General features: G+C 42.8%; 3 protein-coding genes and 1 pseudogene across 3 annotated transcripts in view; 1 reads left to right on the top strand and 3 right to left on the bottom strand.

Moving 5' to 3' along the window:
- Positions 1–16,800: 16,800 nt before the first annotated feature.
- Positions 16,801–25,797, bottom strand: LOC133066372 (pregnancy-associated glycoprotein 2-like). The gene is made up of 9 exons (XM_061157389.1): positions 25,709–25,797; positions 24,251–24,392; positions 23,179–23,296; positions 22,957–23,075; positions 21,580–21,773; positions 20,536–20,652; positions 18,851–18,992; positions 18,667–18,765; positions 16,801–16,947 (listed from the first exon to the last, which is right to left on the bottom strand). Exons 1-9 carry the CDS (start codon positions 25,759–25,761, stop codon positions 16,801–16,803), a joined length of 1,131 nt encoding a protein of 376 aa, XP_061013372.1. The 5' UTR covers positions 25,762–25,797.
- A 5,454-nt stretch (positions 25,798–31,251) lies between these two features.
- Positions 31,252–46,246, bottom strand: LOC133066368 (pregnancy-associated glycoprotein 1-like; annotated as a pseudogene).
- A 13,534-nt stretch (positions 46,247–59,780) lies between these two features.
- LOC133067943 (pregnancy-associated glycoprotein 1-like) lies at positions 59,781–67,142 on the bottom strand. The gene is made up of 10 exons (XM_061159024.1): positions 67,090–67,142; positions 65,846–65,996; positions 64,774–64,891; positions 64,513–64,631; positions 63,120–63,313; positions 62,359–62,361; positions 62,086–62,196; positions 60,360–60,501; positions 60,166–60,264; positions 59,781–59,933 (listed from the first exon to the last, which is right to left on the bottom strand). The coding sequence occupies exons 1-10, from the start codon at positions 67,140–67,142 to the stop codon at positions 59,781–59,783; spliced, it is 1,143 nt and encodes a 380-aa protein (XP_061015007.1).
- A 51,881-nt stretch (positions 67,143–119,023) lies between these two features.
- The window catches only part of LOC133067937 (pregnancy-associated glycoprotein 1-like), a 7,362-nt gene continuing 942 nt past the window's right edge, over positions 119,024–125,443 (top strand). The window contains exons 1-7 of the mRNA XM_061159010.1: positions 119,024–119,076; positions 120,170–120,320; positions 121,275–121,392; positions 121,535–121,653; positions 122,853–123,046; positions 123,805–123,807; positions 123,970–124,080. Of these exons, the coding sequence (XP_061014993.1) occupies positions 119,024–119,076; positions 120,170–120,320; positions 121,275–121,392; positions 121,535–121,653; positions 122,853–123,046; positions 123,805–123,807; positions 123,970–124,080 (749 nt within the window). The remainder of the gene's footprint in view (positions 119,077–120,169; positions 120,321–121,274; positions 121,393–121,534; positions 121,654–122,852; positions 123,047–123,804; positions 123,808–123,969; positions 124,081–125,443) is intronic.

Below are 125,443 nucleotides of genomic sequence, written 5' to 3'. Positions count from 1 at the left end.
CTGAGCTTAGTAGACAGGGAACTCTGTTCAACACTCACTTTCAGGGACATAAGTAGATGGAGGTTCCCTCTGGATGCAGGGGAAGGGAGTGTGAGGCCAGTTAGGCTCTGGTTCTTAAAGACTTCCATTTTGAAGTGATATGTCACCTCTACTCAAACTCCACTGGCCAATGTAACTTCCATGGTCATAACAAACCTGCGGGTGATGGGTATACAGAGGGGAGGAGAACGTGATCCTACTGCAGAATATTCATGGTGAATAACAAGAGCCACCACCATTCACTCATGTCCCTGTGCTTTGCTCTTCTTTGGTTCTCCCCAGCCTGTTCCTTCATCAACTTTGGCCTCTTAATAAGGATTCAGACGAGATTAAAAGAGAGGACATATACTAGGCTCCACAAATGTGGGGAAAACCAGAAAGGAAAGAAGAAAAGAAAGAATAAAAATTCAAAATCTGTAACAATATTTTTTTAACAATAATTTTGCATTTATACTAATTAGGTATATGTGCACTTTATGAACCAATCCTTAAAATAAAAAATAAGACAAATTTAAAATATAAATGTAATTACTAAACCCAACAAAATAATAAGGCTAAACATACTAATATCAGGATTAAGTTTGGATGCACATTGCAAAAAACTAAAACAACCATACCTTTAAGAAGATAAACTTGTAAAGATTGGCTGAATGGATACAAAAACAAGACCCCTATATATGCTGTCTACAAGAGACCCACCTCAAAACAAGAGACACATACAGACTAAAAGTGAAGGGCTGGAAAAAAATATTTCATGCAAACGGAGACCAAAAGAAAGCAGGAGTCGCAATACTCATATCAGATAAAATAGACTTTCAAATAAAGGAAGTGAAAAGAGACAAAGAAGGACACTACATAATGATCAAAGGATCAATCAAAAAAGAAGATATAACAATTATAAATATATATGCACCCAACATAGGAGCACCGCAATATGTACGGCAAACGCTAACAAGTATGAAAGAGGAAATTAATAGTAACACAATAATAGTGGGAGACTTTAATACCCCACTCACAACTATGGATAGATCAACTAAACAGAAAATTAACAAGGAAACACAAACCTTAAATGACACAATGGACCAGCTAGACCTAATTGATATCTATAGGACATTTCACCCCAAAACAATCAACTTCACCTTTTTCTCAAGTGCACACGGAACATTCTCCAGAATAGATCACATCCTGGGCCATAAATCTGGTCTTGGAAAATTCAAAAAAATTGAAATCATTCCAGTCATCTTTTCTGACCACAGTGCAGTAAGATTAGATCTCAATTACAGGGAAAAAATTGTTAAAACTTCAAACATATGGAGGCTAAATAACACGCTTCTGAATAACCAACAAATCATAGAAGAAATCAAAAAAGAAATCAAAATATGTATAGAAATGAATGAAAATGAAAACACAACAACCCAAAACCTATGGGACACTGTAAAAGCAGTGCTAAGGGGAAGGTTCATAGCATTACAGGCTTACATCAAGAAACAGGAAAAAAACCAATTAAATAACCTAACTCTACACCTAAAGCAATTAGAGAAGGAAGAAATGAAGAACCCCAGAGTTAGCAGAAGGAAAGAAATCTTAAAAATCAGGGCAGAAATAAATGCAAAAGAAACTAAAGAGACCATAGCAAAAATCAACAAAGCTAAAAGCTGGTTTTTTGAAAAAATAAACAAAATTGACAAACCATTAGCAAGACTCATTAAGAAACAAAGAGAGAAAAACCAAATTAACAAAATTAGAAATGAAAATGGAGAGATCACAACAGACAACACTGAAATACAAAGGATCATAAGAGACTACTACCAGCAGCTCTATGCCAATAAAATGGACAACTTGGATGAAATGGACAAATTCTTAGAAAAGTATAACTTTCCAAAACTGAACCAGGAAGAAATAGAAGATCTTAACAGACCCATCACAAGCAAGGAAATCGAAACTGTCATCAAAAATCTTCCAGCAAACAAAAGCCCAGGACCAGATGGCTTCACAGCTGAATTCTACCAAAAATTTAGAGAAGAGCTAACACCTATCTTACTCAAACTCTTCCAGAAAATTGCAGAAGAAGGTAAGCTTCCAAACTCATTCTATGAGGCCACCATCACCCTAATTCCAAAACCAGACAAAGATGCCACAAAAAAAGAAAACTACAGGCCAATATCACTGATGAACATAGATGCAAAAATCCTTAACAAAATTCTAGCAAACAGAATCCAACAACATATTAAAAAAATCATACACCATGACCAAGTGGGCTTTATCCCAGGAATGCAAGGATTCTTTAATATCCGCAAATCAATCAATGTAATACACCACATTAACAAATTGAAAGATAAAAACCATATGATTCTCTCAATAGATGCAGAGAAAGCCTTTGACAAAATTCAACACTCATTTATGATTAAAACTCTCCAAAAAGCAGGAATAGAAGGAACATACCTCAACATAATAAAAGCTATATATGACAAACCCACAGCAAGCATCACCCTCAATGGTGAAAAATTGAAGGCATTTCCCCTGAAATCAGGAACAAGACAAGGGTGCCCACTCTCACCACTACTATTCAACATAGTGTTGGAAGTGCTGGCCACAGCAATCAGAGCAGAAAAAGAAGTAAAAGGAATCCAGATAGGAAAAGAAGAAGTAAAACTCTCACTGTTTGCAGATGACATGATCCTCTACATAGAAAACCCTAAAGATTCTACCAGAAAATTACTAGAGCTAATCAATGAATATAGTAAAGTTGCAGGATAGAAAATTAACACACAGAAATCCCTTGCATTCCTATATACTAACAATGAAAAAACAGACAGAGAAATTAAGGAAACAATACCATTCACCATTGCAACAAAAAGAATAAAATACTTAGGAGTATATCTACCTAAAGAAACAAAGGACCTATACATAGAAAACTATAAAACACTGATGAAAGAAATCAAAGAGGACACAAACAGATGGAGAAACATACCGTGTTCATGGATTGGAAGAATTAATATTGTCAAAATGGCTATTCTACCCAAAGCAGTCTATAGATTCAATGCAATCCCTATCAAGCTACCAACGGTATTTTTCACAGAACTAGACCAAAGAATTTCACAATTTGTATGGAAATACAAAAAACCTCGAATAGCCAAAGTAATCTTGAGAAAGAAGAATGGAACTGGAGGAATCAACCTGCCTGACTTCAGACTCTACTACAAAGCCACAGTCATCAAGACAGTATGGTACTGGCACAAAGAGAGAAATATAGATCAATGGAACAGAATAGAAAGCCCAGAGATAAATCCACGAACCTATGGACACCTTATCTTTGACAAAGGAGGCAAGGATATACAATGGAAAAAAGACAACCTCTTTAACAAGTGGTGCTGGGAAAACTGGTCAACCACTTGTAAAAGAATGAAACTAGAACACTTTCTAACACCATACACAAAAATAAACTCAAAATGGATTAAAGATCTAAATGTAAGACCAGAAACTATAAAACTCCTAGAGGAGAACATAGGCAAAACACTCTCCGACATAAATCAAAGCAAGATCCTCTATGACCCACCTCCCAGAATATTGGAAATAAAAGCAAAACTAAACAAATGGGACCTAATGAAACTTAAAAGCTTTTGCACTACAAAGGAAACTATAAGTAAGGTGAAAAGACAGCCCTCAGATTGGGAGAAAATAATAGCAAATGAAGAAACAGACAAAGGATTAATCTCAAAAATATACAAGCAACTCCTGCAGCTCAATTCCAGAAAAATAAATGACCCAATCAAAAAATGGGCCAAAGAACTAAACAGACACTTCTCCAAAGAAGACATACAGATGGCTAACAAACACATGAAAAGATGCTCAACATCACTCATTATTAGAGAAATGCAAATCAAAACCACAATGAGGTACCATTACACGCCAGCCAGGATGGCTGCTATCCAAAAGTCTACAAGCAATAAATGCTGGAGAGGGTGTGGAGAAAAGGGAACCCTCTTACACTGTTGGTGGGAATGCAAACTAGTACAGCCGCTATGGAAAACAGTGTGGAGATTCCTTAAAAAACTGGACATAGAACTGCCATATGACCCAGCAATCCCACTTCTGGGCATACACACTGAGGAAACCAGATCTGAAAGAGACACGTGCACCCCAATGTTCATCGCAGCACTGTTTATAATAGCCAGGACATGGAAGCAACCTAGATGCCCATCAGCAGATGAATGGATAAGGAAGCTGTGGTACATATACACCATGGAATATTACTCAGCCATTAAAAAGAATTCATTTGAACCAGTCCTAATGAGATGGATGAAGCTGGAGCCCATTATACAGAGTGAAGTAAGCCAGAAAGATAAAGAACATTACAGCATACTGACACATATATATGGAATTTAGAAAGGTGATAACGATAACCCTATATGCAGAACAGAAAAAGAGACACAGAAATACAGAACAGACTTTTGAACTTTGTGGGAGAATGTGAGGGTGGGATATTTCAAAAGAACAGCATGTATACTATCTATGGTGAAACAGATCACCAGCCCAGGAGGGATGCACGAGACAAGTGCTCCGGCCTGGTGTACTGGGAAGACCCGGAGGAATCGGGTGGAGAGGGAGGTGGGAGGGGGGATCGGGATTGGGAATACATGTAAATCCATGGCTGATTCATATCAATGTATGACAAAACCCACTGGAAAAAAATAATAATAATAATAAAAAAAATTATAAAAAAAAAAATAAAAAAAAAAAATAAAAACTTCCTGCTTCATGAAGCAAAAAAAAAAAAAAAAAAAAAAAAAAAAAGAAGATAAACTTGTACCGTGTTCATGGATTGGAAGAATCAATATTGTCAAAATGGCTATTCTACCCAAAGCAATCTATAGATTCAATGCAATCCCTATCAAGCTACCAACGGTATTTTTCACAGAACTAGACCAAAGAATTTCACAACTTGTATGGAAATACAAAAAACCTTGAATAGCCAAAGTAATCTTGAGAAAGATGAATGGAACTGGAGGAATCAACCTGCCTGACTTCAGACTCTACTACAAAGCCACAGTCATCAAGACAGTATGGTACTGGCACAAAGAGAGAAATATAGATCAATGGAACAGAATAGAAAGCCCAGAGATAAATCCACGAACCTATGGACACCTTATCTTTGACAAAGGAGGCAAGGATATACAATGGAAAAAGACAACCTCTTTAACAAGTGGTGCTGGGAAAACTGGTCAACCACTTGTAAAAGAATGAAACTAGAACACTTTCTAACACCATACACAAAAATAAACTCAAAATGGATTAAAGATCTAAATGTAAGACCAGAAACTATAAAACTTCTAGAGGAGAACATAGGCAAAACACTCTCGGACATAAATCACAGCAAGATCCTCTATGACCCACCTCCCAGAATATTGGAAATAAAAGCAAAACTAAACAAATGGGACCTAATGAAACTTAAAAGCTTTTGCACTACAAAGGAAACTATAAGTAAGGTGAAAAGACAGCCCTCAGATTGGGAGAAAATAATAGCAAATGAAGAAACAGACAAAGGATTAATCTCAAAAATATACAAGCAACTCCTGCAGCTCAATTCCAGAAAAATAAATGACCCAATCAAAAAATGGGCCAAAGAACTAAACAGACATTTCTCTAAGGTAGGTATACAGATGGCTAACAAACACATGAAAAGATGCTCAACATCACTCATTATTAGAGAAATGCAAATCAAAACCATAATGAGGTACCATTACACGCCAGTCAGGATGGCTGCTATCCAAAAGTCTACAAGCAATAAATGCTGGAGAGGGTGTGGAGAAAAGGGAACCCTCTTACACTGTTGGTGGGAATGCAAACTAGTGCAGCCACTATGGAAAACAGTGTGGAGATTTCTTAAAAAACTGGAAATAGAACTGCCATATGACCCAGCAATCCCACTTCTGGGCACACACACTGAGGAAACCAGATCTGAAAGAGACACGTGCACCCCAATGTTCATCGCAGCACTATTTATAATAGCCAGGACATGGAAGCAACCTAGATGCCCATCAGCAGATGAATGGATAAGGAAGCTGTGGTACATATACACCATGGAATATTACCTAGCTATTAAAAAGAATTCATTTGAACCAGTCCTAATGAGATGGATGAAACTGGAGCCCATTATACAGAGTGAAGTAAGCCAGAACGATAAAGAACATTACAGCATACTAACACATATATATGGAATTTAGAAAGATGGTAACGATAACCCTATATGCAAAACAGAAAAAGAGACACAGAAATACAGAACAGACTTTTGAACTCTGTGGGAGAATGTGAGGGTGGGATGTTTCAAAAGAACAGCATGTATACTATCTATGGTGAAACAGATCGCCAGCCCAGGTGGGATGCATGAGACAAGTGCTCCGGCCTGGTGCACTGGGAAGACCCAGAGGAATCGGGTGGAGAGGGAGGTGGGAAGGGGGATCAGGATGGGGAATACGTGTAAATCTATGGCTGATTCATATCAATGTATGACAAAACCCACTGAAATGTTGTGAAGTAATTAGCCTCCAACTAATAAAAAAATTTAAAAAAAAAAAAAAAACAAGATAAACTTGATTTTTTTTTCTCTCACTGAAATAAATCGGGAGGTGGGCCAGCCAGACTTTGAGTGGTATCCATCTTCAAGGTTACCTATTGGTCCGAAGCAGCTTCAAGAGTTCCAGCCATCACATCTGGAAACAAGACAGCCTTTAGCAAGACGGTAGGGAAGGAAAGATACTCATCTCCCAGCTGAATCAGCTCCTTGAAAAAGCAGCCTTCCAAGAAATCGCTCTTACATGAATGGTATATCACAAGTCACCAGTCATGACTAAGAGCACTGGCAGGTAGGAAATGCAGTCTTTTAGCTACTGGGCACATTGCTTAATAACAAAATACATTTGGTTTTGAAAGAAAAGCAGATAATAGAGTATTTTGTAAGCAGTTACAGTTAGGCAGTTTTTAGGCTCCTGCCTAAAAGAACAAAACCTTTCTGGATGGATCAGCCTGAACTGCTGGGCATAATGTGGGAGCCAAGAGGAAGGAGCAGCAGTGAGACCTGCTTGATGATCCAAGCAGCATTCCAGGGGTAAAAAAAAAAAAAAGAAAGGAAGACAAACGCGTCATTAGAGCTCTTCTAAGGATTGAATTGGGTATTATACATATCACATGACCGAATTTGTTTTGAAAACTGCTTTTCCAACTCAGGGCCAAACCTCTCTCAATTCTTCAGCTTCTTAAATATCTTGCCTTTGTTACCTCACATTTTGACCGACCTTCTCTCACCTTCCTTACTTCTGTTCACATCACTTTGCCATCCAGTCCACCAGCATAACAAAATCCAGTACTGAGCAGCTAAACAACACTTTTTAGAAGCAGGTAAGAACAAGATGATTATTACTATTTTAATATTTTTTGTTCCTGATCAAGGTCATCTGAAGGACTGAGATGTATTGGAGTAGGGAGCGCTCATATTTCCCCGAATATGCCAACCAGGAATGTGACTTCCTTGGACCTGGAGATGGTGTGTTCACTTTTGTATCCACACGTCTTACAGAATAGTAACTCCCCTACATATGAACAAGTTCCATTTCAAAGGGTGTTCAAAACTGGCCTTACAGACATTGTAGGTTTGAAAGAATGATACTGTACTACTCTACTCCATATAGTTCTATGCAGTAAAGTACATAAAAGCATAGTATCTTGTCAGGGATGTAACCAAAACGATGAGTGTCAGGCCTGTGAGCTAACTGACGTGTTTGGACATTCAAATGCACTTTCACGTCTTTGAAAGTTCTCAACTTGAAGGTGTGTAAGTAACAGACTTGCTACTCATGTTTTGAGTGAATGTATGTCATGAGGGAAGAAGAGAAGAGACTAAGGAGCTGCCTGCTCTTTCTCTTTTTGCATGTATGATGGCCACTCTGAAAAGGAATGCCATTGGGTGTAATCGAGGCCTGGTGTATAGGAACATAGCTGCAAGTGACAGAGACCAGGATCCCAGGAGGTGGGACAAGAGCCAGGGTTGGCAGAAAAGAACCAGAAGTACAAAATAGGAAGAAACAAGGTTTGCTGGTTTATGGGAGGCTCAGCAAACACCATACAGATTTGTATGGAGTGACTTAGCTGTGGCTTAGAAGAGCAGCCCCTGCGGCTTAAGATGGGGTAGACAGGAGAGGAGAAGGGAGACTGAAACATGAAAATCAAACAAATAATGCCAGTCAGGTATGTCTAGTACTGAAGATGTGTAAGTTCTGCCAATTTATCTGCTCCCTTCTGGGCAGAATTAGGGTAGAAAAGAGGGAAGGTCGGCACTATGCTATCACCTTAGTCTTCTGCTGTCCAGTGAACACTGATTTCTAATTTAAGTTCTTTATAAACAGAGAATATTCTTTGTATGATAGAATTCTTCTAGCATACTGTTCCATATAATCTTTTTCTGCTGTTATGTGCCCAGGCACATGGGCCTCGGTATCTGGCAGGTTCTGTTTCTGCTCTAGAGTGCAGTGTATGGGGATCGGCTGTCGTCTGGGGCCTGGGTTATGTCTTCAATCTGCATTCGCATCTGTGGGGTTAAGTTTAGATGGGTTTAATTCTATCATCTTGCTGTTTGTTTTCAATCTGTCCCATGTTCTTTCTTCCCATTTTTCATTTTCCCCCTCACTGCTTTGCTTTGAGTAGTTTTTATGATTCCCTTTTATATCGCTTGTCAGTTTATTAGCTGTAACTCTTTTTTATGAAGTGGCTGTATTAAGATTCATGGCATGCATCTTTCCCTTGCCAGGCAATCATCAAGTGATTTTCTATTGCTTGACTTGTAGAATAAGAACGTAATCATGCTATACTCTCATTCCCTCCCTCCTGGCCTTTTTGCTGTTGTTGTCACACATTTCACTTCTACATCCATTATAAATCACATGATATAGTGTCACAATTTTTGCTTTAAACAGTCAATTATTTTCTAAAGAAATTAAAAAGAATGGAAATGAGGTGCCTGTGGGGCTCCAGTTATATGTAGTTTAGTATTCTTCAAACTATTTCAAAGCTCTCCCGACACATAATTAATTATTCACCCCATCAAGTTTTCTTTTAATTTAGGGTTTGTTTTGCATAGTTTCTGCTGTTGCTTCTTCAAGTACACTGATATTTTTTCTATGTAGTGTCTAACCTGCAGTTCTTTCCATCCAGTCCACTTTTTATTTTCTATTTATTTTTAAAAATAGTTTTATTTATTTATTTTTTGCTTCTCGAGTTGCAATGAGCCAGGGCTACTCTTCATTGCAGTGTGCAGGCTTCTTATTGCTTTAGTTTCTCCTGTTGCAAAGCATGGGCTATATGGTAGGTGGAGTCAGTAGTTGCAGTTCCCAGACGCTAGAGCACAGGCTCAATAGCTGTGGTACATGGGTGTAACTGCTCTATTGCAGGTGGGATCTTCAAGGATCAGGGATGGAACTCACATATCCAACACTGGCAGGCAGATTTTTAGCACTGAGTCACCTGGGAAGTTCCTTGTATACCTTTATATGCTTTATCAGTTAATTAGCTCTGACTTTTTTTTTTTTGATTGTAGTTTTAAAATTCATGCTATTCATCTGATGGCTCAGTTCAGTTCAGTTCAGTCTTTCAGTCGTGTCTGACTCTTTGAGACCTGATGGACGGCAGCATGCCAGGCTTCCCTGTCCATCACCAACTCCTGGAGCCTACTCAAACTCGTGTCCATTGTGTCAGTGATGCCATCCAACCATCTCACCCTCTGTCTTCCCTTTCTCCTCCTGCCTTCAATGTTTCCCAGCATCAGGGTCTTTTCCAATCAGTTGGTTCTTTGCATCAGGTGGCCAAAGTATTGGAGTTTCAGCTTCAGTATCAGTCCTTCCGATGAATATTCAGGACTGATTTCCTTTAGGATGGACTGGTTGGACATCCCTGCAGTCCAAAGGAATCTCAAGAATCTTCTCCAACACCTCAGTTCAAAAGCATCAATTCTTTGGTGCTCAGCTTTCTTTATAATCCAACTCTCAGAGCCATACATGACTACTGGAAAAAACCATAGCCTTCACTAGATGGAACTTTGTTGGTAAAGTAATGTCTCTGCTTTTTAATATGCTCTCTAGGTTGGTCATAAGTTTTCTTCCAAGGAACAAGCATGTTTTAATTTCATGGCTGCATTCACCATCTGCAGTGATTTTGGAGCCCCCCAAAATAAAGTCTCTCACTGTTTCCCCATCTATTTGCCATGAAGAGATGGGACCAGATTTCATGATGATAGTTTTCTGAATGTTGAACTTTAAGCCAACTTTTTCATTTTCATCAAGAGGCTCTTTAGTTCTACTTCCCTTTCTGCCATAAGGGTGCTGTCATCTGCATATCTGAGGTTATTGATATTTCTCCCGGCAATCTTGATTCCAGCTTGTGCTTCTTCCAGTCCAGCGTTTCTCATGATGTCCTCTGCATATAAGTTAAATAAGCAGGGTGATAATATGCAGCCTTGATGTACTCCTTTCCCTATTTGGAACCAGTCTGTTGTTCTATGTCCTGTTCTAATCTCTGCTTCCTGACCTGCATACCGATTTCTCATGAGACAGGTCAGGTGATCTGGTATTCCCATCTTTTCAAGAATTTTCCACAGTTTGTTTTGATCCACACAGTCAAAGGCTTTGGCATAGTCAGTAAAGCAGAAATAGATGTTTTTCTGGAACTCTCTTGCTTTTTCAATATTCCAACAGATGTTGGCAATTTGATCTCTGGTTCCTCTGCCTTTTCTATAACCAGCTTGAACATCTGTAAGTTCATGGTTCAAGTACTCTTGAAGTCTGGCTTGGAGAATGTTGAGCATTACTTTACTAGTGTGTGAGATGAGAGCAACTGTGTGGTAGTTTGAACATTCGTTGGCATTGCTCTTCTTTGGGATTGGAATGAAAACTGACCTTTTCCAGTCCTGTGGCCAATGCTGAGTTTTCCAGATTTGCTGGCATATTGAGTGCAGCATTTTCACAGCATCATCTTTTAAGCTTTGGAATAGCTCGACTGGAATTTCATCACCTCCACTAGTTTTGTTCGTAGTGATGCTGCCTAACGCCCACTTGACTTCTCATTCCAGGATGTCTGGCTCTAGGTGATGGCTCAGGCTCTAGTTGATGGCTCAGATGGTAAAAAAAATCTTCCTGTAATGCTGGAGACCTGAATTTGATCCCCGGGTTGGGAAGATACCCTGGAGAAGGAAATGGCAGCCCACTCCAGTATTCTTGCCTTGGAAATCCCATGGGCAGAAGAGCCTGGTGGCCTATAGTCCATGGGATCACAAAGAGTCAGACACGACTAGTAGACACTTTCACACTCAATGTCTCTTTACCTTGCCACAGTCTATCATCAAGTGATTTATTACTTTACATGTAGAATAAGAAAAATCTCTTTTAAAAAATGGTTTATTCCTTTATTTGCCTGTGTTGGGTCTTAGCTATGGCATGCAGAATCTTCCTTGTAACACAGGGACTCTGTACTTGAGGAGGGCAAGCTCAGTAGTTGCAGCACATAGACTCTCTATTTGAGACATGCAGGCTTACTTGCTCAGTCGCATGTGGGATCTTAATTCTCTGAGAAAGGATTGAACCAGTGTTCCCTGTATTGCAAATCAGATTCCCAACCACTAGACCTCTGGGGAAATCCGTATATATATATATATATATATATATATATATATATACTTTTAAATATATGTTACATATTTATCATTTCACGTGCTTTGCATGCCTCCATAGATTCAGATTTCCACTACCTTTTAAAGTCCTTCTGACTTGAGGCCTTTTAAACACATTTCTTATTACATTGATCTGTTGGTGAAGAATTCTTGCAGCTTTTGGGTCTGCAAAAGTCTTTATTTTATCTTGTGTTTGAAATGGATCTTTCTTGGGTATAGACTTCTGAATCAATTATGTATCTGTCTGCATTTTAAAATGTGGTGCCAGTATCTTCTGACTAACATTGTTTCATGTGCCTAATCTGCTGTCATTCTTATTTATTTATTTATTTTTTATTAGGTATCTCTTTTTCCTTCTGGCTACATTTCTTTCATTGCCTGTTTTAAATGAATGAATTATGATGTGCCTTGGTGTAGTTCTCATATTTGTTGTACTTGAGTTAATTGAGTTTTTGTGTTTATGGGTTTAAAGCTTTCATCATATATGGAAAATTTTTGGCCAATAGTTTTGCAGTTCTTTTCTTTATTCTCTTATCTTTAACTTCCTGTGGGGTTCCAGTTGCATGTATTATAGGATTCTTAAAGTTGTTTCAAAGCTCTCTGACACACAATTGATTTTTTCCCACTGTGTTTTTAAAAAGTTTATGGTTTGTTTTGCATGCTTTCTCCTATGAACTCTAACTAACTAGAGTCCCAGCTCTTTGTTTCCAAATCTGGGGAGACTGTTTGGCTCTTCCTGGATACCCCCTCCCTGTGGCATGTGTTGGAAACTCTGTCTAGCATTGGAGCAATTGGAAGGCTCACCTCAGTTGCTTTCCCCTCTCAGGAATCCATTCTCTGCTGCCTGACATTTGATGTACAACAGCTAACGCTTCAGTTTGTCTGGTTTGGAGTTGTTTGAGGCAAGAGGATAAATACGGTCTTTGCTCCTCTAAGTCTGCCAAAATGGAGGTCCCCTTGCAGTCAGCACTCACTGAGTCCCTTGTGCACTGACCTCCATGCAGGGGTGTAGACATGATGGGGGAAATGGGTTGGGTCCTTGGGGAGCCCCCGTCTTTCTGGAGAAACATGCTGATTCCTACATAGTAGTTGGAATGTGTTTGCACTGAGGACCATCAGAGAACAGGAAGACATCTTTAGGGAATGAGGAAGGAACAATTCCTGGATAGCTAACAGGGATGGGTCAGCAGGCCACTTCAACCTGAAGAAGGTACTGGGAAGAAATTCTAGGCCAAGGGGAGGGAATGGTAGCAGCAAAGGCAGGAGCAGTAGTGTTGGGAGTTCCAGAGGACAAGATCCCATTCCTATTCATCTTTATCCATGTTTAATATTTGTCAGGTGATTGGAAACATGAATGCTGTTTTGGGAGCTGTAGAACAATATTCAATGGAAGGAATGATGCTGAAGATGAAGCTCCAGTGCTTTGGCCAACTGATGGGAGAGCCAGCTCATTGGAAGAGACCCTGATGCTGGGAAAGATTGAGGGCAGGAGAAGGGGGTGACACAATGAGATGGTGGGATGGCATCACCAATTCAATGGATATGAGTCTGAGGAAACTACAGGAGATAGTGAGGGACAGGGAAGCTTGGCATCCTGCAATCCATGGAATCACAAAGTGTTGGACACGGCTTAGTGACTGAACAACAACAGTGAGAACAGAGTGCCCAGTGAAGCCGGTCGTTCGTGTGGGAGTGGAGAAAGATTCAGCTGGAAGGGGAGGTTCCTGGTTCTCTGGTACAGATCCTTCAGTCCCAAACCAAAGAACTCAAGATTTTGAACATGTTACCAAAGACTGTTTAAAAAAAAAACAAAAAACAGCAAACAAACTGCTTTCAGGAGGATATGAGAGCTTTGACTGTGTTTGTTCTCTAGACTTTTCTGTGGGATGTGGAAGAGACCTGGAGAGGGCTGAGTCTGCAAAAGCCAGGCAGGCAGCTGCTGGAGGGCCTGGTGGGCATCCTGCACTAGGAAGGAAACGAATCCAGAGTTCACTGTGGCACTAAAAGTGTACCGCCACCTTTCACCTGTGTGGTGATGGCCTCTGTAGATTCCTGCCAGAGTCAAGAGTAGATCTGAGGAAGCTCTGGCCTGGTTTCTTATTTTCTGTGGTATGATTAGTTGTTGCAAACTTCTTGGTGTCATATCTTTTGTTCCTGAGGTCAGGTCTTGGGCAGGTAATGATGTCCCTGTAAATCTCTACCAAACAAATGTTCACCACTGTGAAATGAAAGGGCATGGTCCCAAGGCACAGTTTTCTCCTTCTAAGGTCCCGGTCTTAGTTAAGAGGAACCAGATCCTAATTTTCTGCTCCCTCAGGGCTACATCCCCATATGTGCCCAGCTGCTATTGCTGACAGAGCCAGCCTCCCAGGACCCAAATGCCCCTCAAGCTCCACCACCTGCCCGTCTGCAGGATGGGCAAGTCCTGCAGACTGTGACCCAGGCAGACTGCCACTGCTCTTAGGTCCCCGAGACAGGAAGCGGGGAGATGTTCACCACTGTCTTGTGGCCAGACTCAGGACCAAGGGTGACCTTAGTGAGGACTCTGGAGCCCTGTAGGATACCCCCAAGCTGGTTCCCTGTGTACCCCAGCTAACCCCTTGGCCCAAGGCCAGGGAGGCTGGAGGGTCCCAGGTAAAGAATGGGATCCAACTCTTATCTCACTTTAGCCTGAGAACCAACTCTCCATCCACTGTAGGCTGAATTAATTAAGCAATGTTCATAGACAGCTGGTTGTTTGGGGAGGGGCCACTTGCAGCACCAACCAATGGCAGAGCAAGATCACTAATGGTCTTGGGGCAACAGTTGCCTGGTAACACAGTGAGGGCCAATGGTGAACAGCAATGGCCACCTGCTAAGGTCTGTGAAAGAGTGAATTCTGTTACAGAATTAATCCCATTTTATCACTAAGAAACAAATTAAGAGGGTGAATACTTTGTCCAAGGTCCTGTAGCTGGTAAAATGTCAACCTTGGGTTTCAATCCAGAATATGAGTTCTGAAGCCTTGAATGAGATTTTTTGTCTTTCATGCCATGTTAACTATTTAGCACTGGGGTGTGGTGAGATTTCCAATTGCAATCCCAACCCCAGAAACTCCTTAGAAAGAAAGAAATCTAAAAAAGTCTTCCTTCTGGAGTGTACATGCCAATGTTTCAAATTGTTGCAGCAGATCATTTCAATGATGTTTTGAGGCAAGTGACAAATGCATGATGGGTGCTTTGCTTTTGATAAGTCCTGTGGGTAGTTAGATGACTAACTATCTGGTTACTTCATTGCATGGTTGGAATCACCCTTGGAAAAGAAAGCTAGTTCAGGTTCACACGTATTTCCTCACTAACCAGCAGGCGTTGGAAGGTTTCTAAGGTAACTGCTGGTGTTCTAGACATGAGGGGCCGCATGGGGACACTTCCATTTAACAGGTTGAGATTGGACTGTGCAGGTTGCCAAAGTAACAGCTTCCTGTGCTACCTAGGAGATGTGGGGAACTGACAAGAGACCAAAAGCCTTTACAGCACTCGTTGCCGTGTGATTTTAGGCTAGAAGTATTTGGCAAGGAAAGGTTGGCTGGTAAGTATGAGGAGGGGAGTAAGCGAGCCAGCTCTTTAGCTCGTGGTGGAGCCAGGAAAAGAGAAGTGCTGGCTCAGTCAGAGTTCCCTGTCTTCGTTCAGAAAAGCAGTCATTTTGCTTGACTCATATTGAGCCCTGGGCATGGTGGGAGTTGTCTCTAAACAGAAGATTGCCAGCACAAGAGGCAGCATAATTCATATTTGTTCCAGACTCAGGAATTCAAAAAGCCTTCTCACGGCTACTCACTCCTCCCAGGCACACATACAATCTCCAAGGTGGAATTATCATCATGATGGCCACTTTCCAGATGAGGAAACTGAGGTTAAGGGACTTGATCAAGGTCACACAAATCGGGATATGAGGAGCCAAAGCGGAAACTCAGGATATCAGTTCCCAAATTGTGTGGTTTTGCTCTGCTCTGACCAGGGATGGAGGGTGGTGATCTGCTACTAATTGTGTAGGGAGAAGCAAGCAATATCCAGACTTAAAATGAAGAAACTAGGGAAAACAACTAGACCATTCAAGTATGACCTAAAGCAAATCCCTTATGATTTTACAGTGGAGGTGACAAATAGATTCAAGGGATTAAACCTGGTAGACAGGGTGCCTGAAGAACTAATGATGGAGGTTTGTAACATTGTACAGAAGGCAGTGATCAAACAATCCCCAAGAAAAAGAAATGCAAGAAGCCAAAGTGGTTATCTGAGGATGGCTACAAATAGCTGACAAAAGAAGAGAAGTGAAAGCAAACGCAAAAGAGAAAGTTAAAACCAAAGGAATGCAGACATTCAGAGAACAGCAAGGAGAGATAAGAAAGCCTTCTTAAGTGAACAGTGCAAGAAATAGGGGAAAACAATAGGTTGCAAAGACAAGACATCTCTTCAAGAAAATGGGAGATACCATACAAATATGTCATCTGAGGTGGACTAGTCAGAGCTCTCCCTTGAACCCTCAAGTCTCTGAGCTACTTCCCTTATGGGTTAGGTTCCTTAGGGATATAAAACCCTAGGGCAGGTAGCCCTGGTCTCCCTCAGTAGGTGTAGAAGCCTTAAGGAAGAAAGCTGTCGGGCTAAGACAATCAAAGTAGAGAGAGGGGAAGGAGCGAGGGTGAGAGAGAACTGATGACTTCTGATTTTTTGGATACAGTCATTGAGATCTTTCTACCTGCTCTGGTTCCTATGTACAGGATCTCCAGTGTTCTTCCGAAAAGTCTCCCATTTCCCTGAAACCAGCTGGAGTTGAGCTCCTCTCCCTAGTGGTTCAGACTTGGTTCTAGATCCTGCCTGATTATGATGCAGCTCCCAGACCCAAAAAGAGGCACCCATTTGTTTTAGCACCACTAAGAGTGAAACATTTTATTCATTACTGAGAATAGGGTTTGCAGAGCACCAAACAGTTCACCAGCATCGCTGGGCAGGAGTGCCCTAGGGAGAGCGAGTGTGTGTTAGGAGAGGCCTGACTGATTCCTGAACCAGTCCACGCATTTACAGTGCCGGAGCCAGACCAATCCTTTCATTTTTTCGATCAAAAACCGAGAAGTACTGCCTCAGAAAGACGTCACCCAGGATCCAGTTCTCTGAAGAGGCAGCTTGTACAACTCCGTGAAAGGCGCTAATGCAGGAGTTTTTTTCCTAGGGGAAGTAGAGACACACACCAGTCAGCCTGTGAGCTTACCTGCAACCCCCTCCTCAATATCCAGTCCTAGCACACTTCTTGGTTTCATTTCCCTCTTTTGGCATGTATCGGATGATTTTCTCAGCACCTTGGGATATGAGCGTTCATCCAAAAACAAAAAGGGCCAAGACGTGTGGTTGCCATATGGCAGGAGTGTGGGGAGGGGAGGATTGGGAGTTTGGAATGATCAGATGCAAAGTAATATACAGAGGAATGATAAGCCGCAAAGTTCTACTTATAGCGCAAGGAACGATATTCAATATTTATTGATTAACTAATGAAAAAGAATGTGTATATTTGCGTATGTACAGCTAAAGCGCTTATCTGTGCAGCAGAACTTAAGGCAACACCGATCAGCCATACTGCAATACTGTTTTACAGAAAAGAACAAGAGCGTCCCCGGTTCCCCTGACACTCTCTGTTTCTTTCCTTCTGACTCCTGCTCCTCGTTTTCTCTGCAGAGAATGCCTGTTCTTCTCCTGTGTCCCAAAAATATGTTTTTTTTTTTTTTAATTAACTTTTAATTTTGCTTTGGAGTATAGCTGATTAACAACATGCTGAGTTTCAGGTGGACAGTAAAGGGCCTCAGTCATACATACACATGTATCCTTGTCCCAAAGACAGCCCTTCCATCCAGGCTGGACCTTGCATTCAGCAGAGTTCCCTGTGCTATACAGTAGCTCCCTGTTGGTTATGCCTGTTAAATATATTCAAAGCAGTGCTCACAACAGTTCTTTAAGACGTCGCTCAGGCCCTCTGAGAAGCATGCTTGGACTGACACTCACACTTCAGCCAGTCCAGGCTTGGTTGGTTGCCTTATTCAGGTCTCCATCCCCACCGGTCGGTTCATAGCCCTCATCACCCCCAATAAGTCCCCAGGGTCCCTTTGTAGAGCACCGTGGGTTTCCATTTGCATGGAATCCAGGGCAGATTTGCCTAGACCCAAGCAGGCCTCCCTATGGAGCCATGAATCAGGGGTTTTAGAATTACTGCAATTCCCTCTCTTCCTCAAAGGCATCTTTGAGCCCGACAGCCTGCTCTGAACTCCCAGAGGGAGCTGGCGTGAAGCCTCCACCCTGTGTCAGGGCTGAGCACGCACTGTGCACCCTTTATTCACCTTAGCATCCAACCACCCCACAGAAGGGTCGGGCAGCCCGACTCACAGAGGGGAAACTGGGACTTAGCAAGGGGAAGTTGCAGTCAAGGTCTAAGGTAGCCATGTAATTTATTGTAACCGGGAAAATTTCAAGAAGGGAAGGGAGACTGTTAATCACTATGGTGGGACAGCACACAGCACCGCCACCAGCCAAGCCCCCTTGTCACATGTCCTATTTTAGGATCACTAGAGCTGACTTTCCGTGTTCCTGCATCTGAGGGCTCTAGTTGAACTGAAGATCTATGAGGGCAGAAGACCTTAGTGTTCCCCTCTCCATGTGACTCCCACCATGCCAGCATGGAGTGGTGTCTCCACATTTATTTCAGGAGGACGGATATCCCAGACTGTCCTCCGCTCTCAAGCGGTTGATTTTGTGAGAGGTGCTGGCCCAGCCAGAGGGGCTCAGCAGCATCTGCAATGGTGTGGCTTGGGCTGCCGAGGGTGCCCTCCTCCCAGCAGTAGCCCAAGGGTTCCTGCAAACCCCAATTTAGAGAACCAACCCTCAGGGGTGGCTGCTCACCTTGATGATGTAGGCTTCAGGGGGCAGTGGATAATCGATGCCATTGATGTTGAAGATGACAGGAGGCAGGGTGTTGACTGCATCACATGAAACCACATACTGTTAGAGAGAAGGAGAGAGGTTGGCCCAGAGGATCCTTATTATGTGGGGAGACTGGGAGTGACCCTGTGGCATGACCCTTCACCTCAGAACCCTCGGGCCTGGCGTTCATGAGTTTGTGGATGTTGGTGACCATTTCTTTTGATCCATATATCGATGGTATTCCGGTGTCCACAAAGGCCTGACATCCATGAGAACAAGCAACAACTTCCCCGTTCATGGTGGTGCTGAGAGACAGTAGGACAAAGCGGGCATCAGAGTCATGCAGAAGGTTCCCTCCTTGAGGAAACTGTGAGCTCCCTCCCTCACAGCTGCCCTCTTCCTGACAGTGTCCTGAATTGTGCGTGATCTCTTGCCCTGACTTTTCTTTTTCTCTGATCACAGCACCTTTTTTGATATCCTTGAGCAGTACTTGAATACACCAGGCTCTTTTGTACCTTGACACAAGCTGGTCTTCCTCCCTAGAAGAGCACCCTCCCCTTTGACTAGCTAATTTCTCCTCATCTTCCAGATTCCAGCTTAACTGTCATGGTTTCAGGGAAGTCTTTCCCCCGGTGTGTATCAGTCTCCTGTCTTGGTCACTCTTTGTAGACCCTTGCTCATGTCTAGCGTGTACCAAACTGACAATTCACTATGTGTGTATGTCATTTCTTGCAATTTGCCTTCTTAGATGTGAGGGTGAGTTTTATTCTCATTGCGTCCCTAAGGTACCTGGCATACAGTGGATGCACAATGCTTGTTTGTGGAATGAGTGAAAGAAGACTGTGAAAATAATGAATGGAGACCATCCAGACAGGTATACCTGATGTCTCACCAACAATGGGTCAAACACACAGTGAAGATGGAGGTTCCTGCGGCAGCAGATTCTCATAGGGGTGGGAGAGACCAGCTGCCCTGGGAGAGGGTGTCTCTGAACAGCACCCCATGCCCGGGCTCAGACACTGAGACCCTGATCAGCCAATACCTGACTAGACACAGAACCTCAAAGGACAGGTAAGATTTTATCTGAGGGTAGAACACAGAATCTCATCAATTATTGCCTCTTGTTCTCAATCCACTCCTGGATCCCACCTTCCTGATTCTCTCAGTTATAGCCCCTGCCCCACTGTGTGCCCTGGGACGTGGGGTGTCTCTTTTTATGAGTGGCATTCAGGTCCCAAGACTGTGGCCATCCTCTCTCCACTGCTGGCTAGCTTCTCCCTAAGGAGATCAGTTTTCCCCATTTCTTCAGGACTTTCCCTGTTTTTAAACTGACGTTTCTCTGTACTGAGATCTTCCTTGGTCCTTTGTTGCCCTGGACAGTTGGTCATCTTATCACAGCTCTGTTCAGGCTGAGGAAATTCTTCTTGATCCTCTTTTCACCACACTGTAAAGTCCTATAACCATGCTCCCAAACTCACACTCGGGGTGGAGTCCTCCCGCAGCTGCACAGGCCTCTCTGGACCCTGTGAGGGACCCTGTTCAGAGACCTGGTCAGGAGGCCTGGGCTGATTATGAACCCATGTGTGTTTTGTGAATCTATGTGTTTCTGTGTTTCTGTGTGTGTTTGTATGTGGCTCTGTGTGTGTACTTGTGTGTCTCTGGGTGGCTATGTGTATTTATATGTGCCTATTGTATCTTTGCATGAGCGTCTGTGTGTCTGTCTGTGTCCTTGTGGGTGGTGTGTATGCCTGTTGACTGTGTGTCTGGGAGTGCATTTGTGTGTCTGCCTGTGTCTGTGTACAGATAGGGGAGCATCACTTGAGGTGACCCTCAGAAGGGGAGGCTTACCTGTTCATGCTTATCTGCCAGCGGCTAGTATGGGACACTGGTACCCAGTTGAGCTCTCCCTTGTAGTAGCGGTGGTCCACCCCACCAAACATCACCACACTGCCCTCCGGCTTGCTTCTGCAGAGAGAAGGGAGGGGGTTCCTTGGAGGACAGTAACAACAGCACTGTCTGAGAGCTGTGCTTATCCACCATCAAGGCCCTAATAAGATCCCCATCTACATATGCAGAAATCGAGGCTAGGAGTGATTGAGAACCAAACCGAGGTCGGTCGCTGGCTAATGAGTGGCACAGAGGAGGTTAGAAGCTGGACTACCTGGCCGGGCTCCACCCACTCAGTCTTCAGAAGAGGTGCTGGACCTCCTGTGACCTCAGTGCTCAGAGATATCCTCAGAGGACAGTGTGCTGAAGGGTTTTGGCTTCCCCCTTGTCCAGCCTGTATTTTTTCACAAACATTAAGGCCTGAAGCACTAAGGGTGTGGCTTCAAGTCACATAGGGTTGGCTTCATTGGCCTGTGACCTGTGCTGTCCTTTGGGCCCCACACTCAGCAGGTCTCCCACCTCTGCTCTCGTTGTCTTGAAATTCCCAATACTTGTTCAAAATGGAGTCCCACACTTTCATTTTGGATCCCACACTTTCTTTTTGCACTGGCTCCTGCAAATTGTGTAGCTGGTCCTGGGTGCTCAGTGAAATGTTAGTGAGGAAGGAAAGATTTCCACCATCCCTCTCTTTCCTTCCATGTCAAATTCATCAGCATATCCTGTTGCCTTTTCTTCCAACTCGTATTCTGACACCTTGCATTAGTCTTTGTTTTCACTCAACCCCTACACCAAGCCCTGGCTCTTGCACCCAGGAGCATGGTTGTATTCCAATAAAACTTTATTTATAAAAGCCAGTGGTGAAGCCAGGTGGGACCCTGGGGCCATAGTTATCCTGGGTTAGTCTATCTCTCAGGATACTTCTGTATCAATTGTTGCATCATTTTCATACAACTGAAAGGGTTTGACAACTAGTTTGGAGAGAGGGATTGTCCAGCTCAGACTTACTTGCTCAAGTAGAAGGCAAAGACAGGCTCAGAAAAGGCACCTTGGGACCACAAGTTGTCAAAGATGGGCATGGCACGTGTGATGCTGATGGAGGGGAAGGCCAAGCCCAGGACGCCATCAAAGGGCACACCATCATACCCGAATTCCACCACGCTTAGGCCAAATGACTGATTAAGGCTAACGAAGTTCCCGATCTGTGGGCGAGAAGAGTGTTCTCACATAAACGTTTGTTAAGTGGGTCTAGGCTTGGGCTGAGGAAGAAATGCCATTAGCTCTGCAGAGAACTTTCTGTGAGGACTTTCTGTGTCCTTGGTAGACCTCAGATGGTTAGACTGAGCAGGGAGGGGAATTTGGGTTCCATTTATGTGGGTCCGTGGATTTTAAAACTTCTGCCCCTCTCAAAAACACCTTCTGAATGAGTCAAATTGGCCTCAAGGCTTCTGTACCAGTGGGACAGCCAGAATCCCGCCAGGACCCAATGGTGCCCCCTTATGGACAAAATGAGTAAAGAGCAAGAGAGCATTCTCTGGCGTCTCTATGAAATGATGACAGAAATGGACTGGATTGATGGTAACATATTTTGGATTCTGCATCTGGCCAGAAATACTGAAGTCCATTATACAATGTTTCTGGCAGGGTTCTTGTGAAATTCCTGCCTGGGAAATACCCTTTTGGGGGTATCTGTGTGTTTGTGTGAGTGTGTATGAGAGAGAGAGAAGAGAGAGAGGCGAACTACTCAGGTACTTTGGGGGAGGAAGGCCATAGGTTTTATTAGACTTCCAAAGGCCCCATACTTTGAGAACACACTTATCAGGCCCCCCTACATCTCTGGCCTCCTGCTTATCTGCACTGGATATCTGAAATTCCTGACTTCACCCAGGGTCCCCCGATCAGTTTTTTCCTTTCCCCAAATACCCACCACCAGCTCCACCGCTTACCACAGGTATGACCTCAGCAAGGCTCTTGCTGCCTGCACCTCAGTTTCCTCATCTGTATCATTAGCTAATCAATGCATCTGCTGTGTGTGGTTGTTGCAGCTTTAAGAAAGTTATTACCACGGCAGTGCCCGGCACAGTCTGAGAATATAAAAGCCGGTGCTTTTTCTCCCCCTCTTCTGGCTCCCAGCAAAATGAACCCTGAGCTGCTCATGGGCAGATAAGCTGCAAGTCCACAGCCCGAGCCACTCTCTGGGTTAGCTAATCCATTTGTTTTTGTGTCACTATGGAGACGTCTCCCCAGGGAGAGGATCCTGTGGGTAAGATGGCCAATGTCTATGGGAGTTAGGGTAGGATGGTCCTGCCAGCTGGTCCTGTGTCTCTTTTGTAAGCAGTGGTCACTCCATAGTCAGTCCTGACCCAGCTTTTGTTTCCACATTACCCGAACGGTGTCAGAGCCAACCAATCCATGAATTAGCTGAGGTCCATAGAAGATGGTGACAGTCTGGCCTGCTTCCCTGAAGCTGGAAGAATTTTGAGGATTGAAGGTGTTGTGTGTTTCTGCAGACACAAGAGATGAGTGTCAGTCAGGTGCCAAGGGTGGAGAAGGGAGAGTCAGGGCAAGGAAAAGGTGGGTGGGTTGGGGGGTGGTGTTTGTACTCACTACAGGCTGGACTTCCACAAGTGATGGAAGGCACCCACAAGTCAGCTGAGCCTGTGTCAAAGAGGACCCGGAACTCCTGAGGGGGTGTTCCGATGGTGATGGTCCCCACGTAGGCACTCTATGGAGATGAGGAGGGGTGGGTTAGTGCAGATCTGGCTCCTCTCGATTCCCCCACTGCTGCCTCCCTCTGGGTGTCACATGTCTCCTGAGATCACTTTCCAACCACCATGCAGCTCACAGCCTTTGTTCTCTGAGGATTTGATATTTTTCCCTGTGCTACACAGTATCTGGGATATTCTCTCTATGACCAGGGGTTGAAAAAGTACCTCTTGCATTGGAAGCCCAGAGTCATAAGCACTGGACCTCAAGGGAAGTCCTGGTGCCTTCATCTGAGAAGCTCTCTAGTCTCTTCAAACCCAGCCTGAGCACCTCCTTCTCCAGGAGGTCCTCCTTGATCAATCCCAGCCACTCCCTCTAAACTCAGGCCACATCCAATCAACACCACACAGCTGACCCTTTCATTTGACATATACTTACTCTTTGCCTTTCTCTCAGGCTAGCCTGCACAATCTTGAAGACAAAATATGCCCTTTTTGTAATCTATTAAGAATAACCACATTGTCAGATTCTTATGCCTTACATGGATTAGGCAGTCAGTGACTTTTTACTGCTGTGATTCTTGCATCTGTGGAAGCTGAATTCTTTTGCCTGGGGACTCACTCTTGCTTTGCAGTTGGCTTTATCCTTTGACCAGAGATGGCTCACCCTTCATCTGTAACTGAGTGGCTCACTTATTTCAGAAGGAACAATCTCCGTCAGACTAACGACACATCTTTGACACAGAAATGAATGATTACCTGCCACCTGGTCATTGCTGGGCCCAGTCACCACAGACCAAGAGCTGAGGATGAGAATGCCTTCTCCTCTGGAATGGGGTTCCTGTTTCCCAGTGTTTCTGCCTCCTGCAGGAGCCCCAGCCCAAAATTCCCACCTGCCATGGCCAGAAGAGTTAGCAGTGCTAGCCCAGAGCACCAGGGGGCGATGAGGAGAACCATCCTCCCAACAAACTCACATCCAGAAAGTTCCTCAGGGGGTGAGTGGCTATTTCGGTATCTCTCTTGGACAGTCTGTAAGCTTGTCCCTCCAGGAAATTGTTCAGCAAGTTTTTTTCCCTCAGGGTTTCTCGCAAAGTCTTCACTTTCCTTAGAGGCAAACTATCACCGAGGATTAAGAAAGAAACAAAGGAGAAGATACGATTAGCTGTCCGTGTTAAGGTATAACTGTCATTGTAATGGCACTGTGGATTTTCCCACATTTTTATGAGCGTCACCTTGTTATCAGAATGCCATGCAAATGCCATTTCAAAGATGTAGGTTTGAATACAGGTTGTGTTGTGTAACATTGTGTAAGACCATTTGGACTCTCAGCTTACTCCTGGGAAAAACGGTGAAATATAATGATTACCACCCTCCACATAGAAAATTTGGGAGGTAAGTGAAGTGATGGATATAATGTACCTGATATATAGTAAATGTCAACAATGACAGCCATTAGTATTGCTATTGCCATCCCACTGTATCCTTCTCAAGGAAGCTCAGGGAGAAAGGTTCTAGAAGAGGATTATTATCCTATTTTTATGGGGAAGGAATCTGAAATTCAAGGATTTTGTCACTTGGCTGTGGTCACACTGCTTGCCGGATGAACAACAGCATAGAGGTAGCTCTCCCAATCTTTCTCCAAGTAGAAACAGAACAGAGGGTTAAGAGAAGAATCCAGAAGATAGGAAACAATTTAGGGAAATTAAGAGGCTAAAGAAGGAAGGATGAGTCAAAATTGAAAAACTAAAAGAAGAGAAAACAACACGGAGAAATCTGCACTCACAGAGACTTCCAAAGAGATGAAGAGTTAAGTGAGAGAGACATAGAGATGCAGACATAGACATATACACACTGAAGTAGAGAGAGAACAGAGAGGAGACCCAGAATAAAATGTAGAAAAATGCTATTCCACAGGACCACACTTACATTTATACAGGTTGTCCACTAAACAATTGCAATGAGTTCCATTTTCAGCAGGTCACCACATGATGGGGTCCCAAGAGTTGTGCAACCATGCAAAGCTACACCTTGACCCTTGGGACCCACAGTTTCTATAGCAAGGTGCATGCCTGCATGCTAAGCTGCTTCAGTCGTGTCCAGCTCTATATGACCCTATGGACCTCAGCCTGCCAGGCTCCTCTGTCCATGGGATTGTCCAGGCAAGAATATTGGGGTGGGTTTCCATGTCCTTCTCAAGGGGATCTTCCCGACCCAGAGATCCAACCCGCATCTCTTACAACTCCCACATTTGCACAGGGGTCCTTTACCACTAGCACCACCTGGGAAGCCCAAGGCTAAAGAAGCAAGGGTAAGTACCTATAACAAGGTATTTATGAATAAGTAAGAGTTGAACTTTAAGACTATCAGGGAAATGTTCCATTTCTTTCTAACCCAGAAAGGAAGAGGATGCGGCTTACAGTCCCCATACTTACATGACTATGCACTCTGAGAGGGCCACCAGCCCGAGGAGCACAAGCCACTTCATGCTTCTTTCCTGGCTCCAAGTACTCAGGGAAACTTTAGTTCTTAGCATGCAGTGGTGACCAGGAGCTTCTGGTTATATGTGCTCTAACCTGCCCTAACTGTCCCCTTTAGGCCACTAATGGATCTGATAAAAATACAAAGCTCTTGATAAAACTTTTATCTTCATTCTTGACCTTAGGGAATGGTCTTAGAAAATTCTCAGAATTCAGAGAATTCTACTGTGATCTCTTCCTTGAGGCTTGGCTGGAAAACCAAAGTGAACCACATGGACATCTAAGGCATGGAGAAACTTGCCATCGTGGAGAAAATTACTGCTAAGAACACCATAAAAATCAATACTAGGGGCCATGCTAGATATTCATGATCTCCTGTGGTCTGCCTCGCAACTTCAACTTCATGAGGTATGGTTTGCTGTCCTCGTTGGAGAACTGATTGCTAGAGGAAAAGAGGTCAAATGGAAAAGTGAAGACTTCAGAGGCAGCCCAGGGACATATGAGTGGCTTTAGGTAGTGGGTCTAAGAAAAGTTTACGAATCCACATGGAGAAGCCAAAACTGGGATAATTTTAGCATTCCACTCTTTAATTAGAACAAATTAAATGTATAAAAAGTATATGCAAAACAGAAAAAGAGACACAGATGTACACAACAGACTTTTGGACTGTGTGGGAGAAGGGGAGGGTGGGATGTTATGAGAGAATAGCATTGAAACAAGTATACTATCAAGGGTGAAACAGATCACCAGCCCAGGTTGGAGGCATGAGACAAGTGCTCAGGGCTGGTGGACTGGGATGACCCAGAGGGATGGGATGGGGAGGGAGGTGTGAGAGGGGATTGGGATGGGGAATACATGTAAATCCATGGCTGATTCATGTCAATGTATGGCAAAAACCACTACAATATTGTAAAGTAATTAGTCTCCAACAAATAAAAACAAATAAAAAAAAAAAAAAGAAAAAAAGAGTCAGAAATTCAAACTACTAATAGACAACATCTTATTTGTCTCTGTGACAGATTGCTAGGGTACTAACACCATTCTGAGAGCTGAGAAAGGAAAATAATCATCAATATTTATGCCATATTTTTTGTATGTAGCATATTCCATGTAACCAGAAGTAGTTTAAGGAATCTTATTTTTATAGAAGAATTCCAGAAATTAAAACAGAAGGAGTGGTAGAGACAGGAAAACACTATTTTGCAGCATCCTCATGAAACAATGGATCTGGGCAAAGGTCATCAATGGATGCTAAAACCATGCGTGAAAGGTAGAAAGGGGAGTATACAATGGATGCGTGAAGCTGGCAGCCTCAGGATCCACTGCATTTCAGCATCTCTCAAAGTGAGGCATCTAGAAATACTGAGACTCTTTAAGTATCACCTTAAGATATATGTATCTGCATATGAAATATTGCAATTAAAACTTTTGAACTCAAGTCTAGATCTACCTACCAGTCTCCAGGGAAAAACAGAGATCAAGATACAGAGAAGCAATCCTCTAAACCTACAATCCCCCACCTTTTGTCACAAGGGGCTGGTTTCTTGGAAGACAATTTTTCCACAAAAATTGGTAGGGAAATGATTTTGGGATGATTGAAGGATATTTCACTTATTGTGCACTTTATGTCTTTTATTACGACATTGTGATATGTAATGAAATAATTATACAGATCATCATAATGCAGAATCAGTGGGAGCCCTGAGCTTGTCTTCCTAAAACGAGACTCTCCCATCTCTGGGTGATGGGAGAGTGATTTGGAGCAGCTGTAAATACACCTGAAGCCTCACTCACTGGCCTGCTGCTCACCTCCTGCTCTGCAACCCGATTCTCAATAGACCAAGGGATGGTATTGGTCCTGGTGCCAGTGTTGTGGATCCCTGCTCTAAACCCAATTCTTGGGACATTCTGTAAGACAAACCATGTCACTTCCTCCCAGTTGTTGAACAAATAAATGGCTTTAAAATCGGGAGAGAGAGAGTTATTTAGTCGTAAAAGAGAACAACTTAAAAGTGAAACATATGAGTACATTCTTTCAATAAACTGTGAAAAGACATCTGCTTTTAGAGAATCAGGGAAATTTGAACATGGGCTGGATATTAGATGTTAATTTTATTTGGAACAAAATGCATTGTGGTTATCTATATTTTGTGAGATGGTAACCTTTTCCTTAAAGTACTTCAGCAGAGATGAATAAATAGCAAAAGAAAAAAGAAATTAAATGAGGGTCTGTCTTGATTTGAGAAGAGATCTGCATAGCTGCTATAGATTGAATTCTGTTGCCCACAATTCAGACGTTAAATCCTTAAGTCTAGATGTGATGGTATTAGGAGGTAGGGTCTTTGGGAGGTAATTAAGTTGATATGGGTTTTTGATGGTGGGACCCTCATGATGCCATTAAACACTTCCCCCCTTTTTCTCTCTTATTCTCCCTCTTCCTCCATCCCCTCCCCTACCACACATAAGAACATACAAAGAAGAGAACTGATGTAAGTCAAGAAGTGTGTCTTCACCAGTAACCTGACTGTCCACCACCTTGACTTGCACTTCTAGTCTCTGCTCTATGACAACCTGTGGGACTCAGAAGTTAGTTTTGTAGTTATTGATGCCAAATGATGAAATACAGGGTTCATGATACTATTCTTTCTTATTTATATTATGTTTGACATCATTTTGTAATCAATTTCCAAAAGGTGTATTTTGAAGGCTCTGTCTTAGTGGTACTTTGCAGGGCCCAAGAAAAGCAGATTCAGGCAGGCCCCCCCCAATGAAAGAGTGGTTGGAGACCCACCTGCTCTTTATCCAGCTCTTCGGTCATCTGATCCCCATCCTCCACACCCGACAACCCCACCCACACCCCCATCAGCAACCCCCTGCTAACCTGCTTGTTCATCCAGCTGGAGACTCTAATGAGCCAGGTCAGGGCCTGGAGGTGGAAGGAATGGGGATGTTTTTAGAAAGAATGAACTGGGCAGCCCCCTTCCTGGTTTTCTCTTCTTTAGTGTCATCTGCAGGTGAGGGAGAGGGCCTGGGTATGGAGGGAGCCACTAGTGGGGCTCTGGGAACATTTGGAAGGAAAGGGAGGAGGAGTTGATAACCCAGGAGCCAAGACGTGGGCAGATTGCTCAGCATCCAGGAGGGAGGAAAGAAGCACTTGGAAAAGAATGGTGCCAACCAGAGGGACAAATCCACCCAAGTCTTCTGGTTAACCTTACTGGAGGTCATGTTCTTCTTGCTGGAATTCCTGCTCCGGACATGAAGCGGGTAGAGCCGCACTCACTGTTAATGAGTCATAGGGAGAGGGACAGCTTCCCCCAAGGGCCCTTTGATTCCACTCTAACTGTGGGCATCATCCCAAGCTGGGCAGCAAAATGGCAGCTCATCCAAGCATTTAAAATACTTCCTAATTTATCTAAGCATCCTGGCAGGTCTTGTGCCCAGAGTTCCTTTCAGAGAGCCAATTCATCAGCCCAACTCGGGTTTCTGCAGAGGAAACTACAACCTTCCCAGTTGGTAACTTCTGATTTGGTAACCTGATCTCATCCCACAGAACCCAAATGGTGGTAAGTTCCAGGGGGCAAGGTGTCTAAGGTCCTTCATCTCATAGCAGCTATGTGGTAAATAGTCTTCCACTCCCAGTCCTGAGTCCAGGATCCATGGATATCACCAGGCAGTCACAGCCCCCTGTCCACTAGATGCAGCCTCAGCATCCTTGGTAACAGATACCTCTGAGCCACTTGTCCACTGATTGACATTGAGCTTCAGTCTGGAACATGTGTTCTGGAGCAAGTCCAGTCTCCCTCATCCAAGAGATGGGAAGCTGAATCCTGGGGTGTATGAATCACTCTAAAGCTGCAGGTAAGTTAGTGAAGACCTGGCAACCCGGACCTCTGGTTCTCAGGCTAGGAGAACTCCAGGAAGGAAAAGATGAGAGAAAGCTCAATTGCATCCACTGCGAGGCAGCTCTCAGGGGTCTGCAGGCACCAGAGTGGAAGTTCCTTTCCCACTGTCCCTCAAGTCTGGCTGTGATTCTCTCAGAAGACCTGCCTTCTTGTAGCAGCAGGAAAGCACTATTGGGGGCTGGTTCTGCTAGGTTCCAGGCACAGTGAGGAAGCACTAGCTGGAGTGTCCCCAGGAAGCAGTCATGCAGATGGTGCCTAACTCACTCCCAGCTCTGCAGGCCCAGAGCTTCCGCTCCTCATTCACACAACACTGACCCTCGGGACACTGGGCACATGGATCCGCATTTACAGCAAGCAGCATTCCATGTTCAGCTTCTGAGAACTTAGATGCCGTGTCTTACTCTTTCCTCAGGGAAAGAGCCTGGCTGAGTGAGGTTTGGATTGAGACAAGCCTATAATCATGGGGCTTGTTCCCTCTTTGATGCTCAAAAAAGATCTTGGAGGTTTGAATGTCTTGAGAGCGGGTGAACCAGTCATGTTCTTGGGGGACTTTGCTTCATGGAACTGGTTGGAGAAAAAGGACAGACACTCAGGACAAGGCTGGACATCTCCGGGTCTCAGCTGGTTGTGAGCTGAGTTCCAGCCACCAGACTTCAGGGTCAGGTGCTGGTGTTATTCACAAGCCACCTTCGGAGAAGGAACAGGGAGAAAGATTTTGCCCAGACAGCAGTGTAGTCAGCCGACCAGAGGATCACACAGGGCAAGATGGGACAAGAGGTTTTGTTTGTCTCTTGGCTCTATCAGTTCCCTGGAGTTTCCACCCCTGAGGACAAGCACACAGAGATAGCCAGAGTCACTGGTGATGCCCCTGGGAAAGGATGCCCCTGGTGATAACCAGCCTGTGTAAATGGCCCTGGGCCCAGGGCTGACTCAGCGCTCTGACAGCACCAGGGTCTCCCTTCTGGGGAGCATGAGATGGTTCATCGCTGGTAACTCACAAGTGAAGTATATAACGAGGTCCTGGTTGGTGACTTGTGCCCAAGTTCCAAGCATTAAAGCAATATTGGAAGTTGAAAAGTAGCCATTCATTAAGCTTGATTACCTTGGGCCTTTACAGTGACTATTTCTCACATCTAGAATGATTTTCTCCCAGCTTTTTGGATTGCTGGCTTCTTCTCAGCATTTAGCATCATCTCAAATGTGTCTCCCTCAGGCAGGCCTTCCCTGGCCACTCTAATCTCACAAGCACAGAGCCTGATCCATTCAAAGAGCCCATAGACACTGACTGCATCTCCCTCTGCTTTTCATGGGCACCTTTAGAGCTTGCAATTATTGAAAGCAGTTGGAGCTGGGCTCCTCTCACTAGTGGTTCAGACCTGGTTCTAGATTCTCCCTGATTATTATGCACCTCCCAGACCCAAACAGAGGCACCCATTTGTTTTAGCACCACTAAGAGTGAAACTTTTTATTCTTTACTGAGAATAGGGTTTGCAGAGCACCAAACACAGTTCACCAGCATCGCTGGGCAGAAGTGCCCTAGGGAGAGCGAGTGTGTGTTAGGAGAGGCCTGACTGATTCCTGAACCAGTCCAAGCATTTACACTGCCGGAGCCAGGCCGATCCTGTCATTTCCTTGATCATAAACAGAGAAATACAGCCACAGGAAGACATCACCCAGGATCCAGTTCTCTGAGTTGTTATCTTCCTCTGTGCCCCCTTGAAAGGTGCTAAAACAGTGGCCTCAAGAATCCTGGGGGAGTCAGAGACACACACCAGTCAGCCTGAGCCCTTACCTGCAGCTGCTCTCAGTATCCAGACTCAGCACACTTCTTGGTTTTATTTCCCTCTTTTGGTAAAGTATTAGGTGATTTTCTCAGCAGCTTGGGATGTGAGGGTTCATCCAAAAACGAAAAGGGCCAAGACATGTGGTTGCCATATAGCAGGGGAGTTGGGGATAGGAAGATGGGAAATTTAGGATTATCAGAAGCAGAGCAATACACAGAGGACTGATAAACCACAAAGTCCTAGTGTATAGCACAAGGAACTATATTCAGTATTCACTGATAGAACTGTAATGAAAAGAAAAAGAAAAAGAAAATATATTTTTGGATGTGTGTAACTGAGTCAGTTTGTTGTGCATCAGAAGTGAAGGGAACACTGAAGATCAGCCACACTTCAATACAATTGTTTAGAAAAGAACAAGAGTGTCCCATAGTCCTCCTCACACTCTGCTTCTTTCCTTCTGAGTCCTGTCCCAGGTTTTCTCTGCAGAGAATGCTGGTTCTTCTCCTGCATCCCCTCAATATTTTTTTGTTTAACTTTTACTTTTGTTTTGGAGTATACCTAATTAACAATATTTTGAGTTTCAGGTGGACAGGAAAGGGACTCAGTCATACATATCCATGTATTCTTGTTCCAAAGACACCCCTCCCGTCCAGGCTGCCAAATAACACTGAGCAGAGTTCCCTGTCCTACTCAGTAGCTTCTTGCTTGTTATCCATCTTAAATACATTCATAGCAGTGCTCACAACACATTCTTTAGGACTTCGCTCAGGCCCTCTGGGAAGATTCCTTGGACACACACTCACCCTCTTTGGCCACTCCAGGCTTGGATGGGTGAAGTACTCTGGTGCTCCACCCTCACTGGCTGGTCCGTAGCCCTCATCACCACTAATCTGCTCCCAAGGTCCATTTGAGAGGACCTTGGGATACCATTTCCATGGAATCCAGTGTAAATTAGCCTAGACCCAGCAGGTCTCCTTATGGCTCCATGAACTGTGGGGTTAGAATTACTGAAATTCCCTCTCTTCCTCAAAGCCTTCTTTGAGCTCATCAGCCCCCTCTGAACTCTCACTGGGAGCTGACATGAAGCCACCATCCTGTGCTGGGGCTGAGCAGCCACTGTGCACCCTTTATTCACCTTAGCATCCAATTTCCCACCGAGGGGACTTGTACTCTAACTCACAGAGAGGGAACAGGGTTTAGTAAGGGGAAGTTGCAGCCAGGAACTAGGGTAACCAAGCAACTTATCATTAAAACCAGGAAAACTTTGAGGAGGGAAGGGAGACTGTTGATTTATGCTGGGACAGCACACTGGGACTGTCCCCAGCCATTCTCCTTGTCACATGGCTTATTTCAGGGACAGCTGGCGCTGACATTCCGTGTTCATGCATCTGAGGGTTGAATTGAAGGATTCAATTGAGGATTGAATTGAAGCTCTCTGAGGACTGAGGACCTCAGTGTTCCCCTCTCCTTATGACTCCCACCATGCCAGCATGGTGCGGCGTCTCCACATTTATTTCAGGATGATCAGTGTCCCAGACGGGCCTTTACTCTCATGTGGTTGGTGTTGTGGGAGACTGGCCCAGCCACAGGGGCTCAGGGGCTCAGCAGCATCTGCAATAGTGCGAGATGGCCTGCAGAGGGCGCCCTCCCCCCAGCAGCAGCCCAAGGGTTCCTACAAGTTCCAATTTGAGAATCACCCCTCAGGGATGTCCCCTCACCTTGAGGATGTAGGCTTGAGTTGGCCCTGGGTACTTGATGCCGTTGATGGTGAAGATAAGAGAGGGCAGGGTATTGACCGCAAAACATGAAACATAGTGCTGTTAGAGAGGGGGGGAGAGAGGTTGGCCCTGTAGATCCTTGTTGTGTGTGGAGACTGGGAGCGACCCTTTGGCATAACCCTTCACCTTGGAAGCCCGTGGTGTGGCCCCGATGAGCTTCTGGATGTTATTGACCAGCATTGTTGGGCCAAGGATCAGTGATGTCCCAGTGTCCCCAGTGGCATGACATCTACAAGAACAAGCAATGACCTTTCTCTTCATGGAGATGCTGAGACATCAGGGCAAAGCAGGTGTCAAGGTCACTCTGAATCTCCCCAGAACTGCCCCCTCCCCTACTGCCTGTTTCCTGAACAACTCTTCATCTCTTGCCCTGACTGTTCCTTTGCTCTGATCACAGCACCTTCCTTAACATCCTTGAATGCAGTATTTGAATACACCAGGCTCTTTTGTACCTTGACACAAGCTGGTCTCCCTTCCTGGAAGACCCTCCTCCCCTTTGAGTGGCTAATTTCTTCTCATCTTCCAGATTCCAGCTTAACTGTCATGGTTTCCGGGAAGTCTTTCTCCCAGGCTGTATCAGTCTCCTGTCTTGGTCACTCTCTGTAGACACTTCCTCATGTCTAGCATGTACCAAAGTGACAGTTCACTATGTGACTGAGTCATTCCTTGCACATCTGCCTTCTCAGATGTGAGGGAGAGTTTTATTCTCATTGCCTCACTAAAGTGCCTGGCACACAGTGGATGCCCAATGTTTGTCTGTTCAATGAGTGAATGAAGACTGAAAATAATGAATGAGGATCATCCAGAGAGCTGTATCCAGTGTCCAACAAAAATGGGTCAAACACAAAGTGAAGATGGAGGTTCCCAGGGGCAGCAGATTCTCAGAGGCGTAGGGGAGACCGGCTGTCCTGGGAGAGGGTGTCTCCCAGCACTGTTCACTCACTCAGCTCAGACACTGAGGCCCTGGCCAGGTGATAACTGACTAGCCCAGAGGAACTCCAAAGGAAAGGCCAGCATTTGTCTGAGGGTGTTACACAGAAACCCATCAATTATTGCCCCTTGTTCTCAAGTCATTTCTGTATCCCACCTTCCTGATTCTCTCAGTTATAGCACCTGCTGCACTGGGTGCCTGGGGTAGGCAATAGGTAGCTATGGCTACATGGGGTGTCTTTTATTATGAGTTGCTTCTAGGTCTCAGGACTCTGGCCATCCTCTCTCCACTGCTGACTAGTTTCTCCCTAAGGAGACCAGACTTCCCCATTTGTTCAGGAGTTTTCCTGTTTTTAAACTAACATTTATATGTACTGAGAACTTCCTTGGTCCCATGTAGCTCTGGATAGTTGGTCATCTTATCATAACTCTGTTCAGGCTGAGGAAATTCTCCCTAATCCTCTTTTTACCACACTGTAAAGTCCTCTAACCATGTTCCCCACCTCACACTCAGGGGTGCAGTCCTCCCCCAGCTACAAAGGCCTCTCTGCACCCTGTGAAGCACCCTGGTCAAAGACCTGGTGAGGAGACTGGGGTGATTATGGATCCATGGGTGGTTTGTGTATCTTTGTGTTTGTGTGTTTATTTGTGTATATATTCCTTTGTGGCTCTGTGTGTGTGCTTGTGTGTCTCTGACTGGCTATGCATGTTTATCTATGCCTGTGTGTGTTTTTATGTGTCAGACTATGTGTTGATATGTGCCTGCTTGTGTATTTGTATGTGTCCTGTGTCTGAGGGCAGGAGGAGAAGGGGGCAACCGAGGATGAGATGGTTGGATGGCATCACTGACTCAATGGACATGGGTTTGGGTGGACTCCAGGAGTTGGTGATGGACAGGGAGGCCTGGCGTGCTGCAGTTCATGGGGTTGCAAAGAGTCGGACACGACTGAGTGACTGAACTGCCTGACTGACTGTGTCTGCATGTGTTGTTGTGGGTGGTATATATGTCCATTGACTGTATGTCTGCGAGTGCATTTGTGTGTGTCTACCTGTGTCATTGTACAGATGTGGGAGCACCACTTGAGGTGACCCTTAAAGGGAGAGGCTTACCGGTCCATGTTTACACACCAGTCACCTGCTTGGGTCAATGGTATCCAGTTGAGCTCTCCCTGGTAGTAGCCTTTGTCCACACCACCAAACATCTCCACACTGCCCTTCCCCCTGCATCTGTAGAGACAAGAGGAAGGGGAATTTGGGGGGACAGTAACAACAGCACTATCAGGGCCGTGCTTGTCCACTCATCAAGGCCCTAATGAGCTCCCTATTTACAGATGCAGAGATTGAGCCAAGGAGGTATTGAGAACCAGGTTGAGGCTGGTAACTGGTTAATAGTGGCACAGAGGTTAGAAGCTGAGTGACCTGGCCAGGTTCCACCCACCCAGGCTTCTGCAGAGAACCTGGACCTCCTGAGACCTGAGTGCTCAGATATACCCTCAGAGGACAGTGTGCTGAAGGGTTTTGGCCTTCCCTTTGCCCAACTTGTCATTTTTCAGAAAAATCAAGGACTGAGAGCACTAAGAGTGTGGCTTCAGGTCACCCAGGGCTGGCTTCACTGGCCTGTGACCTGTGCTATCCATGGGGCCCCACAGTCAGGGTCCCCACCTGTGCTATCCCTGTCTTGAAATTCCCAATACTTTTTGAACAAGGGCTCCCACACTTCCATTTTTCACTGGCTCCTGAAAGTTGGGCAGCCAGTATTTAGTTCCCAGTGAACTGACAGTGAGGAAGGAAAGATTTCTGCCATCCCTCTCCTTCCTTCCATATCAAATCCACCAGCAAATCCTGTTGCCTTTTCCTCCAGCTTGTATCCTGACACATTCCATTGGTCTTCCCCTTTCCTCACCCCTAGACAAAGCCGCTTCTCTTGAGCCCAGGGGCACAGTTGTGTTCCAATAAAACTTTATTTATAAAAGCCAGTGGTGAAGCCAGGTGAGGCCCTGGGGCCATAGTTATCCTGGGTTAGTTTATCTCTCAGGATACTTCTGTATCAAGTGTTCTATAATTTTCGTGCAACGGAAAGCATCTTACAGTTAATTTGGAGAGAGGGCTTATCCAGCTCAGACTTACTTGCTCAAGTAGAAGGCAAAGACAGGCTCAGAAACGGCAGCTTGTTTCTTCAGGTTGTCAAAGATGGGGATGGTTCCTATGATGGACATGTCGGCGTAGTCCAAGCTCAGGAGGCCATCAAAGGGTGTATTGTCAAACTTGTTTAGCTCCAAGCTTAGGCCAAATGGCTGGTCAGTGCTAACAAGGTCCCCAATCTGTGGAGAAGAGAGTATTCCCACATAAAGATTTAGGAAGTGGGGCTGGGACTAGGCCGGGGTGCATTGCCATTAGATCCTCAGAGAAGAACTGAGGCTAAGCTGTGTCTTCGATGGGCCTCAGATGGTTAGATCATGATGGGAGGGAAAGTTGGGTTGTATTTGTGTGGGCTGTGGATTTTAAAACATCTGCTCCTCTGTCAAATTGGCCTCAAGCCCTCTGTCCAGGTGGCGCAACCAAGAGACTCAGGTCAGGACCCAGTTGTGCCCCTTTCAGGACAAAAAGAGTAGACAGCAGGAGAGCCTTCTACTGGCGTCACTATGACTGATGACAGAAATGGACTGAATTGATTGCAATGTATTTTGGATTCTGCATCTGCCCAGGATGGCAGACGCCAGTTACACAATGTTGCTGGCAGGGTTCTTATGAAATAACCTCCTGGGAAATACACTTTGGGGATATGTGTGTCTTTGTGTGAGTGTGTATGGGAGAGAGAGAGTAAAAGAGGGAGGGGAACTACTGTGGTAATTTGCGGGAGGCAGGCCAAAGGTTTTATTAGACTCTGAAAGGCCCCTGGAGTGAGAAACCTTTTATTAGGCCCCACAACATCTCTGGCTTCCTTCTTTCCCAGCCTGGATATCTAAAGTGCTTGACCACCCCCAGGGTCCCCAGATTAGTTTTATCCTGTCCCCAAATATCTTACACCAGCTTCAGTCCTGAAAAGCCAGTCCAGCTCCACCGCTTACCTCATATGTGACCTCAGCAAGGCCCTTGCTGTCTACACCTCAGTCTTCTCATCTGTATCATGAGCCTACCAGAGTACCTGCTGTGTGGGGTTATTGCAGGATTAAACAAGTTATTACCATGAAAGTGCCTGGAACAGTCAGAGAATATAAAAACGGGTGCTATTTTCCCCTCTTCTTGCTCCCATAAAAATGCACCTTGAGCTGCTCGTGAGCACGGGAGCTGCAAGTCCACACCCCAAGGCACTCTCTGGGTTAGCTAAGCTGGGAGTTTCTCTGTCACCACAGGCGCTGTCTCCCCAGGGACAGGATCCTGTGGCTAAGATGGCCAATATCTATGGGAGTTAGAAAAGGATGGGTTCTGACAGCTGGTCCTGCAACTGTTTTGTAAGCAGCAGTCACTCCGTAGTCAGTCCTGACTCAGTTTCTGTTTCCACATTACCCAAATGGAGTCATAAGCAAGAAATTCCTTCATTAACCCAGTTCCATAGATGATGCTGAAGGGCGTGTTCATATCCCGATAGGTGCAAGACTCGTAATATTTGAAGGCATTGTGTGTATCTGCAGACATGAGAGATGAGGGTCATACAGGTGCCAAAGGTGGAGTAAGGGGTGTCAGGGAAGTAAAAGATGGATGGATTGGGAGGTTCTTGTGCTCACAACACGATGGACTGTTGCAAAAGATGGAGGGCACCCACAAGTCAGATGAGCCTGTATCAAAGATAACCTGAAACTCCTCAGCGGGTGTTCCAATGGTGATGTTACCCACATAGGACTACTATGGGGACCAAAAGGGGGTTGGTCAGTGCAGACTTGGCTCCCTTTGATTCCCACACTGCTTCTTCCCTCTGGGTGTCACATGTCTCCTGAGATCACTTTCCAACCACTGTGAAGCTCACAGCCTTTGTCACAGAGGTGCCTGCATTTGTTTTTTTCTGTGCTATGTGGCATACAGGATATTAGCCCTGTGATCAGGCTTTGAAGCAGTACCTCCTGCATTGGAAGCCCAGAGCTACAAGCACTTGACCCCAGGGAAGTCCTAGTACCTTCATTGGAGGAGCTCTCTAGTCTCCTCTTCAAATCCAGCCTGGGCACATCCTTCCCCAGGAGGTCCACCTTGATCAACCCTAGCTGCTCCCTCTAAACTCAGACCATATCCAATCAACACCACACAGCTGACCCTCTCATTTGACATGTATTTACCCTTTACCTGTTTCTCACGCTGGCCTGGGCATTCTTGAAGACAAAATGAGTCCTTAAAAAATCTAATAAAAATAATCACAGTGTTAGATTCTTATGGCTTGACACAGATTAGGGGTTCAGTAACATTTACTGCTGTGGTTCTTGCATCTGTGGAAGTTGAACTCCTCTGCCTGGGGATTCACAATTACTTTGCAGTTGGCTTTATCCTTTGACCAGAGATGGCTCACTCTTCATCTGTTACTGAGTGGCTCTCTTAGTTCAGAAGGAGCAATCTCCCTCACACTAATGACACATCTTTGACACAGAAATGGATGTTTACCTGCCACCTGGTCATTGCTGGGCCCAGTCACCACAGACCAAGAGTTGAGGATGAGAATGCCTTCTCCTGCGGGTGGGGTCCCTCTTTCCCAGTGTTTCTGCCTCCTGAAGGAGCCCCAGCCCCAACATCCCACCTGCCACCTCCAGAAGAACTCCAATGCTAGGCCACACCCCAGGGGGCATGTGGAGCACCATCCCCCCAACACACATCAAGGAAGTTCCTCATGGGTACAGAAGTTATATTTGAGTTACCAGTAGAAATCTGGGACAGTCTATAAGCATGTTCCCTCAGGAAACTGTTCAGCAGTTCTTTTTCACTGAGAGTTTCTCCCATGGTCTTCATTTTTGTTAGAGGTATTCTTTCACCAAGCATTGGGGGAAAAAAAACAAAGAAGAAGCAACAATTAGCTGTGTCTGTTAAGGTATAAATGTCATTGTAATGGCCCTGTGTACTTTCCAATCATTTTTATGAGTCACCTTATTATCAGAATTTTATGCATGTACCATGACAAAGACATACGTTTGAATACAGGTTCTGTTCCATAATCTTTGGTAAGCCATATGACCATGTGGTGTCTCAGTCTCTCCCTTGGTAAAAAGGTGGAGTGTAACAATTCCCACCCTCCAAATAGAATATTTGGGGGATAACTGAAGTGATGGATATAAAGTGAAGTGAAGTGAAGTCGCTCAGCCAAGTCCAACTCTTTGCGACCCCATGGACAGTAACCTACCACGCTCCTTTGTCAATGGGATTTTCCAGGCAAGAATACTGGAATGGGTTGCCATTTCCTTCTCCAGGAAATCTTCCCAATCCAGGCGTTGGACCCAGGTCTCCCACATTGTAGGCAGACACTTTACTGTCTGAGTCACCAGCGAAGTCCGATGGATAAAAAGTACCTGATAGGGGCGGAGCCAAGATGGCGGAGGAGTAGGATGGGGAGACCACTTTGTCTCCTACAAATTCATCAAAAGAATAACAGAACGCAGAGCAAACGTCACAAAACAACTTCTGATCGCTAGCTGAGGTCATCAGGCACCCAGAAAAGCAGCCCATTGTCTTCGAAAGGAGTGCTGTATAGTTGGAGAAGTCCTGAGACTACAGGAAGAATAAAACTGAAATCAAGAGGCAGGAGACCTAAGCCCAAAACCTGAGAACACCAGAAAACTCCTGACTACATGGAACTTCAAGTAATAAGTGACTGTACAAAAGCCTCCATACCTACACTGAAACCAACCACCACCCAAGAGCCAATAAGTTTTAGAGCAAGACATACCACGCAAATTCTCCAGCAACGCAGGAACATAGCCCTGAACATCAACATACAGGCTGCCCAAGGTCACACCTAACACATAGACCCATCTCAAAACTCATTACTGGGCACTCCATTGTTCTCCAAAGAGAAGAAATCAAGTTCCACGCACCAGAACACTGATGCAAGCTTCCCTAACCAGGAAACCTTGACAAGCCAATCGTCTAACCCCACCCACTGGGTAAATCCTCCACAATAAAAAGGAACCACAGACCTCCAGAATACAGAAAGCCCACTCCAGACACAGCAATCTAAACAAGATGAAAAGGCAAATAAATACCCAACAGGTAAAGGAACATGAAAAATGCCCATCAAGTCAAACAAAAGAGGAGGAGATAGGGAATCTACCTGAAAAAGAATTTAGAATAATGATAATAAAAATGATCCAAAATCTTGAAAACAAAATGGAGTTACAGATAAATAGCCTGGAGACAAAGATTGAAAAGATACAAGAAATGTTTAATAAAGACCTAGAAGAAATAAAAAAGAGTCAATTAAAAATGAATAATGCAATGAATGAGATCAAAAATACTTTGGAGGGAACCAAGAGTAGAATAACGGAGGCAGAAGATAGGATAAGTGAGGTAGAAGATAAAATGGTGGAAATAAATGAATCAGAGAGGAAAAAAGAAAAAAGGATCAAAAGAAATGAGGACAACCGCAGGGACCTCTGGGACACTGTGAAACGCCCCAACATTCGAATCATAGGAGTTCCAGAAGAAGAAGACAAAAAGAAAGGCCATGAGAAAATACTCGAGGAGATAATAGCTGAAAACTTCCCTAAAATGGGGAAGGAAATAGCCACCCAAGTCCAAGAAGCCCAGAGAGTCCCAAACAGGATAAACCCAAGGCGAAACACCCCAAGACACATATTAATCAAATTAACAAAGATCAAACACAAAGAACAAATCTTAAAAGCAGCAAGGGAGAAACAACAGAGAACACACAAAGGGATTCCCATAAGGATAACAGCTGATCTATCAATAGAAACCCTCCAGGCCAGAAGGGAATGGCAGGACGTACTGAAAGTAATGAAAGAGAATCACCTACAACCTAGATTACTGTATCCAGCTAGGATATCATTCAGATATGAAGGAGAATTCAAAAGCTTTACAGACAAGCAAAAGCTGAGAGAATTCAGCACCACCAAACCAGCTCTTCAACAAATGCTAAAGGATCTTCTCTAGACAGGAAATGCAGAAAGGTTGTATAAACGTGAACCCAAAACAACAAAGTAAATGGCAATGGGACCACACCTATCAATAATTACCCTAAATGTAAATGGGTTGAATACCCCAACCAAAAGACAAAGACTGGCTGAATGGATACAAAAACAAGACCCCTATATATGCTGTCTACAAGAGACCCACCTCAAAAGAAGAGACACATACAGACTAAAAGTGAAGGGCTGGAAAAAAATATTTCATGCAAACGGAGACCAAAAAAAGCAGGAGTCGCAATACTCATATTAGATAAAATAGACTTTCAAATAAAGGCTGTGAAACGAGACAAAGAAGGACACTACATAATGATCAAAGGATCAGTCCAAGAAGAAAATATAACAATTATAAATATATATGCACCCAACATAGGAGCACCGCAATATGTAAGGCAAACGCTAACGAGTATGAAAGAGGAAATTAATAGTAACACAATAATAGTGGGAGACTTTAATACCCCACTCACAACTATGGATAGATCAACTAAACAGAAAATTAATAAGGAAACACAAACCTTAAATGACACAATGGACCAGCTAGACCTAATTGATATCTATAGGACATTTCACCCCAAAACAATCAACTTCACCTTTTTCTCAAGTGCACATGGAACCTTCTCCAGAATAGATCACATCCTGGGCCATAAATCTGGTCTTGGAAAATTCAAAAAAAATTGAAATCATTCCAGTCATCTTTTCTGACCACAGTGCAGTAAGATTAGATCTCAATTACAGGAAAAAAATTGTTAAAAATTCAAACGTATGGAGGCTAAATAACACGCTTCTGAATAACCAACAAATCATAGAAGAAATCAAAAAAGAAATCAAAATATGTATAGAAATGAATGAAAATGAAAACACAACAACCCAAAACCTATGGGACACTGTAAAAGCAGTGCTAAGGGGAAGGTTCATAGCATTACAGGCTTACATCAAGAAACAGGAAAAAAACCAATTAAATAACCTAACTCTACACCTAAAGCAATTAGAGAAGGAAGAAATGAAGAACCCCAGGGTTAGCAGAAGGAAAGAAATCTTAAAAATCAGGGCAGAAATAAATGCAAAAGAAACTAAAGAGACCATAGCAAAAATCAACAAAGCTAAAAGCTGGTTTTTTGAAAAAATAAACAAAATTGACAAACCATTAGCAAGACTCATTAAGAAACAAAGAGAGAAAAACCAAATTAACAAAATTAGAAATGAAAATGGAGAGATCACAACAGACAACACTGAAATACAAAGGATCATAAGAGACTACTACCAGCAGCTCTATGCCAATAAAATGGACAACTTGGATGAAATGGACAAATTCTTAGAAAAGTATAACTTTCCAAAACTGAACCAGGAAGAAATAGAAGATCTTAACAGACCCATCACAAGCAAGGAAATCGAAACTGTCATCAAAAATCTTCCAGCAAACAAAAGCCCAGGACCAGATGGCTTCACAGCTGAATTCTACCAAAAATTTAGAGAAGAGCTAACACCTATCTTACTCAAACTCTTCCAGAAAATTGCAGAAGAAGGTAAGCTTCCAAACTCATTCTATGAGGCCACCATCACCCTAATTCCAAAACCAGACAAAGATGCCACAAAAAAAGAAAACTACAGGCCAATATCACTGATGAACATAGATGCAAAAATCCTTAACAAAATTCTAGCAAACAGAATCCAACAACATATTAAAAAAATCATACACCATGACCAAGTGGGCTTTATCCCAGGAATGCAAGGATTCTTTAATATCTGCAAATCAATCAATGTAATACACCACATTAACAAATTGAAAGATAAAAACCATATGATTATCTCAATAGATGCAGAGAAAGCCTTTGACAAAATTCAACACTCATTTATGATTAAAACTCTCCAAAAAGCAGGAATAGAAGGAACATACCTCAACATAATAAAAGCTATATATGACAAACCCACAGCAAGCATCACCCTCAATGGTGAAAAATTGAAGGCATTTCCCCTGAAATCAGGAACAAGACAAGGGTGCCCACTCTCACCACTACTATTCAACATAGTGTTGGAAGTGCTGGCCACAGCAATCAGAGCAGAAAAAGAAGTAAAAGGAATCCAAATAGGAAAAGAAGAAGTAAAACTCTCACTGTTTGCAGATGACATGATCCTCTACATAGAAAACCCTAAAGATTCTACCAGAAAATTACTAGAGCTAATCAATCAATATAGTAAAGTTGCAGGATATAAAATTAACACACAGAAATCCCTTGCATTCCTATATACTAACAATGAAAAAACAGACAGAGAAATTAAGGAAACAATACCATTCACCATTGCAACAGAAAGAATAAAATACTTAGGAGTATATCTACCTAAAGAAACAAAAGACCTATACATAGAAAACTATAAAACACTGATGAAAGAAATCAAAGAGGACACAAACAGATGGAGAAACATACCGTGTTCATGGATTGGAAGAATCAATATTGTCAAAATGGCTATTCTACCCAAAGCAATCTATAGATTCAATGCAATCCCTATCAAGCTACCAACGGTATTTTTCACAGAAGTAGACTAAAGAATTTCACAATTTGTATGGAAATACAAAAAACCTTGAATAGCCAAAGTAATCTTGAGAAAGAAGAATGGAACTGGAGGAATCAACCTGCCTGACTTCAGACTCTACTACAAAGCCACAGTCATCAAGACAGTACGGTACTGGCACAAAGACAGAAATATAGATCAATGGAACAGAATAGAAAGCCCAGAGATAAATCCACGAACCTATGGACACCTTATCTTTGACAAAGGAGGCAAGGATATACAATGGAAAAAAGACAACCTCTTTAACAAGTGGTGCTGGGAAAACTGGTCAACCACTTGTAAAAGAATGAAACTAGAACACTTTCTAACACCATACACAAAAATAAACTCAAAATGGATTAAAGATCTAAATGTAAGACCAGAAACTATAAAACTCCTAGAGGAGAACATAGGCAAAACACTCTCCGACATAAATCACAGCAAGATCCTCTATGACCCACCTCCCAGAATATTGGAAATAAAAGCAAAACTAAACAAATGGGACCTAATGAAACTTAAAATCTTTTGCACTACAAAGGAAACTATAAGTAAGGTGAAAAGACAGCCCTCAGATTGGGAAAAAATAATAACAAATGAAGAAACAGACAAAGGATTAATCTCAAAAATATACAAGCAAGCCCTGCTGCTCAATTCCAGAAAAATAAATGACCCAATCAAAAAATGGGCCAAAGAACTAAACAGACATTTCTCCAAAGAAGACATACAGATGGCTAACAAACACATGAAAAGATGCTCAATATCACTCATTATTAGAGAAATGCAAATCAAAACCACAATGAGGTACCATTACACGCCACTCAGGATGGCTGCTATCCAAAAGTCTACAAGCAATAAATGCTGGAGAGGGTGTGGAGAAAAGGGAACCCTCTTACACTGTTGGTGGGAATGCAAACTAGTACAGCCGCTATGGAAAACAGTGTGGAGATTTCTTAAAAAACTGGAAATAGAACTGCCATATGACCCAGCAATCCCACTTCTGGGCATACACACTGAGGAAACCAGATCTGAAAGAGACACGTGCACCCTATGTTCATCGCAGCACTGTTTATAATAGCCAGGACATGGAAGCAACCTAGATGCCCATCAGCAGATGAAGGGATAAGGAAGCTGTAGTACATATACACCATGGAATATTACTCAGCCATTAAAAAGAATTCATTTGAACCAGTCCTAATGAGATGGATGAAACTGGAGCCCCTTATACAGAGTGAAGTAAGCCAGAACGATAAAGAACATTACAGCATACTAACACATATATATGGAATTTAGAAAGATGGTAATGATAACCCTATATGCAAAACAGAAAAAGAGACACAAAAATACAGAACAGACTTTTGAACTCTGTGGGAGAATGTGAGGGTGGGATGTTTCAAAAGAACAGCATGTATACTATCTATGGTGAAACAGATCACCAGCCCAGGTGGGATGCATGAGACAAGTGCTTGGGCCTGGTGCACTAGGAAGACCCAGAGGAATCGGGTGGAGAGGGAGGTGGGAGGGGGGATTGCGATGGGGAATACGTGTAAATCTATGGCTGATTCATATCAATGTATGACAAAACCCACTGAAATGTAGTGAAGTAATTAGCCTCCAACTAATAAAAAAAAAAAAGTACCCGGTAAATTGGAAGTTTCAAAAATGAAAATCTTTAGCATTGCTGTTGCCATCCCACTATATCCTTCTCATCCCACTATATCCTCTTTTTACAGGGGAGGAATTTGAAATGCAGGAAGATTGTGAGTTGGCTGTGGTTACACTGCTTGTCAGATGTAAAACAATGTTTAAGGAGCTCTATCCGTCTCCATGTTGAAATAGAAGAGAGGGTTGAAAAAAGAATCCAGGAGATAGGGAAGAAAATAAGGAATTAAGAGGCTCGAGAAGGAAGGACAAGACAAAAGAAAAATTAAAAGGAAAGAAAACAACACAGAGAGTTCTGCACTCACAGAGGCTTCCAAAGAGATGGAGACATAGGTGAGAGAGATACAGAGATGCAGACATAGACATATACACCGAAGCAGACAGAGAACAGAGAGGACATGTTGAATAAAATGTAGAAAATTGCTATTCCACAGGACCACACCTACATCTGCACTAGCTGTGCACTGAACAATTCCAAGGAGTTACATTTTCAACAGGTCACAACATAACTGGACCCCAAGAGTTGTGCAACCATGCAAATCTATGCCAAGACCCTGGGACCCACAGTTCCTATAGCAAGGTACTTGTCAATAAGTAAGAGATGAACTTTAACACTGTCAGAGAAATATTCCTTTCCCTTCTAATCCTGATGGGTGGAAGAATAATCAGACAAAAAGAAAAATCCCAGAAAGGAAAATGATGCGGCTTACAGTCCCCATACTTACATGACTATGCACTCTGAGAAGGCCACCAGCCTGAGGAGCACAAGCCACTTCATGCTTCTTTCCTGGCTCCAAGTACTCAGGGAAGTTTGGGTTCTTAGCATGTAGTGGTGACCAGGTGCTCCTTGTTATATAAGCTCTGACCTGCCATAATTGGATTTGGCCAAAATGGATTTGATAAAAATACACAGCTCTCAATAAAATCTTACCTCCATCAGTGTCCTTGGTGAGTGGAGTTTGAAGGTTCTCAGAATACAGAGAATTATACTGTAATCTCTTCCTTGTCACTTGCCTGAAAAACCACACTGATCTGCATGGACATCTAAGAGCAGGGGAAACTTGCCAACCTGGAGAAAAAACTGCTAAGAACACCATAAAAATGAATATTAGGGGCCATGCTACCATTCATCATCTCACGTGGTCTTCCTAGCCACTTCATGAGGTGTGGTTTGTGGTCCTCAGTTGAAGAGGAGATTGCTAGGAGGACAAGCTATCAAATGGCAAAATGAAGAGTTCAGGGACACCCCAGGGACATACAACTGGCTTTAGGAAGTGGGTCTAATGGCAGAGATCAGGGGCACCTGTGATGTCAGTCTGCATCAAAGATTTAGGGCAGAGCAGTACTTCAATTGCATGGTTTCAGTATTGGAAGAAATGTCCACAAGATATTTTACATCATCCAACAAATGTACAAGGAAGAACTGTGTGCTGGGTTCTGAGTTAGAGGCTTCAAAGTCAAAGTTGATCAAGACAAAAGTAGTCTTTATCTTCCGTGAGCTAGCGGTCTAGTTCTCACAAACTCATGGCACCAGGAGGCAAGAGAAATGATAGTAGGACTAGTGGCCATGCTGGACCCTGGGCAGCACAGGCCTGACCACTAGCAGCAGCCTTTCCTCCACTTCAACCATGCTGGAAAGCAGGCCAGTTGGCCATGTTTTCAAGAGAATCAGAAGGTTGGATATTTCTGTACAATCTACTGATTTTAATGTTAGCAACTAATTCTTGCCCCCTCTCCACCCCCGGAAGAATATAGTGGGAACATAACCTGCATAATGGTGTGCTGAGTTCAGCCTTCATTCCATGCAGGTTTTATTATTGGCCTAGAGGTGGGAGTGCAGTTGGGATGGAGAGGGATTTAATTCAAGTTAGGTGATTTAAAAAGAGACTGAATGCATACTAAATATGTTAGCTTTGTGGGGCCCCAAGCGATAATGACCAAGGAGCAGCACCTGCCCCGCGAGGGTCCTCTCACTCTGACTCAGCGGCTGGACCCCGCGTACGTGTCGATCCCGCCCGCCCTGAGGTCTCTCGGTGAAGCTGGCTGCCCCGGTCCGGCCCAGCCCTGCGCTCGGCATCTCGTGAACACTAAGGAGCCTGTGCTTCGGAGTCACCCGAACAGCGGCCAAGCTCCTGCCCCCCTGCCCAGGAGAGCCCGCAGCTGCGGCCGCGCCTGCTTCCTGTCATGACCTCAGGAAATAGATTTCCTTGACTTTATAAAAATAAATAAATAAATAAATAAAATAAACATGTTAGTTTTCTTTTTATTTACAAAGAAAGATCACTGGGGACATATAAACTGACAAATTTAACTGCTGAAAATAAATAATAGATATATTGCTGGTAAAATTTCCCAGTAGGGTATATACAGTGAAAAACTTTGTCTGCCAAAACAAACATACAAAAAAATAACTTTGAAATGTCTTACCAACCAAAGAAGACAAAACTGTTGCAGACAAGGTAAAGATGATCATATTTTATGACTCCTTCCAGAACTCCCAGGGCCTATTCTTGCATGATACCTATTCAGGACTGTCCCATGGGTAAAACAGGAACCTCTCCTGGTCACCAGGTGTGTATAGATGGGGCAGTGTGTCTTAACCCTCATTTTTGCACATTGTTCAAACTCAGTTTTGGTGGTTAAATCCCAGCAGAGGGACTATGACATCATCTGACAAATGACATACATATATGCCCTTTGAACTGTGGTGTGGGAGAAGACTCTTGAGAGTCCTTTGGACTGCATGGAGATCAAGCCAGTCAATCCTAAAGGAAACCCGTCCTGAATATTCATTGGGAGGACTGATGCTGAAGCTGAAGCTTCAATACTGTGGCCACCTGTTGGGAAGAACTGACTCATTGGAAAATACCTTGATGCTGGAAAAGATCTAAGGCGGGAGAAGAAGGGGATGACAGAGGATGAGATGGTTGGATGGCATCACCAACCACTGATTAATGGACATGAGTTTGAGTGAGCTCTGTGAGTTAGTGATGGACAGGGAAGCCTTGCATGCTGCAGGCCATGGGGGTCACAAAAGTTGGACATGACTGAGGAACTGAACTGAACTTGCCTTTTCATTCAGCAATTCTACATCTAGGGATGTATCCAAAGGGTACACTGGTGAAAATAGAAAAAGCCATGTGAACAAACTATCTACTGCATATTGTTCTTAAAAGTAAAATATCAGCAAGGTACCAGAAGTGACCATCCACAGGGAAATGTGGAATAAGGCACAGGGCATCTCAACAACTGGGTATAATGTAGATGGAGGGAGGAGTGGATTGGGTGACTTCTTCAGAGTGCACTGTTTATTTAGTTTTTAAAAGAAGAGAGTTCAAAAAGGTTCTTATAGTTTGTTTCTTCCATATGCACATATATGTCTATTTTCATTTAGAACGAGTAGGAAAATTAACCAAAAACTACGAAAATGTAATTTATGGGTGAGGGACAGGGGAGTGAGATTTTTCTTGTTTTATACTTTGATATCCAATGATGCAAATGTGTTACCAAATCAAGAAATAGATAATCACATCAGTTAAATTGAGGACAAAGCCTAATAAGTATAATTGTATCAGGTTGGTGACTAGCTGCACATAACAAACATTACTTAAGTGGCTTTAAAACTCAGAATTATGACTACATTCAGAGTGGAATATCTTCTAAGGACAAATAAAATTACTGGCCATCTAAAACAAAACCAAAGAAAACCAAAAGAAAAAAAGGAAAGGAATCTGAAACTATATTCGACAACTTATTGTTGCTGATATTGCTTCTATTATTGTGACAGCATCATATATATGTTATAAGTTAAAGCAAGTCAGTAATTACAGCTAATGTTCTGAAGTAAGACTTTCAGTGGTTAGAGAAAAGAGGTTCACACATAACATAAAGAAGCTTAATTAAAACCCTGCTGTCTTAAATCTTGAACTGAAATCATAAGTGCCAGGAGCCAGCACACAAGATCCCACCCATGACAAGGTCATGAGGAGAAGACCTGACAAGCAAGGTAGATCAGGACTTCAGGGATTTCGAAAAGCTGCCCCAGCGCTCACCTTAAAGATGATCTCTGTCTTTCTGATGCTTGCTATATTAGACTACTCCCTAATTTCTGTGACACAGGTAGAAGGCCTTCCCCGATCTCTTTCCAAACAGAATCAACTTAGAACTTTAGTTAATATGTCTCCCGGATGGTGGTATTCTATAAGATTATCCAGGATGAAAGGAGTATTTCAATTTAGACCCCTTTGCTGGCATTCTAGCCTGCTTGGCAAATGCATACTAATGCACATGACTGCTCACAACACCTTAATCATAAATAGCATAAAGAACCTGATCACACAAAAGGCCCTAATAGGCACAGAGCCCTTCGGGGGTGAGGAAGCCCTATTAGAGAACACAAAAATATTATTCTAACAGTGGTTATAGTTAAAGATTTAGAAAAATAAGAGTTTAGAATTGTTAATTTTAACCAGGAATGCTAAACAGGGTCTGCCTCACCGGAGCTGCAGAGTCTTTGTGTGGTAAACCTTTTAGATAAATTTAACTGATAACTTCTGCGAAAGGACTGACCTTTGTGTTCAACAAAGAATAGATTACGGAAAACAGCTTTGCATTCACCTAGGTCATAAAATGTCAATAGGCCCCAAGGCCAGAAGATAATGTACAAGACTCTCACAAGTCCAGGCTGGACGCATGAGACAAGTGCTCTGGCCTGGTGCACTGGGAAGACCCAGAGGAATCGGGTGGAGAGGGAGGTGGGAGGGAGGATCGGGATGGGGAATACATGTAAATCCATGGCTGATTCATGTCAATGTATGACAAAAACCACTACAATATTATAAAGTAATTAGCCTCCAACTAATAAAAATAAATGAAAAAAAAAAAAAAAAAAGAAGTGTGCAGAAAACACCCTGGTTTTGTGAAAGACAAGCTGATGTAATATTAAACTATCTTCCTCTTAAAAATGCACTAACTTAGAATATAAAAGCTACGGTAAAAAATTAAGATTTGCCAGACTCTGCTGCACACCCTGAGTCTGGTCTCTTTCTCTTTCTCTCTCTCTCTCACCAACGCCATTCATCCTGAGGGTACCCCTGGATCCTGCTGAGGCTGGACCCTGGCACATAAGTTTGTACCAACTGATTATATTTCTTTTTATTTTTCTTAAGGAATATCTCTACTTCCTGCTCTGACCACGGTAAAGCCTAGAAACAATGACAACTTGATAACAATGACTATCCTGAGGTCTAACAGGTAGCCTCTAAATGCATTTCCCACCAGACAATCCATGGATTCTTAACGAGACATGCGATTACAGGACTGGATAAAGAAATGCACCAAATTATCTTGGGAATCTTGAAAGACTAGAAAGTTGAGGGACTTCAAAGACCAGTGGGGCCTGGACAGAAAGCTTAGGAATTCATATGGAGAGGCCAGAAGTGGGACAATTTTAGCATAAATGGCAATCGATTGAAATAAATTAAATGTATAAATGTCAGAAATTTCAAATGGCAATGTTGTTGTTCGGTTGCCCAGTCATGTCCAACTCTCTGTGACCCCATGAGCTGCAGCACGCCAGGCTTCCCTGTCCCTCACCATCTCCTAGAGTTTGCCCAAGTTCATGCCCACTGCATTGGTGATGCCGTCCAGCCCTCTCATCCCCTGACTCTTTCTTCTCCTTCTGCCATCAATATTTCCCAGCATCAGGGACTATTCCAATGAGTCAGTCTTTGACACAGGTGACCAAAATACTGGAGATTCAACTTCAGCATCATTTTTTTCCAATGAATATTCAGGGATGATTTTGCTTAAGATTGACTGACTTGATCTCCTTGCTGTCCAAGGGACTCTCAGGATTCTTTTTTCAGCATCACAGTACAAAGTCATCAGTTCTTTGACACTCTGCTTTCCTTACGGTCCTGTTCTCACAACCATATGTAGCCAATGGGAAAACCATAGCCTTGACTATATGGACCTTTGTCAGCAGAGTGATGTCTCTGCTTTTCAACACACTGTTTATGCTTGTCATAGCTTTCCTGGCAAGAACCAATCGTCTTCTGATTTCATGGTTTCAGTCACCATCCACAGTGCTTTTAGAGGCTAAGATGAGGAAATCTGTTACTGCTTCCACCTTTTCCCTTCTGTTTGTCATGAAGTAACAGGGGTAGACCCCATGACCTTAGTTTTTTAATATTTAGTTTTAAGCTGGCCAAAGGTGTCCAAATGTTAATAGACAATATCTAGGTTGTCACTGTGACAGACTGCTAGGGCACCAACTCACCATTCTGAGCACTGAGAAAGGAAAAGTATCATCAATATTGAAGCTGTTTTTGTATCTATGAAGCACATTTCATGTAACTACAAACAGTGAAAGGAATCTTATTTTTATTGGAGAATTTCAGGAATTAAATTCAAAGGAGTGATAAAAACAGGAAAGCACTATTTTGAAACATTCTCATGAAGTGGTTCTAGGCAAAGGTCTACGATGGATGCTGAAACCATAGTGAAATGTAGAAGGGGATGTTCATAATGGATTCCTGAGGTTTGCACCATCATAACTCACTGCATCCAAACATCTACCAAAGTGAGGCAACAGGAAAATATGAGCCTCTTGAAGTAGTATCATAAGAGATATATATCTGCATATGAAATATTCCAATAAAATTTTTTGAGCTCAAATACAGATCAGACATCCTGGAGTGGGAAGTCAAGTGGACCTTAGGAAGTATCACTATGAACAAAGATAATGGAGGTAATGGAATCCCAGCTGAGTTGTTTCAAATCCTAAAAGATGATGCTATAAAAGTTCTGCACTCAATATGCCAGCAAATTTGCAAAACTCAGCAGTGGCTACAGGACTGGAAAGGTCAGTTTTCATTCCAGTTCCAAAGAAAGGCACTGCCAAAGAATCTTCAAACTATTGCACAATTGCTCATTTCACACGTTAGCAAAGAAATGCTCAAAATTTTCCAAGCTAGGCCTCAACAGTACATGAACCAAGAAATTCCAGATGTTCAAGCTGGATATAGAAAAGGCAGAGGAACCAGATATCCAATTGCCAACATCCATTGGCTCATAGAAAAAGCAAGAGAATTCTGGAAAAATACCCACTTCTTCTTCACTGACTACATTAACCTTTGAACTTGTGTATCACAACAAACAGGAAAATTCTTAAAGAAATGGGAATAATAGACCTACTTATCTGCCCCTGAAAAACCTATGCAGGTCAAGCAACAGTTACAGTTGGATGTGGAACAATGGGCTGGTTCCAAATAGGAAAGGAATACATCAAGGCTGTATATTGTCAGCCTGCTTATTTAACTTATACGCAGAGTACAACACAATATGCTGGGCTGGATGAAGAACAAGAAATATCAATAACCTCAGATATGCAGATGACACCACCGTTATGGCAGAAAGTGAAGAGGAACTAAAAAGCCTCTTGATGAAAGTGAAAGATGAGAGTGAAAAAGTTGGCTTAAAGCTCAACATTCAGAAAACTACCATCATGGCATCTGATCCCATCACTTCATGGGAAATAGATGGGGAAACAGTGGAAACAGTGTCAGACTTTAGTTTTTTGGGCTCCAAAATCACTGCAGATGGTGATTGCAGCCATGAAATTAAAAGATGCTTACTCCTTAGAAGGAAAGTTATGAACAACCTAGATAGTATATTAAAAACCAGAGACATTACTTTGCCAACAAAGGTCCGTCTCGTCAAGGCTATGGTTTTTCCAGTGGTCATGTATGGATGTGAGAGTTGGACTGTGAAGAAAGCTGAGCACCAAAAAATTGATGCTTTTGAAATGTGCTGTTGGAGAAGACTCTTGAGAGTCTCTTGGACTGCAAGGAGATCCAACCAGTCCATCCTAAAGGAGATCAGTCCTGGGTGTTCATTGGAAGGACTGATGCTGAAGCTGAAACTCCAATACTTTGGCCACCTGATGCGAAGTGTTGACTCATTGGAAAAGACCCTGATGCTGGGACGGGATTGAGGGCAGGAGGAGAAGGGGATGACAGAGGATGAGATGGCTGGATGGCATCACCGACTTGATGGACATGAGTTTGAGTAAACTCCAGGAGTTGGTGATGAACAGGCAGGCCTGGCATGCTGTGATTCATGGGGTCGCAAAGTGTCGGACACGACTAAGTGACTGAACTGAAACTGAACTGAAGTTGTCATGGGGTTTAGATGGTGGGGCCCCCATGATGAGATTAGCCTCGACCTCTTTTTCTCTCTTCTCCCTTTTCCTCCTTCCCCTCCCACACCACATGTGAAAACATAGCAAGAAGAGAACTGATGCAAGTCAAGAATGTCTTCACCAGGAACCTACTGTCCACCACCTTGATCTTGCATAGTCTCCAGTCTATGACATCCTGCGGGACTAAGAGTAGCTTTGTAGTTATTGATGCTGAATGATGGAATACCGGGTTCATGACACGATTCTTTCTTGTATTTGGCATGTTTGAAACCATTTTGTAAGAAGAAATTTACAAAAAGTCCATTTTTTTCACTTTATTTTTATTAGTTGGAGGCTAATTACTTTACACTGTTGTAGTGGTTTTTGCCACACATTGACATGAATCAAGCCATGGATTTACATGTATTCCCCATCCTGAACCCCTCTCCCACTTCCCTCCCCATCCCATCCCTATGGGTCATCCCAGTACACCAGCCCTGAGCACTTGTCTCACGCATCCAACCTGGACTGGCGATCTGTTTCACACTTGATAATATACATGTTTCAATGCTATTCTCTCAGATCATCTGACCCTCGCCTTCTCCGATAGAGTCCAAAGTCTGTTTTGAAGTTTCTGTCTTTAGTGATACACTGTGGAGCTCAAGATAGCAGATTCAGGCAGGCCCCAAGTGACAGAGTGGTTGGAGATACACATGCTCATTATTCCAGCTCTTCTCCTGTAATCTGAAAACTGTCCACCACACCCAACAACTCTACCCCCACCACTATCTGCATCTCTACTCCTCTGCTAAGCTGATTAGTCATCCAGCTGGAGATCTTGATGATTCAGGACAGTGTCTGGAGAAAGAAGGAATGTGGTCACTATTAGAAAGAATTAACTGGACCGCCCCCTCCCTGGTTTTCTCTTCTTTAGTGCTATCTGCAGGTGATAGGCAGGGCCTGGGTGGGGAGGAAGCCAAAGTGGGGCTGTGGGGGTAGACTGAAGGGAAGGGTGGAGGAGTTCACAACCTAATCACCAAGAGGTGGGTAGGTTGCTCAGGACGTATGAAGGAAGAAGCACTGAGAAAAGAGTGGTTCCTACCAGAGGGCAAGACCTACCTGGGTCTTCTGGTTAAACTTGCTTAACTTGCTTGCTTCAGGACACTTCCTTCCTGCTGGAATTCCTGCTCCAGACATGGAGGGGATAGAACTATACTCACTGCTAGTGAGTCACAGGGAAAGTGTCAGCTTTCCCCAGGGGCTCTTTGATTCCACTCTAACTGTGGGCATCATCCCAAGCCTGATAGCAACATGGCAGGTCATCCAAAAGATGACCTATTCAAAAAAGTATTTAAAATACTATGAAATTTATCCAAGAATCTTCTTGCATCTTGTGTCCAGAATTCTTTTAGGAGAGCTGATTCATCAGCCCAATGTAGGTTTCTGCTGAAATCTACAACCTTCCCATTTGATAACTTCTGGCTTATAACTACCTGATCTCAACCCACAGAAACCAAGTGGCAGAAAATTCCAGGGGGCAAGGCCTCAAGGTCCTCCGTGTCACAGCAGCTGTGTCCAAGTGGTCTACCACTCCTTGTTCTGAGACCAGGATCCATGGACATCACCAGGCAGTCATGGCCCCCTTCTTACCAGATGCAGCCTCAGCATCCTCGGTGACATGCACCTCTGAGCCACTTGTCCATTGATTGACATTGAACTTCAGTCTGGAGCAAATGTTCTGGAGCAAGTCCAGTCTCCCTCATCCAAGAGGTGGGAAAACAAACCCTGGGGTGTATGACTCACTCTAAGGCTGCAGGTGGGATTGGGAAGTACTGGGGCCCAGGTCCTCTGGTTCTCAGGCTGGGAGAGCTCCAGGAAGTGAAATGTCATCAATTGCATCTACTGCTGCACAGCTCTCAGAGGTCTGTAGGCACCAGAGTGAAAGTTCCTTTTCCCTTGACCCACAAATCTGGCTCTGATTCTATCAGCAGTCCTGCCTTCTTGGAGCTGGTTCTGCTGGGTTCCAGGCACAGTGGGGGCAGCCCCAGCTGGAGTAGCCCCTGGAGGCAATCACGCAGGTGGTGCCTGACTCACTCCCAGCTCAGCAGCCCCAGAGCTCTGGCTCCTCATTCACACAACACAGACCCTTGGGAAACTTGGTCAAATCGACCTGGGTTCACACCAAGGTACATTTACTTCTCAGACTTCTGGCAACTTAGATGCAGTGTCTTCCTCCTTCCTCAGGGAATGCTTGGCTGAGTGAGATTCAGGTGGCTGTGGCTAACCTGGATTTAAGGGATGTGTTCCTTCTTTGATGCTGAAAAAAGACCTTGGAGTTTTGCAGGCTTTGAGAAGGGGTGAACCAGTCATGTTCTTTGGGGACTTTGATTTATGGACCTGGTCGGGTAAGAAAAGACACAAAACACAAGGCTGGGCTTTGCTGGGTCAGCTGATTGTGAGTTATGTATCAGTCACCAGGCTCCAGGGTCATTTGCTAGTGTTAGTCACAGGCCACATTTGGAGAAAGAATAGAGGAAAGGGATTTTTGGCAGAGAGCAGTGTGGTCAGGGCGCCACAGGATCACACAGGGCAAGATGAGAAAAGAGCGATTCCTTGTTTCTTGACTCTATCAATTCCATGGAATTTCCACCCCTGCGGACAAGCAGGAATACACATAAGAACTATACAAATAAGATGTTCATGACCCAGATAACCACAATGGTACGATCACTCACCTAGCCCCAGACATCCTGGAATGTGAAGTCAATGGGCCTTAGGAAGCATCACTACAAGCAAAGCTAGTGGAGGTGATAGAATTCCAGTTGAGCTACTTCAGATCCTAAAAGATGATGCCATTAAAGTGCTGCACTCAATATGGCAGCAAATTTGGAAAACTCAGCAGTGGCTACAGGACTAGAAAACGTCAGTTCCATTCCAGTCCCAATGAAGGGCAATGTGAAAGAATTTCCCTCATCTCACATGCTAGCAAAGTCATACTCAAAATTCTCCAGGACAATGTGAAAGAAATGCCCTATCAGTTTCACTCATCTCATATGCTAGCAAATTAATACTAAAAATTCTCCAAGCTAAGCTTCAACAGTACATGAACTATGAACTTTCAGCAGTTCAAGCTGGATTTAGAAAAGGCAGAGGAACCAGATATCAAATTGCCAGCATCCATTGCATCATAGAAAAAGCAAGAGAATTCCAGAAAAACATCTTCTGCTTTATTGATTGAGCCAAAGCCTTTGACTGTGTTGATCACAACAAACTGGAAAATTCTTCAAGAGGTGGGAATACCAAACCACCTTACCAGCCTCCTGAGAAATCTGTATGCAGGTCATGAAACAACAGTTAGAACCAGACATGGAAAAACAGACTGGTTCCAAATCTGGAAAGGAGTACGTCAAAGTTGTATATTGTCACTCTGCTTATTTAACTTATATGCAGAGTACATCACGGGAAATGCCAGGCTGGATGAAGCACAAGCTGGAAAGATTGCCAGAGAAATATCAATAACTTCAGGTACACAGATGACACCACCCTTATGGCAGAAAGCAAAGAGGAAAAAAAGAGCCTCTTGAAGAAAGTGAAAGAGGAGAGTAGTAAAGCTGACTTAAAACTCAACATTCAGAAAACTAAGATCATGGCATCTGGTCCCATCACTTCATGGCAAATAGATGGGAAAACAGTGACAGACTTTATTTTCTTGGGTTCCAAAATCACTACAGATGGGTACAACAACCATGAAATTAGAAGACGCTTACTCCTAGAAAGAAAAGCTATGGCCAACCTAGACAACATATTAAAAAGCAGATACCTTACATTGCCGACAAAGGTCTGTCTAGTCAAAACTATGGTTTTTCTAGTAATCATATGTGAATGTGAGAAATGGACTGTAAAAAAGGCTGAGCACTGAAAAATTGATGTTTTTGAACTGTGGTGTTGGAGAAGACTCTTGCGAGTCCCTTGGACTGCAAAGAGACCAACTAGTTATTTCTAAATGTAATCAATCCTGAATATTCATTGGAAGGACTGATGCTGACGCTGAAACTCCAGTACTCTGGCCACATGATGGGAATAACCGACCCGTTGGAAAAGACCCTGATGCTGGGAAACATTGAAGGCAGGAGGAGAAGGGGATAACAGAGGATGAGATGGTTGGATAGCATCAGCGACTCAATGGACATGAGACTGAGTAGGTTCCTGGAGTTGGTGATGGACAGGCAAGCGTGGAGTGCTGCAGTTCATGGGGTTGCAAAGAGTCGGACACAAATGAGTCACTGAACTGAACTGAGGACACGTCATTCAAAGTGCTGAGCTGGATAATCCCAAGCAGGAATCAAGATGGCTGGGGGAAATAGCAACACCAGATATGAAGATGTTACCACCCTAATGGCAGAAAGGGAAGAGGAACTAAAGAACCTCTTGATGAGGTGAAAGAGAAAAGGAAAAAGCTACCTTAAAACTCAACATTCAAAAAACTAAGATCATGGCACTCAGTTCCATCACTTCATGGCAAATAGATGGAGGAAAAGTGGAAAGAGTGGCAGATTTTATTTTCTTGGGCTCCAAAATCACAATGGGCCTTGACCACAGCCATGAAATTAAAAGACACTTGCTCCTTGGAAGTAAAGCTATGACAAACCTGGACAGTGTATTAAAAAGCAGAGGCATCACTTGGCTGACAAAGGCCTGTAGTGTCATAGCCATGGCTTTTTCCAGGCGTCTTGTACAGATGTGAGATTATAGAATGGGGAGCATCAAAGAATTGGTGTTTTCAAATAGTGGTGCTGGAGAAGATTCTTGAGAGTCCCTTATAGAGCAAGGAAATGAAACCAGTCAATCCTAAAGGTAATCAATCTCTGACCCCTGCTTTCCCAGATGAGGCCTCTGCCGAGGGTGTCCAGGTGGGAAGAACCGATGCTTCCACTGCAAAAGTGCCTAACCATGGCAGCTCCAACCAAATGGTTTGTAGCACCACCCCTGGAGGAAGCTCAGAAAGGCTGAAGCCTCTGTGTACCCTGGGTGCCCCGATATATGAGTTGCATTCTCCCCAGCAGAGTTGGAGGCCACGGAAGGGGCATTTGAGCCCTGCAGGAGGAGGACGGCTCAGGGATCCCAGGGGCCAACGCTTGCCAAGTGGGACTGGACAGGACACAGCAGGCATGTGTGGCAGAGAGCTGGTGACTGGGGTGTGGGGACAAAAACAGACCCTTTCAGTATGATGGACTCACACAGAACCCCTGGAGCAGAAGCCCACTGCCAGTGTTCACCTGAGATGGGATGATTAGAATGTTTTCATTACCCCTTATAATTCCTCTGAATGAAGAGTTGGTGTAGTTGGTGGTGGAAGAGTCATAAACTCTTTTATGGTCTAGACCATCCCCCAGCTACTATCTTTGAGGCTACAACTACCAAGCTCCAGTCACGTGGTTCTGCAGGAAATTGACAATCATGTGTGCTGCTGGGTCAGGGCCACACGACCATGTAAAGCCACTCATAGGACCCCATGACACTGCCAGGATGGTTGGTCTCCAGTTGGATGTGTGATCTGAGGTGGGCCATTCAGAACACTCCCTTGAACCATGATGTTTCTGAGCTTTTTTCCTTAGGGTTAGATGACTTCAGGATATAAAACCCTAGGGCAGTTAGCTCTGGACTCCCTCACTAGTTGTAGAAGCCTTAGGGAAGAAAGTTGTCAGGCTAAGACAATCAAAGAAGAGAGAGGGGAAAGACCAAGGGTGAGAAAGAGAGAACTGATGCCTTCTGATTTCTTGGGTCCAGTCACTGAGATCTTTGGATCTGCTCTGGTTCCTATGTCCCAGATCCCCAGAATCCTTCCAATAAGTTCCCTGTTTCCTTGAAGCCAGTTGGAGTTGGGCTCTTCTCAATTGTGTCTCAGACTTGGTACCAGATCCTTCCTGATCATTATGCATCTCCCAGACACAAACAGAGGCACCCATTTGTTTTAGCACCATCAGGAGTGAAATCTTTTATTCTTTACTGAGAATAGGGTTTGCAGAGCACCACATAAAAAGTTCACCAACATCCCTGGACAACAGTGCCCTAAGTGTGAGCCAGTGTGTGTTTGGAGTGGCCTGATTGATTCCTAAACCAGTCCAAGCATTTACGCTGCCCGAGCCAGGCCAATTCTGTCATTTCCTCGATCATAAACAGAGAAATACAGCCTCAGGAAGGCGTCACCCAGGATCCAGGTCTCTGCGTGTTTAAAAATTTCTGTGCCTCCTTTAAAGGTGATAAAGCAGCGGCCTTGAGGATCCTGGAGGAGTCAGAGATACATACCAGTCAGCCTGAGCCCTTACCTGTGCCTCAGTTACTGACCTTTACTTTCAAGTGGTTGGTTTTGTGGGAGGCACTGGCCCAGCTACTGGGGCTCAGGAGCATCTGCCATGTTGTGACATGGCCGGCAGAGGGCGCCTTCCTCCCTGAACCAGCTAAAGGGTTTCTGCAAGTTCCTTTTTGAGAACCAACCCTCAAGGTTGTCCCCTCACCTTGAGGATGTAGGCTCGAGCTGGCACTGGGTAGTCGATGCCGTTGATGGTGAAGATAACAGAGGGCAGGGTATTGATGGTAAAACATGAAACATAGTGCTGTTAGAGAGAGAGGGAGAGAGGGAGAGAGGTTGGCCCTGGAGATCCTTGTTGTGTGTGGAGACTGGGAGTGACCCTGTGGCATGACCCTTCACCTGGAAACCCTGGCGCGTGGCGCCGATGAGCCTCTGAATGTTAGTGACCATTCTTGTTGGGCCTTGGATCAGTGATGTCCCGGTGTCCACAAGGGCCTCACAGCCACCAGAACAACCAATAAGCTTTCCTTTCACGGAGATGCTGAGAGACAGTAGAACAGAAAGAGCACCAAGGTCACTCTGAGTCTCCCCAGAGCTGCCCCCTTCCCGACTGTCTTCTGAACAGCCCTTCAGAGATGTCAAGCCATCATCTCTTTCCTTGACTCTTTTCCTTTGTGCTCGACATGACACCTTCCTTGACATCCTTGAATGCAGTACTTGAATACACCAGGCTTTTTTGTACCTTGACACAGCTGGCCTTCCTTCCTAGAAGACCCCCCTCCCCTTTGACTAGCAAATTTCTTCTCCTCTTCCAGATTCCAGCTTAATTGTCATGGTTTCAGGGAAGTCTTTTCCTTGGTGTACATCAGTCTCCTTTCTTGGTCATTCTCTGTAGACCCTTCCTCATGTCTAGAATGTACCAAAGTGACAATTTGCTATGTCTGTGAGGCATTTCTTGTGCATCTGTCTTCTCACATGTGAGGGCAAGTTTTTTTCTCATCACGTCCCTAAAGTGCCTGGCCCAGAGTGGATGCACAATGCTTGTCTGTTGAATGAGTGAGTGAAGACTGTGAAAATAATGAATAAGGACCATCCAGAGAGCTGTATCCAGTGTCAAACAAAAATGGGTCAAATACACAGTGAAGATGGACGTTCCCTGCAGCAGCAAATTCTCATGGGGTGGGGGAGACCGGCCGCCCTGGGAGAGGGTATCTCCAGCACTGCTCACTCACCCAGCTCAGACACTGATGCCCTGGCCAGGTGATACGTGAATAGCCCAGGGGACCTCCAAAGGACAGGTCTGAGGGTATTATAGAGAATCCCATCAATTATTGCCCCTTGTTCTCAAGCCATTCCTAGATCCCACCTTCCTGTTCTCTCAGTTACAGCACCTTCTCCACTGTGTGCCTAGGATAAATAATAGGTAGCTAGGTTAAGTGGGGTGTCTTTTATTATGAGTCGCTTTCAGGTCTCAAGGCTGTGGACAACCTCTCTCCACTGCTGGCTAGCTTCTCCCTAAGGAGACTAGTTTTCCCCATTTGTTCAGGATGTTCCCTATTTTTAAACTGACATTTATATGCACTGAGAGCTTCCTCAGTCCTGTGTAAACATGGACAGTTGGCCATCTTATCACAGCTCTGTTCAGGCTGAGGAAATTCTCCCTGTTCCTCTTTTCACCACTCTGTAGGGTCCTCTAACCATGTCCCCCACCTCACACTCAGAGGTGAAGCCCTCCCCCAGCTGCGCAAGCCTTTCTGGACCCTGTTAAGGACCCTGGACAGAGCCCTGGTCAGGAGGCCTGGGGCGATAATGAATCCATGGGTGGTTTTTGTGTCTGTGTGTTTCTGTGTTTGTGTGTGCATTTGTATGTGGTTCTGTGTGTTTGCTTGTGTGTCTGTCTGCCTATGCAATGTATGTCTGTGTGTGTGTTTGTATGTATCTGCTTGTGTGTTTATATGTGCTTGCCTTTGTGTTTGCATGTGTCTGTGTGTCTGTATGTGTCATTGTGGATGGTGTATATGTCTGTTTGGTGTATGTCTGTGAGTGTATTTGTGTGTGTCTGCCTTGTGTCCGTGTACAGATGTGGGAGCATCACTTGGGGTGACCTTCAGAGGGAGAAGCTTACCGGCTCACGTTTACACGCCAGTCACCCACTCGGGACAATGGTACCCAGTTGAGCTGTCCCTTGTAGTAGGCTTTGTCCACGCCACCCAACATCAACACACTGCTGTTCATCCTGCATCTGTAGAAAGAAGGAAGAGGGTGATCTTTGGAGGACAGTAACAGCAGCACTGTCAGAGCTGTGCTTGTCCACTCATCAAGGCCCTGAAAATGTCCCTATGTACAGATGCAGAAATTGAGTCTATGAGTGACCGTGAACTGGACCAAGGTCAGTTACTGGCTAATAAGTGGCACAGAGTAGGGTAGAAACTTTGCCACCTTCCCTGGGCTCCACCTACCCAAGCTTCTGAAGAGTTCTGGACCTCCTGGGACCTGAGTGCTCAGAGATAGCCTCAGAAGACAGTGTGCTGAAGGTTTTGGCTTCCCCTTGCCTCAGCCCAGAAAAATCAAGGCCTGAAAGTGCTAAACGTGTGGGTTCAGGCTCACTCAGGGTTGGCACCGCTAGCCTGTGACCTGTGGTGCCCATAGGGCCCCCACACTCAGTAGGGGATCCCACCTCTGCTCTCCCTGGCTTGAAATCCCAATACTTGTTAAAACAGGATTCCCACACTTTAGTTTTGGGTCCCACACTTCTGTTTTGCACTGGATCCTGCAAATTGTGTAGCTGGTCTGGGCTCCCAGTGACATGTTAGTGAGGAAGGAAAGATTTCCACCATCCCTCTCTTTCCTTCCATTTCAAAATCATCAGTAAATCTTGTTGCCTTTTCTTCCAACTCACATCCTGATACCTTGCATTAGTCTTCATCTCCACTCACCCCCTACACCAAACCACTGCTCTTGAGCCCAGGAGCATGGTTGTGTTCCAATAAAATTTTATTTATAAGGGCCAGTAATGAAGCCAGGTGGGGCCCTGGGGCCATAGTTTTCCTGGGTTAGATTATCTCTCAGGATACTTCTTTATCAAGTGTTCTATAATTTTCTTGCAACTGAAGCATCTTAAGCTAATTTGGAGAGAGGGCTTATCCAGCTCAGACTTACTTGCTCAAGTAGAAGGCAAAGACAGGCTCAGAAACAACACCTTGTTTCTTCAGGTTGTCAAAGACGGGGATGGCTCTTATGATGGAAATGTTGGGGTAGTTCAAGCCCAAGACGCCATCAAAGGGTAACCCGTCAAATCCATACTCCTCCAGACTTAGACCAAATGGCTGGCCAGTACTTACAAGGTGCCCAATCTGAGGGAGAGAAAAGTGTTCCCACTTACAGATTTGTGAAGTAGGGCTAGGACTGGGTTGGGGAGCACTGCCATTAGATCTTCAGAGAAGAACTGAGGCTGGGCTGTGTCTTTGGTGCACCTCAGACGGTTAGACCAAGCTGAGGAGAATTTGGATTCCATTTGTGAGGGGTTGTGGATTTTAAAACATCTGCCCCTCTGAAAAACAAAATCATCTGCTTGAGTCAAATTGGCGTCAAGTCTTCTATACAGTTGGGGCAACAAAAAGTCAGGACAGGACCCAATAGCATCCCCTTCGGGACAATATGAGTAGAGAGCAAAACAGTCTTCTCTTTGTGACCTAATGACAGAAATGGACTGCATTCACTGTAATATACTGTGGATTCTGCATCTGCCCAGGAAGACAGAAGCCAAAAATACAATCTTGCTTGCAGGGTTCTATGAAGGTACTGCCTGGGAAATACACTTTTGGGGATATGTGTGTGTTTGTGTGAATGTGTATGAGAGAAAGAGAATAAGAGAGAGAGGAGAACTACTCAGGTACTTTGGGGGAGGTAGGTCATATGTTTTATTAGACTCTCAAAGGCCCCGTAGAGTGAGAACTCATTTATCAGGCCCCTCTGACATCTCTGTACTCCTTCTTTCCATATTGGATATTGGAAGGACTTGACTGCCCCCAGGGTCCCCAGATCAGTTTGATTCTGCCCCTAAATACCCCATGGCAACTTCAGTCCTGAAAAGCCAGCCCAGCTCCACTGCTTATCACACGTGTGACCTCTGCAAGGCCCTTGCTATCTGCACCTCAGTTTCCTCATCTGTATTATGAGCTAATCAAAGCACCTGCTATGTGGGGTTGTTGCAGGATTAAACTAGATACTACCTGAAAGTGCATAGAACATTCTGATAATTTAAAAGTGGGTGTTTCACCCTCCCTTCTCGCTCCCAGCAAAATGAACCTTGAACTGCTCATGGGCAGAGGAGCTGCAAATCCACAGCCCAAGGCACTCTCTGGGTTAGCTAATCGGGGAGTTTGTATGTCACCACGGGTGCTGTCTCCCCAGGGACAGGACCCTGTGGGTAATATGGTCAATCACTAGGGGGGTTTAGTGTAGGATGCGTCCTGCCAGGTGGTCCTGCATCTGTTTTGCAGCTGTGGTCACTCCATTCCCAGTCCTGACTCAGCTTCTGTTTACACATTACCCGAATGGTGTCATAAGCAAGATATCCCTTTACTCTCCCAGATCCATAGGTGATGTCAAAGGGCTTGTTCGTATGCCGGTAGGTGGAAGACTCCAGATACTTGAAGGTAGTGTGTGTATCTGCAGACACAAGAGATGAGTGTCAGACAGTGACACTGTCAGATGAGTCAGACACACTGTCTGATGAGTGTCAGGTGCCAATGATGGAAAAGAGGGTGTCGAACAAGTAAAGGATGGGTGGGTTGGGGCTGTCTGTACTCACAACAAACGGGACTGGAGCAAAAGATGGAAGGCACCCACAAGTCAGATGAGCCCGTGTCAAATACAACCCGGAACTGCTGAGGGGGTGATCCAATGGTGATGTTACCAATGTACATGAGCTACAGGGACCAAGAAGGGTGGGTTAGTGTAGATCTGGCTCCCCTCGATTTCCACACTGCTTCCTCCCTCTGGGTGTCACATGTCTCCTGAGATCACTTTCTAACCACCATGCTGCTCACAATGTTTCTCACAGAGGTGCCTGCATTTGATATTTTTTCCTGCACTACACAGCATGAAGGATATTAAACCGAGGACCAAGCATTGAAGAAGTACCTCCTGCATTCGAAGTCCAGAGTCATGACCATTGGACCCCCCAGGGAAGTCCTGGTGCCTTCATTTGAGAAGCTTTCTAGTCTCTCCAAACCCAACCTGAGCACCTCTGTCTACAGGAGGTCCTCTTTGATCAACAACACTCACTCCCTCTAAACTCAAACCACATCCAATCGACACCACACAGGTGACCCTTTCATTTGACATGTATTTACTCTTTGCCTCGCTCCCAGGCTGGCCTGGGCATTCTTGAAAACAAAATGAGCCCTTTTTTTCTAATCTAATAAAAACAATCACAGTGTTAGATTCTTATGGCATTACATGGAATAGTAAATTTTTACTGCCGTGGTTCTTGCATCTGTGGAAGTTGAACTCCTCTGCCTGGGGATTCACAATTACTTTGCAGCTGGCTTTACCTTTTGATCAGAGATGGCTCGCCCTTTATCTGTAACTGAGTGGCTCACTTAGTTCAGAAAACAATCTCCCTCAAACTAATGACACATTTTTGACACAGAAATGGATGTTTACCTACCACCTGGTCATTGCTGGGCCTAGTCACCACAGACCAAACGTGGAGGATGAGACTGCCTTCTCCTGTGGTAATGGGGTCCCTGTTCCCCAGTGTTCCTGCCTTCTGCAGGAGCCCCAGCCCCAACATCTGACCTGCCACCTGCAGATGACCCCCAGTGCTAGGCCACACCACCAGGGGGCGCGGGGGAGCACCATCCTCCCAACACACTCACATCCAGGAAGTTCCTCAAGGGTACAGAAGTTATATTTGAGTTACGAGTAGAAATCGTGGACAGTCTATAAGCGTGTTCCTTCAGGAAATTGTTCAGCAAGCCTTTTTCACCGAGGGTTTCTCGCATGATGTTCACTTTCGTTAGAGGTATTCTTTCACCAAGCATTGGGGAAAGAAAACAAAGGAGAAGCACCAATTAGCTGTCAGTGTTAAGGTATAGCTGTCATTGTAATGACACTGTGTATTTTCCAATCATTTTTATGAATGTCACCTTATTATCAGAATTTTATGCATATACCATGGGAAAGACATAGATTTGAAAATAGGTTTTGTTCTGTAATCTTGTGTAAGCCATATGAAAATGTGGAGTCTCAGTCTCTCCCTTGGCAAAAAGGTGGAATGTAATAATCCCCACCCTCCAAATAGAATATTTTGGGAATAAGTGAAGTGATGGATATAAGGTACCTGATAAATAGGAAGTCTCAACAATAACAGCCATTAGCATTGCTGTTGCCATCCCACTGCATCCTTCTCATAGAAGCTCAGGGGAGGAGGTAGAAGAGGGATTCCTAGTTCTCTTTTACAAGGGAGGAATTTGAAATGCAAGAGGTTTGTGAGTTAGCTGTGGTCACACTGCTTCTCAGATATAAAACAGTGTATAAGTAGCTGTCCCAAACTTTCTCCAAGTTGAAAGAGAACAGAGAGTTGAAAGAAGAATCCAGGAGATAGGGAACAAGTTAGGGAAATCAGAGGCTCAAGAAGGAAGGATGAGTCAAGTGAAAAATTAAAAGTAAGGAAAACAACACAGAGAGAAATACACTAACAGAGACTTCCAAAGAGATGGAGAGATAAATGACAGTGATACAGAGATGCAGACATAGACATATACTCACTGAAGTAGACAGAGAACAAAGAGGACATGTTGAATAAAATCTAGGAAAGTGCTATTCCACAGGACCACACCATCATCTGCATTGACTGTGCACTGAACAATTGCAAGGAGTTCCATTTTCAATAGGTCATGAGATGACTGGACTCCAAGAGTTGTGCAACCATGCAAATCTTGCCAAGACCCTTGCTACCTTCCTATAGCAAGGTACATATCAATAAGTAAGAGGTGAACTTTAAGACTGTCAGGGAAATATTCCATTCCTTTCTAAATCTGATGGATGGAAGAATAATCAGGTTAAAAAAAAAAAAAACTTGAGAAAGGAATATGATGTGGCTTACAGTCCCCATACTTACTTGACTATGCACTCTGAGAAGGCCACCAGCCCGAGGAGCACAAGCCACTTCATGCTTCTTTCCTGGCTCCAAGTACTCAGGGAAGTTTGGATTCTTAGCATGTAATGGTGACCGGGAGCTCCTAGTTATATATGCTCTGACCTGCCCTAGTTTTCCATTTTAGGCCACTAATGGATCTGATAAAAGCACAAAGCTCTTGATAAAATCTATACCTCCATCAGTGTCCTTGATGAGTGGACTTTGAAGCTTCTCAGCATACAGAGAATTGAACTGTAATCTCTTCCTTGAAGCTTGGCTGGAAAATCAAACTGATTTTCATGGATATCTAAGAAGATGGAGAACCTTGCTTACTTGGAGAAACAACTGCTAAGAACATCATAGAAATGGATACTAGGGGCCATGCTCAACATTATTGGTTTCTCGTGTCATCTTCCTAGCCACTTCATGAGATATGCATTGCTGTCTTCGTTGGAGAGGAGATTGCTAGGAGGATAATTTGTCAAATGGCAAAGTGAAGACTTCAGGGACAGCTGAGGGACATACAACTGTCCTTAGGTAGTGGGTCTAATGGCAGAGATCAGGGGCACCTATGATGCCAGCCTGCATCAAAGATTTAGGGCAGAGCAGTACTTCAATTGCAATTGCATGGTTTCAGTATTGGAAGAAATGTCATATGCACCCACAAGATATTTTATATCATCTGACAAATGTGCAAGGAAGAAGTGTGTGCTGGATTCTGGGTAAAAGGCTTCAAAGTAAAAGCTGATCAAGACAAAAGTAGTGTTTATCTTATGCAACCTAGCAGTCTAGTTCTCACAAGCTCATGGCCCCAGGAGAGAAATGATAGTAGGACTAGGTGGCCATGCTGGACCCTGGGCAGCACAGGCCTGACCACTGGCAGCAGCCTTTCCTCCACTTCAACCATGCTGGAAAGCAGGCCAGTTGGCCATGTTTTCAAGTAAGAAGCCTGTATATTTATGTACAATTTACTGATTTTAATGTTAGCAACCAATTTTTTTCCCTGAAAAAACAGTGGGAATGAAATTTCCACAGTGATGTGCTGGAATCAGCCTTCAGTCTCTGCAGGTTTTCATTTCTGGCCTAGAGTTGAGAGTGCACTGGGGAAAGAAGGTATTTAATTCAAGTTGAATGATTTACAAAGAGACGGAATACATACTAAGCATGTTTGTTTCCTTTCTATTTATGAAGAAAGATCATCAGGGACATACAAACCAACAAATTTAACTGCTGAAGGTAAATGGATATATTTCTGATATAATTTCCCCATAGGGTCTATACCATGAAAAATTTTGTCTGCCAAAGCAAACATACAAAAAAATAATTTTGAAATGTCTTACCAATCAAAGAAGACAAAACAGCTGTGGCAGCCAAAGTAAAGACAATGGTGTTTAATACTCATCCAGGACTCCCAGGGCCTATTCCTGCCTGAGATCTATCCAGGCCTGTCCCTTGAATACAACAGGAGCCTCTCCTGGTTGCCACGTGTGTATAGATGGGGCACTGTGTCTTAATCCTCATTTTCGCATATTGTTTAAATTCAGTTGTGGTGGTTAAATCCCAACAGGGATAATATGACATCACTGACAAATGACACACATATATGCCCCTTTAACTATGGTGCTGGAGAGGACTCTTGAGAGTCCCTTGGACTGCAAGGAGATCAAACCAGTCCATCCTATAAAAAATCAGTCCTCAATATTTACTGGAAGTACTAATGCTGAAGTTGAAGCTCCAATTATTTGCCCACCTGATTGGAAGAACAGACTCATTGGAAAAGACCCTGATGTTAGGAAAGATTGAAGGCAGGAGGAGAAGGGGAAGACAGAGGATGAGATGCTTGGATGGCATCACCAACTTGATGGACATGAGCTTGAGCAAGATCTGGGAGTTGGTGATAGATAGGGAAGCCTGGCATGCTGCAGTCCATGGGGCTGCAAAGAGTCAGACAGGACTGAGTGACTGAACTGAACAAATAGAGAAGAAAGACTAACAAGTCTAATTGTATCAAGTTGGTGACTAGTTGCATGTAACAACACATTAATTAAGTGGCTTTGAAGATCAGATTATGACTCTACATTCAGAATGGAACATCTTTTAAGGACACAAAAAGTACTGCCCATCCAAAACAAAACCAAGGAAAATGAAAAGAAACAAAGAAAATAAATCTGAAACTATGTTCAACAACCTGTTATTCCTGATTTTGTTTCTGTTATTGTGACAGAATCATATGTCTCTTAAGAGGTAAAAGCAAGTCAATAATTAAAACTAATGTTGCTCTGAAGTATGACTTTTGGTGGTTAGAAAAGAGGTTCACACATAACATAAAGAAGTTTAATTAAAACCCTGCTGTCTTAAATCTTGAACTGAAAGCATAAGTTTGTACCAACTAATTATATTCCTTTTTATTTTATTTTTTAGGGAAAATGTTTACTTCTTACTCTGACCACTGCAAACCTTAGAAGCAATGACAACTTGATAACGGTGACTATTCTGAAGTCTAAACTGTAGCTTCTAAATGCATTTCCCACCAGACAATCCATGGATTCTTAAAGAGATGGCTGATTTCAGGACTGGGTCAAGAAATGCACAAAATAATCTTGGGAATCTCGAAGGACCAGAAACCTGAGGGACTTCAAAGACCAGTGGGGACTGGACAGAAAGTTTAGGAATCCAAATGAGAAGGCCAAACATCTACCAGTTTGTTGGGCAGAATGATGTTTCTGCTTCTCAACACACTGTTTATGTTTGTCATAGCTTTCCTGCCAAGAAGCAAACTTCTGATTTCATGGCTGCAGTCACCATCCACAGTGGTTTTAGAGGCTAAGATGAAGAAATCTGTCACTGCTTTCACCTTTTCTCCTTCTATTTTCCATGAAGATGGGGCTGGATCCCATGATCTTAGATTTTTAATATTTAATTTTAAGCTGGCCAAATGTGTTCAAATGTTAATAGGCAACATCTAATTTGTCACTGTGATAGACTGCTAAGGCACGAACTTACCATTCTGAGCACTGAGAAAGGAAATAATCATCAATATTTATGCTATTTTTGTTTCTATTAAGTATATGTTATATAACTACAAACAGTTCCAGGAAAACAAGCTAGACTGTCCCTTCTGGGGGTGATGAGAGAGTGATGGGGAGCAGCTATAATACAGATGAAGCCTCACTGGCCTGCAGCTCACCTCCTGCTGTGGAGGTCTGGTTCCTAGTAGACCAAGGACTGGTACTGGTCCTGGCCCACTGTGCTGGTATTGTGGACTCCTGCTCTAAACCCAAAAGTGGGACATTCCATAAAACAAACCACCCTGCTTCCTCCCAGTTTCTGAACATATAAGTGGCATTAAAATTGGGAGAGAAACAGTTATTTACTCTTAAGGAGAACAACCAAGTGCAACATATGATTACATTCTTTCAATAAACTGTGAAAAGACATCTGCCTTTTGAGAATCAGGGAAATTTGCACATGGACTGGATATTAGATGCTAATTTGATGGGGAACAGAAGAGCATTTTTTTTCATATCCTATCAGTTTACCCCAAATACTCATTATGTAAAATACTCATTTGTAAAATGTTCATCTCGTCCCTAAAATACTTCAGGAAAAATTAATAGAGTAAAAAATATATTAAATGAAGATTTGTCTTGATTTAAAAACAAATCTGCATAGCTGCTATGGATTGAAAGGTGTCCACCCTTGACTCCCAATGTGATGGTAGTAGGAAGTAGGGCCTTTGGGAGGTACGCAATTTGACATGGGGTTTTGATGGTGGTCCGTCATGATGGGATTAGCCTCTCCCTCTTTCTCTTTCTTATTCTCCCTCTTCTTCCATAGCTTCCCCACCACATGTGAGAACATAACAAGAAGAGAAAGACCTGATGCAAGTCAAGAATGTCTTCCCCGGGAACTCAATTGTCCACCACCTTGATGTTGCATAGTCTCCGGTCTATGACAACCTGTGGGACTAAGAGATTAGTTATGTAGCTATTGATGCCAAATGATGAAATATCGGGTTCATGACACTCTTCTTTCTTATATTTGTTATGTTTGAAATCGTTTTGTAGTAAGAAGTTTCTGTCTTAGTGATACCCCAAGGGGCCCAAGATAGCAGATTCAGGCAGGTCCCCGATGAGTGAGTGCTCGGAGGACCACATGCTCCTTACTCCAACTCTTCTCTTGTCATCTGAAAACCATCCCCCCACACCTGACAGCCTTACCACCACCCCCATCTGCAGCTCCACTCCTCCGCTAAGCTACTGAGTCATCTAGTTGGCGATCTTGATGATTTAGGACAGGGTCTGGAAGCAGACGGAATGCAGACATTTTTAGAAAGAATGAACTGGGCAGACCCCACCTTGGTTTTCCCTTCTTTAGTGCCATCTGCAGGTGAGGGATTGGGCCTGGGTAGAGAGGAAGCCACAAGTGGGACTGCATGGATATTTGCAAGAGAAGGGAGGAGGAATTCACAACCCAGTAACCAGGAGATGAGCATTTTACTCAGGACCCAGGAGGGAAGGAAGAAACACTGAGAAAAGAAGAGTGCCTACCTGAGGGCCAGACCTACCTGAGTCTTCCAGTTAAACTTTGAGGTCACGTCCTTCCTGCTGGAATTCCTGCTCCAGATGTAGAGAGGAGAGAGCTGTACTCACTCTTAATGAGTCACAGGGGGAGGGACAGCCTCCTCCAGGGGCCCTTTGATTCCACTCTATCTATAGGCATCATCCCAAGCTACAGAGCAAATGGCAGGTCATCCAAAAGATGACCTACTTGAAATAGTATTTAAAATACTACAAAATTTGTCTAAGAGTCCTGGCATATCTTGTTCCCAGAGTTTTTTAGGAAAGATGATTCATCAGGCTAATTTGGGTTTCTGCTGAGGAATCTACAACCTTCCCCATTGGTAACTTCTGACTTATAACTACCTGATCTCATCCCACAGAACCCAATTGATGGAAAGTTCCAGTGGGCAAGGGCTCTAAGGTCCTCGGTGTCACAGCAGCTGTGTGCCAAGTGGTCTACCACTCCCGGTACTGAGCCCAGGATCCATGGACATCACCAGGCAGTTATGGCCCCCTGCCACCAGACGTAGCCTCAGCAACCTGAGCAACATCAGCAACATGCACCTCTGAGACACTTGTCCTCTGATTGGCACTGAGCTTCAGTCTGGAACAAATCCAGTCTCCCTCATCCAAGAGATGCCAAACTGAACCCTCGAGTGTGTGACTCACCTTAAGGCTACAAGTTAATGAAGTTAACGAAGACTTAGGACCCAGGAACTTTGATTTTCAGGCTAGGAGACTTCCAGGAAGGGAAAGATGAGAGAAAGCTCAATTGCATCCACTGCTGGGCAACTTCTTAGATGTCTGCAGGCAGCAGAGTGGAAGTTCTTTTCCTGTTGCCCCTCAAGTCTGGCTCCAATTTTATCAGCATACCTGCTTTCTTGTAGCAGCAGGAAAGCAATATTGAGGGCAGTTTCTTCTGGGTTCCAGGCTCAGTGGGGGAGCCTCAGCCGTAGTGACCCCAGGAGGCAGTTGGGCGGGTGGTGACTGACTCACTCCCAACTCAACATCCCCAAAGCTCCCGCTCCTCATTCACACAACTCAGACCCTTGGGTGACTGGATAATGTGGACCTGCGTTCACGGCAAGACACATTCTCTTCTCAGCCTTCTGGAAACTTAGATACAGTGTCTTGCTGTTTCCTTAGGGAACCCCTGGCTGAGTGAGGCTTGGGTCTGAGATTAGCCTGGATGCAGGGGATGTGTTCCCTCTTTGATGCTCAAAATAGGCCTTGGAGTTTCAAAGGCATTGAGAGGGTTAGAATCACACTTATGTTTTTTAGGGACTTTGCTTTACAAATCTGGTTGGAGAAATAGGACAGAAACACAGGACAAGGCTGGACATCTCTGGGTCCCAGCTGACTGTGAGTTGAGTTCCAGCCACCAGGCTTCAGAGTCACGAGCTGGTGTTATTCACAAGCCATCATTGAAGAAGGAATAGAGGAAAGAGATTTTGAGCAGAGAGCAGTGTGGTCTGAGGGCCATGGGAGTCACACAGGGCAAGATGAAACAAGAGTAATTACTTGTTTCTTTGCTCTATCAGTTCCTTGGAGTTTCTACCCTTGAGGACAAACATACAGAGATAGTCAGAGGCATTGGTTGTGCCCCTGGCATCTGATGCTCCTGGTGATAACCAGTTTGTGCACATGTCCCTGAGTCCAGAGCCAATTCAGCCTTGTGATAGCCCCAGGTTATTCCTTCTTGGGAAGGTTGATATGGCTCATTGCTGCTAACTCACAACTGAAGTATGGGATGAGGTCATGGTGGTTGACCTGTAGACCAAGTTCCAAGCATGGAAGGAAGGTTGGCAGTGGAAGGGTAGCCATTTGTTAAGTTTGGTTACCTTGGTCCTTAGCAGTGGCTACTTCCCACATCTAGAATGTTTTTCTCCCAGCTTTTTGCATGGCCGGGTCCTTCTCAACATTTAGCATCATCTCAAATGAATCTCTCTCAGGCTTGCTTTCCCTGGCCACTGCACTCTCACAAGCACAGACCCTCATCCAAAAAGTACCAAGACACTTCCCTCTGTCAAAACAATAATTATAGTTACCAAAGTGGAAAGGTGGGAGAGGGATACATTGAGAGTTTGAGATTAATATATGTATACTACTGTATTTAATAGATAATCAACAAAGACCTACTGTACAGCACAGGAATTCTGCTCAGTAGTCTGTAATAACCTGTATGGGAAAAGAATCTGAGAAAGAATGGATACATGTGTATGTATAAGGGAATTAATTTCCCATACAACTAATATTCATACAATACTTTAAATAAACTGTGCTCCTATAGAAATTAAAAGCTAAATTTAGGGGAGTGGTCCTAAGATGGGGGAGGAATAGGATGGTGAGACCACTTTCTCTCCCACAAATTTATCAAAAGAACAATTGAAGGCTGAGCAAATTCCACAAAACAACTTCTGAACGATGCCAGAGGACAGCAGACACCCAGAAAGGCAGTCCATTGTCTTCCAAAGGAGGTAGGGGAAAATATAAAAGATCAAAAGTGAGGCAAAAGTGTTAGCGATGGAGACCCGTCCCAAAGAGGGGATGGGAGTCGTAAAAGAGGAGCGGTTTCCAAACACCAAGAAACCCTCTCACCGGCGGGTCTGTGGGGAGTTTTGGAATCTCAGAGGGCATCATAAATGGGAGGATAAATAAATAAACCCCACAGATTATGTGCCTAACGGCAACTCCCTGCAGCGAAGTAGTCCAGACAGTCACATCAACCACCAGCCAGCAGGGGCTAAAGAGGGAGGCTCGGGCTGCATTGTTTATGGTCAGGACTGGGCCTGGATGCCCTGAGGGCAATCTGAGGGAGCTAATGTGAGATAGCAACCCAAACTGTGGGATAGCCAGAGAGAGAGAGAGAGAGAGAGAGAGAGAGAGAGAGAGAGAGAGAACTTTCCTGTGAAAAGCTCTAGCCTAAGGCACTGCTAGGCCCACTCACAAAACAAAGGAATGAATGAATACCAGAGGAGAGCTAGCTGGCTGCAGAACAGCCCATCCCCTGTCGGAGGCAGGAGGCAGGTGGGTGACAGCCAGAGCTGGAAAGGGGCAATCTTGGCCCCAGAGATGGCATCCTCTACCAAACTGCAAGCAAGCTCCCAGTTGATAACCAAGTCTTCCTGGGATCCTGGACGGTTGACATCTGCCTGGAGGGTCGTAGCCAGAGATCAGCTCCCCAGAAGAGACACACAACACACCTGAGACAGCGATCCCACTGTGCACCCAGGAAACCGAGCAGCTGGGATGGGGGAGGCGATAAGATGCACCACACCTGTAGAGTGTGCACACGCAAAGCACCTGGTCACCTGAGCTGCTTGGACCTGGGACGGGCACAAAAACCAGACCCAACCAAGTCTGTACCTTTGTGGAGTACCCGAGAACATGAACCTGAGTGGCTTAGACCTGGGAAATGCATACAACCCAGGGCCCACTTTAGACAGTTCCCCTGCACAGCAACCTGGAGCCTGAACAGTGTAGACTGGGAAAGCATACGTACCATGAGTGCGGGCAAACTCAATGTGCCAAGACACTGTGAGCACTCACCACACACGCCAGTGATATTTGTTTGCAGTCTTCCTTCATCCCCACAGCATGACTGAATAAGTGAGCCTAAATAAGTGCCACCTTCGCCCCCTTGTGTCAGGCTGGAAATTAGACACTGAAGAGACCAGCAAACAGAAGAAGCCAAAATAAACGGAGGGAACCGCTTTGGAAGTGACAGGTGCAACAGATTAAAACCCTGTAGTTAGCACCAACTACATTGGAAGGGGCCTATAGATCTTGAGAAGTATAGGTGGAACAAGGAACTATGTGAAATTGAACTGACCCCACATTGCCCACAACAGCTCCAGAAAAATACCTAGATATATTTTTACTACTATCATTTTAAATTTTTTTCTTAATTTTTTTAGGTCCTCTTTTACTCCTTTAATTTTCATTTTTATAACCTACTATTACCTTGCAAAAAAGACCCTATTTTTAAAGGAAACTTCATATATGTTCTTTATAATTTTTGTGATTTTGTTTCCTTTTTTTTTTTTTTTAATATTGTATTTTTGAGAGTCTAACCTCTACTCTAGATTTTTTTTTCTTTTTTTTATTATTATTATTATTTTTTTTTTTGGTCATACATTGATATGAATCAGCCATAGATTTACACGTATTCCCCATCCTGATCCCCCTTCCCACCTCCCTCTCCACCCGATTCCTCTGGGTCTTCCCAGTGTACCAGGTCCGAGCACTTGTCTCATGCATCCCACCTGGGCTGGTGATCTGTTTCACCATAGATAGTATACATGCTGTTCTTTTGAAATATCCCACCCTCACATTCTCCCACAGAGTTCAAAAGTCTGTTCTGTATTTCTGTGCCTCTTTTTCTGTTTTGCATATAGGGTTATTGTTACCATCTTTCTAAATTCCATATATATGTGTTAGTATGCTGTAATGTTCTTTATCTTTCTGGCTTACTTCACTCTGTATAAGGGGCTCCAGTTTCATCCATCTCATTAGGACTGGTTCAAATGAATTCTTTTTAACTGCTGGGTAATATTCCATGGTGTATATGTACCACAGCTTCCTTATCCATTCATCTGCTGATGGGCATCTAGGTTGCTTCCATGTCCTGGCTATTATAAACAGTGCTGCGATGAACATTGGGGTACAGGTGTCTCTTTCAGATCTGGTTTCCTCAGTGTGTATGCCCAGAAGTGGGATTGCTGGGTCATATGGCAGTTCTATTTCCAGTTTTTTAAGAAATCTCCACACTGTTTTCCATAGCGGCTGTACTAGTTTGCATTCCCACCAACAGTGTAAGAGGGTTCCCTTTTCTCCACACCCTCTCCAGCATTTATTGCTTGTAGACTTTTGGATAGCACCCGTCCTGACTGGCATGTAATGGTACCTCATTGTGGTTTTGATTTGCATTTCTCTAATAATGAGTGATGTTGAGAATCTTTTCATGTGTTTGTTAGCCATCTGTATGTCTTCTTTGGAGAAATGTCTGTTTAGTTCTTTGGCCCATTTTTTGATTGGGTCTTTTATTTTTCTGGAATTGAGCTGCAGGAGTTGCTTGTATATTTTTGAGATTAATCCTTTGTCTGTTTCTTCATTTGCTATTATTTTCTCCCAATCTGAGGGCTGTCTTTTCACCTTACTTATAGTTTCCTTTGTAGTGCAAAAGCTTTTAAGTTTCATTAGGTCCCATTTGTTTATTTTTGCTCTTAATTCCAATATTCTGGGAGGTGGGTCATAGAGGATCTTGCTGTGATTTATGTCGGAGAGTGTTTTGCCTATGTTCTCCTCTAGGAGTTTTATAGTTTCTGGTCTTACATTTAGATCTTTAATCCATTTTGAGTTTATTTTTGTGTATGGTGTTAGAAAGTGTTCTAGTTTCATTCTTTTACAAGTGGTTGACCAGTTTTCCCAGCACCACTTGTTAAAGAGGTTGTCTTTTTTCCATTGTATATCTTTGCCTCCTTTGTCAAAGATAAGGTGTCCATAGGTTCGTGGATTTATCTCTGGGCTTTCTATTCTGTTCCATTGATCTATATTTCTGTCTTTGTGCCAGTACTGTACTGTCTTGATGACTGTGGCTTTGTAGTAGAGTCTGAAGTCAGGCAGGTTGATTCCTCCAGTTCCATTCTTCTTTCTCAAGATTACTTTGGCTATTCGAGGTTTTTTGTATTTCCATACAAATTGTGAAATTATTTGTTCTAGTTCTGTGAAAAATACCGTTGGTAACTTGATAGGGATTGCATTGAATCTATAGATTGCTTTGGGTAGAATAGCCATTTTGACAATATTGATTCTTCCAATCCATGAACACGGTATGTTTCTCCATCTGTTTGTGTCCTCTTTGATTTCTTTCATCAGTGTTTTATAGTTTTCTATGTATAGGTCTTTTGTTTCTTTAGGTAGATATACTCCTAAGTATTTTATTCTTTTTGTTGCAATGGTGAATGGTATTGTTTCTTTAATTTCTCTTTCTGTTTTTTCATTGTTAGTATATAGGAATGCAAGGAATTTCTGTGTGTTAATTTTATATCCTGCAACTTTACTATATTCATTGATTAGCTCTATTAATTTTCTGGTAGAGTCTTTAGGGTTTTCTACATAGAGGATCATGTCATCTGCAAACAGTGAGAGTTTCACTTCTTCTTTTCCAATGTGGATTCCTTTTACTTCTTTTTCTGCTCTGATTGCTGTGGCCAGAACTTCCAACACTATGTTGAATAGTAGTGGTGAGAGTGGGCACCCTTGTCTTGTTCCTGATTTCAGGGGAAATACTTTCAATTTTTCACCATTGAGGGTGATGCTTGCTGTGGGTTTGTCATATATAGCTTTTATTATGTTGAGGTATGTTCCTTCTATTCCTGCTTTTTGGAGAGTTTTAATCATAAATGAGTGTTGAATTTTGTCAAAGGCTTTCTCTGCATCTATTGAGAGAATCATATGGTTTTTATCTTTCAATTTGTTAATGTGGTGTATTACATTGATTGATTTGCGGATATTAAAGAATCCTTGCATTCCTTGGATAAAGCCCACTTGGTCATGGTGTATGATTTTTTTAATATGTTGTTGGATTCTGTTTGCTAGAATTTTGTTAAGGATTTTTGCATCTATGTTCATCAGTGATATTGGCCTGTAGTTTTCTTTTTTTGTGACATCTTTGTCTGGTTTTGGAATTAGGGTGATGTTGGCCTCATAGAATGAGTTTGGAAGCTTACCTTCCTCTGCAATTTTCTGGAAGAGTTTGAGTAAGATAGGTGTTAGCTCTTCTCTAAATTTTTGGTAGAATTCAGCTGTGAAGCCGTCTGGTCCTGGGCTTTTGTTTGCTGGAAGATTTTTGATTACAGTTTTGATTTCCTTGCTTGTGATGGGTCTGTTAAGATCTTCTATTTCTTCCTGGTTCAGTTTTGGAAAGTTATACTTTTCTAAGAATTTGTCCATTTCATCCAAGTTGTCCATTTTATTGGCATAGAGCTGCTGGTAGTAGTCTCTTATGATCCTTTGTATTTCAGTGTTGTCTGTTGTGATCTCTCCATTTTCATTTCTAATTTTGTTAATTTTGTTCTTCTCTCTTTGTTTCTTAATGAGTCTTGCTAATGGCTTGTCAATTTTGTTTATTTTTTCAAAAAACCAGCTTTTAGCTTTGTTGATTTTTGCTATGGTCTCTTTAGTTTCTTTTGCATTTATTTCTGCCCTGATTTTTAAGATTTCTTTCCTTCTGCTAACCCTGGGGTTCTTCATTTCTTCCTTCTCTAATTGCTTTAGGTGTAGAGTTAGGTTGTTTATTTGGTTTTTTTCTTGTTTCTTGATGTAAGCCTGTAATGCTATGAACCTTCCCCTTAGCACTGCCTTTACAGTGTCCCATAGGTTTTGGGTTGTTGTGTTTTCATTTTCATTCATTTCTATACATATTTTGATTTCTTTTTTGATTTCTTCTATGATTTGTTGGTTATTCAGAAGCGTGTTATTTAGCCTCCATATGTTTGAATTTTTAACAATTTTTTTTTCCTGTAATTGAGATCTAATCTTACTGCACTGTGGTCAGAAAAGATGACTGGAATGATTTCAAATTTTTGAATTTTCCAAGACCAGATTTACGGCCCAGGATGTGATCTATTCTGGAGAAGGTTCCGTGTGCACTTGAGAAAAAGGTGAAGTTGATTGTTTTGGGGTGAAATGTCCTATAGATATCAATTAGGTCTAGCTGGTCCATTGTGTCATTTAAGGTTTGTGTTTCCTTGTTAATTTTCTGTTTAGTTGATCTATCCATAGTTGTGAGTGGGGTATTAAAGTCTCCCACTATTATTGTGTTACTATTAATTTCCTCTTTCATACTCGTTAGCGTTTGCCGCACATATTGAGGTGCTCCTATGTTGGGTGCATATATATTTATAATTGTTATATCTTCTTCTTGGATTGATCCTTTGATCATTATATAGTGTCCTTCTTTGTCTCTTTTCACAGCCTTTATTTGAAAGTCTGTTTTATCTGATATGAGTATTGCGACTCCTGCTTTTTTTGGTCTCCGTTTGCATGAAATATTTTTTTCCAGCCCTTCACTTTTAGTCTGTATGTGTCTCTTGCTTTGAGGTGTGTCTCTTGCTTTGAGGTGGGTCTCTTGTAGACAGCATATATAGGGGTCTTGTTTTTGTATCCATTCAGCCAATCTTTGTCTTTTGGTTGGGGCATTCAACCCATTTACATTTAGGGTAGTTATTGATAGGTGTGGTCCCGTTGCCATTTACTTTGTTGTTTTGGGTTCACGTTTATACAACCTTTCTGCATTTCCTGTCTAGAGAAGATCCTTTAGCATTTGTTGAAGAGCTGGTTTGGTGGTGCTGAATTCTCTCAGCTTTTGCTTATCTGTAAAGCTTTTGAATTCTCCTTCATATCTGAATGAGATCCTTGCTGGATACAGTAATCTAGGTTGTAGGTTATTCTCTTTCATTACTTTCAGTACGTCCTGCCATTCCCTTCTGGCCTGGAGGGTTTCTATTGATAGATCAGCTGTTATCCTTATGGGGATCCCTTTGTGTGTTATTTGTTGTTTCTCCCTTGTTGCTTTTAAGATTTGTTCTTTGTGTTTGATCTTTGTTAATTTGATTAATATGTGTCTTGGGGTGTTTCGCCTTGGGTTTATCCTGTTTGGGACTCTCTGGGCTTCTTGGACTTGGGTGGCTATTTCCTTCCCCATTTTAGGGAAGTTTTCAGCTATTATCTCCTCGAGTATTTTCTCATGGCCTTTCTTTTTGTCTTCTTCTTCAGGGACTCCTATGATTCGAATGTTGGGGCGTTTCACATTGTCCCAGAGGTCCCTGAGGTTGTCCTCATTTCTTTTGATCCTTTTTTCTTTTTTCCTCTCTGCTTCATTTATTTCCACCATTTTATCTTCTATCTCACTTATCCTATCTTCTGCTTCCGTTAGTCTACTCTTGGTTCCCTCCAAAGTATTTTTGATCTCATTCATTGCATTATTCATTTTTAATTGACTCTTTTTTATTTCTTCTAGGTCTTTATTAAACATTTCTTGTATCTTTTCAATCTTTGTCTCCAGGCTATTTATCTGTAACTCCATTTTGTTTTCAAGATTTTGGATCATTTTTATTATCATTATTCTAAATTCTTTTTCAGGTAGATTCCCTATCTCCTCCTCTTTTGTTTGACTTGGTGGGCATTTTTCATGTTCCTTTACCTGTTGGGTATTTCTTTGCCTCTTCATCTTGTTTAGATTGCTGTGTCTGGAGTGGGCTTTCTGTATTCTGGAGGTCTGTGGTTCCTTTTTATTGTGGAGGATTTACCCCGTGGGTGGGGTTGGACGATTGGCTTGTCAAGGTTTCCTGGTTAGTGAAGCTTGCGACAGTGTTCTGGTGCGTGGAATTTGATTTCTTCTCTTTGGAGAGCAATGGAGTGCCCAGTAATGAGTTTTGAGATGGGTCAATGTGTTAGGTGTGTCCTTGGGCAGCCTGTATGTTGACGTTCACGGCTATGTTCCTGCTATGTTCCTGCGTTGCTGGAGAATTTGCGTGGTATGTCTTGCTCTAAAACTTATTGGCTCTTGGGTGGTGGTTGGTTTCAGTGTAGGTATGGAGGCTTTTGGACGGTCACTTATTACTTAAAGTTTCATGTAGTCAGGAGTTTTCTGGTGTTCTCAGGTTTTGGGCTTAAGTCTCCTGCCTCTGGATTTCAGTTTTATTCTTCCTGTAGTCTCAGGACTTCTCCAACTATACAGCACTGATAAGAAAACTTCTAGGTTAATGGTGAAAAGATTCTCCCCCGTTAGGGACACCCAGAGAGGTTCACAGAGTTACATGAAGAAGAGGGGAGGGAGGAGGGAGATAGAGATGAGCAGGAGGAGAAAAAGGGGGACTCAAGAGGAGAGAGACAGATCTACGCAGCTGTCTGTTCCCAGAGTGTTCTCCGTAGCCCAGTCACCTACAAAGATTCACAGAATTGGATTGGGAAGAGAAGGGGAAAGGAGGAAATAGAGGTGTTCTGAGGTAGAAAACAGAGAGTCAAGATTGGGCGAGAATAATCTTCGGTTTAAAAATAGGGCTTCTCTTCTTTTTTTTTTTTTTTTTTTTGGTAAGGTTATAGTGTATTGAAAATGAAAATTAAGGAGTAGTAGAGGAGTACTAGAGGACTTTAAAAGAAATAAGAGAAAAAGGAAAGCAGAAAATAGAAGAGAAAAAGGAAAGAAAAAAAAAGAAAAAGAAAAGAAAAAAAAAAGAAAGAAAAAAAAATTTTTTTTTCCCTAATTAAAAAAATCGTAAAAATCTATGGAAATGACAGTTAAGGAGTAATGGGGGAGTAATAGGGGATTTTAAAGGAAAATAAAAGAGAAAAAATAAAAAAGAAAAAATAATAAAAAAGAAAAAAAAAAGAGAGAAAAAAGTAATATTTTATCTAGGAGTTTCTCTGGAGCTGTTGTGGTCAGTGTGGGTTCGGCTCAGTTTCAGATAGCTCCTCGTTCCAGCTTACACTTCTCGATATCTACAGGCCCCTTCCAGTGTAGTCGGTGTTTTCTAGAGGGATTTTAATCTGTTGCACCAGTCCCTTCTGAGGCGGTTCCCTTTGTTTATTTGGCTTCTGTTTGCCGGTCTCTTCAGAGCCTCATTTCCACCCTGACACAGGCGGGCTGAGGTGGATTCTTATTCAGGTAGCTAGTTCCATCGCTCTGTGGGGCAGGGATGGGCTGGCACTGCAGGGAGGGGTTTGTGCTGCCGGGCGGGGCTGACGCTGCTTTCTCCGTCTGCGCTGCTCAGGCTTCCGGCTGTTCTATATGGAGCGCGCCCCACGCTGCGTGAGGTTCCAGCCCTCGGGTGTTCCACAAAAGCGCGGAACGAAAAGCTGCGCCTGCTCTCTGTGCCTTCCCCGTCAGAGCGGTCCAGGCAGCCAGGGGCTTGGTGGGCGCACTCTCCCCAGGTGTGGCGCGCCCACTCCCTTCCACAGACCCAGTCTCAGTTTCCGCTGGCGCCAGTCGGGTGCCTGCGCCCTCTGCCCTCCGCGTCCCCAGCCCCAGTCCCCGCCCACGCCGGTCGGGTGCCTGCGCCCTGTGTCTCGCCGCGACCTTCCCCTCCCCCCTGCCTCCTGCCTCTGGCGGGGCTGGGCCGGTCCGCAGCCTGCGAGCTCTTCTCTGGATTTTCTCGGTCTCTTTGTTCTGCGAACGGCCGGCAGTGTGTTCAGGCCGGTTAATTTACTCTCTTTCCTTTGGTCTCCCACAGTTCAAGTTGGCAACTCCTAGAAGCTCCCTCCGATTGTCCTCAGGGCACTCAGGCCTGGACCCTACTCCAAGCAATGCCGCCTAAGATTCCCTTCCCGGGACAGATCTCCGTCCTTAGCTCTTTTGTCTCACTTTTAATCTTTTATATTTTGTCCTACCTCCTTCCGAAGACAATGGGCTGCTTTTCTGGGCGCCTGATGACCTCAGCTAGCGATCAGAAGTTGTTTTGCGAAGTTTGCTCTGCGTTCAGTTATTCTTTTGATGAATTTGTAGGAGAGAAAGTGGTCTGCCCATCCTACTCCTCCGCCATCTTGGCTCCTCTCTACTCTAGATTTTTAATCTTTGCTTTTTGGTATTTTTAATCAATTTTGTACCTTTAAGAATCAAATCTCCAGTACCCATTTTTACTTAGGAGTGTGATTACTGGCTTGATTGCCCCCTCCCCCTTTTGAATCTCCTTTTTCTCCCCTAGGTCACCTCTATCTCTTCCCTCCCCCTTCTCTTCTCTACCCAACTCTGTGAATCTCTTTGGGTATTCTGGGATGTGCAGAACACTTAGGGAACTGATTACTGGCTAGATCTGTCTCTCTCCTTTTAGACACCCCCTCTTCTCCTCCTGTTCTCCTCCATCTCCTTCCTCCCTCATCTCTTCTCTATGTAACTCCATGAACCTCTCTGGGTGTTCCAGGCTGTGGAGAGCACATAGGGACTTGATTACTGGCTAGATTACTCTCTCTCTTTTGATTCCCCCTCTTCTCCCCCTGGTCACCTCTATCTCCCTCCTCCCTCTTCTCTTCTCCATGTAACTCAGTGAACCGTTCTGGGTGTCCCTCGTTGTTGAGAATGCTTTATCCATTAACCTAGATGTTTTATCATCAGTGCTATATGGATGGAGAAGTCTTGAAGTTACTGTAAGAATAAGACTGAAAACCAGAGGCACGAGGCCTAAATCCAAAACTTGAGAACACCAGAGAACTCCTGACTACAGGGAACATTGATCAATAAGAGCTGATCGAAAAGCCTCCATACCGACACTGAAACCAAGCTCCACCCAAGAGCCAACAAGTTCCAGAGGAAGACATACCACCCAAGTTCTCCAGCAATGCAGGAACATAGCCCTGAGCTTTAATATACAGGCTGCCCAAAGTCACACTAATCCCACAGACAACTCAAAGCTCACCACTGGACACTTCATTGCACTACAGAGAGAAGAAATCCAGCTCCACCCACCAGAACACCGATGTAAGATTCCCTAACCAGGAAACCTTGGCAAGCCACTCATCCAACCCCACCCACAGGAAGGAACCTCGACAATAAAGAGGAACCACAAACTGCGAGTATACGGAAAGGCCACCCCAAACACAGCAGTCTAAACGAGATGAAAAGGCAGAGAAATACTCAGCAGGTAAAGGAACATGATAAATGCCCACCAAACCAAGCAAAAGAGGAGGAGATAGGGAATCTACCTGAAAAAGAATTCAGAATAATGATAGTAAAAATGATCCAAAATCTTTAAAACAAAATGGAGTTGCAGATAAAAAGCCTGGAGACAAGGATTGAGAAAATGGAAGAAATGATTAACAAGCACTTAGAAGAAATAAAAAAGAGTGAATTAATAGTGAATAATACTATAAATGAGATCAAAAGCACTCTGGAGGGAACCAACAGTAGAATAACTGAGGCAGAAGATAGCATAAGTGCAATAGAAGATAGAATGGTGGAAATAAATGAAGCAGAGAGGAAAAAAGAAAAAGGAATCAAAAGAAATGAGGACAACCTCAGGGACTTCTGGGACAATGTTAAACACCCCAACATTCGAATCATAGGAGTCCCAGAAGAAGAAGACAAAAAGAAAGGCCATGAGAAAATACTCGAGGAGATAATAGCTGAAAACTTCCCTAAAATGGGGAAGGAAATAGTCACACAGGTCCAAGAAAACCAGAAAGTCCCAAACAGGATAAACCCAAGGTGAAACACCCCAAGACACATATTAATCAAATTAACAAAGATCAAACACAAAGAACAAATATGAAAAGCAGCAAGGGAGAAACAACAAATAACACACAAAGGGATTCCCATAAGGATAACAGCTGATCTATCAATAGAAACCCTCCAGGCCAGAAGGGAATGGCAGGACATACTTCAGGTAATGAAAGAGAATAACCTACAACCTAGATTACTGTACCCAGCAAGGATCTCATTCAGATATGAAGGAGAATTCAAAAGCTTTACAGACAAGCAAAAGCTGAGAGAATTCAGCACCACCAAACCAACACTTGGACCCAAACGCTAAAGGATCTTCTCTAGACAGGAAACAGAGAAAAAGTGTCTAAATTTGAACACAAAACACCAAAGTAAATGGCAACGGGATCATACTTATCAATAATTACCTTAAATGTAAATGGGTTGAATGCCCCAACCAAAAAACAAAGACTGGCTGAATGGATACAAAAACAAGACCCCTATATATGCTGTCTACAAGAGACTCATCTCAAAACAAGGGACACATACAGACTGAAAGTGAAGGGCTGGAAAAAGATATTTTATGCAAATGGAGACCAAAAGAAAGCCAGAGTAGTAATACTCATATAAGGTAAAACAGACTTTGAAATAAAGGCTGTGAAAAGAGACAAAGAAGGACACTACATAATGAGCAAAGGGCCAATCCAAGAAGAAGATATAACAGTTATAAATATATATGCACCCAAAATAGGAACACCAGAATAGGTAAGGCAAATGCTAACAAGTATGAAAGGGGAAATTAACAATAGCACAATAATAGTGGTAGATTTTAATACCCCACTCACACCTATAGATAAATCAAATAAACAGAAAATTAGGAAGAAAATGCAAACTTTAAATGTTACAATGGATCAGTTAGACCTAATTGATATCTATATAATATATAGATATTATATATATATATATATAGTATCTATAGAACATTTCACCCAAAACAATGAATTTCACCTTTCTCTCAAGTGCACATGGAAGCTTCTCCAGGATAGATCACATCCTGGGCCATAAATCTAGCTTTGGTAAATTCAAAAAAGTTGAAATCATTCCAACATGACCACAATGCAGTGAGATTAGATGTCAACACAGGGAAAATAACTATTAAAAATTACAACATATGGAAGCTAGACAACACGCTTCTTAATAACCAACAAATCACAGAAGAAATCAAAAGAGAAATCAAAATATGCATAGAAATGAATGAAAATGAAAACACAACAACCCCAAAACTATGGGACACTGTAAAAGCAGAGCTAAGGGGAAGGTTCATAACAATACAGGCTCACCTCAAGAAACAAGGAAAAAGTCAAATAAATGACCTAACTCTACACCTAAAGAAACGAGAAAAGGAAGAAATGAAGAACCCCTGGGTTAGTAGAAGAAAAGAAATCATAAAAATTAGGGCAGAAATAAATGCAAAAGAAACAAAAGAGACCATAGCAAAAATCAACAAAGCTAAAAGCTTGTTCATTGAGAAGATAAACAAAATTGATAAAACATTAGCCATACTCATCAAGAAAGAAAGGGAGAAGAATCAAATCAATAAAAATAGAAATGAAAATGGAGAAATCACAGCAGACAACACAGAAATACAAAGGGTCATAAAAGACTACTATCAGCAACTGTATGCCAATAAAATGGAAAACTTGGAAGAAATGGAAAAATTTCTAGAAAACCATAACTTTCATAATTTAACCAGGAAAAAATAGAATATCTTAACAGACCCATTACAAACAGAGAAATCAAAACTGTAATCAGAAATCTTCCACAAGCAAAAGCCCAGGACCAGATGGCTTCACAGCTGAATTCTACCAAAAATTTAGAGAGGAGCTAACACCTATCTTACTCAAACTCTCCCAGAAAATTGCAGAGGAAGGTAAACTTCCAAAATCATTCTCTGTGGCAACCATCACCCTAATACCGAAACCAGACAAAGATGCCACAAGAAAAGAAAACTACAGGCCAATATCACTGTTGAACATAGATGCAAAAATTCTTACAAAATTCTAGCAAACAGAATCCAACAATATATTAAAAAGATCACACATTATGATCAAGTGGGCATTATCCCAGGGATGCAAGGATTCTTTAATATCTGCAAATCAATCAATGTGACACACCACATTAAAAAATTGAAAGATAAAAACCATATGATCATCTCAGTAGATACACAGAAAGCCTTTGATAAAATTCAACATCCATCTATGATTGAAAAAAAAAAAAAAAGCTCTCGAGAAAGCAGGAATAGAAGGAACATACCTCAACATAATAAAAGTTATATACGACAAACCCACAGCAAACATTATCCACAATGTTGAAAAATTGAAAGCATTTCCCCTAAAGTCAGGAACAAGGCAAGGGTTCCCACTCTCATCACTACTATTTAACATAGTTTTGGAAATTTTGACCATAGCAATCACAGCAGAAAAAGAAATAAAAGGAATCCAGATTGGAAAAGAAGTAAAACTCTCACTGTTTGCAGATGACATGATCCTCTACATCGAAAACCCTAAAGACTCCACCAGAAAATTACTAGAGCTAATCAATAAATATAATAATGTTGCAGGATATAAAATTAACACACAGAAATCCCTTGCATTCCTATACACTAACAATGAGAAAACAGAAAGAGAGATTAAGGAAACAGTCCCATTCACCATTTCAAAGAAAAGAATAAAATACTTAGGAATAAATCTACTTAAAGAAACAAAAGACCTATATATAGAAAACTATAAAGCAGTGATGAAAGAAATCAAAGAGGACACAAATAGATGGAGAAATATACCATGTTCATGGATTGGAAGAATCAATATAGTGAAAATGAGTATAGTACCCAAAGCAATCTATAGATTCAATGCAATCCCTATCAAGCTACCAATGGTATTTTTCACAGAACTAGAACAAATAATTTCACAATTTGTGTGGAACTACAGAAAACCTCGAATAGCCAAAGCAATCTTGAGAAAGAAGAATGGAACTGGAGGAATCAACCTGCCTGACTTCAGGCTCTACTACAAAGCCACAGTCATCAAGACAGTATGGTACTGGCACAAAGACAGAAATATAGATCGGTGGAACAAAATAGAAAGCCCAGAGATAAATCCACGCACCTATGGACAACTTAGATTCGACAAAGGAGGCAAGGATATGCAATGTAGAAAAGACAATCTCTTTAACAAGTGGTGCTGGGAAAACTGGTCAACCAATTGTAAAAGAATGAAACTAGAACCCTTTCTAACACCATACACAAAAATAAACTCAAAATGGATTGAAGATCTAAATATAAGGCCAGAAACTATAAAACTCCTAGAGGAAAACATAGGCAAAACACTCTCTGACATAAATCACAGCAAGATCCTCTATGACCCACCTCCCAGAGTAATGGAAGCTAGGGGCAATAGTAAACAAATTGGACCCAATTAAACTTAAAAGCTTTTGCACAATGAAGGAAACTATAAGCAAAGTGAACAGATAGCTTTCAGAATGGGAGAAAATAATAGCAAATGAAGCAACTGACTAAGAATTAATCTCAAAAATACACAAGCAACACCTTCGGCTCAATTTCAGAAAAATATGTGACCCAATCAAAAAATGGGCCAAAGAACTAGGCAGACATTTCTCCAAAGAAGACATACAGGTGGCTAACAAACACATGAAAAGATGCTCAACATCAATCATTATCAGAGAAATGCAAATCAACACCACAATGAGGTAACATCTCATGGTGGTCAGAATTGCTGTTATCCAAAAGTCTACAAACAATAAATGCTGGAGAGGGTGTGGAGAAAAGGGAATCCTCTTACACTGTTGGTGGGAATGCAATCTAGTACAGCCACTATGGAGAACAGTGTGGAGATTACTTAAAAAACTGGAACTAAAACTGCCATATGACCCAGCAATCCCATTGCTAGGCATACACACTGAGGAAACCAGAACTGAAAGAGACACGTGTACCCCAATATTCATCACAGCACTGCTTAGAATAGCCAGGGCATGGAACCAACCTACATGTCCATCAGCAGACGAATGGATAAGTAATCTGTGGTACATATACACAATGGAATATTACTGAGCTTTTAAAAAGAATGCATTTGAATCAGTTCTAATGAGTTGGATGAAACTGCAGCCAGTTATAGACAGTGAAGTAAGCCAGAAAGAAAAACACCAATACAGTACACTAACACATATATACGGAATTTAGAAAGATGGTGATGATAACCCTATATGTGAGACAGCAAACGAGACAGAGATGTATAGATCAGTCTTTTGGATTCTGTGGGAGAAGGCGAGGGTGGGATGATCTAAGAGAATAGCATTGAAACATGTATATTATCATATATGAAACAGATCACCAGTCCAGGTTCGATCCATGAGACAGGGTGCTCAGGGCTGGTGCACTGGGATGACCCTGAGAAATGAGATAGGGAGGGGGTGGGAAGGGGTTCAGGATGGGGGACAAATGTACACCCATGGCTGATTCATGTAAATGTATGGCAAAAACCACTACAATATTCTAAAGTAATTAGTCTCCAATTTAAATATTTTAGGAAAGCTAAATTTGAAAAAAAAATGGTTACCTCTAGAGACCCATGGCGTTCTTTATATTCGCAAGATTCCAGATATGATGCTGGAGATGGCAGAGTGGGTGCAGAAATCAAGACATTATCTGAGGTTGCATTTTCCTGAGCCTCGGTGTCCTTTTGCTTCTAGTGTCACCTTTGATTTGTCTTTGGAGGATCTAATAGAAGGGCTCGGAGACACCATCTGGGTGTTAGTTGAAGGATGAGAGGGAAGTGCTAGTGGGAGAGTGAAATCCCAGCTCCCTAGCCTTGGGTTGGGGCATGTTTGAGGCACAACTTATGTCCCAAGTTCCCTGTGAAAACAGGCTGTAGCTTCCCTCTCTAGAGTTGCATGAAATCAAACCCAGAGAGGTTTCATCCTTTGTCATATCCTGCTTCCCCTGAGACTTCACTGGTTTCTCTGGGAGAATATTTTTTAAAAATTTTGGCCACACTAGGTCTTCACTGCTGCTCAGGACTTCTCTATTTGCAGGGAGGAGGGGCTACTCTGTAATTGCAGTGCACTGGCTTTTCAATCCTGTGCTTCTCCTAATGCAGATCACAGGCTCTAGGGCACTCAGGCTCAGTAGTTATGGCCCACTGGCTAGTCGCCCTGGGGCATTTGCAATCTTCTCTCCTTTATTTATTTATTTATTTATTTTGCATTTTGATTCCATTTATATTGTAGTGGTTTTTGTCATACATTGGCATGAATCAGCCATGGATTTACAAGTATTCCCCATCCCGATCCCGCCTCCCACCTCCCTCTCCACCCGATCCCTCTGGGTCTTCCCAGTGCACCAGGCCTGAGACTTGTCTCATGAATCCAGCCTGGGCTGGTGATCTGTTTCACCCTAGATAATATACATGTTTCAATTCTGTTCTCTCGAAACATCCCACCCTCGCCTTCTCCCACAGAGTCCAAAAGTCTGTTCTGTACATCTATGGCTCTTTTTCTGTTTTGCATATAGGGTTATCGTTATCATCTTTCTAAATTCCATATATATGCGTTAGTATACTGTATTGGTCTTTATCTGTCTGGCTTACTTCACTCTGTATAATAGGCTCCAGTTTCATCCATCTCATTAGAACTGATTCAAATGCATTCTTTTTAATGGCTGAGTAATATTCCATGGTGTATATGTACCAAAGCTTCCTTATCCATTCGTCTGCTGATGGGTATCTAGGTTGATTCCATGTCCTGGCTATTATAAACAGTGCTGCGATGAACATTGGGGTACAGGTGTCTCTTTCAGATCTGGTTTCCTCGGTGTGTATGCTCAGAAGCGGTATTGCTGGGTCATACGGCAGTTCTATTTCCAGTTTTTAAAGAAATCTCCACACTGTTCTCCATAGCGGCTGTATTAGTTTGCATTCCCACCAACAGTGTAAGAGGGTTCCCTTTTCTCCACACCCTCTCCAGCATTTATTGCTTGTAGACTTTTGGATAGCAGCCATCCTGACTGGTGTGTAGTGGTACCTCATTGTGGTTTTGATTTGCATTTCTCTGATAATGACTGATGTTGAACATCTTTTCATGTGTTTGTTAGCCATCTGTATGTCTTCCTTGGAGAAATGTCTGTTTAGTTCTTTGGCCCATTTTTTTTTATTGGGTCATTTATTTTTTTGGAACTGAGCTGCAGGAGTTGCTTGTATATTTTTGAGATTAATCCTTTGTCTGTTGCCTCATTTGCTATTATTTTCTCCCAATCTGAGGGCTGTCTTTTCACCTTGCTTATAGTTTCCTTCGTTGTGCAACAGCTTTTAAGTTTAATTAGGTCCCATTTGTTTAGTTTTGCTTTTATTTCCAATATTCTGGGAGGTGGGTCATAGAGGATCCTGCTGTGATTTATGTCGGAGAGTGTTTTGCCTATGTTTTCCTCTAGGAGTTTTATAGTTTCTGGCCTTATATTTAGATCTTTAATCCATTTTCAGTTTATTTTTGTGTCTGGTGTTAGAAAGTGTTCTAGTTTCATTCTTTTACATGTGGTTGACCAGTTTCCCCAGCACCATTTGCTAAAGAGATTGTCTTTTTTCCATTGCATATTCTTGCCTCCTTTGTCATAGATAAGGTGTCCATAGGTACTTGGATTTATCTCTGGGCTTTCTATTCTGTTCCATTGATCTATATTTCTGTCTCTGTGCCAGTACCATATTGTCTTGATGCCTCTGGCTTTGTATCATAGTCTGAAGTCAGGCAGGTTTATTCCTCCAGTTCCATTCTTCTTTCTCAAGATTACTTTGGCTATTCGAGGTTTTTTGTATTTCCATACAAATTGTGAAATGATTTGTTCTAGTTCTGTGAAAAATACCATTGGTAACTTGATAGGGGTTGCATTGAATCTATAGATTGCTTTGGCTTGTATACTCATTTTCACTATATTGATTCTTCCAATCCATGAACACGATATATTTCTCCATCTGTTTGTGTCTTCTTTGATTTCTTTCATCAGTGCTTTATAGTTTTCTATGTATAGGTCTTTTGTTTCTTTAGGTAGATATGCTCCTGAGTATTTTATTCTTTTTCTTGCAATGGTGAATGGTATTGTTTCCTTATTCTGTCTTTCTGTTTTCTCATTGTTAGTGTGTAGGAATGCAAGGGATTTCTGTGTGTTAATTTTGCATCCTGCAACTTTACTGTATTCGTTGATTAGCTCTAGTAATTTTCTGGTAGAATCTTTAGGGTTTTCTATGTAGAGGATCATGTCATCTGCAAACAGCGAGAGTTTCACTTCTTCTTTTCCAATGTGGATTCCTTTTACTTCTTTTTCTGCTCTGATTGCTGTGGCCAAAACTTCCAACACTATGTTGAATAGTAGTGGTGAGAGTGGGCACCCTTGTCTTGTTCCTGATTTTAGAGGAAATGCTTTCGATTTTTCACCATTGAGGGTAATACTTGCTGTGGGTTTGTCATATATAGCTTTTATTATGTTGAGGTATGTTCCTTCTATTCCTGCTCTCTGGAGAGTTTTAATCATAAATGGATGTTGCATTTTGTCAAAGGCTTTTTCTGCATCTTTTGAGAGAATCATATGGTTTTTATCTTTCAATTTGTTAATGTGGTGTATTACATTGATTGATTTGTGAATACTAAAGAATCCTTACATTCTTGGGATAAAGCCCACTTGGTCATGATGTATGATTTTTTTAAATATGTTGTTGGATTATGTTTGCTAGAATTTTGTTAAGGATTTTTGCATCTATGTTCATCAGTGATATTGGCCTGTAGTTTTCTTTTTTTGTGGCATCTTTGTCTGGTTTTGGAACTAGGGTGTTGGTGGCCTCATAGAATGAGCTTGGAAGTTTACCTTCTGCAATTTTCTGGAAGAGTTTGAGTAAGATAGGTGTTAGCTCTTCTCTAAATTTTTGGTAGAATTCAGCTGTGAAGCCATCTGGTCCTGGGCTTTTGTTTGCTGGAAGATTTTTGATTACAGTTTCAATTTCCTTGCTTGTGATGAGTCTGTCAAGATCTTCTATTTGTTCCTGGTTCAGTTTTGGAAAGTTATACTTTTCTAAAAATTTGCCCATTTCTTCCAAGTTGTCCATTTTATTGGCATAGAGCTGCTGGTAGTAGTCTCTTATGATCCTTTGTATTTCAGTGTTGTCTGTTGTGATCTCTCCATTTTCATTTCTAATTTTGTTAATTTGGTTCTTCTCCCTTTGTTTCTTAATGAGTCTTGTTAATGGTTTGTCAATTTTGTTCATTTTTTCAAAAATCCAGCTTTTAGCTTTGTTGATTTTTGCTATGGTCTCTTTAGTTTCTTTTGCATTTATTTCTGCCCTAATTTTTAAGATTTCTTTCCTTCTACTAAGCCTGGGATTCTTCATTTCTTCCTTATCTAGTCGCTTTAGGTGTAGAGTTAGGTTATTTATTTGACTTTTTTCCTGTAATTGAGATCTGGCTGAATGGATACAAAAACAAGACCCCTATAAATGCTGTCCACAAGACACCCACCTCAAAACAAGGGACACATACAGACTAAAAGTGAAGGGCTAGAAAAAAATATTTCACGCAAATGGAGACCAAAATAAAACAGGAGTCGCAATACTCATATCAGATAAAACCTAACTCTACATCATGACCAAGTGGGCTTTATCCCAAGAATGTAAGGATTCTTTAGTATTCACAAATCAATCAATGTAATACACCACATTAACAAATTGAAAGATAAAAACCATATGATTCTCTCAAAAGATGCAGAAAAAGCCTTTGACAAAATGCAACATCCATTTATGATTAAAACTCTCCAGAGAGCAGGAATAGAAGGAACATACCTCAACATAATAAAAGCTATATATGACAAACCCACAGCAAGTATTACCCTCAATGGTGAAAAATCGAAAGCATTTCCTCTAAAATCAGGAACAAGACAAGGGTGCCCACTCTCACCACTACTATTCAACATAGTGTTGGAAGTTTTGGCCACAGCAATCAGAGCAGAAAAAGAAGTAAAAGGAATCCACATTGGAAAAGAAGAAGTGAAACTCTCGCTGTTTGCAGATGACATGATCCTCTACATAGAAAACCCTAAAGATTCTACCAGAAAATTACTAGAGCTAATCAACGAATACAGTAAAGTTGCAGGATGCAAAATTAACACACAGAAATCCCTTGCATTCCTACACACTAACAATGAGAAAACAGAAAGACAGAATAAGGAAACAATACCATTCACCATTGCAAGAAAAAGAATAAAATACTCAGGAGCATATCTACCTAAAGAAACAAAAGACCTATACATAGAAAACTATAAAGCACTGATGAAAGAAATCAAAGAAGACACAAACAGATGGAGAAATATATCGTGTTCATGGATTGGAAGAATCAATATAGTGAAAATGAGTATACAAGCCAAAGCAATCTATAGATTCAATGCAACCCCTATCAAGTTACCAATGGTATTTTTCACAGAACTAGAACAAATCATTTCACAATTTGTATGGAAATACAAAAAACCTCGAATAGCCAAAGTAATCTTGAGAAAGAAGAATGGAACTGGAGGAATAAACCTGCCTGACTTCAGACTATGATACAAAGCCAGAGGCATCAAGACAATATGGTACTGGCACAGAGACAGAAATATAGATCAATGGAACAGAATAGAAAGCCCAGAGATAAATCCAAGTACCTATGGACACCTTATCTATGACAAAGGAGGCAAGAATATGCAATGGAAAAAAGACAATCTCTTTAGCAAATGGTGCTGGGGAAACTGGTCAACCACATGTAAAAGAATGAAACTAGAACACTTTCTAACACCAGACACAAAAATAAACTCAAAATGGATTAAAGATCTAAATATAAGGCCAGAAACTATAAAACTCCTAGAGGAAAACATAGGCAAAACACTCTCCGACATAAATCACAGCAGGATCCTCTATGACCCACCTCCCAGAATATTGGAAATAAAAGCAAAACTAAACAAATGGGACCTAATTAAACTTAAAAGCTGTTGCACAACGAAGGAAACTATAAGCAAGGTGAAAAGACAGCCCTCAGATTGGGAGAAAATAATAGCAAATGAGGCAACAGACAAAGGATTAATCTCAAAAATATACAAGCAACTCCTGCAGCTCAGTTCCAAAAAAATAAATGACCCAATAAAAAAAAATAGGCCAAAGAACTAAACAGACATTTCTCCAAGGAAGACATACAGATGGCTAACAAACACATGAAAAGATGTTCAACATCAGTCATTATCAGAGAAATGCAAATCAAAACCACAATGAGGTACCACTACACACCAGTCAGGATGGCTGCTATCCAAAAGTCTACAAGCAATAAATGCTGGAGAGGGTGTGGAGAAAAGGGAACCCTCTTACACTGTTGGTGGGAATGCAAACTAATACAGCCGCTATGGAGAACAGTGTGGAGATTTCTTTAAAAACTGGAAATAGAACTGCCGTATGACCCAGCAATACCGCTTCTGAGCATACACACCGAGGAAACCAGATCTGAAAGAGACACCTGTACCCCAATGTTCATCGCAGCACTGTTTATAATAGCCAGGACATGGAATCAACCTAGATACCCATCAGCAGACGAATGGATAAGGAAGCTTTGGTACATATACACCATGGAATATTACTCAGCCATTAAAAAGAATGCATTTGAATCAGTTCTAATGAGATGGATGAAACTGGAGCCTATTATACAGAGTGAAGTAAGCCAGACAGATAAAGACCAATACAGTATACTAACGCATATATATGGAATTTAGAAAGATGATAACGATAACCCTATATGCAAAACAGAAAAAGAGCCATAGATGTACAGAACAGACTTTTGGACTCTGTGGGAGAAGGCGAGGGTGGGATGTTTCGAGAGAACAGAATTGAAACATGTATATTATCTAGGGTGAAACAGATCACCAGCCCAGGCTGGATTCATGAGACAAGTCTCAGGCCTGGTGCACTGGGAAGACCCAGAGGGATCGGGTGGAGAGGGAGGTGGGAGGCGGGATCGGGATGGGGAATACTTGTAAATCCATGGCTGATTCATGCCAATGTATGACAAAAACCACTACAATATAAATGGAATCAAAATGCAAAATAAATAAATAAATAAATAAAGGAGAGAAGATTGCAAATGCCCCAGGGCGACTAGCCAGTGGGCCATAACTACTGAGCCTGAGTGCCCTAGAGCCTGTGATCTGCATTAGGAGAAGCACAGGATTGAAAAGCCAGTGCACTGCAATTACAGAGTAGCCCCTCCTCCCTGCAAATAGAGAAGTCCTGAGCAGCAGTGAAGACCTAGTGTGGCCAAAATTTTTAAAAAATATTCTCCCAGAGAAACCAGTGAAGTCTCAGGGGAAGCAGGATATGACAAAGGATGAAACCTCTCTGGGTTTGATTTCATGCAACTCTAGAGAGGGAAGCTACAGCCTGTTTTCACAGGGAACTTGGGACATAAGTTGTGCCTCAAACATGCCCCAACCCAAGGCTAGGGAGCTGGGATTTCACTCTCCCACTAGCACTTCCCTCTCATCCTTCAACTAACACCCAGATGGTGTCTCCGAGCCCTTCTATTAGATCCTCCAAAGACAAATCAAAGGTGACACTAGAAGCAAAAGGACACCGAGGCTCAGGAAAATGCAACCTCAGATAATGTCTTGATTTCTGCACCCACTCTGCCATCTCCAGCATCATATCTGGAATCTTGCGAATATAAAGAACGCCATGGGTCTCTAGAGGTAACCATTTTTTTTTCAAATTTAGCTTTCCTAAAATATTTAAATTGGAGACTAATTACTTTAGAATATTGTAGTGGTTTTTGCCATACATTTACATGAATCAGCCATGGGTGTACATTTGTCCCCCATCCTGAACCCCTTCCCACCCCCTCCCTATCTCATTTCTCAGGGTCATCCCAGTGCACCAGCCCTGAGCACCCTGTCTCATGGATCGAACCTGGACTGGTGATCTGTTTCATATATGATAATATACATGTTTCAATGCTATTCTCTTAGATCATCCCACCCTCGCCTTCTCCCACAGAATCCAAAAGACTGATCTATACATCTCTGTCTCGTTTGCTGTCTCACATATAGGGTTATCATCACCATCTTTCTAAATTCCGTATATATGTGTTAGTGTACTGTATTGGTGTTTTTCTTTCTGGCTTACTTCACTGTCTATAACTGGCTGCAGTTTCATCCAACTCATTAGAACTGATTCAAATGCATTCTTTTTAAAAGCTCAGTAATATTCCATTGTGTATATGTACCACAGATTACTTATCCATTCGTCTGCTGATGGACATGTAGGTTGGTTCCATGCCCTGGCTATTCTAAGCAGTGCTGTGATGAATATTGGGGTACACGTGTCTCTTTCAGTTCTGGTTTCCTCAGTGTGTATGCCTAGCAATGGGATTGCTGGGTCATATGGCAGTTTTAGTTCCAGTTTTTTAAGTAATCTCCACACTGTTCTCCATAGTGGCTGTACTAGATTGCATTCCCACCAACAGTGTAAGAGGATTCCCTTTTCTCCACACCCTCTCCAGCATTTATTGTTTGTAGACTTTTGGATAACAGCAATTCTGACCACCATGAGATGTTACCTCATTGTGGTGTTGATTTGCATTTCTCTGATAATGATTGATGTTGAGCATCTTTTCATGTGTTTGTTAGCCACCTGTATGTCTTCTTTGGAGAAATGTCTGCCTAGTTCTTTGGCCCATTTTTTGATTGGGTCACATATTTTTCTGAAATTGAGCCGAAGGTGTTGCTTGTGTATTTTTGAGATTAATTCTTAGTCAGTTGCTTCATTTGCTATTATTTTCTCCCATTCTGAAAGCTATCTGTTCACTTTGCTTATAGTTTCCTTCATTGTGCAAAAGCTTTTAAGTTTAATTGGGTCCAATTTGTTTACTATTGCCCCTAGCTTCCATTACTCTGGGAGGTGGGTCATAGAGGATCTTGCTGTGATTTATGTCAGAGAGTGTTTTGCCTATGTTTTCCTCTAGGAGTTTTATAGTTTCTGGCCTTATATTTAGATCTTCAATCCATTTTGAGTTTATTTTTGTGTATGGTGTTAGAAAGGGTTCTAGTTTCATTCTTTTACAATTGGTTGACCAGTTTTCCCAGCACCACTTGTTAAAGAGATTGTCTTTTCTACATTGCATATCCTTGCCTCCTTTGTCGAATCTAAGTTGTCCATAGGTGCGTGGATTTATCTCTGGGCTTTCTATTTTGTTCCACCGATCTATATTTCTGTCTTTGTGCCAGTACCATACTGTCTTGATGACTGTGGCTTTGTAGTAGAGCCTGAAGTCAGGCAGGTTGATTCCTCCAGTTCCATTCTTCTTTCTCAAGATTGCTTTGGCTATTCGAGGTTTTCTGTAGTTCCACACAAATTGTGAAATTATTTGTTCTAGTTCTGTGAAAAATACCATTGGTAGCTTGATAGGGATTGCATTGAATCTATAGATTGCTTTGGGTACTATACTCATTTTCACTATATTGATTCTTCCAATCCATGAACATGGTATATTTCTCCATCTATTTGTGTCCTCTTTGATTTCTTTCATCACTGCTTTATAGTTTTCTATATATAGGTCTTTTGTTTCTTTAAGTAGATTTATTCCTAAGTATTTTATTCTTTTCTTTGAAATGGTGAATGGGACTGTTTCCTTAATCTCTCTTTCTGTTTTCTCATTGTTAGTGTATAGGAATGCAAGGGATTTCTGTGTGTTAATTTTATATCCTGCAACATTATTATATTTATTGATTAGCTCTAGTAATTTTCTGGTGGAGTCTTTAGGGTTTTCGATGTAGAGGATCATGTCATCTGCAAACAGTGAGAGTTTTACTTCTTTTCCAATCTGGATTCCTTTTATTTCTTTTTCTGCTGTGATTGCTATGGTCAAAATTTCCAAAACTATGTTAAATAGTAGTGATGAGAGTGGGAACCCTTGCCTTGTTCCTGACTTTAGGGGAAATGCTTTCAATTTTTCAACATTGTGGATAATGTTTGCTGTGGGTTTGTCGTATATAACTTTTATTATGTTGAGGTATGTTCCTTCTATTCCTGCTTTCTCGAGAGCTTTTTTTTTTTTTTTCAATCATAGATGGATGTTGAATTTTATCAAAGGCTTTCTGTGTATCTACTGAGATGATCATATGGTTTTTATCTTTCAATTTTTTAATGTGGTGTGTCACATTGATTGATTTGCAGATATTAAAGAATCCTTGCATCCCTGGGATAATGCCCACTTGATCATAATGTGTGATCTTTTTAATATATTGTTGGATTCTGTTTGCTAGAATTTTGTAAGAATTTTTGCATCTATGTTCAACAGTGATATTGGCCTGTAGTTTTCTTTTCTTGTGGCATCTTTGTCTGGTTTCGGTATTAGGGTGATGGTTGCCACAGAGAATGATTTTGGAAGTTTACCTTCCTCTGCAATTTTCTGGGAGAGTTTGAGTAAGATAGGTGTTAGCTCCTCTCTAAATTTTTGGTAGAATTCAGCTGTGAAGCCATCTGGTCCTGGGCTTTTGCTTGTGGAAGATTTCTGATTACAGTTTTGATTTCTCTGTTTGTAATGGGTCTGTTAAGATATTCTATTTTTTCCTGGTTAAATTATGAAAGTTATGGTTTTCTAGAAATTTTTCCATTTCTTCCAAGTTTTCCATTTTATTGGCATACAGTTGCTGATAGTAGTCTTTTATGACCCTTTGTATTTCTGTGTTGTCTGCTGTGATTTCTCCATTTTCATTTCTATTTTTATTGATTTGATTCTTCTCCCTTTCTTTCTTGATGAGTATGGCTAATGTTTTATCAATTTTGTTTATCTTCTCAATGAACAAGCTTTTAGCTTTGTTGATTTTTGCTATGGTCTCTTTTGTTTCTTTTGCATTTATTTCTGCCCTAATTTTTATGATTTCTTTTCTTCTACTAACCCAGGGGTTCTTCATTTCTTCCTTTTCTCGTTTCTTTAGGTGTAGAGTTAGGTCATTTATTTGACTTTTTCCTTGTTTCTTGAGGTGAGCCTGTATTGTTATGAACCTTCCCCTTAGCTCTGCTTTTACAGTGTCCCATAGTTTTGGGGTTGTTGTGTTTTCATTTTCATTCATTTCTATGCATATTTTGATTTCTCTTTTGATTTCTTCTGTGATTTGTTGGTTATTAAGAAGCGTGTTGTCTAGCTTCCATATGTTGTAATTTTTAATAGTTATTTTCCCTGTGTTGACATCTAATCTCACTGCATTGTGGTCATGTTGGAATGATTTCAACTTTTTTGAATTTACCAAAGCTAGATTTATGGCCCAGGATGTGATCTATCCTGGAGAAGCTTCCATGTGCACTTGAGAGAAAGGTGAAATTCATTGTTTTGGGTGAAATGTTCTATAGATACTATATATATATATATATAATATCTATATATTATATAGATATCAATTAGGTCTAACTGATCCATTGTAACATTTAAAGTTTGCATTTTCTTCCTAATTTTCTGTTTATTTGATTTATCTATAGGTGTGAGTGGGGTATTAAAATCTACCACTATTATTGTGCTATTGTTAATTTCCCCTTTCATACTTGTTAGCATTTGCCTTACCTATTCTGGTGTTCCTATTTTGGGTGCATATATATTTATAACTGTTATATCTTCTTCTTGGATTGGCCCTTTGCTCATTATGTAGTGTCCTTCTTTGTCTCTTTTCACAGCCTTTATTTCAAAGTCTGTTTTACCTTATATGAGTATTACTACTCTGGCTTTCTTTTGGTCTCCATTTGCATAAAATATCTTTTTCCAGCCCTTCACTTTCAGTCTGTATGTGTCCCTTGTTTTGAGATGAGTCTCTTGTAGACAGCATATATAGGGGTCTTGTTTTTGTATCCATTCAGCCAGTCTTTGTTTTTTGGTTGGGGCATTCAACCCATTTACATTTAAGGTAATTATTGATAAGTATGATCCCGTTGCCATTTACTTTGGTGTTTTGTGTTCAAATTTAGACACTTTTTCTCTGTTTCCTGTCTAGAGAAGATCCTTTAGCGTTTGGGTCCAAGTGTTGGTTTGGTGGTGCTGAATTCTCTCAGCTTTTGCTTGTCTGTAAAGCTTTTGAATTCTCCTTCATATCTGAATGAGATCCTTGCTGGGTACAGTAATCTAGGTTGTAGGTTATTCTCTTTCATTACCTGAAGTATGTCCTGCCATTCCCTTCTGGCCTGGAGGGTTTCTATTGATAGATCAGCTGTTATCCTTATGGGAATCCCTTTGTGTGTTATTTGTTGTTTCTCCCTTGCTGCTTTTCATATTTGTTCTTTGTGTTTGATCTTTGTTAATTTGATTAATATGTGTCTTGGGGTGTTTCACCTTGGGTTTATCCTGTTTGGGACTTTCTGGTTTTCTTGGACCTGTGTGACTATTTCCTTCCCCATTTTAGGGAAGTTTTCAGCTATTATCTCCTCGAGTATTTTCTCATGGCCTTTCTTTTTGTCTTCTTCTTCTGGGACTCCTATGATTCGAATGTTGGGGTGTTTAACATTGTCCCAGAAGTCCCTGAGGTTGTCCTCATTTCTTTTGATTCCTTTTTCTTTTTTCCTCTCTGCTTCATTTATTTCCACCATTCTATCTTCTATTGCACTTATGCTATCTTCTGCCTCAGTTATTCTACTGTTGGTTCCCTCCAGAGTGCTTTTGATCTCATTTATAGTATTATTCACTATTAATTCACTCTTTTTTATTTCTTCTAAGTGCTTGTTAATCATTTCTTCCATTTTCTCAATCCTTGTCTCCAGGCTTTTTATCTGCAACTCCATTTTGTTTTAAAGATTTTGGATCATTTTTACTATCATTATTCTGAATTCTTTTTCAGGTAGATTCCCTATCTCCTCCTCTTTTGCTTGGTTTGGTGGGCATTTATCATGTTCCTTTACCTGCTGAGTATTTCTCTGCCTTTTCATCTCGTTTAGACTGCTGTGTTTGGGGTGGCCTTTCCGTATACTCGCAGTTTGTGGTTCCTCTTTATTGTCGAGGTTCCTTCCTGTGGGTGGGGTTGGATGAGTGGCTTGCCAAGGTTTCCTGGTTAGGGAATCTTACATCGGTGTTCTGGTGGGTGGAGCTGGATTTCTTCTCTCTGTAGTGCAATGAAGTGTCCAGTGGTGAGCTTTGAGTTGTCTGTGGGATTAGTGTGACTTTGGGCAGCCTGTATATTAAAGCTCAGGGCTATGTTCCTGCATTGCTGGAGAACTTGGGTGGTATGTCTTCCTCTGGAACTTGTTGGCTCTTGGGTGGAGCTTGGTTTCAGTGTCGGTATGGAGGCTTTTCGATCAGCTCTTATTGATCAATGTTCCCTGTAGTCAGGAGTTCTCTGGTGTTCTCAAGTTTTGGATTTAGGCCTCGTGCCTCTGGTTTTCAGTCTTATTCTTACAGTAACTTCAAGACTTCTCCATCCATATAGCACTGATGATAAAACATCTAGGTTAATGGATAAAGCATTCTCAACAACGAGGGACACCCAGAACGGTTCACTGAGTTACATGGAGAAGAGAAGAGGGAGGAGGGAGATAGAGGTGACCAGGGGGAGAAGAGGGGGAATCAAAAGAGAGAGAGTAATCTAGCCAGTAATCAAGTCCCTATGTGCTCTCCACAGCCTGGAACACCCAGAGAGGTTCATGGAGTTACATAGAGAAGAGATGAGGGAGGAAGGAGATGGAGGAGAACAGGAGGAGAAGAGGGGGTGTCTAAAAGGAGAGAGACAGATCTAGCCAGTAATCAGTTCCCTAAGTGTTCTGCACATCCCAGAATACCCAAAGAGATTCACAGAGTTGGGTAGAGAAGAGAAGGGGGAGGGAAGAGATAGAGGTGACCTAGGGGAGAAAAAGGAGATTCAAAAGGGGGAGGGGGCAATCAAGCCAGTAATCACACTCCTAAGTAAAAATGGGTACTGGAGATTTGATTCTTAAAGGTACAAAATTGATTAAAAATACCAAAAAGCAAAGATTAAAAATCTAGAGTAGAGAGGAGCCAAGATGGCGGAGGAGTAGGACGGGCAGACCACTTTCTCTCCTACAAATTCATCAAAAGAATAACTGAACGCAGAGCAAACTTCGCAAAACAACTTCTGATCGCTAGCTGAGGTCATCAGGCGCCCAGAAAAGCAGCCCATTGTCTTCGGAAGGAGGTAGGGCAAAATATAAAAGATTAAAAGTGAGACAAAAGAGCTAAGGACGGAGATCTGTCCCGGGAAGGGAATCTTAGGCGGCATTGCTTGGAGTAGGGGCCGGGCCTGAGTGCCCTGAGGACAATCGGAGGGAGCTTCTAGGAGTTGCCAACTTGAACTGTGGGAGACCAAAGGAGAGAGAGTAAATTAACCGGCCTGAACACACTGCCGGCCGTTCGCAGAACAAAGAGACCGAGAAAATCCAGAGAAGAGCTCGCAGGCTGCGGACCGGCCCAGCCCCGCCAGAGGCAGGAGGCAGGGGGGAGGGGAAGGTCGCGGCGAGACACAGGGCGCAGGCACCCGACCGGCGTGGGCGGGGACTGGGGCTGGGGACGCGGAGGGCAGAGGGCGCAGGCACCCGACTGGCGCCAGCGGAAACTGAGACTGGGTCTGTGGAAGGGAGTGGGCGCGCCACACCTGGGGAGAGTGCGCCCACCAAGCCCCTGGCTGCCTGGACCGCTCTGACGGGGAAGGCACAGAGAGCAGGCGCAGCTTTTCGTTCCGCGCTTTTGTGGAACACCCGAGGGCTGGAACCTCGCGCAGCGTGGGGCGCGCTCCATATAGAACAGCCGGAAGCCTGAGCAGCGCAGACGGAGAAAGCAGCGTCAGCCCCGCCCGGCAGCACAAACCCCTCCCTGCAGTGCCAGCCCATCCCTGCCCCACAGAGCGATGGAACTAGCTACCTGAATAAGAATCCACCTCAGCCCGCCTGTGTCAGGGTGGAAATGAGGCTCTGAAGAGACCGGCAAACAGAAGCCAAATAAACAAAGGGAACCGCCTCAGAAGGGACTGGTGCAACAGATTAAAATCCCTCTAGAAAACACCGACTACACTGGAAGGGGCCTGTAGATATCGAGAAGTGTAAGCTGGAACGAGGAGCTATCTGAAACTGAGCCGAACCCACACTGACCACAACAGCTCCAGAGAAACTCCTAGATAAAATATTACTTTTTTCTCTCTTTTTTTTTTCTTTTTTATTATTTTTTCTTTTTTATTTTTTCTCTTTTATTTTCCTTTAAAATCCCCTATTACTCCCCCATTACTCCTTAACTGTCATTTCCATAGATTTTTACGATTTTTTTAATTAGGGAAAAAAAAATTTTTTTTTCTTTCTTTTTTTTTTCTTTTCTTTTTCTTTTTTTTTCTTTCCTTTTTCTCTTCTATTTTCTGCTTTCCTTTTTCTCTTATTTCTTTTAAAGTCCTCTAGTACTCCTCTACTACTCCTTAATTTTCATTTTCAATACACTATAACCTTACCAAAAAAAAAAAAAAAAAAAAGAAGAGAAGCCCTATTTTTAAACCGAAGATTATTCTCGCCCAATCTTGACTCTCTGTTTTCTACCTCAGAACACCTCTATTTCCTCCTTTCCCCTTCTCTTCCCAATCCAATTCTGTGAATCTTTGTAGGTGACTGGGCTACGGAGAACACTCTGGGAACAGACAGCTGCGTAGATCTGTCTCTCTCCTCTTGAGTCCCCCTTTTTCTCCTCCTGCTCATCTCTATCTCCCTCCTCCCTCCCCTCTTCTTCATGTAACTCTGTGAACCTCTCTGGGTGTCCCTAACGGGGGAGAATCTTTTCACCATTAACCTAGAAGTTTTCTTATCAGTGCTGTATAGTTGGAGAAGTCCTGAGACTACAGGAAGAATAAAACTGAAATCCAGAGGCAGGAGACTTAAGCCCAAAACCTGAGAACACCAGAAAACTCCTGACTACATGAAACTTTAAGTAATAAGTGACCGTCCAAAAGCCTCCATACCTACACTGAAACCAACCACCACCCAAGAGCCAATAAGTTTTAGAGCAAGACATACCACGCAAATTCTCCAGCAACGCAGGAACATAGCAGGAACATAGCCGTGAACGTCAACATACAGGCTGCCCAAGGACACACCTAACACATTGACCCATCTCAAAACTCATTACTGGGCACTCCATTGCTCTCCAAAGAGAAGAAATCAAATTCCACGCACCAGAACACTGTCGCAAGCTTCACTAACCAGGAAACCTTGACAAGCCAATCGTCCAACCCCACCCACGGGGTAAATCCTCCACAATAAAAAGGAACCACAGACCTCCAGAATACAGAAAGCCCACTCCAGACACAGCAATCTAAACAAGATGAAGAGGCAAAGAAATACCCAACAGGTAAAGGAACATGAAAAATGCCCACCAAGTCAAACAAAAGAGGAGGAGATAGGGAATCTACCTGAAAAAGAATTTAGAATAATGATAATAAAAATGATCCAAAATCTTGAAAACAAAATGGAGTTACAGATAAATAGCCTGGAGACAAAGATTGAAAAGATACAAGAAATGTTTAATAAAGACCTAGAAGAAATAAAAAAGAGTCAATTAAAAATGAATAATGCAATGAATGAGATCAAAAATACTTTGGAGGGAACCAAGAGTAGACTAACGGAAGCAGAAGATAGGATAAGTGAGATAGAAGATAAAATGGTGGAAATAAATGAAGCAGAGAGGAAAAAAGAAAAAAGGATCAAAAGAAATGAGGACAACCTCAGGGACCTCTGGGACAATGTGAAACGCCCCAACATTCGAATCATAGGAGTCCCTGAAGAAGAAGACAAAAAGAAAGGCCATGAGAAAATACTCGAGGAGATAATAGCTGAAAACTTCCCTAAAATGGGGAAGGAAATAGCCACCCAAGTCCAAGAAGCCCAGAGAGTCCCAAACAGGATAAACCCAAGGCGAAACACCCCAAGACACATATTAATCAAATTAACAAAGATCAAACACAAAGAACAAATCTTAAAAGCAACAAGGGAGAAACAACAAATAACACACAAAGGGATCCCCATAAGGATAACAGCTGATCTATCAATAGAAACCCTCCAGGCCAGAAGGGAATGGCAGGACGTACTGAAAGTAATGAAAGAGAATAACCTACAACCTAGATTACTGTATCCAGCAAGGATCTCATTCAGATATGAAGGAGAATTCAAAAGCTTTACAGATAAGCAAAAGCTGAGAGAATTCAGCACCACCAAACCAGCTCTTCAACAAATGCTAAAGGATCTTCTCTAGACAGGAAATGCAGAAAGGTTGTATAAACGTGAACCCAAAACAACAAAGTAAATGGCAACGGGACCACACCTATCAATAACTACCCTAAATGTAAATGGGTTGAATGCCCCAACCAAAAGACAAAGATTGGCTGAATGGATACAAAAACAAGACCCCTATATATGCTGTCTACAAGAGACCCACCTCAAAGCAAGAGACACACCTCAAAGCAAGAGACACATACAGACTAAAAGTGAAGGGCTGGAAAAAAATATTTCATGCAAACGGAGACCAAAAAAAGCAGGAGTCGCAATACTCATATCAGATAAAACAGACTTTCAAATAAAGGCTGTGAAAAGAGACAAAGAAGGACACTATATAATGATCAAAGGATCAATCCAAGAAGAAGATATAACAATTATAAATATATATGCACCCAACATAGGAGCACCTCAATATGTGCGGCAAACGCTAACGAGTATGAAAGAGGAAATTAATAGTAACACAATAATAGTGGGAGACTTTAATACCCCACTCACAACTATGGATAGATCAACTAAACAGAAAATTAACAAGGAAACACAAACCTTAAATGACACAATGGACCAGCTAGACCTAATTGATATCTATAGGACATTTCACCCCAAAACAATCAACTTCACCTTTTTCTCAAGTGCACACGGAACCTTCTCCAGAATAGATCACATCCTGGGCCGTAAATCTGGTCTTGGAAAATTCAAAAATTTGAAATCATTCCAGTCATCTTTTCTGACCACAGTGCAGTAAGATTAGATCTCAATTACAGGAAAAAAAAATTGTTAAAAATTCAAACATATGGAGGCTAAATAACACGCTTCTGAATAACCAACAAATCATAGAAGAAATCAAAAAAGAAATCAAAATATGTATAGAAATGAATGAAAATGAAAACACAACAACCCAAAACCTATGGGACACTGTAAAGGCAGTGCTAAGGGGAAGGTTCATAGCATTACAGGCTTACATCAAGAAACAAGAAAAAAACCAAATAAACAACCTAACTCTACACCTAAAGCAATTAGAGAAGGAAGAAATGAAGAACCCCAGGGTTAGCAGAAGGAAAGAAATCTTAAAAATCAGGGCAGAAATAAATGCAAAAGAAACTAAAGAGACCATAGCAAAAATCAACAAAGCTAAAAGCTGGTTTTTTGAAAAAATAAACAAAATTGACAAGCCATTAGCAAGACTCATTAAGAAACAAAGAGAGAAGAACAAAATTAACAAAATTAGAAATGAAAATGGAGAGATCACAACAGACAACACTGAAATACAAAGGATCATAAGAGACTACTACCAGCAGCTCTATGCCAATAAAATGGACAACTTGGATGAAATGGACAAATTCTTAGAAAAGTATAACTTTCCAAAACTGAACCAGGAAGAAATAGAAGATCTTAACAGACCCATCACAAGCAAGGAAATCGAAACTGTAATCAAAAATCTTCCAGCAAACAAAAGCCCAGGACCAGACGGCTTCACAGCTGAATTCTACCAAAAATTTAGAGAAGAGCTAACACCTATCTTACTCAAACTCTTCCAGAAAATTGCAGAGGAAGGTAAGCTTCCAAACTCATTCTATGAGGCCAACATCACCCTAATTCCAAAACCAGACAAAGATGTCACAAAAAAAGAAAACTACAGGCCAATATCACTGATGAACATAGATGCAAAAATCCTTAACAAAATTCTAGCAAACAGAATCCAACAACATATTAAAAAAATCATACACCATGACCAAGTGGGCTTTATCCAAGGAATGCAAGGATTCTTTAATATCCGCAAATCAATCAATGTAATACACCACATTAACAAATTGAAAGATAAAAACCATATGATTCTCTCAATAGATGCAGAGAAAGCCTTTGACAAAATTCAACACTCATTTATGATTAAAACTCTCCAAAAAGCAGGAATAGAAGGAACATACCTCAACATAATAAAAGCTATATATGACAAACCCACAGCAAGCATCACCCTCAATGGTGAAAAATTGAAAGTATTTCCCCTGAAATCAGGAACAAGACAAGGGTGCCCACTCTCACCACTACTATTCAACATAGTGTTGGAAGTTCTGGCCACAGCAATCAGAGCAGAAAAAGAAGTAAAAGGAATCCACATTGGAAAAGAAGAAGTGAAACTCTCACTGTTTGCAGATGACATGATCCTCTATGTAGAAAACCCTAAAGACTCTACCAGAAAATTAATAGAGCTAATCAATGAATATAGTAAAGTTGCAGGATATAAAATTAACACACAGAAATTCCTTGCATTCCTATATACTAACAATGAAAAAACAGAAAGAGAAATTAAAGAAACAATACCATTCACCATTGCAACAAAAAGAATAAAATACTTAGGAGTATATCTACCTAAAGAAACAAAAGACCTATACATAGAAAACTATAAAACACTGATGAAAGAAATCAAAGAGGACACAAACAGATGGAGAAACATACCGTGTTCATGGATTGGAAGAATCAATATTGTCAAAATGGCTATTCTACCCAAAGCAATCTATAGATTCAATGCAATCCCTATCAAGTTACCAACGGTATTTTTCACAGAACTAGAACAAATAATTTCACAATTTGTATGGAAATACAAAAAACCTCGAATAGCCAAAGTAATCTTGAGAAAGAAGAATGGAACTGGAGGAATCAACCTGCCTGACTTCAGACTCTACTACAAAGCCACAGTCATCAAGACAGTACAGTACTGGCACAAAGACAGAAATATAGATCAATGGAACAGAATAGAAAGCCCAGAGATAAATCCACGAACCTATGGACACCTTATCTTTGACAAAGGAGGCAAAGATATACAATGGAAAAAAGACAACCTCTTTAACAAGTGGTGCTGGGAAAACTGGTCAACCACTTGTAAAAGAATGAAACTAGAACACTTTCTAACACCATACACAAAAATAAACTCAAAATGGATTAAAGATCTAAATGTAAGACCAGAAACTATAAAACTCCTAGAGGAGAACATAGGCAAAACACTCTCCGACATAAATCACAGCAAGATCCTCTATGACCCACCTCCCAGAATATTGGAATTAAGAGCAAAAATAAACAAATGGGACCTAATGAAACTTAAAAGCTTTTGCACTACAAAGGAAACTATAAGTAAGGTGAAAAGACAGCCCTCAGATTGGGAGAAAATAATAGCAAATGAAGAAACAGACAAAGGATTAATCTCAAAAATATACAAGCAACTCCTGCAGCTCAATTCCAGAAAAATAAAAGACCCAATCAAAAAATGGGCCAAAGAACTAAACAGACATTTCTCCAAAGAAGACATACAGATGGCTAACAAACACATGAAAAGATTCTCAACATCACTCATTATTAGAGAAATGCAAATCAAAACCACAATGAGGTACCATTACATGCCAGTCAGGACGGGTGCTATCCAAAAGTCTACAAGCAATAAATGCTGGAGAGGGTGTGGAGAAAAGGGAACCCTCTTACACTGTTGGTGGGAATGCAAACTAGTACAGCCGCTATGGAAAACAGTGTGGAGATTTCTTAAAAAACTGGAAATAGAACTGCCATATGACCCAGCAATCCCACTTCTGGGCATACACACTGAGGAAACCAGATCTGAAAGAGACACCTGTACCCCAATGTTCATCGCAGCACTGTTTATAATAGCCAGGACATGGAAGCAACCTAGATGCCCATCAGCAGATGAATGGATAAGGAAGCTGTGGTACATATACACCATGGAATATTACCCAGCAGTTAAAAAGAATTCATTTGAACCAGTCCTAATGAGATGGATGAAACTGGAGCCCCTTATACAGAGTGAAGTAAGCCAGAAAGATAAAGAACATTACAGCATACTAACACATATATATGGAATTTAGAAAGATGGTAACAATAACCCTATATGCAAAACAGAAAAAGAGGCACAGAAATACAGAACAGACTTTTGAACTCTGTGGGAGAATGTGAGGGTGGGATATTTCAAAAGAACAGCATGTATACTATCTATGGTGAAACAGATCACCAGCCCAGGTGGGATGCATGAGACAAGTGCTCGGACCTGGTACACTGGGAAGACCCAGAGGAATCGGGTGGAGAGGGAGGTGGGAAGGGGGATCAGGATGGGGAATACGTGTAAATCTATGGCTGATTCATATCAATGTATGACCAAAAAAAAAAATAATAATAATAATAAAAAAAAGAAAAAAAAATCTAGAGTAGAGGTTAGACTCTCAAAAATACAATATTAAAAAAAAAAAAAAAGGAAACAAAATCACAAAAATTATAAAGAACATATATGAAGTTTCCTTTAAAAATAGGGTCTTTTTTGCAAGGTAATAGTAGGTTATAAAAATGAAAATTAAAGGAGTAAAAGAGGACCTAAAAAAATTAAGAAAAAAATTTAAAATGATAGTAGTAAAAATATATCTAGGTATTTTTCTGGAGCTGTTGTGGGCAATGTGGGGTCAGTTCAATTTCACATAGTTCCTTGTTCCACCTATACTTCTCAAGATCTATAGGCCCCTTCCAATGTAGTTGGTGCTAACTACAGGGTTTTAATCTGTTGCACCTGTCACTTCCAAAGCGGTTCCCTCCGTTTATTTTGGCTTCTTCTGTTTGCTGGTCTCTTCAGTGTCTAATTTCCAGCCTGACACAAGGGGGCGAAGGTGGCACTTATTTAGGCTCACTTATTCAGTCATGCTGTGGGGATGAAGGAAGACTGCAAACAAATATCACTGGCGTGTGTGGTGAGTGCTCACAGTGTCTTGGCACATTGAGTTTGCCCGCACTCATGGTACGTATGCTTTCCCAGTCTACACTGTTCAGGCTCCAGGTTGCTGTGCAGGGGAACTGTCTAAAGTGGGCCCTGGGTTGTATGCATTTCCCAGGTCTAAGCCACTCAGGTTCATGTTCTCGGGTACTCCACAAAGGTACAGACTTGGTTGGGTCTGGTTTTTGTGCCCGTCCCAGGTCCAAGCAGCTCAGGTGACCAGGTGCTTTGCGTGTGCACACTCTACAGGTGTGGTGCATCTTATCGCCTCCCCCATCCCAGCTGCTCGGTTTCCTGGGTGCACAGTGGGATCGCTGTCTCAGGTGTGTTGTGTGTCTCTTCTGGGGAGCTGATCTCTGGCTACGACCCTCCAGGCAGATGTCAACCGTCCAGGATCCCAGGAAGACTTGGTTATCAACTGGGAGCTTGCTTGCAGTTTGGTAGAGGATGCCATCTCTGGGGCCAAGATTGCCCCTTTCCAGCTCTGGCTGTCACCCACCTGCCTCCTGCCTCCGACAGGGGATGGGCTGTTCTGCAGCCAGCTAGCTCTCCTCTGGTATTCATTCATTCCTTTGTTTTGTGAGTGGGCCTAGCAGTGCCTTAGGCTAGAGCTTTTCACAGGAAAGTTCTCTCTCTCTCTCTCTCTCTCTCTCTCTCTCTCTCTCTCTCTCTGGCTATCCCACAGTTTGGGTTGCTATCTCACATTAGCTCCCTCAGATTGCCCTCAGGGCATCCAGGCCCAGTCCTGACCATAAACAATGCAGCCCGAGCCTCCCTCTTTAGCCCCTGCTGGCTGGTGGTTGATGTGACTGTCTGGACTACTTCGCTGCAGGGAGTTGCCGTTAGGCACATAATCTGTGGGGTTTATTTATTTATCCTCCCATTTATGATGCCCTCTGAGATTCCAAAACTCCCCACAGACCCGCCGGTGAGAGGGTTTCTTGGTGTTTGGAAACCGCTCCTCTTTTACGACTCCCATCCCCTCTTTGGGACGGGTCTCCATCGCTAACACTTTTGCCTCACTTTTGATCTTTTATATTTTCCCCTACCTCCTTTGGAAGACAATGGACTGCCTTTCTGGGTGTCTGCTGTCCTCTGGCATCGTTCAGAAGTTGTTTTGTGGAATTTGCTCAGCCTTCAATTGTTCTTTTGATAAATTTGTGGGAGAGAAAGTGGTCTCACCATCCTATTCCTCCCCCATCTTAGGACCACTCCCCTAAATTTAGCTTTTAATTTCTATAGGAGCACAGTTTATTTAAAGTATTGTATGAATATTAGTTGTATGGGAAATTAATTCCCTTATACATACACATGTATCCATTCTTTCTCAGATTCTTTTCCCATACAGGTTATTACAGACTACTGAGCAGAATTCCTGTGCTGTACAGTAGGTCTTTGTTGATTATCTATTAAATACAGTAGTATACATATATTAATCTCAAACTCTCAATGTATCCCTCTCCCACCTTTCCACTTTGGTAACTATAATTATTGTTTTGACAGAGGGAAGTGTCTTGGTACTTTTTGGATGAGGGTCTGTGCTTGTGAGAGTGCAGTGGCCAGGGAAAGCAAGCCTGAGAGAGATTCATTTGAGATGATGCTAAATGTTGAGAAGGACCCGGCCATGCAAAAAGCTGGGAGAAAAACATTCTAGATGTGGGAAGTAGCCACTGCTAAGGACCAAGGTAACCAAACTTAACAAATGGCTACCCTTCCACTGCCAACCTTCCTTCCATGCTTGGAACTTGGTCTACAGGTCAACCACCATGACCTCATCCCATACTTCAGTTGTGAGTTAGCAGCAATGAGCCATATCAACCTTCCCAAGAAGGAATAACCTGGGGCTATCACAAGGCTGAATTGGCTCTGGACTCAGGGACATGTGCACAAACTGGTTATCACCAGGAGCATCAGATGCCAGGGGCACAACCAATGCCTCTGACTATCTCTGTATGTTTGTCCTCAAGGGTAGAAACTCCAAGGAACTGATAGAGCAAAGAAACAAGTAATTACTCTTGTTTCATCTTGCCCTGTGTGACTCCCATGGCCCTCAGACCACACTGCTCTCTGCTCAAAATCTCTTTCCTCTATTCCTTCTTCAATGATGGCTTGTGAATAACACCAGCTCGTGACTCTGAAGCCTGGTGGCTGGAACTCAACTCACAGTCAGCTGGGACCCAGAGATGTCCAGCCTTGTCCTGTGTTTCTGTCCTATTTCTCCAACCAGATTTGTAAAGCAAAGTCCCTAAAAAACATAAGTGTGATTCTAACCCTCTCAATGCCTTTGAAACTCCAAGGCCTATTTTGAGCATCAAAGAGGGAACACATCCCCTGCATCCAGGCTAATCTCAGACCCAAGCCTCACTCAGCCAGGGGTTCCCTAAGGAAACAGCAAGACACTGTATCTAAGTTTCCAGAAGGCTGAGAAGAGAATGTGTCTTGCCGTGAACGCAGGTCCACATTATCCAGTCACCCAAGGGTCTGAGTTGTGTGAATGAGGAGCGGGAGCTTTGGGGATGTTGAGTTGGGAGTGAGTCAGTCACCACCCGCCCAACTGCCTCCTGGGGTCACTACGGCTGAGGCTCCCCCACTGAGCCTGGAACCCAGAAGAAACTGCCCTCAATATTGCTTTCCTGCTGCTACAAGAAAGCAGGTATGCTGATAAAATTGGAGCCAGACTTGAGGGGCAACAGGAAAAGAACTTCCACTCTGCTGCCTGCAGACATCTAAGAAGTTGCCCAGCAGTGGATGCAATTGAGCTTTCTCTCATCTTTCCCTTCCTGGAAGTCTCCTAGCCTGAAAATCAAAGTTCCTGGGTCCTAAGTCTTCGTTAACTTCATTAACTTGTAGCCTTAAGGTGAGTCACACACTCGAGGGTTCAGTTTGGCATCTCTTGGATGAGGGAGACTGGATTTGTTCCAGACTGAAGCTCAGTGCCAATCAGAGGACAAGTGTCTCAGAGGTGCATGTTGCTGATGTTGCTCAGGTTGCTGAGGCTACGTCTGGTGGCAGGGGGCCATAACTGCCTGGTGATGTCCATGGATCCTGGGCTCAGTACCGGGAGTGGTAGACCACTTGGCACACAGCTGCTGTGACACCGAGGACCTTAGAGCCCTTGCCCACTGGAACTTTCCATCAATTGGGTTCTGTGGGATGAGATCAGGTAGTTATAAGTCAGAAGTTACCAATGGGGAAGGTTGTAGATTCCTCAGCAGAAACCCAAATTAGCCTGATGAATCATCTTTCCTAAAAAACTCTGGGAACAAGATATGCCAGGACTCTTAGACAAATTTTGTAGTATTTTAAATACTATTTCAAGTAGGTCATCTTTTGGATGACCTGCCATTTGCTCTGTAGCTTGGGATGATGCCTATAGATAGAGTGGAATCAAAGGGCCCCTGGAGGAGGCTGTCCCTCCCCCTGTGACTCATTAAGAGTGAGTACAGCTCTCTCCTCTCTACATCTGGAGCAGGAATTCCAGCAGGAAGGACGTGACCTCAAAGTTTAACTGGAAGACTCAGGTAGGTCTGGCCCTCAGGTAGGCACTCTTCTTTTCTCAGTGTTTCTTCCTTCCCTCCTGGGTCCTGAGTAAAATGCTCATCTCCTGGTTACTGGGTTGTGAATTCCTCCTCCCTTCTCTTGCAAATATCCATGCAGTCCCACTTGTGGCTTCCTCTCTACCCAGGCCCAATCCCTCACCTGCAGATGGCACTAAAGAAGGGAAAACCAAGGTGGGGTCTGCCCAGTTCATTCTTTCTAAAAATGTCTGCATTCCGTCTGCTTCCAGACCCTGTCCTAAATCATCAAGATCGCCAACTAGATGACTCAGTAGCTTAGCGGAGGAGTGGAGCTGCAGATGGGGGTGGTGGTAAGGCTGTCAGGTGTGGGGGGATGGTTTTCAGATGACAAGAGAAGAGTTGGAGTAAGGAGCATGTGGTCCTCCGAGCACTCACTCATCGGGGACCTGCCTGAATCTGCTATCTTGGGCCCCTTGGGGTATCACTAAGACAGAAACTTCTTACTACAAAACGATTTCAAACATAACAAATATAAGAAAGAAGAGTGTCATGAACCCGATATTTCATCATTTGGCATCAATAGCTACATAACTAATCTCTTAGTCCCACAGGTTGTCATAGACCGGAGACTATGCAACATCAAGGTGGTGGACAATTGAGTTCCCGGGGAAGACATTCTTGACTTGCATCAGGTCTTTCTCTTCTTGTTATGTTCTCACATGTGGTGGGGAAGCTATGGAAGAAGAGGGAGAATAAGAAAGAGAAAGAGGGAGAGGCTAATCCCATCATGACGGACCACCATCAAAACCCCATGTCAAATTGCGTACCTCCCAAAGGCCCTACTTCCTACTACCATCACATTGGGAGTCAAGGGTGGACACCTTTCAATCCATAGCAGCTATGCAGATTTGTTTTTAAATCAAGACAAATCTTCATTTAATATATTTTTTACTCTATTAATTTTTCCTGAAGTATTTTAGGGACGAGATGAACATTTTACAAATGAGTATTTTACATAATGAGTATTTGGGGTAAACTGATAGGATATGAAAAAAAATGCTCTTCTGTTCCCCATCAAATTAGCATCTAATATCCAGTCCATGTGCAAATTTCCCTGATTCTCAAAAGGCAGATGTCTTTTCACAGTTTATTGAAAGAATGTAATCATATGTTGCACTTGGTTGTTCTCCTTAAGAGTAAATAACTGTTTCTCTCCCAATTTTAATGCCACTTATATGTTCAGAAACTGGGAGGAAGCAGGGTGGTTTGTTTTATGGAATGTCCCACTTTTGGGTTTAGAGCAGGAGTCCACAATACCAGCACAGTGGGCCAGGACCAGTACCAGTCCTTGGTCTACTAGGAACCAGACCTCCACAGCAGGAGGTGAGCTGCAGGCCAGTGAGGCTTCATCTGTATTATAGCTGCTCCCCATCACTCTCTCATCACCCCCAGAAGGGACAGTCTAGCTTGTTTTCCTGGAACTGTTTGTAGTTATATAACATATACTTAATAGAAACAAAAATAGCATAAATATTGATGATTATTTCCTTTCTCAGTGCTCAGAATGGTAAGTTCGTGCCTTAGCAGTCTATCACAGTGACAAATTAGATGTTGCCTATTAACATTTGAACACATTTGGCCAGCTTAAAATTAAATATTAAAAATCTAAGATCATGGGATCCAGCCCCATCTTCATGGAAAATAGAAGGAGAAAAGGTGAAAGCAGTGACAGATTTCTTCATCTTAGCCTCTAAAACCACTGTGGATGGTGACTGCAGCCATGAAATCAGAAGTTTGCTTCTTGGCAGGAAAGCTATGACAAACATAAACAGTGTGTTGAGAAGCAGAAACATCATTCTGCCCAACAAACTGGTAGATGTTTGGCCTTCTCATTTGGATTCCTAAACTTTCTGTCCAGTCCCCACTGGTCTTTGAAGTCCCTCAGGTTTCTGGTCCTTCGAGATTCCCAAGATTATTTTGTGCATTTCTTGACCCAGTCCTGAAATCAGCCATCTCTTTAAGAATCCATGGATTGTCTGGTGGGAAATGCATTTAGAAGCTACAGTTTAGACTTCAGAATAGTCACCGTTATCAAGTTGTCATTGCTTCTAAGGTTTGCAGTGGTCAGAGTAAGAAGTAAACATTTTCCCTAAAAAATAAAATAAAAAGGAATATAATTAGTTGGTACAAACTTATGCTTTCAGTTCAAGATTTAAGACAGCAGGGTTTTAATTAAACTTCTTTATGTTATGTGTGAACCTCTTTTCTAACCACCAAAAGTCATACTTCAGAGCAACATTAGTTTTAATTATTGACTTGCTTTTACCTCTTAAGAGACATATGATTCTGTCACAATAACAGAAACAAAATCAGGAATAACAGGTTGTTGAACATAGTTTCAGATTTATTTTCTTTGTTTCTTTTCATTTTCCTTGGTTTTGTTTTGGATGGGCAGTACTTTTTGTGTCCTTAAAAGATGTTCCATTCTGAATGTAGAGTCATAATCTGATCTTCAAAGCCACTTAATTAATGTGTTGTTACATGCAACTAGTCACCAACTTGATACAATTAGACTTGTTAGTCTTTCTTCTCTATTTGTTCAGTTCAGTCACTCAGTCCTGTCTGACTCTTTGCAGCCCCATGGACTGCAGCATGCCAGGCTTCCCTATCTATCACCAACTCCCAGATCTTGCTCAAGCTCATGTCCATCAAGTTGGTGATGCCATCCAAGCATCTCATCCTCTGTCTTCCCCTTCTCCTCCTGCCTTCAATCTTTCCTAACATCAGGGTCTTTTCCAATGAGTCTGTTCTTCCAATCAGGTGGGCAAATAATTGGAGCTTCAACTTCAGCATTAGTACTTCCAGTAAATATTGAGGACTGATTTTTTATAGGATGGACTGGTTTGATCTCCTTGCAGTCCAAGGGACTCTCAAGAGTCCTCTCCAGCACCATAGTTAAAGGGGCATATATGTGTGTCATTTGTCAGTGATGTCATATTATCCCTGTTGGGATTTAACCACCACAACTGAATTTAAACAATATGCGAAAATGAGGATTAAGACACAGTGCCCCATCTATACACACGTGGCAACCAGGAGAGGCTCCTGTTGTATTCAAGGGACAGGCCTGGATAGATCTCAGGCAGGAATAGGCCCTGGGAGTCCTGGATGAGTATTAAACACCATTGTCTTTACTTTGGCTGCCACAGCTGTTTTGTCTTCTTTGATTGGTAAGACATTTCAAAATTATTTTTTTGTATGTTTGCTTTGGCAGACAAAATTTTTCATGGTATAGACCCTATGGGGAAATTATATCAGAAATATATCCATTTACCTTCAGCAGTTAAATTTGTTGGTTTGTATGTCCCTGATGATCTTTCTTCATAAATAGAAAGGAAACAAACATGCTTAGTATGTATTCCGTCTCTTTGTAAATCATTCAACTTGAATTAAATACCTTCTTTCCCCAGTGCACTCTCAACTCTAGGCCAGAAATGAAAACCTGCAGAGACTGAAGGCTGATTCCAGCACATCACTGTGGAAATTTCATTCCCACTGTTTTTTCAGGGAAAAAAATTGGTTGCTAACATTAAAATCAGTAAATTGTACATAAATATACAGGCTTCTTACTTGAAAACATGGCCAACTGGCCTGCTTTCCAGCATGGTTGAAGTGGAGGAAAGGCTGCTGCCAGTGGTCAGGCCTGTGCTGCCCAGGGTCCAGCATGGCCACCTAGTCCTACTATCATTTCTCTCCTGGGGCCATGAGCTTGTGAGAACTAGACTGCTAGGTTGCATAAGATAAACACTACTTTTGTCTTGATCAGCTTTTACTTTGAAGCCTTTTACCCAGAATCCAGCACACACTTCTTCCTTGCACATTTGTCAGATGATATAAAATATCTTGTGGGTGCATATGACATTTCTTCCAATACTGAAACCATGCAATTGCAATTGAAGTACTGCTCTGCCCTAAATCTTTGATGCAGGCTGGCATCATAGGTGCCCCTGATCTCTGCCATTAGACCCACTACCTAAGGACAGTTGTATGTCCCTCAGCTGTCCCTGAAGTCTTCACTTTGCCATTTGACAAATTATCCTCCTAGCAATCTCCTCTCCAACGAAGACAGCAATGCATATCTCATGAAGTGGCTAGGAAGATGACACGAGAAACCAATAATGTTGAGCATGGCCCCTAGTATCCATTTCTATGATGTTCTTAGCAGTTGTTTCTCCAAGTAAGCAAGGTTCTCCATCTTCTTAGATATCCATGAAAATCAGTTTGATTTTCCAGCCAAGCTTCAAGGAAGAGATTACAGTTCAATTCTCTGTATGCTGAGAAGCTTCAAAGTCCACTCATCAAGGACACTGATGGAGGTATAGATTTTATCAAGAGCTTTGTGCTTTTATCAGATCCATTAGTGGCCTAAAATGGAAAACTAGGGCAGGTCAGAGCATATATAACTAGGAGCTCCCGGTCACCATTACATGCTAAGAATCCAAACTTCCCTGAGTACTTGGAGCCAGGAAAGAAGCATGAAGTGGCTTGTGCTCCTCGGGCTGGTGGCCTTCTCAGAGTGCATAGTCAAGTAAGTATGGGGACTGTAAGCCACATCATATTCCTTTCTCAAGTTTTTTTTTTTTTTAACCTGATTATTCTTCCATCCATCAGATTTAGAAAGGAATGGAATATTTCCCTGACAGTCTTAAAGTTCACCTCTTACTTATTGATATGTACCTTGCTATAGGAAGGTAGCAAGGGTCTTGGCAAGATTTGCATGGTTGCACAACTCTTGGAGTCCAGTCATCTCATGACCTATTGAAAATGGAACTCCTTGCAATTGTTCAGTGCACAGTCAATGCAGATGATGGTGTGGTCCTGTGGAATAGCACTTTCCTAGATTTTATTCAACATGTCCTCTTTGTTCTCTGTCTACTTCAGTGAGTATATGTCTATGTCTGCATCTCTGTATCACTGTCATTTATCTCTCCATCTCTTTGGAAGTCTCTGTTAGTGTATTTCTCTCTGTGTTGTTTTCCTTACTTTTAATTTTTCACTTGACTCATCCTTCCTTCTTGAGCCTCTGATTTCCCTAACTTGTTCCCTATCTCCTGGATTCTTCTTTCAACTCTCTGTTCTCTTTCAACTTGGAGAAAGTTTGGGACAGCTACTTATACACTGTTTTATATCTGAGAAGCAGTGTGACCACAGCTAACTCACAAACCTCTTGCATTTCAAATTCCTCCCTTGTAAAAGAGAACTAGGAATCCCTCTTCTACCTCCTCCCCTGAGCTTCTATGAGAAGGATGCAGTGGGATGGCAACAGCAATGCTAATGGCTGTTATTGTTGAGACTTCCTATTTATCAGGTACCTTATATCCATCACTTCACTTATTCCCAAAATATTCTATTTGGAGGGTGGGGATTATTACATTCCACCTTTTTGCCAAGGGAGAGACTGAGACTCCACATTTTCATATGGCTTACACAAGATTACAGAACAAAACCTATTTTCAAATCTATGTCTTTCCCATGGTATATGCATAAAATTCTGATAATAAGGTGACATTCATAAAAATGATTGGAAAATACACAGTGTCATTACAATGACAGCTATACCTTAACACTGACAGCTAATTGGTGCTTCTCCTTTGTTTTCTTTCCCCAATGCTTGGTGAAAGAATACCTCTAACGAAAGTGAACATCATGCGAGAAACCCTCGGTGAAAAAGGCTTGCTGAACAATTTCCTGAAGGAACACGCTTATAGACTGTCCACGATTTCTACTCGTAACTCAAATATAACTTCTGTACCCTTGAGGAACTTCCTGGATGTGAGTGTGTTGGGAGGATGGTGCTCCCCCGCGCCCCCTGGTGGTGTGGCCTAGCACTGGGGGTCATCTGCAGGTGGCAGGTCAGATGTTGGGGCTGGGGCTCCTGCAGAAGGCAGGAACACTGGGGAACAGGGACCCCATTACCACAGGAGAAGGCAGTCTCATCCTCCACGTTTGGTCTGTGGTGACTAGGCCCAGCAATGACCAGGTGGTAGGTAAACATCCATTTCTGTGTCAAAAATGTGTCATTAGTTTGAGGGAGATTGTTTTCTGAACTAAGTGAGCCACTCAGTTACAGATAAAGGGCGAGCCATCTCTGATCAAAAGGTAAAGCCAGCTGCAAAGTAATTGTGAATCCCCAGGCAGAGGAGTTCAACTTCCACAGATGCAAGAACCACGGCAGTAAAAATTTACTATTCCATGTAATGCCATAAGAATCTAACACTGTGATTGTTTTTATTAGATTAGAAAAAAAGGGCTCATTTTGTTTTCAAGAATGCCCAGGCCAGCCTGGGAGCGAGGCAAAGAGTAAATACATGTCAAATGAAAGGGTCACCTGTGTGGTGTCGATTGGATGTGGTTTGAGTTTAGAGGGAGTGAGTGTTGTTGATCAAAGAGGACCTCCTGTAGACAGAGGTGCTCAGGTTGGGTTTGGAGAGACTAGAAAGCTTCTCAAATGAAGGCACCAGGACTTCCCTGGGGGGTCCAATGGTCATGACTCTGGACTTCGAATGCAGGAGGTACTTCTTCAATGCTTGGTCCTCGGTTTAATATCCTTCATGCTGTGTAGTGCAGGAAAAAATATCAAATGCAGGCACCTCTGTGAGAAACATTGTGAGCAGCATGGTGGTTAGAAAGTGATCTCAGGAGACATGTGACACCCAGAGGGAGGAAGCAGTGTGGAAATCGAGGGGAGCCAGATCTACACTAACCCACCCTTCTTGGTCCCTGTAGCTCATGTACATTGGTAACATCACCATTGGATCACCCCCTCAGCAGTTCCGGGTTGTATTTGACACGGGCTCATCTGACTTGTGGGTGCCTTCCATCTTTTGCTCCAGTCCCGTTTGTTGTGAGTACAGACAGCCCCAACCCACCCATCCTTTACTTGTTCGACACCCTCTTTTCCATCATTGGCACCTGACACTCATCAGACAGTGTGTCTGACTCATCTGACAGTGTCACTGTCTGACACTCATCTCTTGTGTCTGCAGATACACACACTACCTTCAAGTATCTGGAGTCTTCCACCTACCGGCATACGAACAAGCCCTTTGACATCACCTATGGATCTGGGAGAGTAAAGGGATATCTTGCTTATGACACCATTCGGGTAATGTGTAAACAGAAGCTGAGTCAGGACTGGGAATGGAGTGACCACAGCTGCAAAACAGATGCAGGACCACCTGGCAGGACGCATCCTACACTAAACCCCCCTAGTGATTGACCATATTACCCACAGGGTCCTGTCCCTGGGGAGACAGCACCCGTGGTGACATACAAACTCCCCGATTAGCTAACCCAGAGAGTGCCTTGGGCTGTGGATTTGCAGCTCCTCTGCCCATGAGCAGTTCAAGGTTCATTTTGCTGGGAGCGAGAAGGGAGGGTGAAACACCCACTTTTAAATTATCAGAATGTTCTATGCACTTTCAGGTAGTATCTAGTTTAATCCTGCAACAACCCCACATAGCAGGTGCTTTGATTAGCTCATAATACAGATGAGGAAACTGAGGTGCAGATAGCAAGGGCCTTGCAGAGGTCACACGTGTGATAAGCAGTGGAGCTGGGCTGGCTTTTCAGGACTGAAGTTGCCATGGGGTATTTAGGGGCAGAATCAAACTGATCTGGGGACCCTGGGGGCAGTCAAGTCCTTCCAATATCCAATATGGAAAGAAGGAGTACAGAGATGTCAGAGGGGCCTGATAAATGAGTTCTCACTCTACGGGGCCTTTGAGAGTCTAATAAAACATATGACCTACCTCCCCCAAAGTACCTGAGTAGTTCTCCTCTCTCTCTTATTCTCTTTCTCTCATACACATTCACACAAACACACACATATCCCCAAAAGTGTATTTCCCAGGCAGTACCTTCATAGAACCCTGCAAGCAAGATTGTATTTTTGGCTTCTGTCTTCCTGGGCAGATGCAGAATCCACAGTATATTACAGTGAATGCAGTCCATTTCTGTCATTAGGTCACAAAGAGAAGACTGTTTTGCTCTCTACTCATATTGTCCCGAAGGGGATGCTATTGGGTCCTGTCCTGACTTTTTGTTGCCCCAACTGTATAGAAGACTTGACGCCAATTTGACTCAAGCAGATGATTTTGTTTTTCAGAGGGGCAGATGTTTTAAAATCCACAACCCCTCACAAATGGAATCCAAATTCTCCTCAGCTTGGTCTAACCGTCTGAGGTGCACCAAAGACACAGCCCAGCCTCAGTTCTTCTCTGAAGATCTAATGGCAGTGCTCCCCAACCCAGTCCTAGCCCTACTTCACAAATCTGTAAGTGGGAACACTTTTCTCTCCCTCAGATTGGGCACCTTGTAAGTACTGGCCAGCCATTTGGTCTAAGTCTGGAGGAGTATGGATTTGACGGGTTACCCTTTGATGGCGTCTTGGGCTTGAACTACCCCAACATTTCCATCATAAGAGCCATCCCCGTCTTTGACAACCTGAAGAAACAAGGTGTTGTTTCTGAGCCTGTCTTTGCCTTCTACTTGAGCAAGTAAGTCTGAGCTGGATAAGCCCTCTCTCCAAATTAGCTTAAGATGCTTCAGTTGCAAGAAAATTATAGAACACTTGATAAAGAAGTATCCTGAGAGATAATCTAACCCAGGAAAACTATGGCCCCAGGGCCCCACCTGGCTTCATTACTGGCCCTTATAAATAAAATTTTATTGGAACACAACCATGCTCCTGGGCTCAAGAGCAGTGGTTTGGTGTAGGGGGTGAGTGGAGATGAAGACTAATGCAAGGTATCAGGATGTGAGTTGGAAGAAAAGGCAACAAGATTTACTGATGATTTTGAAATGGAAGGAAAGAGAGGGATGGTGGAAATCTTTCCTTCCTCACTAACATGTCACTGGGAGCCCAGACCAGCTACACAATTTGCAGGATCCAGTGCAAAACAGAAGTGTGGGACCCAAAACTAAAGTGTGGGAATCCTGTTTTAACAAGTATTGGGATTTCAAGCCAGGGAGAGCAGAGGTGGGATCCCCTACTGAGTGTGGGGGCCCTATGGGCACCACAGGTCACAGGCTAGCGGTGCCAACCCTGAGTGAGCCTGAACCCACACGTTTAGCACTTTCAGGCCTTGATTTTTCTGGGCTGAGGCAAGGGGAAGCCAAAACCTTCAGCACACTGTCTTCTGAGGCTATCTCTGAGCACTCAGGTCCCAGGAGGTCCAGAACTCTTCAGAAGCTTGGGTAGGTGGAGCCCAGGGAAGGTGGCAAAGTTTCTACCCTACTCTGTGCCACTTATTAGCCAGTAACTGACCTTGGTCCAGTTCACGGTCACTCATAGACTCAATTTCTGCATCTGTACATAGGGACATTTTCAGGGCCTTGATGAGTGGACAAGCACAGCTCTGACAGTGCTGCTGTTACTGTCCTCCAAAGATCACCCTCTTCCTTCTTTCTACAGATGCAGGATGAACAGCAGTGTGTTGATGTTGGGTGGCGTGGACAAAGCCTACTACAAGGGACAGCTCAACTGGGTACCATTGTCCCGAGTGGGTGACTGGCGTGTAAACGTGAGCCGGTAAGCTTCTCCCTCTGAAGGTCACCCCAAGTGATGCTCCCACATCTGTACACGGACACAAGGCAGACACACACAAATACACTCACAGACATACACCAAACAGACATATACACCATCCACAATGACACATACAGACACACAGACACATGCAAACACAAAGGCAAGCACATATAAACACACAAGCAGATACATACAAACACACACACAGACATACATTGCATAGGCAGACAGACACACAAGCAAACACACAGAACCACATACAAATGCACACACAAACACAGAAACACACAGACACAAAAACCACCCATGGATTCATTATCGCCCCAGGCCTCCTGACCAGGGCTCTGTCCAGGGTCCTTAACAGGGTCCAGAAAGGCTTGCGCAGCTGGGGGAGGGCTTCACCTCTGAGTGTGAGGTGGGGGACATGGTTAGAGGACCCTACAGAGTGGTGAAAAGAGGAACAGGGAGAATTTCCTCAGCCTGAACAGAGCTGTGATAAGATGGCCAACTGTCCATGTTTACACAGGACTGAGGAAGCTCTCAGTGCATATAAATGTCAGTTTAAAAATAGGGAACATCCTGAACAAATGGGGAAAACTAGTCTCCTTAGGGAGAAGCTAGCCAGCAGTGGAGAGAGGTTGTCCACAGCCTTGAGACCTGAAAGCGACTCATAATAAAAGACACCCCACTTAACCTAGCTACCTATTATTTATCCTAGGCACACAGTGGAGAAGGTGCTGTAACTGAGAGAACAGGAAGGTGGGATCTAGGAATGGCTTGAGAACAAGGGGCAATAATTGATGGGATTCTCTATAATACCCTCAGACCTGTCCTTTGGAGGTCCCCTGGGCTATTCACGTATCACCTGGCCAGGGCATCAGTGTCTGAGCTGGGTGAGTGAGCAGTGCTGGAGATACCCTCTCCCAGGGCGGCCGGTCTCCCCCACCCCATGAGAATTTGCTGCTGCAGGGAACGTCCATCTTCACTGTGTATTTGACCCATTTTTGTTTGACACTGGATACAGCTCTCTGGATGGTCCTTATTCATTATTTTCACAGTCTTCACTCACTCATTCAACAGACAAGCATTGTGCATCCACTCTGGGCCAGGCACTTTAGGGACGTGATGAGAAAAAAACTTGCCCTCACATGTGAGAAGACAGATGCACAAGAAATGCCTCACAGACATAGCAAATTGTCACTTTGGTACATTCTAGACATGAGGAAGGGTCTACAGAGAATGACCAAGAAAGGAGACTGATGTACACCAAGGAAAAGACTTCCCTGAAACCATGACAATTAAGCTGGAATCTGGAAGAGGAGAAGAAATTTGCTAGTCAAAGGGGAGGGGGGTCTTCTAGGAA

This window comes from Dama dama, chromosome 2 (genome assembly GCF_033118175.1).
Source record: "Dama dama isolate Ldn47 chromosome 2, ASM3311817v1, whole genome shotgun sequence".
Classification (NCBI taxonomy): Eukaryota; Metazoa; Chordata; class Mammalia; order Artiodactyla; family Cervidae; genus Dama; species Dama dama.
The sequence above is the reverse complement of the archived record's forward strand: the minus strand, read 5'-3'. Positions and strand labels throughout refer to the sequence as shown.

Excerpts from the sequence above, each read along its gene's own strand:
- LOC133066372 (XM_061157389.1), bottom strand. The coding sequence starts at position 25,761 with ATGAAGTGGCTTGTGCTCCTCGGGCTGGTGGCCCTCTCAGAGTGCATA. Across the intron at positions 18,766-18,850 it reads CCAGGCCCGAGGGTTCTGAG|TATGTGGTTTCATGTGATGC; the intron begins GTGAAGGGTCAT and ends TCTCTCTAACAG. Across the intron at positions 16,948-18,666 it reads CTGAAGCCTACATCATCAAG|GAAAAAAACTCCTGCATTAG; the intron begins GTGAGCAGCCAC and ends TACTTCCCCTAG.
- LOC133067943 (XM_061159024.1), bottom strand. The coding sequence starts at position 67,142 with ATGAAGTGGCTTGTGCTCCTCGGGCTGGTGGCCTTCTCAGAGTGCATA. Across the intron at positions 64,892-65,845 it reads CCTTGAGGAACTTCCTGGAT|CTCATGTACATTGGTAACAT; the intron begins GTGAGTGTGTTG and ends TGGTCCCTGTAG. Across the intron at positions 63,314-64,512 it reads TTGCTTATGACACCATTCGG|ATTGGGCACCTTGTAAGTAC; the intron begins GTAATGTGTAAA and ends TCTCTCCCTCAG.